The sequence below is a fragment of the Hippichthys cyanospilos genome, chromosome 8 (assembly GCF_059441005.1).
Source record: "Hippichthys cyanospilos isolate Australia breed blue-spotted pipefish chromosome 8, RoL_Hcya_1.0, whole genome shotgun sequence".
NCBI lineage: Eukaryota > Metazoa > Chordata > Actinopteri > Syngnathiformes > Syngnathidae > Hippichthys > Hippichthys cyanospilos.
Genome location: NC_142376.1, coordinates 8,567,632 through 8,670,843, shown reverse-complemented (window position 1 = coordinate 8,670,843; position 103,212 = coordinate 8,567,632). Strand labels below are relative to the sequence as shown.

At 39.6% G+C, this 103,212-nt stretch overlaps 3 protein-coding genes and 1 non-coding gene across 11 annotated transcripts; 3 read left to right on the top strand and 1 right to left on the bottom strand.

Moving 5' to 3' along the window:
- Nucleotides 1-4,301: 4,301 nt before the first annotated feature.
- Nucleotides 4,302-4,373, bottom strand: trnaa-ugc (transfer RNA alanine (anticodon UGC)). Its single transcript has one exon. It is a non-coding gene; the product is annotated as a tRNA-Ala (tRNA).
- A 313-nt stretch (nucleotides 4,374-4,686) lies between these two features.
- Nucleotides 4,687-19,650, top strand: washc2c (WASH complex subunit 2C). 4 transcript variants are annotated; one of them, XM_088421727.1, is made up of 32 exons: nucleotides 4,687-4,848; nucleotides 5,846-5,989; nucleotides 6,089-6,253; nucleotides 6,335-6,403; nucleotides 6,709-6,879; nucleotides 6,972-7,065; nucleotides 9,030-9,091; nucleotides 9,170-9,223; nucleotides 9,301-9,390; nucleotides 9,486-9,570; nucleotides 9,692-9,745; nucleotides 9,844-9,983; nucleotides 10,079-10,172; nucleotides 10,725-10,778; nucleotides 10,866-11,042; nucleotides 11,172-11,305; nucleotides 11,694-11,804; nucleotides 11,936-12,025; nucleotides 12,097-12,198; nucleotides 12,305-12,412; nucleotides 12,486-12,652; nucleotides 12,834-12,939; nucleotides 13,037-13,429; nucleotides 13,865-13,993; nucleotides 14,227-14,319; nucleotides 14,407-14,481; nucleotides 14,571-14,630; nucleotides 15,302-15,523; nucleotides 16,557-16,769; nucleotides 17,281-17,934; nucleotides 18,549-18,720; nucleotides 18,807-19,650. In XM_088421727.1, exons 2-32 carry the CDS (start codon nucleotides 5,846-5,848, stop codon nucleotides 18,950-18,952), a joined length of 4,428 nt encoding a protein of 1,475 aa, XP_088277853.1. In that variant the 5' UTR covers nucleotides 4,687-4,848; the 3' UTR covers nucleotides 18,953-19,650. The 4 variants fall into 4 exon arrangements, with proteins under 4 accessions (XP_088277853.1, XP_088277852.1, XP_088277854.1 ...); XM_088421726.1 differs by having other exon boundaries at nucleotides 9,841-9,983; XM_088421728.1 differs by lacking the exon at nucleotides 9,692-9,745 and having other exon boundaries at nucleotides 9,841-9,983.
- Nucleotides 19,651-21,768: 2,118 nt separating this feature from the next.
- On the top strand, nucleotides 21,769-36,414 carry zfand4 (zinc finger, AN1-type domain 4). Of its 3 annotated transcripts, none has more exons than XM_088422099.1 (10): nucleotides 21,769-22,076; nucleotides 25,977-26,323; nucleotides 29,325-29,400; nucleotides 29,661-29,728; nucleotides 29,821-30,007; nucleotides 30,158-30,311; nucleotides 30,512-31,693; nucleotides 32,018-32,072; nucleotides 33,811-33,919; nucleotides 35,511-36,414. In XM_088422099.1, the coding sequence occupies exons 2-10, from the start codon at nucleotides 26,140-26,142 to the stop codon at nucleotides 35,644-35,646; spliced, it is 2,151 nt and encodes a 716-aa protein (XP_088278225.1). In that variant the 5' UTR covers nucleotides 21,769-22,076; nucleotides 25,977-26,139; the 3' UTR covers nucleotides 35,647-36,414. The 3 variants fall into 3 exon arrangements, with proteins under 3 accessions (XP_088278225.1, XP_088278224.1, XP_088278226.1); XM_088422098.1 differs by having other exon boundaries at nucleotides 33,802-33,919; XM_088422100.1 differs by lacking the exons at nucleotides 21,769-22,076; nucleotides 29,325-29,400 and having other exon boundaries at nucleotides 26,180-26,323; nucleotides 33,802-33,919.
- A 2,221-nt stretch (nucleotides 36,415-38,635) lies between these two features.
- On the top strand, nucleotides 38,636-102,274 carry marchf8 (membrane-associated ring finger (C3HC4) 8). 3 transcript variants are annotated; one of them, XM_088421574.1, is made up of 9 exons: nucleotides 38,636-38,879; nucleotides 57,123-57,333; nucleotides 84,467-84,517; nucleotides 91,834-91,913; nucleotides 92,538-93,284; nucleotides 96,174-96,354; nucleotides 97,000-97,135; nucleotides 97,616-97,630; nucleotides 98,392-102,274. In XM_088421574.1, exons 2-9 carry the CDS (start codon nucleotides 57,229-57,231, stop codon nucleotides 98,694-98,696), a joined length of 1,620 nt encoding a protein of 539 aa, XP_088277700.1. In that variant the 5' UTR covers nucleotides 38,636-38,879; nucleotides 57,123-57,228; the 3' UTR covers nucleotides 98,697-102,274. The 3 variants fall into 3 exon arrangements, with proteins under 3 accessions (XP_088277700.1, XP_088277701.1, XP_088277702.1); XM_088421575.1 differs by lacking the exon at nucleotides 97,616-97,630; XM_088421576.1 differs by lacking the exons at nucleotides 38,636-38,879; nucleotides 57,123-57,333 and adding an exon at nucleotides 75,808-76,174.
- Nucleotides 102,275-103,212: the final 938 nt, after the last annotated feature.

Sequence of the window (103,212 nt, the reverse complement as noted above, 5' to 3'; positions counted from 1 at the left end):
AAGGTTGGGGACCACTGCCAATGACCACAATACTTGTACAAAAATGGTCAGAGAAGTGAAAATGGTCAACAAACACCAACAATACATAGTATTGATTAATCTATATTAACATACATATATAGCACACATTATCAATATTTCGGTAGTACTAGAAAGTCTGAGGGTATGCGAGCAAAATTGTTTCTTTTTTTTTCTTATTGTGTCTAATATCAATAACAACACTTGCATTTAGTCCCATTAGAGAAATAGGTGTAATTGCCTTCACCAAAAACTCTGGATTTGCACTATACATTGGAAACAGATACATCAAAATTCGTCATGTTTGACCGAAGTGTTTTCCTTAATATTATAGGGTCAACACCCGTTCCAACTGGCTAAGAAGTAAGAGCACCAGAGAATATCCCATGGGTCCGGCGCGGAGAAACCTGAGGGCATTCAGAGTGGAGTTTTTACCAGAACCTGGAATTGCCATGTCAACATTTTACTGTGGGAATGGACGCAGAGCATGTTTGATGCTCCAGGCAATGTCACAAGCAAAATGATTTCAACATGACAAATGTGAGAGGCCATTTTTTTGTTTGTGTTCACAAGGTGATGGGATAGAACAGCCTTCACTGCCACACAAATAGAAACAAACCTGCTGATGGATATCTTTGACGATACATGACGATTAGCTTAACATCTGGTGAAAACAAGGTGTTTGTTGTGGCACTGATGCTGAGCAGCTCACACTGGGGAGAGCCTAATGATGATTCCTTCCATCATTTTATCTGTCTCACTGCCCTCTATAAAAGGGGAAAGCCCTTTATTGCAGCTATATTCTACAATATTTGGAAGGGTGGGTTCTACAGTTTATTTTGCAGCTTCACATCATGGCTGGTCACATATGTGATAATGGTGTTTTTTGGTTTGTTTTTTTTTCTATTCAAGTGTTGACATACTCGATAATTCAGTTAGTATTGTAAGTATTGTAAAATATAAGAATTATTGTACATATAAACATATTTAAGCTTTGTAAATAGATTACAAAGTACCTACCGTACATACATACATGTTATCGTATGTATGTGTTATTTGCTATTCAAAATAAGAATGTGCATTCAGTGTCTTGTGTATTAATTAATCAGATCTAACTTCTGCTCATAGAGTTCCTAATAATACCTTTTGACGCCGTTTGATTGGACATAATCATGCAGATAATCAAACGAAATGATGCCATCTTTTGTTTCTTTGACAAAATAGTGGAGAAAAGCATTCCTTATGTCACTATTGACAGCTGCCTTGAAATACAGGCCAATAGCGTTTCAGTCTTTCTTGAGCAAATATTTTACTTTCACAATACATATATATTACATATATATGGGGTCATATTTATAGAACATTTTTGCCCCCCGACTTCATCCAGATTAAGGTTTGTTAGGTCGGAGGTCACCGCCCTGGGATGAGAAGGATTTTACTCACAACCTCACATCCAACACTTGAATAATTTAAGATATCTTTAATCCAGCTACTAAATATAATTTTCCATTAATCTTATACAATCCCATTTTATGGCTGACCGTCGGGTGAAGTTTTACACTATATTGATAATTTAACTGTTTTTAGAAAAAGAAGCAAATATTTGATTGAGTACATATTTTTGTATGGGTTCATGTTAAGTCGGATTCAGATCTTTTTTTTTGTAGTTTGTTGTTTTTTAATATCTGGTTGATTTCTTTTTGTTGTTTTCTTTTTTACAGTACAGCACAGATTTAGAAATACATAAAAAATAATTATTCAGTTGTTTTTCCATCACCACAATGGATTTTTTTTTTTTTAGTGATTGAAGCGTGGGCTTTCAGATTTAATTCAAAAGGTTTCAGAGAAAGTATGTCTGGCATTTATTTGAATAATTGAATATCATTAGTGTGTGGTTATTTGTAATAACTGAGGAGCATCTACGTTTGGGTTGAGACAAAGGCGTGCAAAGGGGAAGGCTACAGGGGTTGAATACATTCTTATTATTATTATTATCTATTGTTATTTCTTTATTTACAAGCAAAAATCTGTGGGAATGTGTGTGCTAAACAGCTGTCCTAATTTTTTCCCTTTTTTACCCTGTGACGTTCCTCTCCTTTGTGGAATTAACTAAGCAATAAATGGAGTATTTTTTTTCTTTTTTTTAATGATATATATTTTTTTTAATGAACGTAAACAGCAATAATGACTGAATGTGCATTTCCTACCATCTATCTTGCATTAGGGGACAATCAATGAACTGGTCGTGAAAATAAAGATGTGTATAATTAGCAGATAAGATTTTCAAACATTTCCATTTTCAGAGAAAACAATTTTATGACTGACAGTTAACTGGCTGTCTATATGTCTGAATTTTGTGTTTGAGGGTGTATCTTATGCACTACAGATTATTATTTAAAATCAAAGAAAATTTCCCAGGTTTTCAAAAAGAACGAATTAATAGAAAAAGTACAAATTCAAGTTCATCAAGAAACAGTGTTTTTCTAGTTTTATTACCACGGTATATATTTACTAAGCATTACGAAAAGTAACTTGAGAATTGTTATCACTGCATTCATTGAAAACATTTTTCGGCAGTTACAGTGGTTTGCTTCTCTTTCAAGCTGATAACTATCAGTCGAATACCATTGATACTGGATAAGTGCTAGGTTTTCTACTATAAATAAGTTATTGTGTCAATATGTTATATCCGACTTCATGTTTTTGCTTGTCACATGACTACATACATTTAGACCCAATTTCACTCATGTGTATTTTAATAAAGAATATGTCAACAAAATAACACACTCATAAGTTCTCTTCGTGAAGTAGTCGTTCAATCTATTTAGTCAAATTGTTTTGCTGTACATTTGTTTTAGAATTGCAGATAAAAGTAGAACATTATATATATACAGTATATATTGATGTATTTATTTATTTGACATTCTATAGTTTTCAGATGAATAAAATGTCCAACTATGGACAAAGAGGGGCATTATACAGACTTTGCATGTGATTGGTAAGATTTTAGGAGGCACTACCTATATTTGATATTGTTTTTCTTTATGGATATACTGTATGTACAATCATACATATTGTATTTTTCATGCACAGTTAATTAAAATCTGCCAAATGAATCAGGTTTGTGCAGATTTTTGTGCTATCGACAGTAATTGAGATGTGCAACATACATTTCTTTCCTAGGTTCAATTTGACCAGCTGTGATATTCACTGAGAAAAGATACGTTTATTGATCCTTTTGAGAAGATTTTCAAGATGTGTGTCTGAGATTATTTTACCTTTTTTTAAATACATACCGTACATAATGGCAGCTGTCATCACTGAATGCCGAACTGATTTCCCTCAACTGTCACCAAATGGGAATAAACAATAAAAATAAAAAACACTGTAGACATTCATCAAATTATGTGTGATGTGTCTTTGTGTTCAGTAAGAGGACAGGACAGAGCATAACTATGTCCATAACTTAAAGAAAATTCAAGTTATTTCCCAATTCAAACAGCTTAAGACAACTTTCAGTCATACGAGATTGCTTTACATGTAAAAGTCTTTATAGACTTGTAGTTCACAGCAATACATTGTATTGCGTAAAATATTTTATTACACTTTTTCAAAGTAGATTAATATGTAAAAAAATAGTGTTATTAGCACATTTTAAGCCTATGAAAAAAAAATGTACAACAGACGTCATGACTTGGGTTCATGGTATTTTTAAGGTATATTATTACATGTGTGACACCAAGTATCCAGAATGAGACAGTACAGCAGAAAAATATACAACCACAGATTTTGATTGGGGAATTTTCCTTCCTCTGGATACTTGTTTTTCATTGCATTTAATTGTTTGTTTATTATGTGTTTTTACAAAAGATGTATTTGTTGGACAAAAGTTTAGAGAAAATTTCCATTTGTTTCATGCAGCTTAAGGAAAATTGTTCACACATATTGTGATACATATGGGACCCAAGAGGAAGTTACCGCTATTTTAACTTTATCTTTATTTTGTTTAATTTATTTGTTTTTTTTTTTTTAATATTTTTACAGTTAACCCTTGCTATTTGGATTCTAATTGGGACCAGCATCAGTCTGTGTAGAGCAAAAATCTACAAATAATAACACATTTTTATGTAATTTATATAGAATAATTTTACCCGTCCGGCCAGGTTGATAGATTTTCCTCCATGTAGCTCCTGAGCCAAAATGAATATGACATTCCTGTCGTAAGTGCTCTTGATAGCCATATTGCAAGAAAACCAGCTTGAAGAGGCAATTAATAAAACATGTGGAGATGCCGGGGATCGAACCCGGGGCCTCATACATGCAAAGCATGCGCTCTACCACTGAGCTACATCCCCTCGTGTCCCACCAGACTGATATTGTATTTTATATAAGCTCTATTTAGACGGTAGACCTATGACTTTGTTGTGTTGTTGATTAAAAAAAAACGTATGCGCACAAACATTTGAGTAGGCAAAACAGAGCGCTCTTTGATAAAGGGGTGGGGGGGGGGGTTACAGAGTAGCTTTGACAACTAACTAAAATCTAAGCGTATGCGCGTCGGTGGCGATTAATCGCTCTTTAAACGCTTGAAAAGTGTGCAAATCGCAACAACGCAAAACAGTGCGGCAAAGATATGTTTGTTCCACTCCGTCCCACTTCAGCCGCGGTTGCCTAGCAACCGTGGTCAGGTGACTGTCTGCAGACGGAACATGGCTGACCTGTCAGAAGACCAATGAGGGAAAGGCCAAATTTAGCATAATCGATCACTTGTTTGGCGTCCTTTCTCGTCGGCAGTCTAAAGCGGTTCTCTTCGGGACAGACGTGTTCAAGGCAAGTACGGTTTCTGTTTCAGGGGAAAAGGTATGTAACGCGTGTTTGCGGGGGATCTTTGGGAGCGCTAACGTCTACGTTGGCTAGCTAAGTTGAGCTAGCTGCTAACTAAACACCCACTCACTCACTTCCCTCCAGGTTTAAACATTCAACTTTTCAGAATTGCAAAACGCAAAGACCCTTTTGGGAAATCGGTTGTTTGTAGATGCAACACGTCGCACACTTGCCGTCGTTTAACGTCCATTTGGGTGCTTTAATCAGTCGAAATAAATGCTATTGTTTGAATGTTGTTTTAGTTAGCTGAGCTGTGTTGTATTTAAGCTAGTTTAAATATGAAAAAGAAAGATTTAATTTCGCCAAGAGTTCAGTTTGTTTTGTAGGGGAGGCATTTTCAAACCTTTGACCAGAGGGCAACAGTTCGTCTGGTTCCACTTTGAAGAAGTAGCAGCATATTTTGAAGTGGTATTTTATTTAGATTTTTTTGTACAATAGTCGTATCTTTTCAAATTGTATTTTCATGATAGAATAGTAGTATAATTAGGGTTTCTGTAGGTATCAGGAAATCTATTTCAATGCTTTTTGAGTACCATGACAGAAACAATAGCTTTCCTTTCAAATAAAGAGCAAATTAACTGGAATGTTTAATAACTTTGTATGCAGTGTTATTTAATCAATATTGTTTGTATTTTAAGTTTAATCCAAATGTGCAATTTCCGGCAGATGAGTCATAAATAACACGGATGATGTTACAGGATTGATTTTTCTAGTTGCAGCAACTTTTTTTTTCCATTCTCAAAAAAAGCTTTGTGCTGGATAAGCTGGTACCAGGATGAAAACATTTTACAGCAGTCATATCATTGAAAAAAAGGCTAAGAACTTTTGGTTTACGTGATACCGCACTGCTAAAAATGATAATAAAATACTTTTGTGACCAACTCTAAGTTTTGCTAAAAGTAATAATAAAATGCTTTTGTGACCAACTAAGTTTTCTCTCCAGATGAACGGGGTACCAGAGGGGATTCCCAATGGCCCGGACGGGAGTCAACACATCAGTAACGCCACTCAAATTTGGGAGAGACCCTGGACACTTGAGGAGATGCGCCAGAACAGTGCCAACTGGTCGCTCGCGGCCGACTCAGGGGTAATGTAAATAAAACAAAACCAAAAAATGCTAAATTCCACCGAAAATCAGGTGTACTGATGACTATTGACCTACTGCCCCCCTCCCATCGCTTTCCAGCTCCTCTTGTTCCTTCAAGACTTCTCTCAAAGAATGCTGTCAAGGACGCATGAAATCGAAAAGCAGCTGGACAGCTTGATTCGTGACACCAAGGCCACGGATAGCAGCCTGCACTCAGTCTTTAATGACTTCCTCATGCTCTCCAATACACAGTTTATCGAGAATGTAAAGCCTAAAGTTTAAATTTATAGTATTTCGTTGCTGTTTCTTCAGATGTGTGCCATCAACATGTATTTCCTGTTGTAGAGAGTGTATGATGAGGAAGTTGAGGAGCCTTTGCCCAAGGCTGATGCTGTGGAGAGGCAGGCTGATCAGGTATCATCAAGGGGTCCCTTGAAGGCTGAAAATATTCTAGCTTTTGTAATGGTAGCTGTTTTACAAATTATTACACTCTATTTGACATTTGTTCTATATCATATTAACCTATAGCCCTACACATTAAATGCAAGTAAATGAAGTACAACTGAACTGTAATTAGGTGTGGATTCTTTCATTTGCCACTAGAGGGAGCTAGAGAAATTACTGTCATAGTGGAAATGCAGCCTCTTGTTTGGATCTGAGGCCTTGCAGCCTCACTGGGTTAGTTACTGTTTGTTTGCATGATTGCCATTTTCCAACAGAAAAGTCGCGAGCAGAAAGAAGCCGAGCTGATCCCCAAGATGCAGGAAGCGGTGACTTACGGTTTGAAGGTGCTGGAGTCCGCCTTTGAACATCTGGACATTAAAGCAGGAAACTCAGACTCGGAGGACGAGGAGGCTAATGACAGATTGGAGGCAATCTTGGAGCCGAAAGTAGTTATCTTTTTGTATTGTAATTTATAAATATACAGTATTTAATAATAGATGACAACACTATTCATGATAATTGTTTTTTGTTTCTGCAGGACCTTTATGTGGACAGACCGCTTCCTTTTTTGATTGGCTCCCAGGCCTTCCTGGAACAAGAGGATGTCGGCCTTGGCGACCTATCTAGTGATGGTGATGTATTAAATTACGATATTTATAAAATAATGCATTCTCTTGATTGGAATGGAGCACTGCCGCGAGTAGCGAAAATCGACATATCTGAAGTTTCCGATAACAGACAAGATGGCAAAACACTACTTGTATTTAAATACAACACCTAAACTCACTTCGACATAGTCCCCTAGCACCAAGACAGTGCACAAAGCGCTGCGCTGCACAGGCAAATTTATTAGCACCAAGACTGCCACGTAACTGAAACAGAGCACTACTATTGTCTCCAAAAAAAAGCGCCTCCCCTCACGTTGAAATCATTTCTTGGCACAAAAATGCCAAGATGGCATCAAAGCACTACTTGTCTGCATGAATCACCTTGAGAGCTCCTTGGCTTCACATGACACCAAAATGCTACTTTTGTCTGAAGTGTCTCAACTCATTTCAGCGTATTTCATCTGCATGATGGGGTTAAATCACTTTTTGTATAATAGTTGAAGTAGCGCATCGTATCTTTAATAAATTTATCATTTGCAATTTACTGAATTCAATCCAGTTGGTGGAGCGCTAACTTTTCAATTTTTTTTTTTTTTTTTTTTTCGTATTAAGGTTTAAAAATTACATGGACGTTGTTTTGTATTTTGACTTTTTCGTAGGATTGGACTTTTGTATCCCGAGGTAGAGTTGTTGAAAGTTGATTTATATTTATGTTAAAAATGATACAATTTTAGGTATACTTATATAAAATCTTTAAATACGGATCTTATTGGGGGCAAGAAATGTTTTCTCTTTTCTAGGGGGCGTGCAAAAAAATAATAAGAGAATCACCCGTCTAGTGATTGCTGCATTGACTGTATATTGATTAGTCATGCCTAGAGTGAGAAGCTCAGCGCTAACTCAAAGTCAATGACGCCAACTTGCGCTGCGTAATTGTCGGTTACGATACTACGTATCCGTTCAGGGCCTTGTGTTATCTGTACTTTTCTTCAGAGAAACACCGATGTAAATATTCGAACTCACACCGCTTAAAAAAATGTAGCTACTTGTTTTATAACTACAATTGAATTATTGTAAAATAAATTCGTAAGTACTTAATTGGTCAGTGATGTTCCTTAATCTCTCTTCCGTCATAACTGCGCTAAGAAAAGCCAAACTTTGAAATTAAGCAAACCATTGCATTGTGTTTAAATTGATTAACCGTGCCTTGAGTGAAACACTTAGCTGCTACGTTTGTTGCAACACAGCTCACCTCAAGTAAAAGACGCTAACTTGCGCTGCGTGAGTTTGAAATGTTCAAACCTCGCTTTTCTGAGCTGTAGGCTTCGCAGCTTCTGCTCCCAAATCCAGTGAAACGAAGCGTCGTTCAGGGGTTCAGACCCCGAGTAAGTGGGGCTGTGGCCGTTGCACAAATACCGATCCCACACATCAAACATTACAAAAACACTACAAAGACAACAGGGATGGACGTTTTTCTACAACATTACGTATTATGTCGTAATGTATCACAGCGCTATACATAAGCATCGGAAGGAGTTACACGCGCTTCTCGCCCCGCGGCTAATGGCTCCTCTCCGATAGGTGATCATGGCATCTTATAAAAATACATCGATCGCTCTTTTTTGCTAGAAATAACAACAGAAACGAGGCCGGCGCAAGATAACATCCCATTAGCAGCAGTCAATTGAAAATTAATCGCGTAATTAATTCGACACCGTTAACAAAACCGTTAATAGTGGAGTGGACATATGACACAAATCCGACGATTTAGTGTGCAAATGTAAACATAAAAAAGCAGCGAGGTTCACTTTTGAGCTACAGCTACATACTAAATACTGTGCTGGGGCTTATTGATACATCCGGTTTTTAAAAATTCAGCCCCAGTGGCCAGTATAGTGCTGGGGCTCAGTACCTATATCGAACAGCGATCTGTCTCTGAAGTGGATTCAAATAGAATGTTCATGAATGTCAACAATTTGTCGTCACAGAACTGTCAGTGGACAGCGAGAGAGACAGTGTGATTGACAGTGAAGACGACAAAGATGCAGATGTAAGTTTGTCACGTTTTCTTTCATATTGTGATATGTATTTTGCTCCTTTTGATTTAAAAAATGCGGTATTCATACAGAATTTAGACGAGGACTTTATGCAGGAGGAGGACCATCACCCTACTATTAAGAAGGTATGGCAAACTTCCAGCTGTACGTTTTAATGACATGTGTGGTTCATTTCATTTTCGCTCTTAAAAAAAAAAAACAGAATTCTTCTATGGTGAGCTATGAAGAGGACGATGAGGATTCCGACATTTTTGGAGACTCGGACAAGGAGGAGGAGGAGGAGGATGCAAAAGTATGCTTGTTATAGCCCTGCTCACTGTATCAGATTAATTTCTAACATCTTGCATGTGTTTGTTTTGTTTTTGTTTTTTTCTGCGCTTTATCCAGAGTGCAGGCCCAACATCCTTTGCTGATGAGTTGGCTGCCAGGATCAAGAGCGAACTGGTTAGCAAACCAACGGAAGACCGAGCCTGTAAGTCACCACCATTTGAATTGTCTTCACCTCCCTCGCATTTATAACCATCAAAACATGAGACCTTCATAGCATAGCATTCTTCACCTGCATGCTCATGGATATTTCTGCATCTTTTAAGCATTGTCATCAAGGAAGAAAAGCAGAAAAGAAGTGAAGCCTGTACAATCGCATGGTACGAAGGCGCCTTTCATTCATCCTCATAATGGAGCACTCTTTTTTTCAAACCCAAATCCGTCATGTTGCTCAAGTTTCTTTTCTTTTACATAGCAGCAGAAGACGACAGCGACGACATGTTCAAACCGCCGAAAATGGATTATGACGACGAAGACGAGGACGATGAATTCTCACCGTTTGGCGAGAAGAGTGGTCTCTTCAGTGGAGGGAAAGGCCTCTTTGATGATGACGACAAAGTAATATCATATATTGATGTTTTTCCTTTCTGCAAAGATGGGAACAAAAAGTTTTTACTTTTTTTTTTTTCTTTTTTTTCCGGGATGTCACACAGGGTGATGATCTGTTCTCTGATGCACCAAAACCTCCTGTCTCAATGGAGGGAAACTCACCAAATGAAAGTATCAAAACCAGCACGAAAACAACAGGTAAAATAGATCCCAAAATATGCATGTGAAGGCCCTGTGGCTTTCTATGACAAAATGTTGTACAGTTTTCATTTTTACAGTTTTCTTCTAATGCATTCAAATGAGTTTGTCATTCAATAATGCCTGCACCACTTTATAAGTTCCATACTTCTCTTTAGGTTGTAACAGTAATTTAAATATGAAATCAGATTTACTGGCATTTGTATTCTGACAATAATAATGGCTTTTAGTTGTCGATTGTTAATTAATGGTTACTTAATTTCTGACATCTTAGAGAAACATTCCATTTTGGTGCTCACTGAAATTGAAAGTCGGTATTAAAGTACTTTATGATGCTAGATGATCCCTTTATGACAGGATGTCTTTGGAAAAAGATCAGACCAGTCTTTGGCCATCACTTGGAAGTAGTGAATATTTGGAGTGCAGAAAGTCTTGCGTTTGTGGGATGGGGGGTGAATTTAACGCTTGAAATGTGACCCTTTCTGTTTTGTTTTGTTTTTGTGTGTGTGTGTGTTTTTTGTTGTTGTTATTTTTCCTCCCCTCTTCCCAAAGAGCCTCACAAGCCTGTCAAGAAGATTCCACCTGGTGCCGTTTCAATATTTCCAGGTAGTTACTCCTTGCAAGTATAGTATCCTTTCCATATGTTTAAAAAAAAAAAAAAATCTATCAAACCCAATTTTGTTTTCTCCTAAGACAACAACCTCTTCGGTCCAGCAAATGACATATTGGCCAGCAGCGAAAACGGAACTGCAAATAGCAAAACCCAAGTTACTACTAAACCACCCCCCATCAGTGGGGGGTTGTTTGATGAAGAGGATGATGAGGAAGATGACTTTTTTGGTGGTAAAAGCCAGGAAAAATCATCTTCTGGTAAGTGTTCACTTATAACCCATTCACCACAGTTTATGGCAAACAATTTATTTTTGTGTGCTGGTAGTGAATTATTTATTGATCACTTTCAGTTCCACTCATGCGGCATGTTTTTGTTTTATTTTTTAGCTGTTCAGATAAAGGCCAAACCCCCAAAGACCCTTGACCTTTTCGAAGATGACGACGAAGACGGTGACATATTTATCGAGAAGGCAGCTCAAAACAAAAAGGTGGAAGAGCCGGTTATACAGTCGGCAAAGAAGGTAAACACTGGCATTTTGCCAAAAATATCTTGCATTTGCCCCCACTAGCCCTAAACACAGTTTTCTGATTAATATTGTATTTTTGGGATATGATTTAAGAAGATTAAAATATCAATGTCAGAGATAGTTTCAATGTTGCACTGTGACGTGTTGGTAATTGCAGTCAGATGTACAAGACTGAGTGAATGTATTGACTACTTGGAAGTTCTACAGTAAACATAAACATTAAAATACTGTCTTTAGAACCGTGGCTAGTTAACACTGCTTCCAGTCTCTTAAGTGAAAGTAAATATTTTCCAATGATTTTGAGGTTTGAGCAAGTACAGATAGAGAACAAAGAAAAAAAACAACAAAAATACGAATAAACTGACAAAGCTTTTCCGTTAAGATGCCTGCAGGTGCCATCTCCATGTTTGGTCCAGGCACAAAAAGCTTACTCTCTGAAGGCCTAAAGAAACGTCAGCACTCCTCTAGCAACGAGTCTGAGAAATCTGAGAAGGTTTGTCACAGTTTATTAGTCCTAGGATCAATAAGACTATTTCATATTTACCAGAATTCTCTTTCAGGAATTGAACTTTTGTCATAATAAGAATGTCCCAAATCAGAGGTAACTCTCATCTGCTTCTTTAGAACGGACCAGCTCCAGATGTTGGAAAAGCGGTCACTCAAAACTCCAAACCCATTACAAGTAGCCTCTTCTCTGACGACGAAGACACGCAAGTAAGAGTCTCAAGTTATTCGACATTATCTAAAGTGTGTCTAGCTATTGTATACCTTTTCCCCTTTTCTAGATATCTCCAAGTATCCCCAGAAGTCAGTCTGATCTCCCCACAATGAGTCAGAGCAGAAACGACAAGCCTTGTGTGTCCTTATTCGATGATGATGATGAAGAGGTGGATACAATAGCATTATTCATGCCTGAATTCAAATCAAATTTCCTGAAATAGTAGCCATAAATTTGTAAAACTTTAAAGCTTACTCATATTTTTTTTCTTACAGGATCTCTTTGCATCTGCCTCAAAGTCGAAGCCAAAACCGAATCCAGCTCAAACTTTCACGCCGCAACCGAGTAAAACCATCCCCAGCTCTTTTTTTAGTGATGAAGAGGTATGAGAGGAGAGTATCTAATATATCTATAGCCAGTATGCAATATGATTGACGAACCAAAACTTAATATCAGGACCAATGGATGGGCTCGAAAGATAGCGCTGCCAAGCAAGAGACCAAGACGGGAGGAATGAAAGCAAGCATCAGCGCCCCCGCCAACTTCCACAATGTTAGCACGTTGCAGAAAGGCGGCCTCTTTGACGATGATGAAGACGACCCGTTTGCTCCAGCAGAGTCCAGGTATTTCCTCGAGACTCTGGATCAGTCACATCAATATATTTGCATATGAAGGCCACAATTAAAAAAAAAAAAAAAGTCAATATATTGGGAGAATGTGGATGGATCTTTTGTGGGAATTTACACATACTATGAGATTATTGACAGTGTAGTTCCTGTTGTGGTTCCTTTTTTCTTCACACAGTCAGAAGAAACCCCAGAGAGTTGGTCTTTTGTTTGAGGATGAGCACAATGAAAAAGATTCTTTGTTTGGAATCACAACAGATGAGAGCAAAAAAGCAGCAGTTCAAGTGAGTGCAGAGGCAATAACTTTCCTGGATTTTTGTTTCCTCAGCCATAAAATGTTGTCAACTATGCTTATTATTTTTATTTTCTTTTGAATCTCAGTCCAACACTGTGTTAGAAAAATCACCAGAACCTGCAGAGGCTAAAAAGGAAGCTCTGCAGAAACCGTCGGTGCCGCAGAAACCGTCAGTGCCGCAGAAACCGGCAACGAAGCCGCCGGAGAAAACTTTAGCGTCATCCGAGGCCGCCGAAAGTAAGAAGAAGCCAGTCGGAGCCGTCAGCTTGTTTGGGGGCATCGACATTCTGGCCAAAAAGGATGCAAAGAATATGTCCGATGAAGACGAGGACGATTTCAAAGGCCCGCCACCCATTGTGAAGACACAAGCAAAAGTCAAAACAAACACTCTCAGTCTATTTGATGATGACGACGAAGAAGATGATGAACAAAATCTCATTTTCACTCCAAGTAAACCTTCAGCCAAAAACACTGCAAAGGTTTGCATGATTTATTTTGGGTGTCTGCTAATTAGTCAACAACAGAGGCATCTCTTTCAACATCAAGAAAACACTTAATTAGAACAAACAAAAGCCTTTGGGTTCATTTTATCCAGCCATTCATCTATTTTCCACAGCCACTTATCCTCAGGCTTGCTGGTTGAAATATATTTAATTTGCTTTTGCTGAATGTCAGTAAAGAAGGAACGTCAAACACCCAACAAATTATATATATTTTTTTTAAATCTAAAGCTAATATACTTTTTTAAAATTTAAAGTGAATACTAAATCTTAAAACAAAAATTTTTTCACAAGAACTAACAAATCAAACTGATTTTTTTTTTTAATTGAATGAAATCAAAACTAACCATAATGCAAATCCAAAATGATTCTTCACATATGCTCAATAAACCTTTTTAACCTATCTTCTTTCAGCCTGCTGAGCTGCAACCGCAGCTAAAGAGCACAGGCGTGTTCCTTGATGAAAAGTTCTTGTTCAGTCCCACCCAGCAAAAGGACAATGATCCCGACGTCGACCTCTTTGCCGTCTCAGAGAAGACCACGGTCCGTATTTTTATCTTTTGTTCTCAGCACAAGATATACACTCAATTGCCCGTTTCATTAGGTGGACCTTTGCAATCCTGTATGAGAGCTGCATGAATAAATACGAAGATTAAATTATGCTCAGTTTTTGGATTGTGCATGTGTTCCTAATGAAGTGTTAGGTAGTTTATTATATGTCCAGTAGTTTATTATATGTCCACTGTCTCATAAATTGACCTGTCTTTCACTTTTAGAGTTCCAAGCTCAGCTTGACGAAGCCAAGTCTCTTTGCAGAAGATGATGAGGATGACCTGTTTGGCTCCACCAAGCCCCAATCGGCACCCTCTGTACTGATTTGATTATTGTCCAGTTTTATTTCATTAAGAGCGAGTAATTGAAGTCAGGCTCACATTTTTGTGGCTTTTCTTTCTCAGAAAGGAGCAGAACAAGTTAGCACATCTAATGACAAAGCACCACAAGGCAAGCCAGAAACCGGTTTAGATCTTCAGGTGAGTTTGGTATAAGCTACTTGGAATTGCTATTTTCCCTAAGACCTTATTTGGTGGCATAATGGATTTATTATGATCCAACTACGCAGAAACCCGCAGCAAGTCCTGTAGAACCAAAAGAACCGTCATCAAGGATAGGCAGACTTCAAGTAATTGGTTTTGCCATTCACTGAAAAAAAATTCTGAATTTCTCTATTCATTCTTAAAATACTTGTTTCTCTTTTTCTTTATTTGGATTTTGCACGTTCTATCCTTATAGCTCAACTAAATTACCATTTTTATAGGGGAGATCATTTCACTTTCATGAGTCTCATACATCCTTTGCTGTTTTTTCCCTCTCGCTAGGCTGGATTTACAATTTATAAAATGATCTGTCTAGATACAGTACTCGTCAAAAGTTGAACAAATTCAAATAGTCTCAGACACATTACGCGGTCAATAAATTCAAATGATCAACTCGTAAAAATGCACAATAGTCAACTGAAAGCATCCACATCATAAAGCAGATTGACAAAGTACCAACATGTGCAAAGCTGTTACCGGAGCAAAAGATACATTTTTGTCTTCTAAATTATTAAACATTCAGTTTGTGTGAACATTGTTTTACTAACCAAATAATTATATCATAGTTGTAATGCTAATTTAATGAGCATCAATTACTCCCACTTTGCTGTAGGTCTTGGGGTTTCCCTTTCAATGTGCAAGTTCGCTGTAAATCCAGCCTTTGATATCTTCACTTGAAATGCTTTCACACTTTTCAAATACAGCCTCTTTACATTGTGTGCCTTAGTTAATATAGTTGTTTTTGTCCTCTTAACAGGCAAGTCTGAAGATCAACCCCGCCGTATTTCTCCCTGGCTCAGCCCCGACCCTTCCGGGGGCTGTAAGTGTGCTCCCGGGTCTGGATCCCAGTTCCCCTTCCTTGTTCTCCAGCATGACCCCCAGTCCTGCCACAACGCCAATCACAGCCCGGCTAGACAGTGACGGAGGAGTCAATTTTGACTCGCCAGTTCAGGCTCCGGCTGTGCACAGCGCAAACAAGGTGGGCAATGATTCTCTGTACTGGTTAGCCACAACTTTAGGTACACCTGTACAGTCTTAAGAGGTTTGAGATATCAGGGCTCAACACGACACCTGATCCACCCACAAATGTGGCCAACTTTTCCGTATGTGCTCATGAAGATTTAATCCTGTCGCATGGCGCAGTTGCATGTTTTAATTAGTACGTTCGTCAATGTGACACATCAATATATGTGACGTTCACTGTGAAAAACGATGTCAAGGGAAGATGTAACAGCGTCACGTTACCCCACGATGGCATGCTACAAAAGCCGACTTCAAAATAAACATGGCATTGCAGTAGCTTTAGGAGGCTTTTATTTTGAAGTAGGTCTTTGCAACTATAGGGACGGAGCAGCTAGTCTGACTTGTTAGCGCCCCTTGTTTTTATTGCCATAACATAACTACCACCATCAATGTCATAAAAAAAAAATAACATTGTCATAAAAAAAACAATCACATTCAATCTGATTATGGACACTAAGTAACAGCTAGTCACTTATGCTGTCACTGTATGATCTGGCACAAGTCTCCACCATTAGCACTAGCTGCTAACTATGTGGTGAATTCAAATGCAGTTAGACATTTTAAAATCTAAAAAGTCCATCAATGTATTAAACATTAACAGCAAATATCTTAACTGTGCGCGATTTCTATCAATATATAAAAGCAAACACATCAAGAAGATTGATGGGGGCAAATGTTTACTATACTTAATCATATAACTAGTCGTTTAACAGCCTCGTATTGTGCTCACAATCTTTTGGTTAATCAGGCTATAAGAGGTAGTCCCTCTGCATTGAACAGAATAATGTCCACATGGAAACAAATCCTTTTTTTTTTTTCTTCGGTGTCATCTTCTAAACTTCAAATTAAGCTTATTTTGCCAGCTCTTGTTTGTTACATACAGATTTTGTTACAGTAAAATATTTGTGCAAATATCGTATCGTGTGCCTAGTTTAGAAAGTTTCGTTTCTTGGAATTATTTTCTTTTTTCTTTTTTTTTTTTTTTAAAGGCATGTGTGAAGATCAACCCGGCCGCATTTCTCCCTGGCTCAGCCCCCGTAAGTGTGTTCCTGGGTCTGGACCCCAATTCCTCTTCTGGGGTTTCCAGCTCCAGCATGAGTCCCAGTCCCGCTACGACGCCAACCACAGCCCGGCTAGACAGTGAGGCGGGAGTCAGCTTTGACACGCCGATCCAGGCTCCGACTTTGCACAGTGCAAACAAGGTGGGCTATGATTCTCTTTACTTTTAGGTCGTAGGTGTTGCACAGTGCAAACAAGGTGGGCTATGATTGTCTTTACTTTTATGTCGTAGGTGTTGAACTCCAGTCCTCGAGGGCCAGTATTCTATAGGTTTCAAAACATGCAGGATACCGGCCCTCGAGGACTGGAGTTTGACACCTGTGCTTCAAGTGCACCTAGCCAGTCTTTATAGATTTGTTTTATCCAGTCTGTAATGTTATTAGTGGTGTCAATTCACCAACAGACAAACTCAAGTTTACCACAGGAGGATTTATGACTAGACATTTACTATTAAGTGTGTGTGTGTGAGTGTGTATGGTCACTTTCATTGACATTGACGGCTACCGGCGTCAAAGTTTCATTTCACATGTTCATCAATCTATACCAAAAGGATGTGGGGATTTCACACTAAATAAATCTGTGAGTGAATTGAGACAGGATCATGATTGATTCATTTTGTAAGGTACTGCTCTAACTGTACATCTTTTTACCCAGAATCGCGTCAAAGGTTCCTTCCATCGAAGACTGCCATCCAGAGCGGCGAGGCAAGCATCTCAAAGATCAATGGAGGAACAAGACGACGTTCCAGTTTCCAATCCCTCTGAAGGCTCCTTCAAGTCATCTTCATCCGTCTTAGTCCCGCCAGGCGCCTTGAGCCAGACTCATACCCCTCAAAACTCTGTCCCAGCTCCATCGTCACCTTCGCATTCTCAGCCACCATTGACTCAAATCGCCGCCAAGCCTTCTTTGCCGACGCTGCCTGAATCCAACAACTCCAAGAAGCAAGACAGCAACCCAAAAATGATGCTGCCTGCATTTGAGGACGATGACATTTTCGCCTCCGATATCTTTTTCGATTGTGTCACGGATACCCCTGCCGCCAAAGCCACCAGCAAGAAAGCTGAACACCAGGCGTCAGCAGTACCGAAGACAGAGTTCGGCAACACCCGCTCCATTTTTGACAACAACAGCGATGATCTTTTCCAAACGGTGAAACCAAAGTCAGCAGCAAAGACAGCCAAGACTCCCTTTTTGAAAGACGACGACGACTTCGATATCTTTGGAGAGAAGAGCAACTCAACGATGAAGTCCACGAGTAGCAGAGATGTCAAAAGCAGCAACAGTTTTCCCAAGCAGGATATTTTTGAGGTAAATTCATTTCTTCAACATTGTCTGTGTAATGTATTTTTTGTGACGTTGCTTCAGGTCATCCTTTTAAAAGTGATGAGGCTTTTTTTTTTTCCCGTGCTTAACAATGTCCACCCTGAAACAGACATTTTTTTTTTCTCTACACTTCTTGCAACATCCACTATTAAACATTTTCCTATTTTTTTTCCTCTCTTAGAGAGCTTTGCGGTCCTTGTCAATTTAGTTTAATTATACATATTATATATAGTTAGATTACACCTGATTTATCTGCTTCTACGGTGTTAACAGCTTCTACAACCTTATATATTCTCTGATTCAAGAGTTAATCGTTTCAATGTCTTAGTGTTTGAGACCAATTGAATTGAGTGTTTCCAAATTTTATATTTACTGTGTTTTAGAAGGATATGGTGGAAATGGTTTTAAATTCAGTTTGGTTCACATTTATTACAGTAAGAGAAGTTAAAAAAAAAACATTCTGTAAACAGGAACAAATTTATTGACACATCAATGGTTTGAATCTTGTCTGTTAGAAAAAGTGTAACAAATTGGTAGTCATGTTTTTTCTTTTTTTCTTTTTTAATAAAACGACCATGCCACAAATGCTGTCTTCACAGGACGACATTGCCGTCATGCCTAAAGCCCACAAGAAAGACAAGGACAAGGCCACAGATGTGAGTCTGTTTGACGATGACATCGATATATTTGCTGACCTGACAGACACTTTCACGCCAAAAGAGAAGACCAAGACAAAGGCGGCTACCAAGTCCATCTTTGACGACGACATGGGTAAGCAAAGAGATCGTTTCTAGGAAATGTATTTTTAATTAATTTTTGTTTTTGTTTTTTTAATCCCATTGTTTTCTCTCCTTAAGATGACATTTTTGCACCAAGTACAGTCAAAACAACGTCAAAGGCTACTCCGAAAGCAAAGACTTCGCCTCCCTCCCAGGACACCAGCACACCAGTGGACTCGGGAAACATATTTGATGATCCACTTAATGCTCTCGGAAGAAATTGAAGGTTTTTTGTTTTTTTTGTTTTTGTTTTTTTTACAGTTGTTGATCAACTCCTTTCTGTTTTTTCGATTGCTAAACCCGGAAGAGATCGGGCGCACTGTTGGAAGTATTTATTCATATTCATATCATCATTATGATGTGTTGATCGGTGGAGCATTCCAGAATTCATTTGTTGCATTGCACCCTTATTACGTAACATTTAGTAAGTACTGTTAATAATTCTACATGATAGCACTTTATGAGCATACCGTTTTGCTTTGCCTCAACGCCTGGAGGACTTAACAGTAGATTGTTTATTGGCTATGCCATGTTGAGATTTCCTTTCTCTAGGTGCCATGTCATGTTTTTGTCAATTCAACGCGCCCCCTGTCTTAAGCTGTTTTGACCATGTTTTTATCAAGAATGCATCCATTTCCTAACTTTTGCTGCGATGAATAGAGAAATGTCATTTTTGTGAACTAAAATGAAACTGATTTTATACTACCTAAAAGGTCTGTTGTTGTTTTTGGGACAGCTGTGTTTTGTTTTGTTTTTTTCCTCAAATGCAGTAAAAATATAACTTTTTTTTTTTCTTCAAAGCGCTATGCAGGGTACTTACGCAAGTCTGGAAATGAATTGTAAATTTTCAAGTATTTAGAAAAAAAAGTATGGAGAATAAAGTATGGAAAATATTTGTTTCCATAATATGGCTGTCCTGAAATAGTTTTATGAGTTAGTTGTTTCCAAAACATTGAATCAAACCAGATCGTTGTTTTATGCTGAGCCAAGCAATTTGTGTGAGCGCAAACTTTGAAACGTATTGCATCTATTTAAGGAGAAGCTCTGTCTGCCGATGTGTGAAAAATTCTTCAGTGGTTCTAACAAAGACATTATTTTAATTCACATAAGTGTCAGAGACTCTTCTAAATCTGTTTTTAATATATTTAATTTTTTTTTTTTTTTTAATTAACTTTATGGTAGTATCACCTGAGCCTGGCGCGTGACCTATTGCCATCTGTTGTCAGTAAACTTTGATATTTTGAATTTTAACTGCTGAAGGGGTTTTCGAAAAACTTGTCCTCTTCAGCACCTGGCCCTGAACCAAGTGTTATTTTTCGGATTGTAAAGGAGTCCATGATGGCCGTCAATCCTCAAGTGACTTTTAGGCATATAGGCCTCTTGCAGAGGTGATTTTTTTTTTTTTTTGTCCAAAAGTCGTAATCGGTCTGCCATTTTTTCAAGATATATATATAGTTTTTATTCTGTTGCCGTCACTCTGTCACACACACTACAAGTGAAAAGCAAAGTTTTGCTTAGCTTAAGTCACTAAGTAATGCATTTTATTTCTTGTAATTTGGGTTTTCTGGCTAAAAGCCAATCAGAAGTTTTTGGGTGTTTTTTTTTGCAAAGGTCATTGGTTTCAAGAATGACGTCTCCTCTTGGGCTGCAACCCAGAATGCGTAGTCAATTATGTGCAAGCGATTTATTCATTAAAATCATTCAAAAGCAAAATGACACCAAAATTTTAATACTCAATTCTGAGTATTGATCTTTACTTAAGACTTGTACAATGAATGTGCTGAGCAAGATTGTGTGCAGTATGCAATTCAATTTATGAAACCATGACAAACGCAGCACGAACATTGAAATCTCAGCTGGCTTTCCTCACTGAGGAGAAAGTGTTGCTCAGTACATTACACTAAGGACCTTAATGCAATATACTCAGCTATAGCATATTCAGCCTATTTTATAGGAAAAACCCAGTGAAGCTTGTATATCAGGGTATGGAAAAGTATGGAATTTCAAAATTCCAAATGTGAAGGAACCCTGGCAATAAAACTAAAAAAAATGTACATTAACTATTTGACCGGGGAATTTTACATCCAGTAACCCTAATAAAGGGGCTTGGTAGAAGAGTGATAAGCACATCCGCTTCAGTTTTGAGTCCCGTGTTCAATTCCAGCTCACCCCAGCCTTCCTGTGTGGTATTTGCGTGTTCTCCCCAAGCCCACATGCGTTCCCTCCAGGGACTATGGCTTCCTCGCGCACTCCAAAAATTGCATTGCAGGTGTATTGGACACTCATAGGTGTCAAACTCCAGTCCTTGAGGACCGGTATCCTGCATGTTTTCTGGTTTTCTCTCCAAAACACACCTGATTCAAATTATTATCTTATTTGTAAGCTCTGCTCAATTTAATCGGGTGTGTTTGAGAGAGAAGCTCAGAAAGCATGCTGGATACCAGCCCTCAAGGACTGGAGAAGGACACCTGTGCTTTAAATTTCCCTCAGGCGGGATTGGGTGTGTGAATGATTGTTCATCCCGGTGTGCCCTGCAATTGGCTCCCAACCAATTGAGGATGTCCCCCACCTAATGCCTGAAGACAGCTACCAGAGAGCCAGCAACCCTACTGAAGAGAAGTGGCTATAGAAAATGGATGGAAGGAATATCCTGAAAAATATTGGCACCCCTGGTTTAGGCGTGTTAAATAAATTAATAAGGGCTTTAATTACATTTATGATTGCAAACGCATACTCATACTGAAAATTGAATGGGTTATAATGAATAAGCAAAGGTTTGTTACATCCTACTGCCAGTTACAAACAAGAACAGGATGGGGGCGAACCCATACTGTTCTTCTGACAAACACTGAAAATAATTGGTTAGAATATGGTGCCATGAAATCAAAAGCCCGCCTTGATTTGCCTCTGTATCAACATTCAAGACAACAACTGGTTACACTTGATGTCAATCAAACGTAACGCCCGATTATAGCACCTCCTCCCTGCCGCGATTGGTTACTTCACTATGTCAATCAAATTCAGCTACGGAGGCGTCGTCTCACCCGCCTCCGGGGTGAGTGACAGGTACGACGGCGTCGCGAACACGGCGACCTACCACAGACGCCACCCGGTTCAGTTCCGTTTGTGGCGTTGAACGTGATGCAATGCTCTGTTTTCGCGAACGTAACACCGCCCACGACAGCGACACCGGCGCACGGGGAGCGAGGACGGAGCCCACGGGTGTAGCCTAGCTCGCCGGCTAGCTAGCTTAGCCCTATGTGCGGAGCGGTAGCCATTGTTTGAGTTGTCTGCTAACATGGCAACGTCGGCTGAGGACAGAAGCTTCGGTTAGCCTCGTTATTCACGGTAAGTAACACTTTTGCTTCTTTTTATGTCATCGTAGCTTGATAGCTTCTCATGAAAGGCCAATTGGGCATCTACAAGACCCACACTAAGGCCTCGTCGATGAATACCCCACAGTGAAAGCAAGACATCCCATAATTTCCCATTGTGTTGTGCTTTTTAAAGCACTTGTAATCGGCTATTGTGCGCCGGGTGGCCACATGATTAGGTACACCTGTCCACCCTACCCCCAACAAGGATGACGATGACACAAAGGTAATGGCATGTTCCAGCTTTGTGTGTGCATTCACAGGCCACACCATTGAGGATTTGATTGATGCTGCCAGAAAATCCTTACAAAGTTGCTGCACTGCATCACATCATTAGCTCTGACTAATATTTTATCCCCATCGCAAGATGTTCAAAAATATGTGTTGCGTTTTCACAAAATCAAGCGGAGATCTCAGAAAATGACAACAGAATATTGATTTATTCCAATTCTGATTCGATTTGAATGTCATCAAATTGAAATGACTGTTTTTGAGGAAAACGCGTTTAAAGTTTGAGTGCGCAACGTCTAGTATTCATAATTTTCATACATTTTTATTACAATTTGATTATTTTTGGCTGCTGGGAAATTGAAGTCAAGATCATAAGGTTGTTTTTGTAGAAATCCCATTATGGACATTTCTGTCAAATTCAAATTTTCGTCAATAACTCAAACCTGTCTCCGCAACATAAGCTTGGTTTTGTGAAAACACATCACATATAAGGAGGTGGTGCTGTGATGTACAATTTGAATTCCTTCCATGGCCAAATTTTATTTAGTATGCTTATTTTCTTTAAATATAGTTTGAATTGAAACAAGTTTACAATTTGTGTTTTGTAAAAGCATAAAGTTAGGACTTCATTTGTCAGATTTCTTTTTTTTTGTCAGAATCAATTTAGTGAAATGAATGAGTTATCGCATCATCCTACGATAATCTTGTTGTTGTTGTTGTTGTTGTTTTTGGGCTACTATGAGCAATGTTGCTGTAGGCCTGCCAGAATCGTGATCGTTGTTCATGTTGTAATGCAGTGAATTTCGATAATTGTCATATTTGGCGTCTATACTATGTTGTTTAAGCTTTTAGGAGTTCTGGGTGTATGGGCCAGTTGAATGAGACTACTTGATGAAATTTGTAACTTTTTTATACATAGAAAAACTTGCTGAAATTTGCAATTTGCTGAAAACCCAAGATTGAAATCTCTAACCTTCCTAGTGTGCTCAGTTGCGGACATCCAGACCTTTTCAATGATGCCTCGCGTTTGACTGGGATGCAATTAACTTTTCATGCTTGCTTCGACAAAATAGACACAACAGTGGACACACATGAATAAGATGGGTCTCAGAAGGATATGTTTACATTTTCAAAAATAATGGCTGTACAACACCTCTTTAGTGTGTTTAAAGAGTAAGGACAACTCAGAAATTGGGTCACTTATAGCTCAAGGCTCCACTGTATGTTTACATTGGTCATGGAACAAAGGAACCAATCTCAAGACGACCCCTATATTAAATGATTGTCACGTGCCTATCAAAAATTAACACTTGTTATTGTCATAGATACTTTTATTCTGAATTCTCTGTTGTGTTGTTTAACACATGAAGACGGCCTCTCAATTGTCACATGCTGGGTTTAGTTGGCACTTCTTAGGCGGCCTCCTGCTGCACACCTGATCTTTTGACTTCTGGCCAATGCCTTGCGTGTGCCTCTGAATGTTTCATGAGGCCATTGAATGATCAGATTTGCACTCAAGTGCACTTTTCTTTTTCCTGAGCAGCTCTTTTACCGTCTTGTAAATGTTATCCATAATATACAGTACCCCGAAAGATCAAAGTAGAATTTCAAAGTCAGAAGAGTGGTCTCTTCTCTTCAGTCAGCATTAGAAGGCCTTCCATATCTTAACTGCACGTAACATGACTGCGATGAGGATTTAAGTAGCATTAGAGTTATTAACTGTCGAGGAAAAAGAAATGTTGGCTACTGTACTATATCATAACGTTGAACCTGGGGTCACCAACCTTTTTGAAAGTGAAAGCTACTTGTTTGGTACCGAGTAATACGAAGGGCTACATGTTTATGTGAGGACACCGATCATATTAATGATTTTTCACAACAGCTGTAGTAAATATGTAAATCAAGTCTAATATATAATGTAAATGTAATGCATGTATATTTGTTTGTAAAATTCATAGAAAATCACCAATGTTCTATATTTTGTAAGCTATTTGCACAACAGGCCTGCAGGCTACTCATGTGATCTTCGGGGGCTACATTGTTGACCCCTGCGCTAATCAGACACCTAAGTATGGTACATTGGATAGTTTCTTGATAAAAAAAAAAAACTGAACAATTCTCAGTTTTTTGCTTGTTACTACGATTAATAGCTATTTCAGTCATTCTGCTAGAGAAGTATTTTAGCACCTATCCACCCAAAGAAATATTTTAATATCCATCCATTATCTATAGCCGCTTATCCTCAGTAGGGTCACAGGCTTGCTGGTGCTTATCCCAGCCGTCTTCGGGTAGTAGATGGGGGACATCCTGAACTGGTTTCGCAGGGCACATAGGGACTAACAACCATTCACACACCCAATTTCACCTAAGGACAGTTTAGAATGTCCAGTACACCTACCGTGCATGTTTTTGGAGCTCACACAGGCATGGGGAGAACATGCAAACTTCACATAGAAGGACCAGAGTGAGTTGGAATTTAACTCAGGACTCTGAATTGTAAAGAAGTGTTGCTATCCGCTCTCCCACTGTGCCGCCCATATTTTAAAATATTCACTCACTTTAATTACAACCCCAATTGCAATAAAGTTGGGATGTTGTTTAAATAGTAAATTAAACCAGAGTACAATGATTTACAAATCATCTTTAACCTATATTCAGGTCCATAGACTACAAAGGCAAGATATTTGAAGTTTAAAATGATTAACTGCAAATTTGAAAATCGATGCTTGGAACATGTTTCAAAAAAAGTTGAGACACAGGCAAAAAAAAGACAAGAATGACGATTGAATGGTTAACATTCCGCTGGTTAATTGGAAACAACTGAATGTCATAATGGGATGTAAAAGGCCTAAAAGGCTGTCTTTCACAAGCCAAGATATGGCGAGAATCACCACTGTGTGAGCATGAAAAAAATAGTCTTAACAGTTTAAGAACAATGTTTCTGGACATTTTTAATTGCAAGGAATTTAGAGATTCCTTCTTCTACAATCCATAATATCAAAAGACTGATTATGACATTGCATGTTGGTGTGTGGCAAGTCATAAAATATTCAATACTACTGTAATATGGATGAGTAATGTAACTACTAATAGTGATATATAACCATAAAAAATGTATACAACCAATATTTACAGTCCAGCCGGGTATTGCCAGTTGAAGTTTGGAGTCAAACTAAACATAATACAGAGTTAAACATTGTTTTTAAAACAACCACACAACCTTGCCTTAAAATGTGGTCGTGTAAAATCAGCTAAATTCATGCTTGCACATAATGTGAAGTGTCATAGACATCTTAGCGAATAGTCTACATGTAGGCAGTATATACATATCCTCAGACATCTATTCTTTTTCTTCTGTAAAGTACTTGTAATAAAACTGACGCTGAATAAAAGTCGATCCCTATGTCTGTATGAAAGTGCCCCAGTTGACGAATATTCCCAAAGCAGAAGGTGCAGCACAATATACATTGAATTGAAGCAAAAAAAATTGAGTTTTATGTTTTAAGTTTTAAAATGGGTCAGCATAATAGGTCTGTTAAACTAATAAATCTCCTTGGCCACTATTTGAGAAGCACATGCCCAGTTTTAAAAAACACCCGACCTGTTGGTTTGATATTGTCATGTATTTTGTTTTTCCTAACAGTTGTGGTTATCACACATGATGAGTGACGGTCCCCCGGCCAGGAAGCACAACCTGCTCCTCTCTGCCTCAGCTTGGGCCACACCTCCGCTTTGGCTACCCTCCTAACTCCCCCCCCACGACCCACCTTTCCCTATTCCCCACCAACCCCCTGGCACCTAGCAAGATGACCGACAGGAAGGAGCCTCCCTCCTTCAACGACGACCGCCTGGGAGCTTTTCACCACAAGCTTCCTCTGTACGACCCCATGGAGCTTTTCATCGAGACCCTGACTGGGACCTGTTTCGAGCTACGCGTGTTGCCCTTTGAGGCTGTCATCTCAGTCAAGGCCAAGATCCAAAGGCTTGAAGGTACCAATAAATGTTGTGAGGACATTGATTTTCATGTCTTGTCATGAATCTTTCGTGTTTTGAAGCCTAACAGGCTTTCGGTTCGTGAGCGACACTCTGATTCTGACCCTGTTCAAAATACCTCAAGTGTTTATGCGTAGACATGAGTCAGCCAGTGTTTTGGTGATGGCGCACACAACTCCAGCTCCCAAATGGTGGCTTGGCTCCAGTGCCGGGTCACGAAGTCCACTGGCTCACTTCATTTGCATTCCCAAGATTTCTCTCGAGATCAGTCTTTCATTTCTAACTATTTTTTGATGAGACTCTTGTGTTTTCATTTCGTACAAAATGGCAAATGTGTTTCTCAATGGATACTTTGTTCAACCACAAGGGAAATTCACTGTTCCTGCCGTATCCATGATGAAAACAACACAAGACAAAGTAGTCATGTCTTTTTACTAATAATATTCAAGGAGAAAATAAGCCATTCATATGGACCTTTTTTTTTCATCAACTGGAATTCAACCTTTTACTACCATCAATGTACAGTGGGCCCCCGGGTTACGAACTTAATCCGTTCAGCGGCTACGCTCGTATCTCGAATTGCTCGTATAGCGGGCAATCCAAACCCATGTTAATTCGTGAATGCGTGCAACGCGCGCAGAAGCCTTAGGTAAAATCATCACGCTGTATGCATATATTAATATTGAGTGACATAATCTACTGTACAGTTGCATTAAATAACAAATACAAAGGAAAAATGACTTTTACCTTTGGAAAGACGTGACTTGTGCTGAGATAAGCAGAGATGAGCAGAGATGAATGCTCGAAGTCAATACGGTAAATCAGATATGCTATTGGTCTTACAGTGTCACAGTAACTTTTTCAGTCAGGGTTTTCTCTACTTCCTTCCATCCCAACCAGCTGTGCCATCAAGCTAGATAAAGGCGTTCGGCCAATAGCATATCGGCACTTCTGTGATTGACGTGTGACGCCGGCCAATAGCATCTCCGTGAGTGAGACCGGGTGACCTTAATCGACCAATAGCATATTGGCGTCTCCTTGACTGACTGATAATTTATTCGCACTTTTTTTTTAAACGGTTGGAATGTATTGACATCTTATTGATTAAAACACATTTAAACCTGTGACGGTTTTTTGTCCTGCAATCGGCACACTTAATTTCATGTCAGCTGTTTTTTCCGACGTGAATTGAGCTGGGTGGAGGCGGAGGGGAGGTTGTGTGTGTAGTATTACCTAGGCACCACACTTATAGCTTGTTCGAGCGTCAGTTCACTGTTGGTTTCAACTCACAGAATTGCAACAATGGCGCTGTCCCAAAGCATGTCGGGAGGTCGCCGACTAACATGACATGCAGTTTTGTCAAGCAACCATTAGCACTGCAATACCACCCGTAACAGGGTGCAGAGCTCAACGTCTTGAGTTAACACGGCAACGCAGATAGGCTATTGGTCTTACAGTGTTACAGTAACTCTTTCAGTCATGGTGCAAATCACGGAGATACTAAAACATCATCCTCTTATTTCTTCCTTTACCGCTGCTAGTAATTTTAGAAGCTATGTCTAACAGATAAAGTTTGCAAAGTCTTCAAAACATTCCGTTTTTCACTCATTTTCTCTACTTCCTTCCATCCTGTCCCATCAAGCTAGATAAAGGCGTTCGGCCAATAGCATATCGGCATTTCTGTGATTGACGTGTGACGCCGGCCAATAGCATCTCCGTGAGTGAGACCGGGTGACCTTAATCGACCAATAGCATATTGGCGTCTCCTTGACTGACTGATAATTATTCGCACTTTTTTTTTTAAACGGTTGGAATGTATTGACAATTAATTAAAAAAAACACATTTAAACCAATGACAATTCTTTGTCCTGCAATCGGCACATTTAATTTCATGTCAGCTGTTTTTCCCTTTAGCTGTACAAACACTACACTTAAATGGTAATATATTTAGACACCGTGAGTGAGACAGTCAGTGTGAGGTTGTAAGACCAATAGCGTTCACGTTACCGCCACAAGTATCTGTTAATGATTGTAGATGACGCAACTGCTGGATATGTTGACGCAGTTAGGCGAGAACATTTCTACATACTCATTGGCTGGTTAGTCGGAATGCTCGTAAGGCGAGTGGTTTGCTCGTAAGCGGAGGACAAAAATCTCCCTGATCCACGCTCGTAAGGTGAATTGTTCGCAAATCAGGGTGCTCGTAAGCCGGGGGCTGACTGTATTGTATTTATAAGTGCAGTTTTCAATGGGTAGATGTGGAGTGCCTTTCCGAGAGCAAATTTGTAAACCCAAGTTTTTCCTACATATATCCTGTAGATAGTGGCATTGCATCATTTTTTATTTGTATTCAATGTAGATTTTTAGTAGAAGAAGATTATGAAATTAACCTCTTCTCATTTATGAGGGAGCGAAAGGCCAACATGTTGGAAGCCGGACAAGTTAAGACATCTTGCACTTGACAACAAAGTACATACTGTACTGTATGTGCTGTGAGGCATGGCCCTGTGGTAGAGTGGTCATTCATTCAGTGTTTTTTTTTTTGTTTGGTTTTTTTTTTTTTTTTTGTGAAACAGACCCATAGTCTACTGCTTAATCCTAAGGTATGGAAAGGGTTAAAAAAAAAAAAAGGTGCCGATGTGAACTACCTGTAATGACTGATTTCCTACATGCGTCAACTGCAGCATTACATCTTGGATAATTTGCCAGGGAGAAACTAACATATCATCCAGAGCAAAACACTCAAAAGATAAATCTGGGCAGTAAATAAAGCCAAGCAACTGCAGTGCAGAAATGTGAAAATGAGAAATGCAGAGTGATTATTAGATGAGCGCCTCCACCAATGAGGTGATGAAACGGACCTCCATTTGCAGTACCATTTATTCGTCTAAAGAGGGCAATCATGAATCAGCTTTTGTTACTGAAGTATAGCTGCTCATAAACCTGTGGCGGCGCTCTGTACTGATTTCTCTCGTGGCCTTTGTGTGCGTGTGCAAAGGCATCCCAGTTTCCCAGCAACACCTCATCTGGAACAACCTGGAACTAGATGATGAACACTGTCTACACGATTATGGGTAAATGGTTCCCCGCCCTCCTTTTCTTCACTTTGAATCCACTGTAACAATTATTCTGCTATACTTAATGAATGACTTAAATTTGACGTCTCTTTTGTTGTGTCGTCAAACATTCAAATTGATGTGGGAATCAGATTGTGCCTATTTTTTTTTTTTTTTTTTTTTTACCCCAAACGTATTTGTTTCTTGGCTTCTGTTTGATTTTTTTTCTTTTTTTTTCTGCCGCACTAAGAGTCAGCATGTGTTTTTTTTTTTTGCAGCATTGCGGAGGGCTGTACTTTAAAGCTAGTCTTGGCTATGAGGGGCGGTCCAATCAACACCAGAAGGGGTAAAAAAAAGACTACTTAAAAGCCAGAAACAGTTCTTTTTTTGTGTACCAATTATGCAGACTCTCCTGAAACTCTTCTCTTCTTTTCCAAGTAACCATGGAGGACCCTGTGAAAGATGTAGTGGACTCGATGGAGGGCACAAAGGAGGAAGGTTGGGAGAAAAACTCAGTCAACAAACAAGTCACATTCGTGGTCTACCGCGAAGGCGATCAGCTCAACTTTTTTCGGGTGGTGGACAGGGGAGATGGTTCCCTCACACCTCTGTCTGAATCTCTCAGGTCTGCATTCAAACAGTGTTGAATCCCGCCTTTGCGTTTTGTTATTCACAAATTCACATCATTAAAAGGAAATGTTTTGACTTATTGATAGGAATAGAATCTTGTTGTAAACTGAGGACATGCATGTACACTCTTGCTCCTGTTTTTCAGCGGCGGCTCGGTGTACAACATGTGCGCTGTGGAGGAGGGTGGCAGCAGCAGTGCTGAGCGTTCTGCTGCTGCGCAAATCCTGGAGAACTCCATCACCATGAATAAAATGAAGCTGCTCAAAGCCAAGATGGAAGACATGAACATCAACAAGAAGGTATGACACAATGTGGCTGTACTGTCAATTTAAAATACTGTGCTGTTGTTAAATGAAGGGATAGACATAAAAATGGTTTAAATTTGGTTATTATAAAAATATTAGTCAGGCTAAAATAATTGTTAGTAGTAGCCATATTTCGAATACATTAAATTGTACAGTTCTATAGTTTGATTTTGTGCCGGTGTCCCATTTTACAGCCGAAGAAAATGAGTAAGGCAAAACCACGTCCACCCGTCGGTCCCTGCGGCGGTGCTGGCCACTCGACGCCTTCCATCACGCGAATCCATCAGCGCCTCTTGCGTTCGCTCCCCCAGATTACCCAGTCTCGCCAGTCCAGTGGACCTCTACCTCCCATAGCGGACCAAGAACTCACAGACCCGTCTCGGCCCGCCGCCGCCACTGCTGCTTCCACTTCTTCCCAGTTGCACGCTCCGAGACGACACCCTCACTCTTTCCCTTCGCCGTCCTGCTATATGCTTCAAGAAGAGGAGGCGTGGGAGACGTGTCCACCTTTCACAAAGATTCGGCCCCCTCCTAAAGTGTCCCGCTTAGACATTGGTGGCACCAGGCTGATGAGGGACTGTGTGTACCCTCAGCTACCTCCACTGTGCACCAGGGGCTCACCTGAAGCCGCTTTCGACCCACTTAAGCCGGTCGGTGAGGCGGTCGGGTTAAGTTTATTGGAGGAGGCCGGCGGCCTGGTGGCGCCGTCACAGGCCACCGCTTCCTTTGGCGAGCTGGCTGACCCCCTGAGTCTGGATCTGTCCACGCAATCGGAGGAAGCTTGCCGAGCCTTCGAAGTCGGGGCCCCGCACCAGTTGCCGCTGCCCCCATCCCCTCTCAGCACTTGGACGCTCGGGACCGGCGGCGACACCCTGACCGGAAGAGCGGACCTAACGCAGCTCAGCACTTCCTTCCATTTAAGCCCCCCGTCGCCGTCGGCCTCTTCCAGCTCCCCAAAGCCACGTTTTCAGCCTTTCGACTCCACCCTCCCGCTTCAAGTACATTCTGCGGCACAGATGAAGCCGGGCAGCCCATCCCCCCTCCCATCCATGATGTCCAATCACGCGGGGTGCCTGCGGAGCATTAAGTTGGATTCGCCCGGCAAGAGGCCCGAGCTTCTCTCCAAGAGGGAAGCAAGAGGCATCACTAAGATAGCCAACCAAGCTTGTCGAGAGCAACTGGGCTCACTGAGCAACTCTCCTCTCCTGGCGTCTCTCTCGGCCAGACCCATCGACGGAAGCAACGCGAGGCGAGGCGACCTAGGCCTTCCCCTGCCCCCCGCTACTCCTATAGGATCGAGCATCCTGGGCTCTAGGCTGACGAGCTTCTCTCAGGAGGACGGCGCACGACACAGAGCGGCAGCCTCCTTGCACTCGGTGAGAACAGACAGCTGTCTGTGTTGTTTTTTTTTTTTTTTGATGGATCACTTTGACTTAGAAGTAGGATTGAATGGTATTTATGTTATGACATTCATAGTGTCCTATTCCATTGTATTTTTTAATTAACACTACCACTAAATTTATGATACTAATTCATATGTAATAGTGTTAATCTTTTAAATTAGCCTTTAATAGTTAAAAAGAAAAAAAGTCTTTTCTGGTTTTATAACAAATACAGACCATTTTCATTGTAACTTCAACATCTGTTTAACATCTACAATTGAGTTCCCTGTTTGAAAAATTTGACTTGTATTTACCCAGGCCAACAAGTCTCTGATGTCCTGTGGGGGACTCATTCCTTCATTTGGAAGAATTGGTAAGATAGATGCACATTACTTGTGAATTTGTTTACTTCCATGACTGTCATCCAGGAAGTCATTTGCAATTTGAAAGTCCATATAAGTATTTAGGCCCTGCATAGTCATTGTCATCACACGATCTTAGCAATGTATTTGCTAGGTCTTGCATTCCTGGCTGCCACACTTCTACAGAAAAGAGCTTGACCCCTGTATTGTGTCCTAGTTGTGATATGTGGTGTTATTCTACTGTTGTTTTGTTTAGTTTTTTTATTCCTGCAGTATTTCAAATTCCCCTGTTGCACTGGAAAAAAATGTTCAGTGTTAAAAGTCCACAATACCGCATGACCAAGCAAGTGAAAAGTACAGATAGAAAGAAAAAAAAAAACGACAGAAAATTCACAAAACCTTTGAATCTGCCCTTGCATAGACGGGCTGTTTTTGTGCTAAAGACCTTCCGTTCAAAATGAGTCATTATTGATGCTGAAAAGACGACAAATGTCTGCAGACAGACGATGGTTTGTGTTTCACATATCCTAGGAGAATTTGTGAGACATTTAAATTCTGGGAAAATGTAACCGAATGGGGACCATCTCATTTTTTTCTCATTGCTGTTTGTTTATTAATGGGGCTTTTCTAATATACTTTTACTGTAGTTTTACTACACACACAATAGTGTAAATGGAAGCATTTGGTATTTTTCTAACCGGTCTGTTTGATGGAGCCCTGCTGCGACTTGACAAGTTGAAGATCTGGAGCAGTGTATGACATCGCTTTTTGTCAGCACTTTCATTGAAGACGTCCCCACCGATTGACGGTCAAAGCAGTTCAGTTTGTTGTTGCATGCATCGTGCAGCACAGCTCTGATCCAATAAATGTCTGATTTGTTGCGAAATGAGGTGCGTAAAAGACAATATTAATCCAATCTAGGAACCATTACCACTTTATTGGTCGACGCTCCCTCAGCTCATCCTACCGCGAGCTGCTCATTATCCTCAATTCTTTTCCCTGTGAACAATTTTGACAGAATAGGGTTCAGAGTGAATATAACCATAAGGAAGCATAAAACCGTAAGGAGTCGCACAAGTAAGCTTCTGTTCAAACAATCTATGGAGCCTAGACTATCGATTACGCCATTTTACGATGGCTACTACTCACTCTGTTTGTTTGCGTGCTTCTGGCTTTACCGCAGTGAAGGTCATACACTTTGAAACCTCTGAAATTTGTCTTAAGTATTCTGTCCTCAAACGCTTACCTCATTCTGCCAATTGACTGGTATAGATGCTAACGATCCATTTTAACTGGGCTGGCAGCGAATGAGTCAGAAGTGGATACATAGAATCGGCCCGAATTCCTAATATGTGACATCAGTTCATCACATTAGCCTTCACCTCGCCTCGCTCAAACTCGTTTTAAGCTAGCATCAAAGGATTCCTATTTTTTTCTGAAGAACGGCACGAGAAGAACAAACGCCTGAAGTAAAAATGAAGAAAGGCTCTGGTGGATGCCAACTACTGTACTTTATGGTCATAGCCATAGACTGCTACTTCAGCTTATTGCGGTAGCTGACAATCGGTTCGTTGCCATATGCTCGTCTTTTGCGTCCGAAAGGTAGAGTTCTGTATTTTATATTCCATAAAAATGTGATTTATCATTATGTAACGGTTAACAGCATCAGCAACGCACTTTCCACATTGGCCATTAAAGTTAAGAGGTTCCATTATCTTTATTGTTTTTCTTCTGCGTAAGGAACTCCAGCGTACCACCTACCTCCAGTCAAAGCCTCCACGGGCGCCAAAAAGAAGAGTTCCAAGCACTGCTTCCTTTGTGGCAAGAAGACCGGCCTGGCCTCCAGCTACGAGTGCAGGTGCGAAACTCGGACTCGTCAGGTCGCTTCGTCCGTGGGCTGTGAGAAGGCGAGCTCATGGGTCGCCCGCTGAGGCGCAACCTGCGAGCCGGCCTTCTCACGGCGGCGTCCCGGCGCATCGCTCGGGCTGAGGGCCACGTCCCAGCTGATGCAACCGAATGCAACCAAAAGCGACCGCTAAATTGGAACGCTCGTCTTGCTATCGAGGCTAACAATTTAGTCAACCGTTTAGCGCTTTTGATGCAGTTGAGTCATTCTCGGCGGGAATTTGTTCGTACACTCCCCACAGATAAATGTAAGATACAAGGGTTCAAATATGCACAATTTAATGTGTAGCTATTTCCCTCTGGATCTGACACATATCTTGAAAGACGGAGGCATGTTTTTTTTTTTTTCTAGCAAAATTAATTCGGCCTTACCTTTTGAAGACTTCATTTTCAGTTACAAATGTTACCATAAGAAGCACAGATTTCTCTATGGATAGTAGCACGAAATTCTCAATTGAAAATCAACCGAAGCTTTTGCACCAGTATTGGCCACAGCCAATATAACCATTCGGAATGCCCTGAAGAAAAAGAAGGGGGAAAAAAAATTGACTGTGCTGAGTCACAGATGTGTGACCAGTAGACCAGGGGAAAACAACAGCAGTTGGTGACAGGATCTGAAAGGAAAGACCCTAAAACCACTCTCTTAGTGACATCAGCAAAATCCTCTCGAGTACATAATGCAACACTTACGTATAAGGGGTATAAGAAAAGTAGAAAAAAATAATAAAGACGACTCTAAAAAAAATTATAATTAAACGGATATTTAAAAAAAAAAAACTGCAGCAAATAATCCTGGCATCTTGCCATGCTGTAACAACTTGTCTCATCTTACTTTTGCAACTATTGCTCCTGACTTCCGATATGAAATCGCGTTCAAATGCCTGTTCGAGGCAATAACGAGCAGGTGACATACGGCACCTGTTGCCAGTGTTTTCCTGTGGCGCGGGCTCTGTTATCGCTGCCTCTAGCATAAATTAGTCACAGGCTGTTACTGTTTCTACTGATCACTTTTTAACAAACCCCGCTCACTCGAGTGTGCTGTTTCAACCAGCAAATGTCTTTCTCACACCAAAATTTCTGGAAAGAGGAGGAGGAAAGTAGTTTTTGTCAATTTAAGTTGGCAACATGTTGTTGACCAAAAATTGATATAAGTTGGTCATTCTATGGTGGGAATGGGTTATTTTTTATTTTTTATTTGCAAATACTTGAAATCGGATTCAAATTTTCTGAAAAATGTTCCTAACTCTTACCCAAATACCAGAAATAATGGATGGCTGCATCCCTAAGTCGACAAATTTGGACTTAAACCAAAATTGGAATACATTAACAATGCACGCTACGCATAAATGTAAACTTTATCAACATATTTGCCAGTCATCACATTGAAAATTGGCCATCAAATCTGTTCAATTTTCTGTTACTTAGCCCCTTTAAAACAATCCCAAATCACCGTTTCCGCTGTGTATTGTTGCGGAGCTAAAAATGAAAGGTTATTTTATATATAGATGTGATAAGAATATGTCTGCGTTTGATGGGTCAATCAGGTGCGGCAGCAACTTCTGCGCCGCTCACCGCTATGCAGAGACACACGACTGCTCGTACGACTACAAGGGGACGGGGAGGCGCTTCCTGCAGGACGCCAACCCGCTCGTCAGCGCTCCCAAGCTGCCTAAGATCTAGAAAGTGATAAGGAGGACACATGCAGCCTGGACCCATGGATATTATTCACCGACGTGTGCTTTGTTTTTCTTTTGTGTGTGCGTGTTTTTTTGTTTTGTTTTGTTTTTTCCAGCCAAGGTGAACTCTATCGTGAGGAAAAAAGTGTGGACAAACAGCAGATGATCTATGTGAAAGTGTTACTTTTATTTCTTTAATGAATCCGATGAAGTCCGTGCACGTACGTAGGTTGTTTTTTTGCTATATATCTGCTGCATGTTCAGACAAAACAGTAAAAATAAAAGCCCTGATTGATTTCCATTGGACAAGTCCTGGCCAGATGCACTTTAGAAATCTGATATTTAAACTTTTATTCTTGGATGAGGGGGTCTTTATGGACATGTCTGTGTTTGTCTCATGAAGTGTTTGTTGTTTATAGATTTTATTTTTCTTTTTTATCTAAATGTATCCTGCGTCTGAAATGTCTTGTCTTTTTACGGGCACATACAAATGACCACACAAACAAACTACACCCACGTGTTTGTTTATAATATTTATTCATGAAATATTTAAATTCAAGTATGCAGTCTGTCTGTTGAATGCCAGCTATTATTGTGTATAATTGAGGATGGGGAGAACAAAGGTGGTTGCCATAAAAGTCTTTTGTATTATATTGCCTTTTTTTTTTTTTTTTTTTTTAATGCTCAGCCGCTGCAAAAATCTCTAATGCTGTCATCATATCTGCAGGGGTTTGAATTTGAATAAAATTTCTTTCCATATCTTCAGATACAATTAAGTGTGTAGTTTATTTCCTCAAATATTTTCCGGATTGTTAATTTATCCACTTGTGTCCATCGATGCCTCTTGTTTCCGTTCAGGAAAATAAAAATCTTGATAGTTAAAACGTTATCTTTTCGTAGACTTTCAACCTTGTGAAACCCACTGAATCTCTGTTGCTAACCAAAACAGCACCACCTACAAAGTGTGCCTTTTTACACATTGTAAACGAGTTCTCTCTAAAGACAGAGGCTCTAATGTTGTATGGAGTCTTACGCGTTCTGCTTGACTGACATTTGTTGCTAACCCAAACAGCAGCAGCCCATTCGCACTGCAGAATTCACATCAGAAAAAGGCTTGAGATATAGCCTAAATTAAAACTCTTAATGATGGTGTTTGATCTTATTTTGTCGCTGTCGGCTTGGATATGGATGTAATGACCAAAAAACATGTTTTTGCGGCTTTTCTTTGTGTGTATGATTTTTTTTTTCAACCAAACTAGATATGTAGCTTCTTCCAAACCTTAATAGTTGTTGATTAATGCTAATTCATTCTTGAGCCAGTGATGCACCGGTTACTTAGCAACGGAATTGCATCTTTTCTTGTTTCGAGTCCTGATTCCTTGAATATTTGGCCACATGATTACTATATTGTGTTTTTTTGTTTTTTTCTATTTAGGAGTCGAGTCATGAGGAATGTGCGGTGCTGGTGCGAGCTTGTTTACGCACTGTCTCTGCTTCAGACACAGCCTGACATGAATCCCGTCTCGGCGTTTGGACGGTCGCTCTCCCTACATTTTTGTGTGTGCACCGTTATGGCCCGGATATCATTGCTGTGTGTTTCATGACCTTTTGAAGTGAGGGTTAGATTTTTTTTTTTTAACTCATTCGCTGCCATTGACGGCTAAAGCCGTCTTTTGTTTTAATGGCTGATACTGAAGGAGTTAAAAAAAAAAAAGGGCCTCTGTGCACGTTTTGATCTTAATCCCTGGATTTCAAGCGACCTTCACATGCCAAAGACACATACACGCATGACAATTTGGCAAACTCAGTTCAGTCGGGAGAACAGGGGCTCTGTTGTCCCGCCCCAAGGACTGCGTGACGGCCTGCGAATTAGTAATCAGGCCGAACTGATTAACACAAGGAAAAGTTTGGTGCACATGGGAAAAGATGGGAGAATGAGCCTGCTATAGCTATGAAAAAGAAGAATAACACTTTTTGGTCATGGGCAGTCAATCGGTTATCTTATTAGTAGAAACTTTGGTTGATATTTACTCATTCGATGCCATTGACGTATTTTCACGTTTTGTTTTTTTCCCTAGGAGTCCAGTCATTAAATCGCGGATACTTAAGTATCGATTTATACTTAAGTATCTGGAAATTAATCTTAAGTATCGATTAGGCAATCCCTTAAATATCAGAGATTACGAAGTTAATTTGAGATTAAAAAAAAAAAATCGCGACAGTGGCGTTGTCTCTAGCCACATGAAATGTTTGACATTTTGACAAAAAATGTCAGCTAACGCCAACATAAACAATGAGCTTTAATTAAACTATGCAAAAATGAAAATTGAATTTAATAATTTTGACTTTTGATTCATCGAAGGGAGCCACTTTTCACGAACTAAAAAGAGCCGTTCAAAAGAGTGGCTCTTTCATATATTGTTTAGACATAAAGAAACATTCAATAACTTCCTCTATTCTTTAGAACATGAATATAAACATGCAGAACACAGTACTGACATAGCAACTGTACTGCACTATGTATCTTTTAAAGGCTTCAAATTCAAACAAACGCAAGTTGGGGGGCATTCCTGTAATTCTTTTTTTTTTTTTTTTTTTTTTTTTTTGGGGGGGGGGGGGGGGGGGGGAATAATACAGTATTTTCCAGCAAAGTACTGCATGTCAACACACTAATGTGGCTTGTTGGAAAAGGAGATGCATGAAAATATATATATATTTTTTTAATTGGAGCTCTTGAGATTCAATTTAGGGTTGCGGGAGCCCCCCGAAAATGTGCTAGAAACGCCCATGTTTTACATGGCGATCCAAGCGCATCGGCTGGTGCGAGAAATGTGCTGCGTAAATAAAACGTCCTTGTTTTAAAATAAATAAATAAAAAAATGTGAAATTTCCTTTTTTTAATGTAAAATGCACGCCTCTTCCTCTCGCTCGTCTTCCTCCGCTCAATGACAGTCCACGTGAACGCGGAAGTGGCTGACGCGTCCGCACACGCAGTGGCTCCGTGGCGCTCGACTACCGAGCTACTGACGTGAATTTCCAACAACATCACGGCCACGCACGGCGCAGTGTTCCCCTTGGACTTTGTGACGACAGGTCAGAAGCACCGACGCGCGGCGGACGCCGAGAAAGAAGCGAGCAGGACGGCTTTGCTTTGGGTGCGTTGCTCAGTCCACCGGCTCCGGACGGAGGGACGGGGGTGATTGGATATTAATCGAGGGTGCTCGCTTGGAAAATTTGGTAAGAATATTATTTATGGTACATCGACATGTTTTTGTTAGAATTATCACTATTTATTGTGCATATTATACAGGGTTTATTTGTTTATGTATTTTTTCAACGAGGGTCCATTTCCACTCACTGGTCATTTTATTAGGTACACCTGCACAACACAATAGGATGTAATAGAAGTCACACTAAACGCAAATGAAATTGGAGGTGTTGAATTATAAACGGTGTTCCCTCGTTTATCGCGGGGTTACCTTTACCAATATATCCTTAATAACCCAAACCAGCGTAGAATGAACATTTTGTTATTTTGCTTTTGTTCTTTTTTTTTTTTTACATCCCTATTTTTGTCTGGTCCGACTGGAAAAATATTAAGAAAATGGCGACGTAAACCTGCATTAAATATAATACATAAATAAAAATCCACCTAGTGTTTTTTTTCTGACCCAAGGGGACGAAAACCTGCAGGAAAAATACCGAGGTAAACCTGTAATAGAAAAAGTTATGGTCCTAAATGAAAGATGGACCACTGTTAGGAACAGTTCCCTGCAGTTTCTCCATCCAACTCCTGCCGTTGGGTCTGATTGAAACTGTAAGTGGTGAGTGAAAGGAAGCAAGGATGATGGATGGAGGGCAAAGGGTATCTGTTTCTTTCCCTGATGGGATACAAGCATGTGCCGTAAAGGTGGCATATTAAATTTCATAAGCTTTTCTGTGGTATGCAACAAAGGCTTTAATGCTATTTAGCATGGGATGATGGTGATGATTATGATGATTCCAAATATGATGGTGATTCTTAAAGGTAAAATGTTGTATGTGAATAAAGGAGTGAGGTACCCTTTTCTTCCCTTTGCCTCAAGTTATTATTACTCGTGTCTTACTAAATATGAATAAGAAATATGGATGCTGTATATATTATGTATTTAATGATACATGTGATTATATATTTGGTAATAGAGTAAAGGGAGAACTACATGTTTAGCAGTATTTTAGCATAGTTATTTAGTCGAATTAATTTGATGGCTAAATGTCTTTTCGTGTACATTTACTACCTTTAATTTTGCCACTTGCTGTAACACCATGGGCTCAAGGCTCAGGTAATGACCAATCACATCTCAGCGTGATGTCACATGACCTGATGGGTTACTACTACTGGTCATTTTCAATCCACAGTAAGGTAAAATGTGTTTTTAAAGGTGTTAATTTTACTGGATTTTTTTTTTGTCATCAAATTAACTCATTCAATGCCAGGGACGGATTATCACGTTTTTTTTTTTTTTTTTTAAGAGTCCGGACATTCAATCGCAGATACGGAAGTATTTTAGTATCTGGGATTGAATGTCCGGACTCTTAAAAAAAAACGTGAAAATACATCCTGACAGCCAGCCTTCCTGTGTGGAGTTTGCATGTTCTCCCCGAGCCTACGTGTGTTCTCTCGGGCACTCCTGCTTCCTCCCACACTCCAAAAACATGCACGACAGGTGTATTGGACACACTTAATTTTCCTTAGGTGTGATTGGGTGCGTGAATTGTTGTTCGTCTCCGTGTGCCCTGCGATTGGCTGGCAACCAGTTCAGGGTGTCCCCCGGCTACTGCCCAAAGCCATCTGGGATAGGCACCAGCAAGCCTGCGACCCTTGTGCAGATACGCAGCTACAAAAAATGAAAGGACATCTTCTACAGCTGAAAATAGCTAAACAAGTAAACTATCCCTTTAACGATAAGAACAGATGACAAAAAATGGATTTTTATATGGTAGCTTCAAAAAATACGTGAATAAGGGGATGGAAGTTCATCTTTTGAAAATGTATTTTTGGTACAACCAAGCATCTTGTTTGAGCGGAAAGGACACCTTCAGTGTCATTTGGAGGCTTTTGGTTGAAATTAAATCATCCATTTACAGTATGGATAGGCAATATTATAGAGTTTTGCAGTGAAGCAGAAAATGAGCACACTGTGTGGAATCAATGGAGTTTGTGGTTTTGGCTCCCAGCTGGTTCTTACAACGCATCTCGCATTTCAGTGCCCGGCTGCAGGGATCACCTTTCATCCCGCCATGTGCCTCTCGTGTCATGTTCTGGGCCTGATCCTTTTGAAATGGGTTGCACTTTTACATGCGTGTTGATGTTGTGGGAGGCTGAATGCAAAAAATCTTTACTTTTACTAATACACCCATTCTGTATGCCAAAATTGTTATATTAGTGTTGTAGAAATGTGATACTGGTGCTCAAACCTTCTTCAAGGATGTACCTCCTGTGATTTTTTTTTTTTCAGACAAATATCTTCTAACAGCACAAATGACTTTTCCAATAAATTTGTTTGTTATTTGAAAAGAAAAATGGCACCCTGTTAGGACATTAAAAGTCATTTTGTTTCATTCATTGATTGACTGCACAGCAATATGTCAAAAATTTATTTTAACTGGGTTGGTAAAGAATAAGTTAATTACCTCATTCAGTGCCCGCTATTGTTGACCTTCCTTTAGCCAAACACTTCAAAAAAGTCTAAAAAAAAATATAAGCAGCTGTGATTGACAGTCTTGGCTCTTTTTTGTTTTTTTAAATGTGTCTTTGGGTTTGAATGAGTAAATCAATCGTAGCTATTGAAGTGCCATCACCTATCGCCGTTTGCAAAACTGCACTAGAGTTTAGAAATGTCATACAGTAATGGTAAAAATATTAATAATACAATAATTCTACTACTGCATCATTATCATTCTTCCCAGTGCACTGACGTATCTCTCTAATGAAGATAAAGTGTACTAATGCATGGACTTGAAATTTTATACCAAGCATTGTGCATAAATACAAAACTGCGCAAGCTAGTAGTGGAACAAATGCTACCTGTATGATAGTTCTTTTATGCACCATTAACTAAAGGCTCATAGCTGTTTTGAGTATCCATTTTTAGGTTTGTGTGTCAATTGCGATCACTAGTAGAATTGCACACTAGTGGGAAGACGACTTGAGGTAAAATTGAGTGACAATATCCAACCAGTGCAGAAATGTCGCGTAGTGAAAAGAATGAATTATGAATGTCTCGGACTGTAGCCAATAGCCATATTATCGATAATAGCTAGTACAAGGTTTTCTACTACTTGAACAGTACTGAACAGAATAACTATTGGTGCTATCATACACTCAATGAAAGGTTTTGGGGACTGAGGAAAGACCCCTGAGGTATCTCGATAGTTAGGGTGAAATTGGAGGAGGGGCCATTCTAGGGTCCTGGAACCCGGTGCGGTGGAAATTTTTGCACTGAATTGTCTTGCTATTGAGGACAGTGTGTCATGATTCCTAAACCTTAAACTGGATTTCAAGGATGGTTTCCTAATTGCGTTTTAGGTGCATTGAAGCAATCAATATCACACAATCGACAGCGCAAACAACTCCTGCTTGAAGGGGTTTCCCTCCACCATATTGGACTATTGATGTAGCTACCAGATGGAAATATCCTACCAAAGTTCCTCGTCCTCTCGACCCCTCTCGTCTCTCTGTCATGCCTTTTTACACACAACTAATCCTTCATCATCACATGGGATTATCACATATAGATTGGCTTTGACCCGCTCTTGTTTCACTTCGTCTTTTTTTCCTGTTTGCTGGCAGCAAGCTGCGGTGTTAATCTTAGTTTTGTGGTAAAACACATGATTAATGTCAGTGTAACTGGATATGCTGCTTGGTTGCTTAAGAAGTCTTTGGAGAGAAAAAAAAATGTAAAGTTGCTCTTATTTATGAGCTGCTTTCACCTTGTTGCGCTTTTATGGCCACCTCTTGCGCTGCAGGAAGGTCCTTTTGAAATTGCTTTTGTTAGCCTGCGTTATTATTTTGCGGAGTATCACCAGGAAACAATTTGAGCATTTGTCAGTGCCAAACCCTGCAAATTAGTAGTTCAGAAATCACATTTTTTTCTAACTAGCAATTTGAGTAATGCTTTGCCACCATCTTGGACAATGCAATTCTGTTTGAAGTTAATTGGTGAGGTTCATTTTGTGTTTTGAAGCCGTCCTTTTGCCATGGAACTATGTTAATGTGAATTGTGCTGTTGAGGAGCTTCATTTGGACAAAAAAGCCACTCTGGTGTAAATTCCTGGTGCCAGGGAACTATTTTGGAGTAACGTGAGGAACTTTATGCAGTAAAAAGTCACGCTCTGCTTCTATTCACTCGCCTCGGTGCCAAGGAACTTTGTTGAAATGAGTTGAAGAAATTCAGACAAAAGTATGACTTTGCTCCAATCTTGTGGTTTATTGGTGCCAAGGAACAAGAGCGAAGTGAATGTTTAATTTAGACAATAGTGGTGTTCTCTGTGCATCTTTGTGCCATTTCTCAAACGTCATACTTTGCTGTCATATTAGTTTAAAAGAACTATGTTGAAGTGAGTTAAGGAGTTTTATTTGACTGAGGGTGTGTTTTTGTGCCAAGGGACAATGTTGATAAAGAGCGGAAAAAAAAAGCATTTGGCAAGCAGGCATTTTCCAGGGAACTATGTTGGATTAAGTTGAGGATCTTTATTTAGTCAAAAGTAGCACTTCAGTACCATTCATTAACTGCTTCGTGCCAAGGAACTGTGTTGAAGTGAGTTGAGGAGCTTGATTTAATCATTTGTTGAGAGGAATTACCATAGCATAAGAACTTCATTAAGACAAAAGTAGTACTTTGCTGCCTTAATTTGGCCTTTTGTTGCCAAGGAACAAGGTCAATGTGAATTTAGACCAAAATATTGTTTTGCTGCTATTATGTGGCATCTTTGTACTATGTTGAATAATGTTGAGTACCTTTATTTTGACAAATCTGTTTGTTGTCATAGTGCAGAAAACTATGTTGAAGCGAGTGGAAGTTTCTTTTTGACAGAGGTTCTGTGTTTTGCTGCCATTTCGGTGCCACTGTATATGTTGATGTAAATTGAGGAGCTTCATTTCGACAAAAGCAGCGCTGTGCTGTCGTCTTGGCACACCATGCACATAGCAACATGTCTTCTGTATCTCGCGCAGGAGAACGCGCAAGCGGTCATAACGATTTCCAAAACACTGTGGCGAGGATGTCTAAAAGTCAGGAGACTGTAGTACAGAGACTATTGTGAGCTTGGAAATGAACTCTGAGCTTTGTGTCTTTTGAGCCACGTTTAGGGAAGTAATTGCGAGGCAGCAAGAATGTGATCCAGAGTACATGAAGGCTCCATTAGGCGCCGGCTGCCGCCATTGTTGCGCACAATAGCTTGTGATGGTGCAAAGGGCCGCCCGATGTAGTTGACAATACGTGACAGTGGAGCACTTTGACAGCTCTCATTGTACGCTGCTTCACTCAAATTTCCCTTTCTTGATATGCTCACAGCCGTGTTGCATTTTTAGAAATGTAATTAATGAAAATAAAAAGTCAAAACCGTTGGCTCTCAAAGTATCTTCCCCTGTTGAAATAAATGGAAATGTCCTTAAGCCTGTTCCAGCCTCCCACAAAAAAGTAAATGATTGTGACTGTCCTTTTGTGTGATCTACTTGGCCACCGGGGGCAGTATATTACAGTAGCGTTGCATCATCGACTAATTGATAATCAGTTATATGAATAACTATTGTTTACTTAAAATTGGCCCAATACCAAGTCACTCCAAAGATAACATCAATCAGAGGACGTTTGGAGTAACGAGGACAAAGAGTGTCCTGATTCATACATCTTAAACTTGATTTCAAGGATGGATTCCTAATTGCGTTTTTTTTTTTTTTTTTAACTTCACCTTTAATATTTAGTCGTGGCCCTAAGTGTAAATATCTCTCTTTGAGCTGCAGTCATAGTCGTTTTTGACAGAGGATAAAGAATACCTGCCTGTGAGTAAAGTGATTGTGTCTTGTCAACGTGTTGATGTGCCATTTGTGTTCACGTTAGCATTAAGCTAGCGGAAGGCATATTTTCATTTCTCATATCTGATAAGGAATTTTCATATCTCCCAAACACCATTTTTTGGGGGCAAAAATGAGAAGTTTGTTCAGACATCGGCATTGCATCAAAAGTTAGCGGTTTAAACACTTCAGATCTGTCAGTATTTTGTTACAAAAAAAAACACATACGTAGATTGGCTCTTTTAAAAAAAAAAAAATGAAATTCACTATCAATATTTGAGTTCATAAGAGCTAAAAGATTTGTCAGTATTTTGTTTAAAAAAAAAACACCCACATAGGTAGATTGGCCCTTTAAAAAAATTAAATTCACTATATTTGAGTTCATAACAGCTAAATATTTCATCTTTTGTCCAAAATCTTTTATCACAAGCTCGTCGACAAAATGTCAGCATCAGATTGTTGTCTTCTGTCTCACTCAGCATCTCTACCTCAGCTGCTTCCACCCCCGTCGCTCCATTCTTTAGCTTAATCCCTCAAATATTATTGATTGCATTCCGCGAGGAGACAGGAAATGGATAGCGCCAACAAAGACAAGGGGGGGGGGGGGGGGGGGGGGTCGGCACGGCATCTTCATAATGCTTCCTGTTCCAGTTGTGGCGTTTTAATCTTGATGTGGGTGATCGTGCTTCGCTCCTCTTGATATACTCATGCACATTTTTAGTGATTAATACCGTGGCTTTTTGTCAAGCCAATGTCCACTACCCTGTAAAAAATTGTGTGCTTGCTACTGTTGCCACTCCCATTTGAAGTTCACTCTAAAAATACATGTAAAATGAAAATAATTAGAAAGTGTAAAAAAAAAAAAAAACCTCTTTGTAATATGAAAGTATGCAAACCAACGCTAACCCCATACCGTTCATTTCAATGGGGAAAGTTAATGTGAGAGAGCAGTGTGACAAATTCAACTATAGAAACAAAGGTAGCACCTAATAAAGTTATTCAATGGACGTCACTCTAAACGTTTTAATTTGATTTCATTTAACGATATTACCAAATGTACTAGCACAGATCCCATATTGCTCTTCTTACATAACCCCATACTATCTAACTGTGCGGTTATGTCCATATTTATCTGGCCTGTAATCTAATAATTTTAATCAGATGTATTTCCCCTTGCGCTGAGTCCATAGAGAATGGCCGATTGATCTCAATGAATGATGTCATGTGCACATGAGCAAAAAAAAACCCACATTGTAGTCTCCATTTCAATGAAATGATACAGTACGAAGGGGGGTGTGCTTTGGACGCCTGCCATCCATCATGCGCGCAGTGTTGCTGGCTCAGCGGAATGGCCCGAGGCGCTTCTGCAGGTAGCGGTGGCACTAGATGACATCATTACACCATCACACGGCGACACAAGAACAAGAGAGCCTCCCTCCCACGCAATTGATTTATGTTCATATAGTCTGTTACGCTTATAACAGAATGATGAATGGTGCGTTTGTGAACCCATTGGATGAATAAACCAAGGCGTCAGTATCGCAGATGGACATTGGAGGAGGTGGCGTTAATTGATTTTTTAGGCAAAATAACCATGAATTAATCGAGTTGATTTTCAACATTGTATTTAATGGGATTGCCTTTTGTCATTTTTAGTCTCACTTTATACTTGAGTACAAATACATGAGTAAAAAAAAAGCACTGTGGCACTGTGCATAAAGACATTTTGGCCAAACTGCCTAGTAGATTCCCAATGATGTTTATATGAAGTGCCTCAACACATTTCAATGTAGCTCCCTGGCACCAAAATACCACAAGATGCAGAAAAGCACTACGTTATCAAAAAGTAGCTCCTCAACATTTAACATAGTTCCCTGGAACCAAAATGTAACGAGATTGCAGTGAAGCACTCGATTTGTCTCAATTAAACAAGTTCACTGTCACCAAAAAAAAAAACAAAAAACAAAAAAACAACACTCATTTGTCTAAATGTAGGTCCCAAACTAAATTCAACAAGCTCTCTATCAAAATGCCACAAGATGGTAATAAAGCACTCCTCAAATCACTTGAACATGTTCCTTGGCGCCAAAATACCACAAGATGGCAGTTAAGTCCTACATTGGTCGAAATGAAGCTCTTGAACTCAATTCCATAAATTCCCTTGCACCAAAATGCACAGAATTGTAAGAAAACATCATATTTGTCTCAAAAAAAGTACATCAACTCACTTCAACAAAACTTCCTGGCACCAGAATGCCACAAGATGCAGAAAATACCATCTAAAAGTTGCTCAACCTGAAACCAAAATGCCACAAGATGTTGACAGTGCTCTACATATGTTTAATGAAGTACCTCAACTCACTTTAACGTAGTTCCCCGGCGCCAAAATGCCACATGCTGCAGAAGCACTACGTTTGTCCAAGTGTAGCTCCTGGGCTCTATTCAACAAGTTCCCCGTCACCAATATACCACAAATTGTAGAAAAGCACTCTTTGTCTAACTATAGCTCCTCAACTCTATTCTTCCCTCGCACCAAAATGCCACAAGATGGCAGTGATGCATTGCATTTGTCTAAATGAAGCTCCTCTGATGACTTCCAACATAAATTCCTGAAATCAAAATGCCACAAGATGGTGGTGTAGCTCTACATTTGTCTCAGTGAAGCTCCTCATCTAATATTTACATAGTTCTTTGGCACCAAGATGTGACATGGTTTCAAAGTGCTACTTGTGTTTAAACAAAGCTCCTTGACAGCATTCTTTTTCATAGATGAGTGGCCCCAAGATATGTTGTCACCAAAATCATTTTTCAAAATATGGCTAGCATGTGAACCAAGAGAGAAACTCGTAAAAAAATACAACAGTGAATTGTTTTTTCCCCCTTGTTTCCAAAACTGTTATAACTGTCAAAATGATATTTTACTCAAATAAACATACATTTCAGTGTGTCTGTTTTTAAAACTTTTTACCTTCTGAATAATAAATACTACATTACTACATTCCAAAACTGCAATTCCAAGCTTAGTTTTAGTATTTGACTGTAGTCAATTTGTAGCATGTGAGTATCCAGCAACCTCAGCTACCAGAAAGACAAACACAGCGATAAGGTGTGCGTGCCACTCAGTTCCTTTCTTCAGTAGTTCTCATTGAACTATGTCAGGCATTTGGACTCATTCTGGACAAACGAGCTGTGTGTAACCTGCAGGCAGCGTTTACCGTACTTCAAACTGCCTGTCGGGCATCAGCGTTTGTTTGTCTTTGTGGCACCTTTTTAGCCACCCCCATTAAGCTGGCGGAGGAGAGGCGAGGGAAGCCCGTGGAGGACGCCGGGCCCCGCTTTGTCAATCCACTTCAACTCTGTTGGTTCCGTTAAGCTGCGTTGGCCCGCTCAATTAAGCGCCAGCAAATGAATAACATTCCTGGATTTAAATGAGAAATTCTTGGGGTGTCCATATACAACTTTTTCACATCTGATTCGTATGATACCTAAATAAATCCATCAAGTGCTAATAAAATAAAATAAAAAAAAAAACAATACTATAAATTATATAATACAATAAATTATATACATTTATTGTATGTATTTATTGTAAATTTATTTATTGTAAATTTATATAAATTATATAAATACAATACCAAAAATCAATAGGATTGAGCTCAGATTTTAAAGTAGATAAGGTTGTTTAAATTGCCATATTTTCTGCACTATAAGACGCACCTAAAAGCCTTTTTAAAAAAGCTGATGGTGCGCCTTATAATCAGATGCGCCTTATATATGGATCAATATTGAGATTGGGATTGGTAGATGGGGAATGGTCTGATAAAGTAAGCTTTACCTGTTTCTTTTGTGTGGTTACAGTTGAACAACCTGTTTCTTTTGTGTGTTTACAGTTGAACAAGTTTGCTCATACTGACATTGAGTTATTATGCTATTGAGAGTTTAGAGGTATTATTTGAGTATATTATTATTACTACTTTGAGTATTACTATATTGTGATTGAAAAGGTTTTAAAATAGGTCATTAATTGAGGGTGCGCCTTGTAATCGGGTGCGCCTTATATATGGAAAACGTTTTAAAATATGTCATGAATTGAGGGTGCGTCTTAAAATCATAGTGCGGAAAATACGGTAAGCTTTTAAATTTTATTAAAGTGCAAGACTTAATGCGGGTGTGTCTTTTTTAATGTGCCTTGTTGATTGCGGTAAAAAATGTTCCGAATTGGTAATGTTTTTTTAAACAATTATTGATTGAAACGTCTTCAAATGAACAACACATCTTATTTTCACTTTGTTTTTAGTAAGCGCTTCTGCTTTTGCGGTTGAATTCGAAGGACGTATCCTAATTTTGACATCTGGGCCACAGAGTGTTTACTTTAATGTCACAAGTGCAAGCACTTTTGTCTTGTGCGTCAATTAATCTTTTCAGCTTCTCTTTCTCACACCGAAAGGGCCACTTGTCCTTTTTCCGTTTTGCTTTTTGAAAGCGGCAATACAAGGTAAAATTCACAGGCACTCGGCAGCTATCGTCTGTTGTTTGGACTTTCACGACTTTTAACTTCGTTTGCTCATTAACACAAAAAAAAAGTGAGTGTATTCAAATGCTTTTACACAGCTGGCATTGAGATAAACTGCTTTGAAAATTGCTAATGGTGAATTAGCACCGAAGCTTTTTAATCTTGTTTTTTAATCGGTCATGCCATTTTTTTTTCCCGAAGTTGTTTTGCCAACATTTTTATTGTGGTTTGTTTGAGGTTCCGACAATGCCGCTTAGCCTCGAGAAATTTTCTCATGTTTGCCAGCTGAACTTGTTTGTTATGAAACGGAACATTACAGGGATCTTCTCTCTCCAACTGAGCATTACCTTGTAAGCATCTCACACGGATTAGTCGGTATTACAGCAGCGTGTTTTCCAGAGGAATTCCCGTTTAAATGGGAGTTGACTGATGTGAAAGGGAATTTAATACACAGCTAAAATTGGTGGGTCGTAACATCCAGTTGGATTGCGCTTCCCTGCCATAAATTATGTCAGTGTTCAAAAGCTGCAGATTTTTTTTTTTAAGCATGGCGAACCACTGTTTCACATTCTGAATTTTTGATACCCTAGCACTTTTTTTTTGTCAGGGAGAGAACCAACAGGTCATAGTTCTGCAGGATCTATGACCACTGCTTCACATAATCCTGAATGTGATATCAGTAATAGATGGCAGTGTTTTTTTTTTTTTTCCTTTCCTTTGTCTGAAACATGAATAATTCATGTTCAAGTCGACAAACAACACGGGTAATATTACGATGTGCGCACAACAACGACGACGCTCCAATACTTGGGGAATTGATATAAATTGCGTGCACGCCGCCGCTGATCAAATGCGCCGTTGGCAATGTGCAGCCAGTGAGACCTTGGTGCCAGGTTTCGCTCTGTTGATTTCAAAAGGAGGGGAATGAAAATGGGGAGGAGAGGTAAAAAAAAAACATGCAAGGAGTGCTTCATTAACCTTGGACCTTTGCAACGAAAACACTATTTTTTTTCTTTAAATTTGATTCTGGAAATGGAATGTGCTAATTAAGGACTAAACTTGGAGAAACTGTTTTACGGAAAATACAGTATTGGATATATATGTGTGGAAGATATATGTGGAAGCCAACCACTTTTTTGTCAATAATATCCCTTCTGCAGTATTTTGACCATTTTTGGGTCATTTTCTTCCACATCATTCTCACTGTGTTTTAGCCAAAGGATGGCTAATTTATTTTTTCAACTGAGAAACCAAAATCTCATACATACATACATACATACATATATATATATATATATATATATATATATATATATATATATATATATATATATATATATATATATATATTCACACATGAACTCAGCACTGCCTAGCCTGGGGGCCTATATGCCCAGTAAACGTTGACAACAGTTGTCAAACAATAAAATGTAATAAAAATGTAATTAAAAGCAAAATTAATTAAATCGTTTTTTTTTTACTGGCCTTAACTGGGCATAACGGCACCGCTTTCAGCCAATAGTCCAAACAGGCAAAAAGGGCCTTTATTAGGCACACGTGTTTGTTTTTAAGTTGTAAACAGGGTTAGGGTTCCCAGTAAAGGGTTAAGTGGTGATGGAATGTGATTTTAACAGTTGCATTTTCTTTTTCTTTAGTTTTTTTCCAGGAAAGAACTTAAACTTATTTGGTATGGTCCGCTTTATTTTGAATTGTTGGCTGACCTTTTTACCACATTTAGCTGCGTGTTTTACTGTCATGGGTTGGGATTAAAGTCTTCTATGTATTCCATTGCATGTGTAGACCTTAAATAAATAATTGATATCAGGGCGCGCATAATCTTGCAAGAATCTCGTTCCATCACTAGTCAAAATAATAGAATTGGTTTAACCTTTTTTTGTTATTTTACAAAGAACTTTCTTCCTCACGCCTTGCCTGCCTCCCTCGCACACATCACTTTGCAAAACTGTCACGTGAAGGAGTTATGTGACTGGTCAAAGTAGTTGCTGTGTGCCTCTAGTCGCTGTCTTTGTCCTAATTCGTGTACCTGTTCCTGGAGAGTCTTTTGGTTGCTAGGCAACAGTGAAAAGCAATTGCTATGAAAGGAATGCATATGACGGTGACTAAAAGTCATCCGTGTTGAAATGTGTACGTCTTTGACAACAAGGATGGTTGATGCGTCCTGCCAAAATGATAGGAAGTAGATTGACAGCCTGAATCGAGGACGCGATGTAAAATCGATGGCGTGATGTTTTGATGCCGGCTATTTCTGTGCCGAGCTGGGAATGATGTATCCCTCGGAGCTGAACTTTGAGTGACCCACTTTTAAGTGCGTTCACGGGGGCCAACGTGGTGTCCCTGTTTCGGTAGCCGTGTCAAAATGAAACCTTAATGGCCGTAGAAAAGCTCTCGATCCATTTTTAAAATGTAGATGTGATGCTAAATTGGCAAAAGTGGCTTGTAGTTTTCTGAAATCACTCGCTTCCGGAACGTCTCCTCCCATCAGGAAACGCGCCTTAATAACACCCTAAGTGGGCCTCATTAGCATAGAATCAAGAAGGATGCTGTGCAGGTTTATTAGGAAATGCATGGTGACATTTGAGGGAGTGGAAAGGAAAGTCATAATATTATTTCTTGTGCTGCTGTCTGCTTCTGAAGGGACAAAATTATGATAATTTATTCCCGGCACCTCGTCAACGCAATCGCGGAATGGCAACTCGACAGAGGTTGAGTTTGTCAGGAAAAAAATAACTTTTTGATTTTTGAATGTTTTTAAGATTGCCGCCTGGCCGCATCGTGTGGAAAACAATGTACTACTTCTGCTAATGGACTGCTGATTTTTACAGGCAAAATCTCCTTTAGCAGATGAAGCATTCTCTACTGAATACTGGCAACGGGCTTATATATTTTTTTTTTTTTTGGATCAGTGCCTAGTATCGACAGTCTTCACAAGACCCAAAACTTTTCAACATTTCAAGAGATTTATTGTCATGTGTATAGTTGTACCACACAATGCATTGCAATTCTGTTCACTTCCCGAGCAGCAGACTACATTCCATAATCGAGCAATAAATAAATAGCGATAAACAACAGACAATGTTGCTAATAATGTACAGCAATATATCATGTAGTGCAAAATTTTAGTGTGAGATATTGTTATTGATATGCGTGCAGTAGGAGGCAGATTAGTAGGTGAGGGTTTTGTTGAAAATTCGGATGACTTGTGGGTAGAAGCTGTTTGCCAGTCTGGCAGTCCTGGCCCTCAGGCTCCTGTAGCGTCTGCCTGATGGCAGCATTTCAAATAGATCGTTTTGTGGGTGTGTCTTGTCTTTAATTATGTTGCATGTTCCCTGCAGAACCCTGGTGTAGTAAATGTCCTGCAGTGAGGGTAAGGCTGCCCCTCAGATGGACTGTGAGGACTTGATCACATACGCTGGAGAGCCTTCCTGTCTTGTGCCATGCAGTTGCCGTACCAGACTGTGGTTGAGGTTGGAGAGGACACTTTGGATTGTTTATCTGTCCAAGTTGTCAAGAGTCTTTGCTGACATGCCAAATTTCTTCAGTCTCCGCAAAAAGTACAGTCTCTGTTGGGACTTCTTGATGATCTTTCGAGTGTTGTGGGACCAGGTGAGATTTTCACTGATATAGGTGCTGAGAAATTTGAAGGCTTTCACCATCTCCTCCTCAGTCTTATCGATGAATAGTGGTTTGTGAGGCTCCACCTGCGGATTTGGGTCTATATCAGTTCTTTGGTTTTGTCCATGTTGAGGTGGAGATTGTTGCTGCGACACCAGGCCACAAGGTCTACCACCTCTTTCCTGTTCTTGTGTTGTCTGCAGACTTAATTATTCTGGTGTTGTTTTGGGAAGCAACACAGTCATGGAGAAGAGTGTGTAAAACAGGGGGCTCAGCACACAGCCCTGGGGTGTCCCTGTGCTTAAAGTCCTGGTGCTGGATGTGCGGTTGTGGAATCTGACTCATTGAGGTCTGCCGGTGAGGAGGTTCAGGATCCAGTTGCAGAGGCGGGGTGCCAGACCAAGTGTAAGGAGCTTGTCCGTCAGTTTACTACTGACTATAAAAATATATAGATGATGAAGGTGGATAATAATGCTAAACATAAATGTGCTGTCGGCAACACTTTGCAAATGTTTCCAGCCACAGTTGTTATTTTTTTTTTTTTCAGAAATGTTGACTCCCACTTAGAGCTGCAGAATTAATCGAAAGAAAGCCAGCTATACATGTCAAATCAAGCACTTTGTCATTCTACCACCAGGTGGCAATGTTTCTCACATTTGCATGACAAAAGCCTCAGCTTTTTTCACCCTAATAGTGTATATTATTTAGCAGTGTGAAATGGTGTTGAGTTTCTCACCTCATTCCTAATATATACCGTGCTGACTGTCAATTGAGACCCAAAATTGGACTAAGTTCTGTTTGAAATGAATAGAAATGTAAAATTTGCATGAAAGTAAACATGCTTGGTTTTAAGTAGGTTTCCATTTTTTTTTCATTGGTTGGCGCCCAGCAAGTTAGCTGTGTTGCCCTGTGTGCCAGGTTTTTGCCATGTCATGGGTTAATATCTTTAAATTATTTTACTTGTTTTTTAGTTTATTTTTATTATTTGTATCAAGCCTTGAAACCGTGTTTATATACTGCTTGTTTAAAAGAAAGGCAATAGACTATATACTGCTTGTTTAAAACAAAGGCAATAGACATGTTTGACCAAACATGAATAATAATCATGATTTCAATATTGACCAAAATAATCACGATTATTATTTTGGCCATAGCCATGCAGCCTTTTAATGGGTCATCAAATGACACAATAATGACACATAGCCCACGCAATATAGCCAGTAATAAAAACGTGAAGCTTCATGAAACACCTTTGATATTTTTTTTACATATATATTCTTTGCGATTCTCCATCACTACAGCAAATTTGAAATGCAGTATCTTCAATCAGCAAATTCTAGAATCTGAATATTCCTCTGAATTTTACTCTTGCATAATTACTCTGTTTTGCAACGCAGATCTTTCAAGACTGAATGACCCTCGTGGACAATCTCCAGCTCTCAATTTTCATTGAAAATCTTCCGCTTCTTTAGTCAGCAAACTAGTCGAGACCGACTCAAATGAGACAGAGCAATCAGTCAGTAATTACTTAACCTTTACGCTGTATGCGGCAATTAACGTCTGAACACGTTGCTATGGGAGTAAGTCTCACGAGAAGCCCTCTCATGGAGTACTCCAGGGAATTTCCTTTCGAGACCATTTACGAGCTATTTTGTCCCGTTTTGTAGTCCGCCAAGAAGACGTCCGGAGACGTGGAATGCAGCTGTAGTACAGTAGAGTGGGGATGGCTGGACACACGCATGGGTGCATTTCACAAGGCCCGGGGGCGACGCCGGCAGATGAATCGCAGGTCCGATCTGACAGCGGTGAGCAGTCAGGATAATAGCGGAGCGCAGCTGAGCAGAACGGCAGGGGAAGACACGGCCGCAATTGACCATGACGAGGGTTTAAAACGGGGAAGACCTCCACTAAAGGGCAAGGGGAACTTAAGGAAAATCCTTTTCCAACCAATTAAAAGCTGACATGTATTTAACGCTTTTAACCACGGCCAAAGAACTGCTGTGAAAATGGTCAAGGAAGGTTCACAAGAAACATTTTTTTCCCACAACACTCTACCGTGCTGCTTTCAGTAAATTCTCCATTTTCCATGACATCTTTCCCCTGCATTCAATCGTTTTATTTCCCGTCGACATTGACACATTGCGAAATCAATAGAAATAGGCCAGCCAAGAGCCAGCTGTTGGAACTTAATGTTGATTTGTGGCTTTGTGTTCTGGTAAATTGAGCAATTATGTTGAGTGGGCTTTCGGATTCAAAAGATGATCTGTTAGTGTCACACAGTTTTTAAAAATGCATCATTCGGTATTTGACATTAATTGTTTTTGCGTGAGCCGAGTTGTGGTCAGAACCCGGACTGGCCCTTGGTCACTGGGTCACCGTTTTTTACTTTGGTGTCACGCTAAGCACGTACTGATTGGCTGTCAGCCAGTAGGGGGGTGTTCCATTCCGCTCATGAATCTGACAATCCATTTAAACTCGGCCAACAAAAAAACACCTTATTTGCTGATTTTAAAGGAACTATATTTAACTTCCCTGTTAAATATATACATTGAAATAATGAAAATGTTTCTTAGGCCCATTTAATTGTAAAATTTAAATGAAATCGATTTAATTGAAATGGAGTTTTTATGGTAGTAGGCATGGGCCGATAAATGGGTTGACGGTTCACTGTGGTGTTAAAAAGTCAAGGTTTCAATAACCGCAAATACTGTCTTTTAACAGGTAACTTTTTTTTAAAGGGAATTTAAACAGCAGAATGATTACAAGATATGCTCTAAAAACACAACTTCAAAAACAAAGTGCCCCTTTTTTTATATCAAAAACACAATGCTCATGTTAGTCATACAAACATGCTTTCTGTATAATTTTAGGAGTTACAAGTGATGACATTCAAATTTATTCTGAAAATATAGCTATATTTTACAGGCTTTTTTTTCTACGTAGTGTGCCTCACAGTGGACAAGCACAGTGCAGTTCAGTGATATGATATCACTAGTGCTTGCAGAGATGACTCAACAATCCAGCTCTGAAATTAATAAGATGGAAACCGCTAGGTTTTTTTTTTCTTACCCTCCTGGCATGCACAGAGGATAATTGAATGTGAATTTCCCTACGGTGTGAATTTCCCTACGGGGATGAATAAAGTATCTATCTATCTATCTATCTATCTAAGGAAGGAGGTCTTTGTTTTAAAAATAGCTTAGCCGTGACAGAACACTGTCAACAATAAAAAAACAGAAGAATGTATAGATGTATTTTTATTTGTACTAGAATTAACATTGAAACATTTTTAAAAGCTCCAAAAAGTATTTCCGTGATTGCAGCCCACCTGGAATTTTCCCAAAATTCCGGATGGCCCGCTCCAGACCTGAAAAGACCTCAAAGCCTCTCATCACAAATAGGAATGCATATCTTCTTGGTTTGCCTTTGTCAGCGCGTTTCCAAAAATATCTTGTCTTCATGTCCTCTGATTGTCTACAAATGACTTCCCATTGATGGGTTATAAAACTGTTGATATTATTAGCCTGACAAGATCTGTCCTGTTTTGTCTGTTAAATTTTCAAACTGATTTGCCATTTTAGCATGCAGCTCTTGTCATGTGTTATCAGATGAGTTTTTTGTGACTCACTCAACAAGCAGACCGTTTCCAAATAGCGTCTTTTATTGTGTACCCAACATTTAGACCGTATCCAAAAGCTTGTACATTATTTTTACTATGCTAAATATGGATGCTAAATTTGAACGGCATGATGCTCATTTGGAAAATAGCTCTGGAGAAATCCGTCCCGCTTTATAACTTTTAGAGTGATTTGTTTTCCTTTGACGATTTATGAAAATAGGAAGCGGCTCACATGCAAACAGAAGTTTTTGACATCTTGACAAGAAATTCAGCCAGACGATGCCCTAAAACACACAAGCTCAAATCAATAATTGTCTATTTTAATTTCTTTACAACCTATTGAGAAATCTTGAAATACAACAGTGCATTTTAATGAAACTAAAATATTTTGAAGGCAAAAAAAACTTTGAGGATTCTATAAACTTTCAAAAATTAAACCCATAATCATTTGGAATGTGACGTACAGGCAAACACTGAAGACTGTTGGATCAAACAGACAATGTGTGACATCGAAACCGCCTGAGCAGTAACACGTAATCGTTTCTTCCGCTCTTTTGATCTTTAATCATTTCTAATTGATTTCCTTGTTATTTAACACTGCATCTGCAACAGCATGTGTCTTTGGTCCAGTCACGCTCAATTTTTGGGGGTCGTCCGCAGGGCGTTGCATTGGCACACCATCATGCCCGTTAGTCCGGCGTCGGGACGGGAGGCGAGCGTGTGAGCATCCCCGAGTCCATTGCCGGCCTCTGTCGCTTCTGCTGGGATGAACATGCCACTGCACCAAATCTCCGTCATCCCCCGCGATGTCACCTCGTCGAGGCTGTCGGGCGGTGGTGGAGGGGGGAAAGCCAAGGACAAGGACAAACAGGTATGTGAGAACTTGGAAGAAATGGCGAGAATGCAGTCAACCCCCATCTATCACTATGCAAACACTTGATCCATGTTCTCTAGTTTTGAACAGATTTGACTTAATCAAACAAGGATTTTTCAACTCATTGAATCCCAAATATGCGCTTTTTAATAGTCCAGACATGCAGTCCCATGTACTGTTTTTTTCAATGTTTTTATAGTGTCTTGCTAAAGAGTAAAAATGACTGGAAGTACTAATAAGTAATCACTTAAAATTAACTAAGCACAAAGGTAATCAACTGCTTTGGGTATTATTTAGTTAGTTATTTTAGAAAACTTACAAAAGTAATCTATTACTTTAGATAAAAGTAATACATTACTAAGTAATTATTGCTTAGTACCCGCCATTTTTAGACACACCTTTAGCCAAACATTTGAAAAATATGTGAAAATGCTAGAATCGCATAAAATGTCTTAGGGATTGAATGAGTGAGTGCCTGTTCTCAGGCTGTCTTTGGAAATAAATATTGTTCTTTAAAAATGTTATGTTGTGGGCTATGAACCTAACATAAAAAAGGGAGAAAATCGAACATTCTATTTTTTTTAATTCATTTTGTTTAACAATAGTGTGCTAACTTAATGCTAGCATGTAATGAGAAACGCCAAACACTGCCGATGAACTAACAGCAATTAGTATAGATGTTACGGTAATTATAAACCTTCAAAGCAACACCGTTTACAAAGCATACAACGAAAGAGATTTTAAGCATCGTACTACGTATTTTAAAATCAGAATTGCATCCTACGTCTAGCTTAATGTTCGACTAACAGAAATTAGCATGCATGCTGGTTTACGTACATAAATCTTCAAACAATTGCTTAACAGAGCAAGCATTTGACTTTGCTCTTGTTTTCATCAACTTTAAGCCTTTTCACCTCATATGTTTACTTCATTATGTAGTTTTCATGCTTGGCTGGTAACTGTTCTTGTTTATGGTAGCACAATGCCCATTCTGGCTTCCAATTTAGCGGTGTTGTGTCTTATTTTTGTCATTATGTTTTCACAATTGCCTGGGCTGATTGTTTCAATGTGCCGTTAGGTAGAGCACTACATCTTTTGAGAAAATAGCTTCGGAGGTTCATACCAGTGAGAAATGAGCTCCGTGAGCATCGCAAGTAGGGGTGGGTAGAGTATGACCCAGTGAAAGCAATGAAAATGACAATTTCCAAAGCTTTTACACTTGCTTGGAGCTCACTTCACTACTATTAGCAACTTATTCCATTTTTCAACCATGTTTGCTTTTTGGAACCCGTGTTCTGCGTTGGGCACATTTACTCAATCAAGTTTTATTTCTTCTCCGGTGATGTTCCACGTGAGCTGAAGGAAAGTCGCAGCGGTCTTAAAAAATGGTTAAAAATGATATCAAGTGATTATGGGGTCATCATAAGAAATGAAGAAAATTTAGAGCTTAGTTATCTGTAACTATGAGAACTAATTGTGTCTCCAGCATGTTCAAAATAAAAGTGATGGACCTAAAATTGAGCCCTGAGGAACACCACAGTTGTTGCTGTGTCTCCAGCATGTTCAAAATAAAATGGACCTAAAATTGAGCCCTGAGGAACACCGCAGTTGTTGCTTTGTCTTTGACAAGGACTGTTAACCCAGGTTGGCATCAAATTCTTTGCCAAACAAGTATTTCAACCAGTTGAAAACGTGTCTGAGAGGCTGATCATATTGTTTTGATCATATTGTCTGTTTAAAAGAATCTTGTGGTCTATTGCACACTCTGGCAATCGCATACCACAAGTGCTTTGTCAAGAGTCAGTCTTGCTATTTTTACGCTCAGGAACAAAGCGAGGTGCTAAGGCAATATGTGTGACACAAGAAGGTAGGCGCAGGTGTTCTTAAGAGCCTCGTGACATGTTGCATATGCTGCGTTTTTTTTTTCTGCCTTTCACACAATTCACACTTCGCCGTCCTGAAACGGCGCTGACTTTTGCATTTCGAATTTCTAAAGCACGCATCCCGTTGATGATGAATTTGCAGTGTGAAAGCCTCACGACTAAGCTCAAAGACGAGTATTGTCTGGGTGCGTATCGCTTCGCCTCCGTGTTGGATGACCTGTATCAAAAAATAGGACATTTACTAGCAATGAATGCCGCGAAGGGTGCAGCGCTCGCTTTTCAATTTCTGATCTGCCGTGCGGCAACTTTCGAAATGACTCCACGCTCCAGGCGAACAAAAAGATTCGCAAACTTGTAATTAATCATTTTGGAGCAGAGGTGATCTATCCATCTCAAAATTGAATGTTTATAGTGCTTTATCAGCATGGCTGGAATAAGTGTGTGTGCTTTCACTGATTTGAAGTGACTCCAAAGAAAAAAAAGTCGGGCTTATCTTCTCGTATTATCTTTCAATTAAAATCGTCTTTGGTGTGCGGGGAGCTGAGTTGTGTTTAAGCTGAAGTGAGGCGGTCTTCACAAGTTAAAAAAGGAGAGCTTGAATACTTTGCTGACCGGCAGGAAACGACATTGCGATGCAGGAAGTGCGTGACTGCGCGTTAAGAATGAGGCGATCTCACAGCAAGGTTACGCCATTGCAGTGGGCTCGCCACTCAGCTGCTCGCCACGGGCCATTTCTTCAACCTTCCAGTGTGTTTATTGAAGTACCGTTTTGGCTCTTTACTTACTATATGTCGGCGACCCTGAGGAGGCGCCAGACAAAAGAAAGGGCCTCCCCCTGGAAATATAATGGAGATGTACCACACAGTGGAGAAGAGAGGAGGCGGAAAAAAAGAGATGAGTGTGTTTACTTGGAATGATAATGAGCTTGTGAGCATGTTTTCTTGGTGTGTGCATTTGTTTTTGTGTTTCTGTGAGTCTGTTGTTTGTGTCTTTTTTTGTTGGCTTTTGTGTATTTGTGTGTTTCTCTGATATTGTGTGCATGTTTTTTTTGTCTGTGTGCATTTTGTGTGTTCTGTATTTTATTTAGCTTGCGTGTGTGCATGTGTGCATACGTGTGGTTTTAGTCGATTTTTTTAATGAATTTTTTATGTGCCTTTGTGTTTGTATGCAGATGTGGTTTTTGTATCTTTGTGTACAGTATGTGTTCAGTGTAATGGTATAGAGTGCAAGTGTGTGTTTTTGCGTATGTGCGTAAGCTTCTGTTTTTGTATTTTTTGTGTCAATGTGACGTGTTTCTGTTTTGTGTTTTTTAGTGTTTTTCTGTGGTGTTTTTGTGCTATGTTTTTGTGGATTTAATGTTTGTTTTTCTGTATTTGCGTTTGCTGAATGTGTTTTGTTTGTGTATGTCTGCATATGTGTGGTTGTGTGTTTAGTTGTCTTGTATGTGTGCATTCAGTTTTTGTGCGTGGGTGTGTAGAATTTCTTGGTTCAGTGTGGGTGTGTGCTTTTGCATAAGTGAGTGTACACTTGTTTTTGTGTTTGCTTTCTGTGTGTGTTCTTTGTGTTTTTGTGTGGTTGCATGTGTATGTGCGTCGATTTTTTTTTGCTGTTTGTGATTTTTGTGTGATATTTTGATTATTTGGGGGTATTATGTTTTTTGCATGTGTATTTGTGTTTTTTGGGGGTATTTTATGTTTTTTGCATATGTATTCGTGTTTTGTGTATCTCATTGTGTATTCACATTTTATGGGGGGTCAGTTTTTTTCTTGGTGTGTTCCTGTTTTTTGTATGTTCTTTGTGTTTCCTGTGCATGTGCATGTTTTTGTTTCTAATGCGTATTTTTTTTGTGTATGCTTGTACATTTGTGTATGTGTGCATATGAGGCTGACAATTTAGTCACACAGCATGTGCCCATCTGGCTGCCTTTGACAACAACACAACTGCTACTTAGAATTCGGCGGACGTCTGCTGTTCATTCAAATGGCAACTTTAAGCGTTCCACTGCCTCTCTACTTCATTTGTCAAGCTCCAAATCTTGTGCTCATCTGTGCACTTGCACCAAGCAAAAAAAAAAAAAAAAAAGTTCTCTCACATTTCTCAGCCTGAGCAAATAATTTGGTCGTCCACGTCTATAAGCGCCTGGCGGTTTTGATAAGGCCCACTTTGCAGCAAGTAAGGATTACGCCTGCGCTGAAGTAAGCGCTTGGCTCGAGGTCGGCAGGTCAGCTTGCAAATTTGTCATCCAAACGTTGATTTCCTCTGAGGTTTTGCTTGAGCGGCGTGCAACCAGAAAATAGAAGAGGAAGCTGCCTTGTGGCTTTCGTTTTCACTTCCGCAATCCCCAAGCACATGGCTAAGGAAAACAAAACAAAGACACACAAAATGTATGTACTGTATTTAAAAAAAATCGAGGAGAATATTGAAAATCAATTTGGCATCTCAGCTTGCTGTATTGTCCATATAGGGCTGGGCAATAAATGAGTTTAATTAATTGATCATTTGACAAATTTAAGATTTGAAACTTAGCTTAATAGTGTGAATCAATTGTTGGCAGAATGCCGGCCTCAAAACAACTCTGTTTAGGACTAAGAACTTATTTTGTTCAATGCCAGCCTTAAAAACAAATACGCAAGTTTAAGTTTACGTTATACCGATTTTTTTTCAATTTGGCCTGGGGTCATGTGTAATTTTCCCAAACTTTCAGAAACTATTTTTGTCTGTAGCCTTGTGATTCTTTTTTTTTCACTACCTCACAGAAAAAGAATATTATTGGGTTCATTTTGACGCTGCATTTTGCTTATTTATCAAAAATGTTGTTAAACAGATTAAAAAACATTCATATAAAAATGCATACAAATGATATTTTTCACTTTTTAGCGATATCCAAGCGTTATGGGAAAAGGCAAGCCCTAGATCGCCAGTATATTTAGCATTTTCACTCATCTTTCAAGGCCGACCGTCTATTGTGTGCTATGTCTATGTAAACATGGCTGGTATATGAAAGATTTTGATTTCCATTTGATATATATGTTGTATATGTTGTATATATGTTGTATGTACACTGCCTAAATTGGCCTAATATTAGGTAGGTCAAGTGTGTCAGTTACCCTCCATAAAAAAACCATATTTGACAGGAATACTGTATTTTTATTCTTATTACTATTTTAGAAGAAAGAGTTAATGGATTTGTCAGTTATACATAGCCAAGCGGGAGTCTTGGACTAAAAAAACTACATTCAACATTAACTTTCAAATGGATGGGGTCAGTTTGACCCACAACTTAACAGGAGGGTAAAAATCACTACAGTATTTTTGTCTGTTTTTCACGAGATTTTTATTTACGTAATCAAATTGAATGTTTTTTAATTACTTAATTCAAAATGAGTAAAATCATTTGTCCAGAATGACTGCTGAAAGAAACACAAATAAAAATGACAAATTAGCAGTAGTCAAAGCTTTAAAAAAAATGAGTCAAGGCATTTTGCTGTCTAAAAATGAGGAATGTGTTTTAGGCATCAAACAGCCCAATAAGTTAAGGGATGGAAACAGGAGTTCAGAACATGCAGAGACATGAAAATTGATGTTTAGAACTCACGTTCATCAGATTAGCAGCTAAATGACACTTGTAATATTAACAGGAGCCTGCAGCAGAACATGTTCCCGAATGCTAATGGGCGCTCTTCTTGACACAATCAAATGCGGTTCCCAGCCGTACCCGAAGTGTAAACAGCCCTCGGCTACCAGAGCCGTCGCTTTGGAGGACTGGGGCGTCGAAGTTGCGTGAAAAGTCTGGCGCGCTTTCAGAATGACCTCAGATGGCGTTTACGCTCGTTAAAAGCGAACGTTTGCTGCGGGATGCGGAATTGCGACTGCGGTAACAGATGGAGGAGATGAAGTGCTTTTGAGGGTTAGGGTCTCAAGTTTGTCACTCTTTAATTGCGGCGGTCCGCAGGGCTGCAGGCTATGAAATGAAACGGATAATAGGATGGGATGTGTTTGCCAGCACGCCATTTTGAGAGCAACTTTAATTTCATGAACCCTGCTAGGCCAGTGTTCTCTTACACGGGAGTCGGGGTTTATTTTGCTCTTGTTCAACCCTTGGGCCATTAATGTGTGTGTGTTTTTTTTTTTTTTCCAAAGCATTTTGGCTGTGTTAATGCAAATGTAATGAAAGTTCCCAAGGGTGTGGATTTTGTCTGATTTTGTAATTGCCAACTTCAGCTCTCTAAATGAATGGAAAGCCATTCCAGCAAAAAAGAAATGATAGTAATGTGTTTTTAATGTATGAAAAGAAGCAGTCTATTACTACGCTATGATATGAGAATATGCAGCAAAGACCTCATTAAAAGAAATTATACACTTGCTTCAATTTATTAGGCATTGTACTTTTAATGCAGTGCGTCTCAATTATATTTTGCAAAGCGCAGTTTAGGAAAGAGAACCTTTCACGCCCCCCAACATTCCAACTCAACGTGCCGACTATAAATAAGATTATCATCTATAACAGTTGTATAAGTATACGTAAATATCATTTTTAACATGAACATAAGAAAAAAGTAATATAAATCAACTTTAACCAACGTCTTTTTTTTACAGCATTTATACAGGTTATAGGTTAGTCTAAAACTGAAAAAAATAACCCAAGTGCATCAAAGTGCCTTTGTGTAATATTTCGACCGTTCATTACGGACAGCAGGAGCTGCTGCAGGTGCTGCATTTACCATTGTCCTTATATAACAATCATGGCCGCCTCCGGAGAAGTTCACCCACCATGTAATATCATTTCATGTTAACTAGACGTACAATTCAATTTAGCACATGCTGTTGGTCGTCAAGAACACATTTCATATGCAAGTTTTAGAAAATTACAATCATTTAGTTCATTCTCTTTTGATGAAAAATGATCTTTCCTCTTACACATTGTTCCTTTAAGTTACTAATTATAACAATCCCTATTACAAGTCACATGTCTGCGGTCATCCGCGCGGCCCCCTGGGATCGCCTACATCTTTTCAATGAACCACAGTAACATTAGTTTGTTGCAGACAATGAAGAACATATCCATGTATGTATTGCATTTTATTTATATGTTGCTTCACCGTTAAAATAAGCATTGCTGAAACCAATGCTAATCGTCAGCCTGTCTATAGCATTTTCTATTGTTTGTTAGCATCAAGCTACAAAACAACGTAAAAGGCAAAGCAATGTGGCGGAGTCGCACATCTTTTTTTCTATATTTTGACAGTAACACCCACCCCCCCCCAAAAAAAAAAAACAAACAAAAAAAAATGGTGTGGCATATATTCCCAACAAAAATTATATTTACAAATCTTAGTTAAATTCTTTGCTGAATTCAATTGCAAATTTCTCTTTTTATCCGATCAAGTGAGATCTCATGACAGCCATAATACTGTGATGGCTAAAAATGGGTTAACTGATGAACTTAACAAATGTGAATAGAATACCTAAGGCAGTGCAAGATGTGTCCTATAGTAATGTGCTCAGCTACAAATTGGTTGACAGACAAAATGAATACATTTGAAGGAATACAAAAAAGGTTGTAAAGGAAACAAGTGACATTTAAAAAAAAAAAGGAAAAACGAAACAAGATGTGTCCTCCTCTTGTCATTGTCTCATGTTAGCATGTTTTTAATCTTTCGGCCGTTGCGTTCAAACAGTCAAGTGCAAGTGCCTCGTTGCGATCTGATTGGCTGCCAAATCAGACAGCCGCCAGCGTGTCTTGGAAGATGCGAGGCTGTTTGAGGTCGGCAGAATGCAGAAAAACTGTTGGCACAATGGCAATCTTGTGTTGGCGTGATTTAGATGTTTTGTTTTTGCTGCCATAGTAATTGCTCAATTGTTTTAATTTCCACCTCAATGATCCGTCCCTGGAGGGAAAACATCAGATAAAAAAGTTGAAAAGGTTTAATTGATTTCCAGCCTGTTGGGAGAGATTAAATAACAGTAGAATTCCTTCGAGTCTCACTTGCGATGTTGACACTAGACTTATATTAAAAGTATTTGAACTCATTTATACAGTACTTAAAAAAAGGTATTTCATAGCAACTGATGAAGTTGGCAAATTGTAATTTTGATGAAAAAACTGCTAGCTTAATGCTCACGATGTGAAATCACAAGCTAACTGATATTAGCATAAACAAAGAGAGCAATACGAGGCTTATCGGCAAGGCAGTTTCACTCATAGTACATTCATTATGCTTTTTTTTTTACAACTGCTAGCTTAATGCTCACGATGTGAAATCACAAGCTAACTGATATTAGCATAAACAAAGACAGCAATACTAGGCTTATCAGCAAGGCAGTTTCACTCATAGCACATTCATTAGTCTTTTTTTTTTTTAAAGCATTTACAAACAAAAGTTAGCGAGGCGAAGAAAAAAGCGTACATTGACAAAGTAAAATCAGAAGATCACAAAAAAAAAAATCTTGAGTGGGAACAGGTGCTAAGCAATATTAAAAGCTTTAAAAATGTTTAAGGCATCATATTTTCAAGGTGCACCGTATCATATGGCACACCTTTGATGAATTGTTTTCAAATATAAGTCACCACATTATGAGGCGCATAGAATAGAAGCTACAGTAGTGGCTGGTGTTGTATTTTTCATTCACTATATGGAGGTGCGCTAAAGGGAATGTCAACAAAAGAGATGTCGGTCAAACTTTTCAATCAAATTAGGAATAAATATGATTTGTGGAAAGTACTATTTGAAGAATAGGCAAGAAATACATCTTGATTACATTAAGACTGTTTACATGAATCAAGTTAAACAAATATTTCTGATTCCATTAAATATTAATTGATTTTTTTTTAATCAAATTGCAACCAAAAACCTTAAAATATATTATTTTGTTGGTTAAAAAGCTATTTCTGGATATCATGGATCCATTTGGTTTTCTGATATTACTATGTAGTAGTATTATGACTACCCCACAGTCATTAGTCATAATCCAAAAAAATAAAAAAATACTATGATAGTTATACTGTAAAGCAATACATATGCCTCAGTCTTGCTCCAGTGTGTGTTGTCAGCCAGCCGCAGCAATACTTGCATCTGAATAATGACATTTTATTTTTCTGAGACCAAGGTGAAGTCAATTTGTAAGCGCCGTAGCCGTGCGCTGGCTCGCTCCATCACGTTGACTGATGCATCTGTTTGAACCTGTGACAGTCTCAACGCTAGCTGATTGCTGCTCTATTATCCTCCGCCTCGGGTCACTCCGCCCGCAGGGATGACTATCTGGCTTTAAAAAAAAAAAAAAAAATCATGCATATACTTTTCTGCCGCCTCTTCATCTCTCATGCCTGCTGCTCTCCCTTCTATGTTATTGGCGCTATGTGTGAAACAAGCGGGGCAAACCGGGTGAGCGAATGTCGTTCTTGTCGCTATGGTAACCATTTATCAAGGACTTTGCAGAGTAGTCGCCTATCTCCTCCTATGCGTCTTTTCAATTTAACCCCACTGCCGGTCATTCATTTAGTGCCCGGGCACACGGAAGTGCTCGTTTCGCTTGGGTGATGGCACCGAGCCGAGTCCTGAAGTGCTTTTCAGGGGAGGTCTTTTGGCTCTTTTCCACCCTGGAATTACTCTCTCTCTACTATGTAATGCCCTATTTGGGAGTTTGCCATTTTCCGCTGTACTTTGAATGGTGTGAGCATACAGTGTAGCCCCAATGGCACAACAAGTAAACCAAACCCTTCTGTCATATGACCAAGGCACAGTTGAGAAATCGTGGTGACTTGATGGCTAGATTGACTTCTCGGCATTCTGGTTTGCATTATCCCATTTTTTTGTCATCACATTGTTGCTACCAACACAACACAGGGCTATCTTGAAATCATTTTAACCCTTTCGCTCCTGTTGCAACGACGCGTCCCACAGCTTTTTAAAAAAATGGCAGTGGGTATTAGAATTCTCGTGGATCATTACACACGTATCTACAGATTCTAGAGGAATTTAGCAACTTTTGCATACACAGCAAGCCAGTGCTGGGCCAACTGTTAACAAGGTTGCGTTCTCAATTTCTTGTGAATTAACGATCTAGAGGTAAAATATGCGGAAAAATATCTGTAATATGTGCTTTATATGTGTGTTATTATATATTATTGATTACGGTGATTACTATGTATTTTAGGCGTTTGGTGATAATTTTCACTCTGGAACTGTGAATAAAGAAGCCAAAATCTGGCATTTTACTGGTATTGAAATGAACTGGAGTTGCCAACAAAGTAAGACATGTCAAGAAAGCACACACAGTAATATCCATTTCCCCTATCAAGGTCCCCCTGATATTTTATCGTATTTTCTGCACTATAAGGCGCCCCTAAAAGCCTTAATTTTTGTTTCTTTTGTGTGTTTAAAGTTGAACAAGGTTGGTCATATTGACATATTGAGTGATTTATTATTTGAGTTATTGTTATTTGAGGATTACTATATTGTGATTAAAAAAGTTTTAAAATGTCATTAATTAAGGGTGCACCTTATAATCCAGTGCGCCTGATATATGGAAAAAGTTTTAAAATATGTCTTTAATTGTGGGCGCACCTTATATTCCGGTTTGATTTACGGTGCGGAAATTATTGTTCTATTTAATTGGAGTGCTATCTATGACACCAACCCAACTGTTTTTGATCCATTGCACGAGAAGTTCCTATTGTTTACAAACACGAAAACATTTTTTTACAGTGGTAGTAGTATCTTTCTCTGACACCAGACATGGAGCCTTTCAAGCACATCTCATACCTGAAGAATATCCGTACACTCTGAAGGCAGCAGCCACCTCAAAAGGCAATTCAAAAGAACTGCGCTTGCAGTGGAAGGTGTGACTTCCTGATCGTCTTCTCAAAAGCACAGCCCTGAAATGTATTCTTCTCTACTTTGCCTTATCCGGCTTTTCTTCCTCACACTCTGCCTGCGCTTTAACTGCAGATGATGTGGGTCGTTAGACGTCAAAAGTGAGGCTTAACAGTCAACCTGTTTTGTTCAGAGACAACCTCTGCGGGGCCCTCAGGGTGTTCGCTCTTTCCTGCATTCCCCGCGTTGGCAGCCGGTTTTACAGTGTGATTTTTTTTTCTCTTAGTTGTAACAAGCTTTAGGGTGGAGTTGGAGATGCAACAATGTGTTTAAATGGGGCTTTAGTTCATCTACTGAGGAGCTTGTGTTATCTGCGTGGGATACTACGGCTTGATTTATCAGCATAGATTCTCTTATGCTTGGCAACATATCTATCCATCTATCCATATATCCATTTTCTATCGCGCTTATGCTCAGTCGTGGTCATTGGTGAGCCGGAGCCTTATATTATGGAGCATCTGTGAACATGGTCCCATGGTATTCAGGTTAACCCCAACTATTGGCCTAGCTATCACTGTTGCAAAGAAGGAAGAGGCTTAGATCTCATCCCTGAGGCATACCTCACCACTGTTCAATTCTCACTAGGTACATTATTATTATAAAATACTTTTGTGAATGAATAGAAAGTCACATACGCAAAATGAGAATACTCTTAAGCAGCTACTCATGTCCATACCGAGATATGTACTATAGTTACACCCTAGAGTATTGGTGGATTTTTTTTAGCATATCGTAATACTACTCAAGTGTTTTGACTTTGACTGTGTTGTTTTAAACTATTGGGAAAAAAAATAATGCATTCTAATTTAGGCATGTCATGATAATTACTTTATTGACTTATTGCTCAATGACCAAAAATGGACACAATAGTTTTCTCTGCAATAAATGCACATTTGAATGCGTGCTGTCATCAACATCCATTGCATCCGTGTATAGTCGTGAAGTGGTGACGTCATTCAAATTAAGCATATTTATTGGTTCGTATGCGCAAAAGTGGCATTTCCTCAAGAGTGATGGCTCAGGTCTGATGTAAGACAAAGATGTGGTTCTAATGCTCCGCATGCGGCTTGAGCCAACTCTGCAAACAGCCAATCAAGTACTCCTTGTGAGGTATTATGTTCAATCCTTTGATCTTTACATCAAAGGCAACATCAAAGGTTACGCATTGAAAGAAGACACTAGGGAGCTGAAATTTCACCCAGTTGCTGACAACATGTCACAATTATGACACCAGGAGTGTAAAATCACAGCAGGAATGACGTCGATGTAAATGCTAAAAAATGCTTAAAATTGCTCCCTTTGTCTGATTACAAAAAAGTAGACGGATTGATAAGAGAAGTGAGCAATGTTACTGGCTCGTTCTTGAAAGGGAAAGAGAGGTGGCAGGTATCTCTCGGATCTGAGGCGAACTTGTCAGCATCTGAACTCAGCGTCTTGACCGTGGCTATGTGAGGTCAAACGGGAGAAGAGCAGAATGGAAACATTTTCATTCAGTTGACATGGGCGAGATGCCGGCGCAGGAGGGCGAGCCTCGTTTTAGATTGAGGTCAAGCCGTGAAAAAGGAGTTTTGCTACCTCCTGTTGAGGGAGTCATCGTCGTTAGCTTATTTTGTAGCATCTTCAATGGCATGAAGTTCTTCTAATTGTGCCAACCAATTTGGTAAAATAATTTTTTTCATAATTTACATTCAGTTCAAGAACCCTTACCAGAAAATCCCGCTAATTAAATCAGAAATTTTGGCCTCCTCGGATTTCTCGTTATTATTGAGATGTTAAGCTCTGGGCTTTGAGCATTTCCAAGGCATTCAAAATGTAAATGCAGTAAATTCGTGCATGAGGTTTGAAACATGAGGAACCTTTAAATGCAAATTGCTACTTGTGCTGTGGACTGTATTTATCTAGAAACCAAGTGGAAATTGTTGGACGTCAAAGGTGGAGGACTTGTGTGCAAACATATTTTTTTCCACATCCGTGAGATTGAATGGTTCGTACATTCAAGGTTATTTGCCTCAGGTAAAGCAGATTTGCATCTCGCTTCTTTGACAACAAAACCATGTCAGCGTAGGCGAGTAGTAGAGAAATGGCACTTCATTTGGATTGGGAAAGTCCACTAAACAAACAAACGGACTTTCACAAGGGACTAAAGTTCAAATGCCAATCGGGTCGAATGGGAACGTGAAATTGGGTCTGCTAGATGGCGTTTCCCAGAAACGGCTTGACCCCCGCCTGTATGAAACTGAGTGTGCATTAAAATGGATTAATTGATCCCTCAGAGGACATACCCTGCAGAGTGCCCGAAGTCAGCTGGGATAGGCGCCAGCAAGCTTGCAACCTTTTTGAGGATAAGTGGCTATAGATAATGAATGCATGAACCCTCAGAATTTGTTCTGTTGGGTGGAAAAGTGCATCAGTAGTGTCCTGAATCAAGCAAGTGAGCTGCCTAAATGGAATGCCCTAATTGTTTGTTGATGCACCCATTTGAGTGACTTTTTTTTTTGTTTTTAAAGTAGCATTGATGTTGATGGTGTCTGTAGGGTCTTAACTTCAGAATTACACATTTTAAGATGTATTCATTATTCTCGAACTGACCATTTTTACTAAGTCAGTCACAACTTTTTTTTTTACATTTGATGCATTGTTGGCTAAAATTGTTTTTTAAAAAACATTTTTACTTTACTGCCTAAAGAGCAGTATGTTCAAATGTAAAGATATGTAATTGCGATTGCAGGTTCACGAAAAGAATCTACTACATACACCGGTCCATGACAACGCACAAAACTGTATTGTACATATAGTGTATAGGAAGTTATGTTTTACAATAATACTCAACCATATTTACAGTACAAATATTTTCCATATTTACAATGCAAATATTTGTGACTTGCAAATATGTGTGAACGCATTTGCAAGTACATTCAAATGTGTAAGCTTAATGTGGAAAACCTTGCATTTTTTTTACAATGCTATAGAATATTGGCGTTCACATGGGCAAGCAAAAAAGTAACCATTTTTTCACAAAGTTTATTCATAATCGTTATGTCTGTAATGCACAATTTCAGTAAAAAAAAGTCATTAATAAACAATAATACACCAACAGTATTGGTGTAATTTAGAAATTGAGGAAAAAGATTGCCTTTTTTTTCCTAATTTGGGCTTGTTCGTTCTTTGAAGAAGTTCAGCGTTGGAACGACACAATGTCATGAAGAACGCTTATTTCCCTAAGGTCACTTTGAGCCGTTCGCTGAATGTGGTGCACCGAAAAGAGTAAAAATGCAGGACAGGAAGCTTTGTAACCTTGCACTTTTCCCGATCCCGCTGAGCCCGGGCTTCCTGCATGCGCGCCGAGAATCCTGATGGGCCCTTTTGAAGAAGGGGGAAAGAGGAAATGTTTTTGTCACCGCACGTCCAGTGGATTTGCAAGCTCGGCCCACCCGTCTGTCGTCGGTTACGGCAGGCCATCTGTTTAGCGGCAGGTGATGCCTGGACGGACGCGGACGCGCTGTGTGGTCCTCCTGCCGCGTTGCACGCGGACGGGGAAGGTGTCGAGCACATCAAGTACTGGACGTCCGCTATATCCGCAGTGCTCATCTTTGAAAAATCTTTTTCTTGCTAAAAGGCCGCGCAGTAATGATCAGCCGGCCCCTCAAGCCTCATTCCCGACCCGGTTATCCGAGAGACACGATAGCCATCTTATTCCGCTCATCGGGCTGTGATGTATTCCGCCGACTCGGCCTGCCTATTGATTTGGCTTCAAAGGAAGGGCACATAATTACTTCATCTGTCAGTAAAAAGAGCAGCGTGGTCTTTCTGTGAGGTGAAATTTGTCGAGGAGTGGTAAGCTCAGGCACATATTTGAAAGTGGAAAAAAATCTCAGCACGTCACCTGACAAAAAAGGCTCATTTATGTGATGCGGTCTTACGCCGCAGAGATGAGTGTTGAGCTAGAGCGTTGAGGAAAAAAGGAAATTAATAGTCATGTGTCCATTTTGGAATTTCTCTCCGCAAAAAGGTTTGAAGAATATGAAAATAAGGGAATTATAGACAATCTGCACTATTTAAAAATGAATCTACCGATACTTTAAACGTGTTTTAGGGATTTCAACTAGACATATTGCTGAGCTGCGTCCATTTATTGTTTCATTTTATCAGCAATTAGGTTTGGAATTAGAACATATCAATATCACAATTCTCCTTTTTGGAAACATAACACACATACGTCGGTTTACTCTCTGAACAGATGTCTTATAATATGTGATTAGTTATGTTTTTTCTTAATGGTCACATGACTGAGGTTTTTTTTTGATCTTGTGATAAAAAGTAAAAATTAAAATAAAAAGTAAATAAGTAAATAAAAAGTAAAAAGTAAAAATCGGAGCTACAAGTGCACTTTACACACCTTACTCCAAACAACTTCACAATATCTGGCCCCAGTTTAATTAGTGTTGGTCTTCTGGAATTGAAATGACATTATTAACTCATTCAGTCCCAGATACATATTTTAAGATGGAAATTGGTTTAAAATTACTTAATAATCACCCAATCACACAAGTAATACATAATTTTAATACTTACTAAAGTAATTGCTTACTTCAGTACTTCATTTAGTACCAGACCTGCTTCAGCAAAATCCCTGTGGGGGAGGGCATTTGGGATTGAAAGTGTCATGAAGCAGATTGTGGTTCACCTTGGAGATAGTTTACTACTTTATTGTGACGTGAGAAGCATTTTTCACGTGAAGTCAAGGTCACACAAATGCTGCAATAACCAGGTCGGCAAGGTGCTGAATTATGAATACACACATACACACGCACGCACGCGCACACACACACACACACACACACACACACACACACGCACATAAGGTGTGTGCTGTCTGCATCCCAATAACATTTAATAGCCGTTCATCAAGCATGCATGCTTGCCTACTGTAACGTTTAATTAAGCAAGCATCACTTTTTTTTTTTTTTTTAAGTCTTTCACTGCGTCTTCACACATTCAGAATGCATTGGCGCAGTTCTGTTTTATGAGCCCGAAAAATGTCATCTCGAAGAGCCCGGCTAGCTGCAGGCGGAGTTATGGATTCCGATGGTTGAGCCTTCACACAAAAAGGCTGCATTTTTGTTTTTCACTACTCACTAAATAATTCCTGTGAAGAACTGAGAGGGCTGCATGGTCACTGACTATAAATGATGAATGTGATAGCAACAGTTGAACCTCAGGTAGTGATCATAATTATTCTCAAAAGAATTAATGGAAATTGAATTCATAACTATTGAGGCAGCCTTTTACAAAAAGACTTTGAAATATTATAGCTAGCAATAAATGAGACAAACATCTAGCCACCCATCTGTTTAGAGCAAATGTTCTGTTTTTCCCTAGCAAATTTGTCATGGCATAGTACGCAATAATCGTGGTCAAAGATGTACAGCTTTATTGACATAAAAAGAAAAACAGGATTTAACATTGAATAATTTCCAGAACAAAAATCATTTTTAGTCTTAATTTCAGTTTTATAAAAAGTAAGCAATATTGAGCCACCATCTGATGGCTAACAGTGGAATTACACCCAAAATTATTGGTTTTATATATCATAAGCAATATTGTGCCACCATCTGATGGCCAACAGTGGAATTACACCCAAAATTATCAGTTTTATATAACGTAAGCAATATTGTGCCACCATCTGATGGCCAACAGTGGAATTACACCCAAAATTAATGCAGCACACAACAAAATACTAATTGTTTAGAGCCGTTGTAACTTGAAATGATTGAAATCCACAAATTTCAGCCTCCCAACAGCAATTATTGTAATTCCTGCGATCCCTCATAAAATTTGTGTTTAAAATAGCTAAGTGCTCCTAGTGTACAGTTAGAAAAAAGAAAACAAAAAATGGTAAATAAACCCTAAAGGAGAATACACTAATGCAAAATGAAATTCTATCCATATATTCAATTAACTGATGGAGTAATCGATTGAATTGTAACAGTGACAGCCTTATTTTGCTCTACACTAAATGTATTGCTGATAAAAATGTTTAAAAATAAACTGCCTATGTTCTGAAAGCTAAGGTGAATGTTGTTTCAGGTATTTTAAGCTAGTAACCTAATAAGAATATCGTAACTATAATGCACATGTCAACCGTTTCGGGACACAAAAATGTTTAAGGACCTCTGTTCTAAAGTACACGTTACTGTATTTATTATGTTGTATTGTATACTCAGCCATATTTCTAATATAGTTGGCACCAAAGCACTACTTTTTAAAGAAGACCTTAGCAGCATCTTAAGGCATTTCAGAAACGGGTGTGGGGGATATAAGTGGGCACATTTTTCCGTAAATAACAAAAGACAGGTCTCAACCAAAATATTTGCCAATAGGAGGGGGCACACTGCCAGTTGCGAGAATCTTTCCAGACTGAAGTATTGTTAAAGTGCCTCAGAACGGCAGCTTATTACATTCAAGCGTGACGTGTTAGATAACAGCGGCGGATTTGAAGCCACATCTTCTGGCTCATTTGATAGCAACAGATACGACCGCGCGGACTCGAGCATTCTGCCTTGTGTAGTAGCTCAGCCCCAATTTTCCGTCGAAGTACGGCGCGTTCCGCTCTGTTCCATAATAGTGAGTCACCCTGGAGTGATACAGCGTTCCCCGTAACCCCTCCGCCGAGGTCCGCGCTCAGCCAATCAGACGTTACTGTACGTTCTGAAAGGGGGAGCGTTGCATTCATATTTTCCTCTGCGGCGAGCACAGAGCGACCTTGCGTTCCATAGTCTTGTTTGCTTTTCAAGCCGGCCGGGCCAAAGAACATGTCGTTGAGGTCACGGTAAACAAAAGCATGGTTATTAACACACGGGGTAATGTTTGATGGAACTCTTTTTCTGCTAAAAGAAAAATCATTCATCTTTTCAAGATGGTGTTACATATATCAAAAAAAATCTTGTGTAGGCTTGCCATGTGAAGTGTAATTGCAATACAGTAAGGATTGGCTTTTTTTTTGTACTTGATTTATTTTTTCCGTTTTAGACTAACCTATAACCTGCATTAAACGCTGTAAAAAAGTTAGTTGAAAGTTGATTTAATGTTAAAAAGAATAGCTGTAGGTATACTTATACAATTTTTATAGATAATAAAACCAGTGCAGCAGGTGAGGGGGGCGCAAAAGGTTTTTTTCTTTTCTGGGGGGGCTTTGCAAAATATAATTGCCCAATTCAAAATCCCCATAGAGTAATTAGGGAGTCAGGAACAAGGGAATGATTTCCATCACAGCCTATGTTGCCCTTGAATGTAGCTTAGAGCAAAGTTGAGAGCTGTTAGTGTTAAGCACTATGCTGCAAGCCTGCTGTTGATTGGTGCAGCCCAGACTGGAGTGACGACATCTCTGATTGGTCAATGTGGATGGAAGCTCAATGCTTTTTTGTCTTAGAGGTTCAGATGGCGCACGTGGGCACAGGTGTGAAATGGAGGGATGGATTGTGTGTGTGTGTGTGTGTGTGTTGGGGGGGTAATTTCAGGTTAAACTCAGTGTGCAGGAGAAAGGGAGTCTATTTAAAGGACACCGCCTCCCTTCTCCTGAATGATTCAACAGTGCTATGCCCCTCCCCCATGTCATCAAGATCAGCTGGAGGAAAAATCAGCTCGACCAATGGGATTACGGTGCCGGATTGTGAGTGTGTGCGCATGTGTGTGTGTGTGTACACAGCTGAGAACGAGCCCGGACAAGCAGCAGCAGCAGCTCAGCTTCTGTGTTTGCAGAAAATGTAGGGCAGCCGTCTGTTTCCCTTTTTTCACTATCATCCCTCTTTTTTTGGGGGTGTAGGGGGCGGGGGGCCCGCGTCGCCATATCCGCAGTCGCCACGGTGACGGCTGCCATTGTCACCGTGTGCTGCACTTCCGTATTTACTGAGGCTTTCCTTCTCGACCTCCCTGCGTCTCGGTGAGGATTTACATAGGGGGTCATGTAACCCCCCCACCCCCGTACCAAAGCCTCCCCCTGAGGAACCTTTGTCTGCATCAGTGAGAGAGAAAGGTGCGCCTCAGGATCTAGTCATGAATTCCTGTTGGAAAATTAAGATTCAGGTATGTTGCTTTGCTCTCTGGTCTTTTACCTGGTATCATCATGTCGTCCGAGACCAGGAGATGGTCATGAAAAATGGGAGCTGGGGTGTTGAGGCCCACAAATGTGGGATTTTGCAGCACTCTTCTTTTTTTTTTTTCCTTTTGTTCTGCATCAGCACCAGCAGCATAGTGTTTGTGGAGCGCTCTTCCTGTTTATTTGTGCATCTGTCATATCCTTAGTGTGAAAGCGTGACCCATTTTTATCCCCCCCCCCCCCCTCTTTGTTCAGGAAGATGCGAGGGTGGGGTACACAGGGTACCGTTTAGGGCCCCTTTTCCACTGTGCGGTACTGACTCGTCATGTTTCCTGTAGATGCTCAGTTGGGGCTGTAACACAGTAACGGCAAAAAATAAATACACATGCTAACATTAGCTTCTCTTTGCTATATGTCATGCTCCATAGTCTCCACTTTGCTGAAACGGGCTCTCGGTGTTCCCTCGGAGTTAAATGTGTCTTTATTGATGACAAAAAGGCCACCGTTGTTAAGCTTCGTTCTTGGACAGTTGTAATGATAGTCTGATGGTAAGGGATAAGACTAAACATAAATTCCAACAAGATGAGATGTTTCACAAGATCAGTGCACAAAAAAAAATACAAATGTAATATAAAAATGTGTAAATTTCACATTTTTGAAGTTTTTTTTGACGGCAATAAAAATAACAGATTTAGTGTGCAAATATGCAAAATAGGAGTTACTTGTTACAGGTTCATTTTTCAAAATGCACAAAGTTAATGTCAGCTGTGGTGGTTGCTGTATTTGTATTTATTTATTTGCTGTGTTTACAAACTCAACCATTTATTTCTTCCAACTGAAAAAAAACAATATAATCACACGTGATTTTAAGTAATAAATGCAGCAGATTTCTCTTTCTATTGAGTATTTTGGTATATTTGGCAAAAAAAAAATTTGTTGTTTTCTAAAAAAAACAAGAAACACAGAAGACCAACTACCACATTTACTTCTTCTTACGGTGTGTTTTACTATCATGCAGCTCATTCACTTAATTACAATATTGCACTTGTGGCACAATTTGTCCCAAAAACCACAAGAAGGCACCGAACCAGTTCTTAGATTAGACAGGACATTGACTTGGCCACAAAATTGGAATAGGTTTTTGTTTTCTAACGCTAATGTTAGTTTATTGCTATACATATGAACTCTTGAACGTTGCACTATTATATTTCACTCTCGATTTAGCACTGTGATACTCCACAGTCTCCACTTTGTCACAGTGGGAATAAAATGTCACAGTGGTAATCAAATCTCTGAAAACGTATCCAAATCTATCCAAATCATATTTGATATCGTAGCCAAATGTTCAATGGGACTTTTTAGCTTTGTTAGTTTAGAAGTGGCAGCAAGCTACATATGTACTAAAATAAAAACATGCATGGCGATAATACTGCATACTACAGTCTCCAAATTGCTGCAACAGTCTTTTCTCAAAATATAACCATGGCTAAATACATAGGTTTTATTTTTTCATTGTTTGTCTGTGTCCCAGCTGACGCGTTTATTGAGGTTGGGTTTTCACAGGTTCTACAATTTTGCAGTAGAAAAACAATGAGTTGAGCTCCTCCTTTGTACTTTAGATTTCAAAGAGGAGATCATTCACCTTTTGTTTTGATAGTCTGTTTGTGGATCATATATAGTATTTGTTCACGTCATGATTAAAAATCCGGGCCAACATAATACAATCTGATTTGTGCAAATAAGAAAGAGCATCACAAAAGAAGTTAGTCTCTGTCGCTTTTTGTTCATTGGAAAAATGTTTGATCCGATCAGATATACGTCCAAACGAACTCAGCCGATTGTGATTTGAACTATATTTTGGCTCCCGGCTTAGCGTATCGCATCATGAAGCCATGCACCAAATCACAGCTTTGTGTCAAATCCACAGCTGGGGAGGAGATGGAGATTAAGTCAGTCACATGTCATGGCGCAGCTTCAAACCTGTTGAAACGGAAGCGTGAGGAAAATTGGGAAAGGCAGAGCATCATAATCAATCGGTTTTGGCAAGCGGCCCCTGAACGTAACTCAGACTATTCCATGTTTCACTTTCATGCTACTTCAGTGAACATGAGTTTGTTGCTCAGCAAAAGGGCACCGATAATTGCTTGTCATCTTTTTTTCAGTAGGGTTTTCTCAGTCATAAATCAGTGATTTTCAATGGATAGTATGAGTACTCGAGGTAATTGAAAGAATTGCTTAATTAAACGCAAAATTTATTAGAAGAATTGCTTAATTAAAAACAAAATTTACAGCTTTTATCACAAAATCCTGTAGCTATGCATATATTTTGTGTAGATATTTTACCACAGCACCTATTATATTCCAGTTTTATTTTTAAACAGTCAAATAATTGTGCATTGTCTTTTCAAGAGTCTTTATATTTTTACTTTCAGCCCCTCAAAATGTTAAGTAGCATCAGCCCTATCCATACAAACGTATATTTATGTATATCTATGTTCCAAGGCAGTTTTTATTCAAAGATTTTTTTTTTTTTGAGGAAAAAAGTAAACAGCTATTCAATACTGCATATTTCGCATATTTCGAACTATGCAGATAAAATGTTATGTGTTGCATGAAATAAAATGCTTTCCTGCAACATTTAGTTCTTGGATCAAAGCCTTCTGTCAACTTCTGTCAACTACAACTCCCACATAGCAAGAACTTTGCATTATGGGAGTCAGGCTAAGCCATTCAGTGAAGACATTAAAAGACTTGGCAACAGAAGTTGTCCGCTCACGCCCCCTGGTGTTTAAGGGTCTCAACACAAAATTTCTAATGCACTCTGTTTGCAAGTTGCCATTGAAAGGATTAATACAAAAATTGTGGGAACTGCATGATAAAACATTCTGTTTTCAATATGTCCATAATTGACAGTATTTCCAATTTTCAATGGCAGTAAATGAGCCCGACATGGGCTAAATTTTACATCTGCAGGGTGTACCTCGACCTCCCGTTTGCAAGCATTCAGCATTAGAGAAAAGATCGCCATTGGCTGGCCTGTCAAGGTCTGCCTCGGCTTCACATTTGCTTGTGTATTTTAATGTCGGTCCTTATGGTTCCACTTGCAAAACTAAGTATCTTTCGAGGTGGCGTTTAGTGTCAAAAGTTTAAATCACTTAGCTAAATCTTTAGACAGAGCATATTGCTTGTTTCAGATGTTCTCAGCCTTTTAAATGTTCCCAGCGGGGACTCGCTAATACTACTCTAAGTAAGCGCTAAGTGCTACCAGCTATTAAGCATCTGTTTGCTGCATTGAATATGAATCCCTTTTTAAAATTGAATTTTAATACTTGACACTGTTTGTTCGTGGTCAACATTTGACTCCTTCCCCTCTGTTCGGCATTATGTAAGCATCTTTCTGCTAGCGTGTAATTGAGCGATTATATCACCGGGGTAGCAATGGTGCACAAACTAATAACACAGCTAATTAACAGACATGGTGCACGACTGATTATCTGTGGCTCCACTTCTACTTCTTGGCAAAAGTCATAAATAATGAGCTATGTTGTGTACGAGGGTGCGACTTCCAAGTCGACCGACGAGCAAGTCCCGGAACGCTTCGGATCTTTGTTAGCATCGCGTTTTATTTGTAATTGTCCTTCAGTTATTGAGACGTGGGCTGCTACTGTCATATTAGATTCTGTCACGTTCTCTTGTTAGGCCCGAAGCGAAGATAGAGTGCTGGACACAGTCACCATCCTGATGTAATTACAGGATTTCCACATATAAGCTAGCCAGGGAGAAGGTTTTGATTGGAGGGGGGCATCCATTAGAAACCTCGGAAGAGATCAGAAAGAGTCCAAATCAACTCAATATTGTATATGGACTGAGCTAATTAGGGTTTGTCGTAGCTTTTGGTCTCCCTCAATGGCTCAGATGCAGCTGCTTGGACATCTAATGTCTGTTAACCTGCATATTTAAAACGTCCATGTGTGTGTACTTTCCTGGAGACACGCACTCAAAAGTCGGTCTGCTTCTTATCCCAAAGAGACTGACTGCAAGGGGACAGGAAACTGCACCAAGAATTCTTGTCTGGGATGTTCGATCCTACTAGGCGTAGCCTTTAATGAGGGAGGAACAAGTCAATATGGGCTTTGCTTCGATGTCTTCCTCTGTTCATTGTTATGTGTACGTGAGCGGGATCATCCAATGAGGTTTGGAGTCATTTCGTTATCAGCAGAGGTAGGCATCAACTCTTGTCAGTCTTGTCGCTGATGGATTTTAATTTTGTCGACACAAAGAGAAAACGTATTTGTCAAAATGTAGTAAAATGAATACACGTGATGACGGAAGTGTGGGTCAAAAAAAACACTGACCATGGGGCTGACAGTTATTGTTCGGTTGGCCCGTCTGTTTTTCGATTCTAACGAAAAAGGCAGATTAGCTCATTTTTGTCAGTGACTGTGCTACACTTAATTCAAGAAACACCCCCCCGCCTTGCCATTAACGGTCCTACAATTCTGGGCAAACATTATCCTGAGCTACCCATTCATTAATTTTCCATGGCACTTGTTCTCATTAAGGCCACGGCTAGCTTGGAGCCTATTACCAAAATGCCAGTATCTCCAAATGATGCGGCTTTTTGATTGACTTGAAGCAGACACAAGACGTCTATTCTTGACAACGGGGCTTCACTTGAACGAAGCTCATTGAGATAATGAGTTTACGAAAAAATCAACATGATGGGAAGAGAGTGGCTCCGCGTCCCACTCTGCCGTTTTACTCCTATTGAATTTTAGCCACACCGTTACTGATCTCTGCCTGATAACGGACCATTTTTCCTGTGGAAATTTGATAAGAGTTGTCACACATTGATTTGTTTTTAGTAGATTTCTGGTTCGATTAAGTATCCTAAGTACAGATAGTACTTTCCACAAATCGTTTTTATTCTTCATTTCTGATTGAAAAGTTTGGCTGACCTTTGAATCTGATGGTTTTGTTGACATTCCCTTTAGCGCAGCTCCATCTAGTGGATGCATAATGCAACCACAGCCACTACGGTAGCTTCTATTCTATGCACCCGATATATGAAAACAATTTTAAAATAGGCTATACATTGAAGGTGTGCCTTAGAATCCTTTGCAATATACTGCGGAAAATACTGTATAATACAGAGAATGAATGAATTGATAGATGCATTTACATTCTTTTAAACACTTTTTCCTGAACTTTTGCATTGTTTGAAAATGTGTCAAAGCAGGCCATTCAAATGTTGGCCCTATTATCCTAGGGGACCATATCATAAAAGGTAAACAGAGCTATGAGTTGACAGCGTGGTCAGCTTTTACACTTTATACACACTGCAAAATTGCGTAAGTGGATGATGCACCGAGCGACTGTTATTTGAGAAGTTTTTCAAATTGGAAAAAGACTGAGCCTTTTTCTCTACGGAGATGAACTTTGAGCTTCCCCCTGTCTGCTCCCGTCATATATTTTTTCCGTAAGCGCCAGTCTACAAATACCCCACGCCCATTTTGGATGACAACGGATTGTTGCGTGTGACTTGCCTTTAGTCTAATGCCTGCTGTTGTTTACAGAAGGTCACTTTTTTGGGCCTTCCCAGAAATTTGGGCTTAACCATATATTGTTCGAAGACCATATGATTAAGGACAACCATCTTTACTGTCCATCTTGTGCAAAAACTGCTTTTGCGCGTAAATGGTCAGTATAAAGCCTGGAGGGTTGTAAGCAGTATCACGTTCAAGCTGTAAGAAAATAATGACACTTGGATGAGTTTTCTGTGGCCTGCTTCACATTGCTTGACAGTCAAGAGACATCCTGCCGGGTTTATGAGGCTTGACCTCTGAATGCTCCAGACCAATTAAGTGCAATGTATATAGATAAAAAAAAAAAAAAACATGGCTTACATTTTTACAACGGGCAATTTCTTGCTGTGATTTGATCTTTGGACTCATCCAGAAAAGCAGTGCTTGATAGACTTCGTCACTGGTTATTTTGTCTGTTTGGTTAGTTTGTGTGCGTAGTTATGGTTGTAAGAGCTCATGCCTGTTTGGAAATAGCAATTGTGTGGAAGCTGGTATGACATGGTTTCATCTTGTTATTCAAGGAAATACAATGGACTATCTGGTCCATATTACAGTAAAACACTATAGCAATCCAAGGAATAAAATGATTTGGATGAATGAGAGTAGCCATGTCTGCTGTAGTTATTGTTTTAAATAATTCAGAGGATTGTAGAATACTAATTTCATGTTTACTTTGGATAGCAGTTAAACTTTTATAGTTAACATAATGGACATGCTTATATTTGTTAGCCCATCACATTGGATGTTAGCATTAAAGCTAGCTGTCATTAGACAAAATTAACATATTGGTTTAATATACAGTACAGTGTTGATATTTTTGTTTTTTCTAAAAGAAAAAAAAACAATGATTGTCAAGCTGTTTTGTTTTAAATTCACTTATACACAATAATTAAAAAGTTTGTTTTTGAATGTTGTTCCCTTCCTGAGCTCATCATGAACTTGAAACCAAGCCCCAGCGACCAAATGATGAACTTGGGCATATCTTTGGGGTGTTGTTTCATTTTAAATGCCATACATAGTATTTAAGAAGTGTTATTTTGAATTTCATTCCTTTCCTGAACTCATCATGCAATAATTAGGTTTTTTTTGCTTGTTTGTTAGTTTTATTTAAAATTCAAGTTCCTTCAAGTACCCCCAATGGGTACTAGTACCCGCAACCTCGCCTCAAATAATTTCTTATCACATAAAAAAAAAAAAAAAACAATCATAAATGCCTCCTCCATTAGCAGTTGACTAAATAAACACACAGGCGCAAACTGGCACGTGCACCTTGGTACATCCGCAGAGCCGATTTGGCCTGGTGAAGATTTGTTTGTATGCAAAGCCCTTCGGAAGCCCGCGTGAACTCAGCGCACATTACGTAACCGCAATTGACTTGTCATTAAGGAATCGCGTGAGGCTCTTTAACGTCAAGGCTACATGCGGCTCAGCAGCGGCAGCGGAGGTTCTTCATCAGTGAGCCTAAGTGGGAAATCGAGGATCATTACCGCCTCCAAAACACAAGTTGACTGCGCGCAACTCGACTAGTGTTTTCATCCTCTCGCTGCACTAAAGTGACAAAAGTGCGATTTGGAAAAAATAACACAATCTCCGAAGTAAAGTCACCAGACAATTAAGTTGAGGTTTGAAGAACAGATAACCTGCTTAAAGTGTTTGTTTTACACCCCGCCACTACTTGCTACTGAGGAAGTTTTGCTGTATCACATCATCTTGGCTCAGACCATCCATTTTGATTTTCCAAATAAAGATGCCAACTGAGTGTTTTGTGGAAACATTAGTGGTCTGCTGGAGCTTCCACACATTTCATGACTCCAGTGCATTATTGCGTACGTTCTTTTCGACTTAGATCTGCCTGACTTTATTCCAGTTTAACATCCTCCTAAAAAATATGTTATGGGGTCCAGTATTTTTCTCATCCTAACGGTTGTAGTTTTCCCATAATTGAACAATTTTCACCCAAAAATGAGCCATTATTGTCCTTCCCAACTAAAACGGGTTTCCATCAAGGTTATCGTTTATTCCTATGGTAACATTCAACATTTCGCACATCGTTCCCATTGTAAATCATTTAGCTCACAGGTGCCAAACTCAAGGCCCGGGGGCCAGAACCGGCCCGCCACATCATTTTATGTGGCCCGGCAAATGCTGATTTGATTTCAAGTTTATAGCTAAACTTGCAGGTTGTCTTAAAAAAAAAAAAAAAAAAAAAAAAAAAAAAATCTGTTCCAGATCTATCTTTTGAACAGCAACAAGCGAAAACGGCATTTATTAGACACTTTTTTTCTATTTTTAAGCCCAATTTTCAGGATTTTAGAGAAATTCGGGGGTATGTTAAAACGTAAGCAATGGCTGTTAAGGATGCTTTTTTTGGATTTATTCCGGCCCTCTGACAGAAACTATAACTAAAACCTGGCCCACAATAAAAATGAGTTTGACACCCCTGATTTAGCTCATTTCATTCACCCAAGTCAATTTAAAATTGCCCAAATTCCCTGTGAACGAAATTTCAACCGTTTCATCATTAGAATACCCCCACACAAAAATGTATTCTCTGACAATGATAGACAATGATAGTGACTGACGTCTCCTCTATTTTTCAAAATTATTTCACATTTCTTTTTTTTTTTCATTTTAACACTTCAGACTTCATGACTCAAACTCATTGACTCAAAATGTTTCTTTTTTTCATTTCAGAATGAAAAACCTCTGGGTCATTCTGCAAGCAGATCGAGCAATATATCAAAGGTAAGCACAGCACAAATATTCCTTTTCTGGAAAACGTTCTAGAAAAACTCTATTTCTAGTCAAATTGTGGCCATGTGTTTAGATTTAGACAAACAGATGAAAATCCCTTGTTTTCAAGACATCTTAAGATCATTTTTCCTCTTTCTTTCGCGAAGATCCTGAAAAATCTGTTAAAAAGAGAAACAAGAAATTTCCATCTTCCATTTTGTGTAAATTAGCTCCCAGCCCAGTTAAATTGGATTTTTGACACACGAAGCTCTCAATGCCAGTAAATGAAACTTATTTATTGCCATTACAGTAAAAATGGATCCTCGACGTCTATAGCTGCCAATGGTAATAAATGACGTAAGAAAAACGTCTTTTCGATCGACGAGAAAAGCACACTGACTAGAATAAAGACAAATGTACTTTAGCAAGTTTTTCTAGTGGTTGTTTGCTTAGCCACCGGTCGCCCCTTTGGTGTGTGAAGACAAAGCATCTCTGAACCCAAGTTTGTACAAGCACTAGCTTTTTTTATTTCTGATACGGAAAAGGGAGATTTCTATTTTGGTATTTTGTAAACTTTGCATTTTCCTTCTCAGCGTACACACCTCAACTCCCCCCGTGACCTCGGTCTATTTTCTACTCTCCCCTTCCCCTCCCGCGCAATCCTCCAGAGCCTCCTAAGAGGATCAACCATTTACTTGTGCTGAGACATGTCAGGGTCACTTACCGCTTCGCCGCCAACGTGTCAGCCGCGATCCGCTCCCGACATTTAAACACGAGCGCGACTCGCACGCCGTCGCCGCGGCCCACGTGACCGCTTTTAACGGCCGCAATTTAATGGCGTTTTGTACGACGTGGCGTACGACATTTTGTGACTTTGGGAAACTTTGTCATTCATAAAAGCAGATTTGCGACCTTGATATCGCTTCCTCGGGCGAAATTGCTTGGAACATGACAATGAGATTGAAATATGAGCCGGGCTTGTCAAATTTGACAGTTATTGATCGTAACCGGAGCTCACGTCTGACAATCGGCTGCTTTTTCCTTCTCTGTCGGGAAATGGCGCTCGCCTAAATGAAATCGTCTTAAGTGGCGAGTCCTGGAAAGGTCGCTTTTGACAGGATGGGGGAATCAGCTTCTCTGTCGAAAAAACAATAGGAAATAATTACCTCATGTTTATTAGGTGATTTTCCACATCACGATGAGGCGCTCTAAAGTGGCCATGCCAACTCAAATTTCCCGTCCACACTTGCTTTCAAGTCTGATCCTACCTCCTCCTGCTCTTCTACTTTGCTTTGTAGCAGACAACGAGGCACTCTACAGGCCACACCAGCACAGTGTCCTTGCTGTTTGTCAAGTTTTTTTAATTCACTCCTCACTCTTCGTTCATGCTTGCACTCCTGACAGGCCACAGCAATAGACTTTTCAAAGATGCTTTTCCAGGGTATAGGTCCCTGAACTTGCATTAAAGGAATGAAAGATTTCTATTCAATTTGTACATAAAATACATATTTTGTATGGAACACATAATAGGATGAACTTTAAATAGACAAATGAAATGAAACACAAATATCCAGTGGAAGGAAATGACCCTAATTATTGTACCATTTCCCTTTAAGGAGTTCAGTGAATTGCAAAGGAAATTAAACTGAATAAAATAATGTTGTAGTGTCTCATTTGTGACACTCGGTGGCGCCCATCCATGACAGAAGAAGTTATGAACAAGTCATGATTTCATGTCAAATATGGAAACACTGCTGCACTGTGAAAAAAAGTATATTTAAAAAGAAAGTAACGGCCCAAATGGCAATCCCCTTCCATATTGAATCTCTTGAGAGCAATCAAAGGATTTTTACCAGTGCTGTTCAGAAGCACGAGGCTAGATGCTAAGCTCTTTTGCACAAGCATGCCAATTAGCTTCTACCGTTTGCTCATTTGGGAATTGCTTGTAAAAGTAAGACATTTTGTCTATTGATTATGGGACAGGCGCGACATGGTGGAAGACGGAACATGGTGGCACCGCAGTTAAGGGACACAAGTTCAAGTCCAGCTTGTAGACAGCACCAGCAAGCTAGCAACCCTAGTGAGGATAAGCAGCTATAGAAAATGGATGGATGGATTATGGACAGTGGATTCCTGGTTTCGGACTGATGTTTTTTTTTTTTTAACGCTTCCTAAAATCATCTTGCAGGCCAGATTCGGGTCAGGCCCATGGGCCGTACATTTGACACCACCGGCATATTGCATCTGTGACAAATGCCTGGTGATGTTAACGAAGTTCCTCGAATCAATAAACAATGGGGGATGGGCAACATGACAGGACTTGAAAATGCGTCACGCAAACACAGCTTGTAATTTCAATTGTACCTTAATGTCCGCGAGCTTCATGCTAATGATGCGAAACGTCTTCGACAGGCTAATTTAATTAGCATAGATGTTATCAGAGTGTAGGAGTCTGAGGATCTCCCCCTTAACTCTGTGCTCCGCTAGGTCAGGAGGCTTATCGGTAGCCTGGTGCCTTGCGCCAGTGGCGAGTGTGCTTGGTTGTGAGCGTACGCGTGCTTGTTTGGGATGTGCAAGAAGGGCTGGAATTAAAGTATTACACTGGTCAAAAAGTCAAAGCGGGCAGGCCGCCGCTCAGTAGGTTGGTATTGAGCTCCGGCCAAACATCTGGCGGTGGCTCTCCGAATTAAAATTGTTTTGCTGAGGTCTGTGTAGACGGGATAGGTTTTCGCCTCGTGGCTTCTCCTGATGACACAAAACCCCGAGCCAAGCCGGTGAAATACTTCATCGACCACATCATTGAATTGTGTGTCTAGCAGGGTTTATTAGGGACAAAACATTCATGATTTTATGAAGGCCCTCAGCTATAGTTTTTTTTTTTTTTTTGATCAAGTACAGAGTACATCTTGCAAATTGTGATAATTACCACAAACTGATCAAACAAAGATTCCAACATCCAACTTTGGACCGAAAAATGTGTCACCTAAATGAAGGCATTTTAAGTTTTGTAATATCGCATTCTGAACACTAGGGGGTACTTTGTGAAAAGTGTGAAAATGCATTTTTATACACTTAAGGGATGATATAAGTACTTTCCATAGTGTGATATATGCATATAATTACCTTTGTCACATTAGCGATTGAATTTGATTATATATGAGCTTTATGGTAGGGATCTTTCTAACCAGGAAGTAAAACGGCTCGTTTGCACTTACCATGTTGCCGCGCAGGGTGCCATTTCAATCGGCGGGCCACGCAACATGCAGCCATCCATTAAAATGCAAAGCGACACCGAGATACCGCTCTCACTAACACGCATTCCTGTTATCAAATCAGTCCCCGTGGGAACACAGTGTTCATAACAATAGTTCCACCCGCGGGTGAATTTTTTTACTTCTGACGATAATTGACCGGTTGTGTGCTCCCACATTATTGGCACCTCATCATTTCTACAGTAAAACGTTGTAGCTAATACATTGGCTGACTCGGTTCAAAATCTCTACTCCTCAGCTGTGGAACCAAAACAATACTGGCTTGTATTTTCTCTTGCACAGGTGGTGCGGGGAATTGCCAATTACTCCTTTTGTCATAAGAGAACTTCAAGCCGTTTTTATCTAATGGTGGGGACCAGTGTAAGGGCAGAAGAAGCAAGGAATGCTTCGAAATGCATCAACGAAGGAAAATAATTTTGGGAGGGTGAGAAATCAACATTGAAACCTGGTTAGAAGCTCCAAAAAGATGTCTTTTCATGTTATGTGCCCTTTAACTCTATTTTGGCCTTTAATTTAAATGTGTATATTCTTCCTGATGTGTCTATATGAATTCTGCCTTGATTTTAATGGTAACCCTAGATTTTTTTTTTATGACAATTGTGCACCCAGCCTTTCTGTGGTATAAAATATTGAAAGGTAGTTAAAGTGGTTCATATGTTTTAATTATGTGGTTATCATTTATAGTCAGTCTTCCAGTGAAAAAGACCGCAGTGTATAAAGTATTTAATACGCGTCAACTGAGGTGTAAAACAGTCAAAGTCCCGAACGGTGTTAAGTTTAAGTTTAGGAGGTATTAAAACGGAGCTCTTTGGCCTTAGTGTCTGATTTCATAACTCTGCGTAAGCAGGGATTTACAACAAAACAATCAAATTTGGATCAATGAATAATTGTTTATAAATGTGTACTTTTGGCGTTAATTGTTGCTCTATCAGCTTTGAACGCACGTCTCTCTTGAGGTTCTTGATTGCCACTTCTTGTCCAAGCTGATTTGCTAGATTCAGGTTTACGAGTACCCGGTGGCACGTTAAATGGTCGGCCAATCAAATGAAACGGCTTTTCTTCGGTCGTTTTGCAAACTTATCCACAAATCGTCTCATTAAAGAGTCGCCGTGATTTTGGAACGTTTCGCTCACATTTTATTCCGCTTGCTTCCAAACCATGCAACATGGCGGCATAATGCCTTCGTCAAGCAGGTGGCATCTGCCTGGATCCCCCCCGGAAGGCGTAATTAGTCTTGGGAAACATCTTGCATAATGCCGTCATGCTCATTAATTAATTGCGAGATGTTCATTAAAGCAACAATCAACAAATGAATCGGAAAGCCACCGCGCGCCACCTGTGAAGAGACACGCTGTCGGAATCGACATGGCGCCTCGTGTCTTGCGAAAACGGACCTTAAACTGGATACCGAGAATATGGAATGGCTTTCCATCGCCTCCCACGGCGTCCCGTCTGCACGTTTGATATGTTTCCAGCCGACGCGAACGGGCCACTCATGTCATGTTGGCAGCCAGGTACTCCCTCCAAGCGCCACGTCGTGCCCGCCTGCGTCGTTAAATATAGCCGCCGTTGCGTAACAGCCGTTTGCATGACTGATCTCACCCCGGAGGCCCAGACGTCCACGGGATGTGAACTTTGTCTTATGGACTGGAAATAAACAAATGGGGGATTTTAATGAGGGAAATAGCTGTTGGGTAGCTGCAAAGAAGTTTATAGCAATATTTAAGGAGCTGCAGTAATTTATGGCAAATAACTGCTTGTTGCTGCAATATATATGGTATGAAGTTTGGATTTATGAACAATTTGCAAGTTGATAGTTTTCTGCAGGAATTTTTGGCAAGTGCGAGCAAAGCTGCAGGAAGTTTTGGCAATTACTTGCAATTTCTGGCAAGTACTGGCAGTACATGTAACAAAAAAGGGTTTTGTGAATAACATGGTAGTTGAGGAGGCTTATAAAAACAAAGGAAATTTCTGGTAAATATATTGTGTGTCCTATACATGAACAATAAAGGATCTGCAGCAATTGTGTGTTCTATATATGACAACAATTTTCATAAATAAGATTCGTATATAACCACAGGATATATAACATATATTGTGGTGTGGAAATACACATGAAACGGGATTGAAATACAAATGACGGGATTTTGATCCAAAACTATCAGGAATATCTGGCAAGTACTGACTTAGAACAGCAATTTCCATTTGCTTCTGAGACATCCTGAATTGTGAATTGTGTTTGGGGGCTGCAACCGGACCGGGAGTATGAGTTGAAGGCATTTCTAGCAACAGTCCATTTCAATGGCATATTTTACTCAGAAAGCTTGGATGTTCACATGCAGTAAGTTTTTTGCTATGACGTAAAAATAAACACTGTAAAAGTTAGAGGAGGGGTTGTAAAGCAGGAATTTGTGGTATTTATTGACTTACCTACATGAGACAACAATTGACATTTGTGTGATTGACCCGATTTCCAATGCCAAGCAGTCCATAGGACCTGAAATTAAAAAAAAATTGCTATAATGATGGAGATGGTCTTCAGGAATTTCTGTCAAGTAGTGACTGCACCTTAAATGTGACAACGACACAGGATTTCGTCAAGAACATAATGTGAGGAGAGGCTTTGGAGGGGCCATGTTAGTAGTGATCTTACCTCCATTGGCCAGGGGGGTGTGAACTTAAGCATAATGATTTATGTAATGTTCCAGACAGAGCTTACGTGTCCTGAGAGAACCTCCACCGCTCTTATGCAGTATAAATGAGAACACTGGTATGTAATTCATGAGTATGTAAATACGAAAGGATGTCATTGATGGGCGGGCTGAAGGGCAGATAGCATGATGTCACAGCCATCTATTGATCAGTGTCAGGCCGCCAGCTATAAAATGCCGCCACGGTTGGAGATGAAATCAATAGCTAATTAGTTCACGCTGAAATGATCAGGCCCACTTTTGGATTTTGTATTAGCAACCTCCAACAAGGATGCGCATCGGACTATATCACCGAAACCTTCTCCCATTTAAGGAGTATTTATTAGAGCGCTGCAAAAAATAGTTAAGTCATTTGGTGGGCAATTTCCCGAAAACAATGTATTAGATTGAATGCCTAGCATCATGAAATAATAATTCAATTGGATTGTATGCTTAAACTCAGAGAAAAGGTTCAAATACACCTTTACAATTGAATTAGTGAATTGTAACGTTTAAGCAAGTGATGTACAAGCTGTGAATGTTTTTATTTTAAAACTAATGAAATCTACATTATCATTGTCTGAATATTTTCCAGATTTTTTTGTAATAAATGAAATGTTTACATGGATATTGAGTTTATAACCGGGTAAAATCTTTTTAAATCATAATTGTCAAGAGTGAAAATCTAATTTTGTCCATATTGCCCAGTGCTAATATGTTGGGGGGGTTTTTTCTCTCAATTTGTGGTGTAGTGGAATAGTTGTGGCCCTTAAAAAAAAAAAAAAAAAATCTGACTAGGCTCCTGATCAACAAGAGAAGCGATGAACGGCGAATTCAGGTTGACCTTACAGGAACGTTGCTAGTGGAGCAGATGAGCTCTGTGATTGGCTAATCTGTTAAGAGGCATGGTTTAGACTTATTTTAACGCTATAGAGTTTCAGGGTCTACATACATTGTGTCCCTTGAAGCCACTGTGCTCTAGTTAAATAACGAGTCTGGAGCCCAAGAACTATGTTGAAATTACAGGAGGAGTTCCTGCTATACGGGTAACGCAATGGTACAGATAAGTCAATATTTGTATGAAACACATCCCTTAGGCCTTGGAGATAAAACGACTCAAAGGAAAGTAAGGCTGTGTGGAGGCGGAGTTCGACCCACTGTTACCTGTTGATTGGGCAAGAGATTAGTCATCTATCAGAATCCAATGGAAGTGGATTTATGGCGGGTATTTATTGTATTATTCATGAATGCTTCAGCTTTATATACAGTAGCAGATGAAAGTAAATGTGAATAATTCATCTGCTGTCTATGCATACGCTTTGCTGACTCCACTTTAAAGTGCGTGCGGCTTTGACGGTGCTTTCAGGCCGGCAGTCCGACTTCAGTCAACGCTCCGTGCAGCTTCTCAAGAACGTCAGTTTCTCCCTCCAGCCAAGACATCTGCAGGTACGAATCACATTTGGTTTTGTCGTTGACGCGCTACTCTAAAAAAGATTCTTCACGATGAACTGAAAATGCACCATAACGGTTTTTGACCGGCTTAAGGTGTTTAGTGTTTCAGTCAGTACAGTTTCATTTGGACAGGCGTGCAAAAGTCCACAGGATATTTTCTGATTCAGATTAGAACTCGTGTTAAACGATATTCTTCAATGAAAGTTTGTGTACAAATGACTTTTGTTTTATAATGGTAAAATAGATTGAAATGAAGTGCTTCCTATTGTGCCTGAAACCCCATTTTCTTGACAGAACACACTTGTACAAATGTTATGAGAAAAATAGAACAGAGTTCAAATAAAGGTCACCGGGCTGTAAGGTTGTAGTGGTTTTTGGTTCATCATGAAATTGGGGAGGCTTACTTGTGATCCATGTAAGTGTGCCATGATATTTTTTCTCATAAAATGGGTCATACGCTGCCATACATTTTCAGTGTCAGTACCCCAATTCTTTTTATTTCTCAATGTCCATTTTTTTCTTTTTTTTTTGCCTTTCCCGCTCCCCTTTTCCTGCTGTCCTTCACCGCTATGTGTCTCACTGCATTTACATTCAACACACACACACACACACAAGCAGTGCAGATGAGGAGCGTCAGAAGCAGACGGCAGTGGTTCTCTTGGCTCCCAACGGTAAAAGTTCGGCAGGTTGCGGCGGTTTCACGGTGACCACCCTCTGCACGGAGTCACCGCCCGCCTCCAAACAGCGGGACTGGCTGTCTCTGCTGCGGCCCACTTTGGGCGGCGCTCGCCCCCCCGGCTCGCTCCGTTTCTCTGTATCGCTCAACGACGTGGGCCAGCGCGTGGACGGCCTCTATCGCGGCCTGCACTTCATCGACCGCACCTGCTCCGAGGGGGAGCTAGAGACCGAGGTCCGGGACGACGCCCGGCCCCGGGACCCCGAACCGAGGGCGGCGGACACCGGCGCGAACGGCGGGCCCGACCTGAGTCGGGTCCCCTCGGCGCAGCCCCATTTGGTGCCCTCTTTGACCGACAACTACAAGTACATGCTGGGCCCGTCCCTCCCCCCTCCTCCCCCTCCTCCTCTTGCTCCTCCAGATCACCCCCAGAACTCCCCCGGCGCCAACTTCCTCCGCCTTCTCCTCCCCTTCTCCCGATCATCGACCTCGTCCAGCCTACCCAAGTCCTCCAGCGCCATCATGGAAGGCTGTGAGTTGGAGTTTGCGCCCGAGGAGCTGGCCAAGGCCGTTCATTTAGCGCCGCTTTGCTACATGGACGAGGACAGCGACCTGGACCGCTGTCCGTCCCCCACGTCGGAGAAAACGGAACCGCTGTCGCCCTTTTCGCTGTCGGCCGACTGCTGCAGGTGGGTGACTGTCTGGATGGTGTCAAGCACGCCCCCCCTCCCTCCTGTGATGTGGTAGAGCCAAGGCCACCCCCAGTGATGCAAGTGGAGTAGTACACACCAACTGCACATGCACAGTAGAGGCCTTAGCAAACACACACACACACACATTAATCATCTTTTATGTTTACCCAGCAAATCCTTTTTAGGGGGTCCTTGATGGTTTATGGCAGTACTGATATACTTTTTAGTCAAAAATAAACCACATTGGGTCAAAAAAGGGACCAAACCAAAGAATGATCCCTAAAATTTTGAGGAGCCCAACTTTTGGAACTGGTCCACATTGGACTCTATGCATTTTAGCCAAAAGTGCCTCCAAATGTGTATCTACACATCTTTACAGAGTTCAGACATTCAATCCAAGGTGCTAATTAGTTTTTTCCCCCATATATTAGGGTAAAGAAGGGTCTCTAAATACGTTTTCATAAAAGTATTTAGGACTGTCCTTCTTAAGATTCTTGAAAGATACGAGAAAATACATCTTTGGGATACATTTTCCACTTTTAGGACTGAACGTCTTAGAATTCTTGAAAGATCCGAGAAAATACATCTTTGGGATTGAATAGTTACTTTTTCCACAAGGGATTGCAGCCATTGAGCATTTCTAGTATTTGGATACCTCGGAAATTTTTTATCGAATATTGATTATTTGGAAACATCTCACCTCCCCAAAAACGGAATGAAAAAAGTAAAAAAAACAAAAGTGAACATCTCCTCAGATAAGATGTGCGCGTATTCTGGCACGGGCGGTACGAGGACCTTACAGTGACGTTATAAAAAATGGACATCCTATCTTTTAGGGAGACAATCCATCAAGTTGAACCGCTTGCAGAAAACTTTCCAATTCTTCCTCTCTCCCTATATATTGTTCTGAGACGATAAAATGTGATGCGTTTTCACAAAAGCAGCCGGGGGAGATTAGTTTGAGTTATTGACTCAAGATTTCGACTTTCCTTTCCCAGTAGCCAAAAGATTCAAATTGTAATCAAAGTGTATGAAAATAAGGGATTAGCAGACGATGCGCAGCTTTGAAAAATGAATGTGGCGAAACTTTAACATGTTTATTCCCAAAACTAGGGATTTCATCTTGGCAACATTGAAATTGCTCCCAACATTTGCAGTTTTTGAGCTACCTCCATATGTTACATCTGATGTCAAAGTGGATTAAAGTAGAAGTAGAACATAGCTATATCTCATTTTTTGTTTTTGGAGACATAAGGGAAAATACACGGCTGCAGCGCCACTTATGTCGTCCTAATCCATTGACCAATGACAGCTAGGAAAACTGTGTGTGCATGGGGGAGTACAGGGTGCATACTCAACAAAGAGAGGACCCAAGTTGCGTGCAAATTTGGGTTGTTACCACAGAACCAGAACTCTGTCATAAACCGAGGACCCCCCCATTGTACCATTTCATTTCCCCTTTTGTGTTTGTGATGTCATCCTGGTGCCAATTTGCATTTCAGGGGTACTCAACCATGATACAGCACAGTGAAATTGGTATTAGTTCAATGAAAGTTTTTTACCATTCATATTTTATATTTTAGAATATGAATTGTGACATGTGCCAAGCAAACATGAGTTGTCATAGAAAAGTGATACGTTAGGACATCTCAATTAGAATTTTTTTTCAACATGTTTATGCACAAAAATATTATACCTGATACAAATCCATTGCTCTCCTAACATTAGCATACTCTATGGGGTTTATTCTAGAGTGACTTGTCCACTCTCAAACCTTGCATTGCATCGGTCATCCAGGGACGTCTTTTACTGTTTTTACTGGCCGAGATTGAGTGGATTAATCAAAGCGTCGGCCCACGTGCCGATGAAAACCTCGCCGTCCGCGCCCGGCCAGCTTATACGTTCTTGTTAGCCGTGTTCTTCACGGAAAAACACGAGCGAGGAAGCAGGAGGATTAAAGGCGTCAAATTGGCTTTGTGGTCTCTGCACACAGACACTCGCACCCAAACAGCACGTCATGGCAGCACGTCAGGTAGCTGGCGGCTGGATGCATGCGCTCACACCAGGTGATTCAGGCTCACTCCATTCCAAATATATGCTAGGCATGAGCTTACCTGCAGTCAAGGGACTTTAGCGTAAACAAGTTCAATATACGCGCAAAAAATGGCATGTCCGAGAATGGATTTTTCTTTAGGACAATGCCTGTTTTTGTCAGAAAAATAATTAAAATTATATAGAATATAACTTAAACTGTGATTAAAATAGCATTTGTTTCCTCTCACTGCATTTAAATAGGTGTCAAATGTACGCAGATTTTCGCTATTCACAGGTCAGCTTGGCACATAGTAGTTTAAAAAGTAAATCTATTGGTAAAAATTAGAATAAAAAAATCTGTTCCCAGAATGCTTTGTTTTATTCGGTGCGATATGTATTTCATAATTTGTCTTTTTTTTTTGACAAACTGCAACTTTTTAGGCTTTGTAGAAAATAGTGACATCCAGGTGAATTCTCTGCACAAATTCCTTGCGTTGCTCACTTAATCGTTGCTTGTAAAAACTCAAAATTTACTAGCGAACGGACGGGCGGACTTCATCCAAGCAAAATGACTCCCTTCCCACAAGCCCAAAAGCACGATGGATCCATCCCCAGAGTTAACAGTTGGCAAGGTGTTCTTGAAATGAAATGCTCTATTTCTTGCTGCTTCATTTTTAACTTGATCACTCCACTGCATTTTTTCCAGAAGTTATCAGGTTTTGCTCAGCAGACCCTTCCATGACTATCTGTGCTTTGTGCAAGGATGGCCACACAATTAGTTCCTTCAAAGTCAGGCTGTGGGTTTTGATTGATTTTTTCACATTTTTGACTGTACCCGTATGCATTTTGTAGGATCTGTCACTGCGAAGGCGACGAGGAGAGCCCTCTGATCACGCCGTGCCACTGCACGGGCAGCCTGCGCTTCGTGCACCAGTCGTGCCTGCAGCAGTGGATCAAGAGCTCGGACACGCGCTGCTGCGAGCTCTGCAAGTATGAATTTATCATGGAGACCAAGCTCAAGCCTCTGCGCAAGGTATGGCACAAAGGGTATTTTCATCCAGCTTCTATTGTTTGGAAATTGTCCTTATATATAAATATATTTTTTTTTTGCATAACTCCCATGTTATAACACTGATGCAATGACACTAGACGTCCTCGTGTTATGTTTGCAAACAAGCCTCGTGTTGATTTGGCTCAAGATCACTTATGAAAAATTAATAACATGCTCCGGGCTGCTCCATGGGGGGAAAAACAACATAAGAGCCAAAAATATTTGCTCTGGTCTCATTTTTAAACTGCTTGCATAAACATGACTCCGACTGGCAAAGCAACTTCTAGTATGCCACTTGTGCTGGCAGCTGGCTATCACTGCCACTGCAGCTGCCCCCCCCCCCCCCCCCCCCCAAAAAAAAAATATGCAAGTATGCACATACTTTTCATTGCAGCCAGACTCTGAGCCTTTTTTATTGTGAATTTCTAGCACCGATTTAGCTTAATGCTAACTTACAATGACAAATACCATATGACTGTGATTTTAATTAGCATTTGTGGAAGTTTGAATCCTCTTTAAACAATGGATGTTTAAAGACGAGCGGTGCACCAAAATATTTGGACAAAAACATGCTTTATTCTGTGTAAAGACTCACTTATAGAATACGTCTTCGAATATTTTCGGTAGTGGGAAAAGCTTCAGATGACGGCAAGCGAGCGGCGGAAGATCATGTGCTCGGTGACCTTCCACGTCATCGCCATCACGTGCGTGGTGTGGTCGCTTTACGTGCTCATCGACCGGACGGCGGATGAAATCAAACAAGGTGGGCCATTTTGAAATCACCCTAAAATCAGTTAGAAATTGCTTGTTCACATTTTAGTCACTAGGCCCGTGTTAAGTGTGGTTTACCTGAAATGACAATAAATTATGTTGTGTGTATAATATGGTATGTTCCTACAGTGGTGGTAACAAAAATTGAGTATGAGCACACATTAGCGCCTGCATTAGCTCCCTTCGCTTGTTACACAATTGAGAAGCTGCTGAGGCATATATGATTATTAATAAATGACAAGAATGGCTTCCCATACATCTTGCATTTTGAGTTGCTCACAGATGGAAGCACAAGCTGGGTGGACACATTTAGCCCAACCTGATGATTCACTTGCAAGGCTGCTATCGCGCTCGCTCGACGCCATAGTTGTTGATGCTTTCTTTTTTTTTTTTACTCGCAATGTTCGTTTTTTAAATTGTACTTTCCTCAAGCGATGTCTATTGTTAATCCTTACAATCTCTACTCATGCAGCCCGAAGTATTCCAGGTAAATCTTTGACATTTTTATCTTGTCCCACACCCCGTCAGTCGTTTCTGTTTGCACGCAGTGACCCCTTCACAGCCCGTTTTTGTGGTTATACCAACGTGTTTTATCTCATTTTCTGACCTTTTAAAGTAATCAAACGGCATCAATGCGGCAATTCTCGAAAGTGTGGTAAAACGGCGCCCTCTAGTGGTTCGTCAAAGAGTTTTAAAGCTCAAAATACGGCGCTGGTGTTTTGAAAGGCGTTTTAAACTAAAGTGAGGTTTATTATGGTAAGGTTTTCAAAGTAGGCATTTATAGAATGAGGGTTTCAAAGTATTGATACTTGTATTATATTTTAGTGAGGTAAAGCAGTTGAACGAAAATGATTGATGGAATGATGAATGGTTTCAAATTAGGGTTTTACTAGTATCAACGTACTGTTTTAAATAAGCTGTCAAAGTTGTTTTGAACTGGGGATAGAATTTCAATGCAGGGTTTTAAACTACATTGAGGGTTTAAAATGACTATTTTAAGTTTATAAAGTCAAATCTGGATTTTAAGATTTTAAACTAGAGCCAGGGTTTCAAAGGGTTCCAATCGGAGGTTGCGGTTTCAATAGAGATTTGATGTAGGGTTTTAAAAGTCAGGTAAGGTTGTAAATTAGCGTTTAGAACTGATACCGACAGCATACATAAAGTGAAGATAGAAATGAGTAGATCGTCCCATCTTGTAAAATGTCTTTGTTGCTACAACTTAGTTGTTTGTGCGGCGACCCCCCGCAGGAATTATGGAATGGCCCTTCTGGACCAAGCTGGTGGTGGTGGCCATCGGCTTCACGGGCGGCCTGGTCTTCATGTACGTGCAGTGCAAGGTCTACGTGCACCTGTGGAGGAGACTCAAGGCCTACAACCGCGTCATCTACGTGCAGAACCGGCCCGACTCGTGTAAAAAACTGGCTCTGGAGAAGCCGCCGCTCTTGGAGCCCAGCGTGGACCACAAGGACACGCTGGCCCCCGCCCATTCCGACACAAACTCCTCGCACTATACGGAGACGGAAGAGTACAGTATGGAGGTGCTCCACGTGTGAAAAGGCTGGATCGCAGCGGGTATCAAACAGGGAACTCGATTGATCCGTAGGGGCGGGACCGTGGCGCCCGCTTGTTGCCTCTTTGCTGTTGACAGCTGCTTCGACGGGACACACACAAAACACACACATTTTTAGGCAAAATATCCACAAGGTTTGGTGCCGCACCAACGCAGAAAGACACTTGACACTGATGGCTTTTATTTCAGATTTTAATTAAGATCGAAATACAAGAATGTTTACAGAGAAGAACACAAGCGTAGTGTAATAGTCAAAGGAGATTATATTGACATTTTTTGGTCAATCTCCCCTTGATTAATAATGTCCACAGTAACTTTGATCCCATATAAGCTAGACACAACAGTGAAATACAGGTTTCATCACATTTTCTGTCAAAATGTCCCCACCAAGACAAGCAAACACAATCCATTCAAATAAAAAAAATCCAGCTTTTTTCAGTCCACACTAAAATAGAAAAACAAGAACACACAGTCTGACAAGTGAAAGCAAATGTCCCCACGAAGATTTGACATCACATTACTGACTGATAATAAAACATAGCCTGTCCACACAAAATTGTAGACAAATTGTCCCCACAATAATGTAAGTCTGGTGTCACACAAACATACAAAGACAAGAACACATTGTCTGACAAATGTTGACACAAAGAAAAAAAAAATGAATGACAAGAACACCGGCTCAGAAGTGAAAGCAAATGTCCTCACAAACACTTACCTAGAATGACAAGCACACAACGATCACATGGTCTCTTATTGCTAATAAAATGTATAGTCATGTTAGTCCCCACTAAACATAAAGACAAGAATACACAAAGTAAAAAGTAAAAGCAATTGTCCCCACAAAGAGATTGTCACACTACCATCCCAATAAAACCACTTAATATAAATCGTTGACAAAATTTCTACCCAATGTCAATCTGGTGCCACACAAACACAGAAAGACAAGAACATATTCTCTGATGAGTGTTGCCACACAAAGATATAAAAAAAAATACCCACACACAAATACAGTAAAAGGAGCTCAGCCATGCAAATTCTTTAGTTATAAAATCCACACAATGCCATCAAGGTTGGTGCCATGCTATGAAAACATGCACTCTCGCTCTCACACACACACACACACACACACACACACACACATACACATATACATGTGCTTGTGGGGTCCCAGACCAAACGTGCCGTGGATTTGTGATGCCAGTGTTCACCAACGCGTGGATGCGCATTGAAGCACTTTTTTTGCTTTTTTTTTTTCTCCTCGTCTTGTACGAGAGGGCTGACGTCCACGTACGTCCCCCCCCCGAAGGACACGCGATGACTGAATTAAACCCGGGTGTGAATGAAAAACATCCAATATTTCTGAAGAGAATGTAAACTTCTGTTTTGTAAACGCAAAACCTAAAAAAAAAAAAAACACACAATTTTTAAGATCTTTTTCTATGTCTTTAAACTCACCTCGACTTCTTTGTACGTTTGAAATCAGGAGTGTGCGAGCACTAAATGTGGCTAGCTCGACGTTAGCATCGCGTATCGTCCAATGGCTGCTTTTACAGCGTTTGGCTCGCGCGTGATTGGACGAGTTGTGAATAGCCTCATGCTGTAAAAACGGGCTCAGGAAAATACGCTTCAGACGTCAATGTCATATTTCCAGTACTGTAAAATATTTTCTGGAGAAATCCACTGCTGCGAATTCTGCTGGCCATATTCCTCCCAATAGTTTAGTGTAAAGCCCGACCAATATGGATTTTTTTTTTTTTATTTTGTATTTTTTGCAGGTGATTAAATGTCACATCGTCGTATTTTTTAGGGGTTTTTTTTTTCGTTTTTGTTTTTTGAGATTTTTTTTTGCTAGGATATTCGTCTAAAATGGATCCCCCCTTGGTGGGGGTGAATTTTTTTTAAGCATCCCCTCAAATATCCAATCCAGATTTTTTTTTTTTTTTTGGGGGGGGGTGAATTTTTTTAAGCGCGACCTCAAATATCCAATCCCAATATTATATTTGTCATCTTAATATAAAAAATATCAGGCAGATTAATCAAAACGAAAAAAATGATTAAACGGATTATAAATGATGACTAAGTCCCATAAACAAAATGTTAAAATAATTAGATATTCGTCTAAATGTGTAAATAGGCAAAAACTCGAGATGCCTCATGTTTGTAACGGTTTTTTTAATACCACCCTCAAATATCTGATTCATGTAAGATGAATAAAAAAAAATGTCCCTTCAATGTGTCCCTTAAATGATTCTGAGAGGCTATTAATTGTCCTATTACAATCATAAAACAGAAATCATAAATACTGTATACATATTCTCGTAATAGTAATACAATTTAAAAAATTGATAAAAAAAAAATGGACCAGAGCCTCACAAAGTATGATAATTTTTATAAGCACCTTCAAATATCATCCCAGACTACGCCTATTTGGCAAAAAGTGATTTTTTAATATCTAATTTCTCCAATAAATCTTAGCCCGACAGTACTTGTAGTAGTGAAAAGCTTACACATGCTACCTTAATGTAGCGCCCTCAAGTGGCAGGAAGCTGGCACAGCGGTTGATTTCTCCATGCAAGTCGCTTGGTATTTTTGTGTGTAAATGTTGACCTTCATAACCATTCCACACACACATATACATACAAAATGCATATTTTTCAAGGGTCTTTTTGATACTCGCCACTGCCTGGAAAGCGCAACGCATTTGCTAATGATGACTGCTCAGCAGCAATAAATGAAACTCAACGTTTTTGTTTCATTTGTATTTATGTCCATGTCTCATGGTGGCTTTGTTGGAAAAATAATAATAATAAAACAAGCAAAGGATTTTTCTTTTTAGTGGGAGAAATATTTCTTCTTGGGGTGGCTTGGTGCAATGAGATAAAATGAGGGGGAAAAAGTGCAATTACCTTTTTTTTTAACGTTGATCTATAATATTGTTTTCTCGTCCACTGGGTAAAGATTTTCTTGTGTTGTATTTATTTTTCAACCATTTTATTTCCTGTCAATCTTACACATTTTTCCAAGTTTTATCATGAAATTATTAACTCCCCCCTCCCTTCCAGTGGCTTTTTGCATTCCATTTTTCTAGGAATTGCTTAAAATGTGTTTTAACATACTATCTGTATATTGGTTATTTAATGTATTAAGGTTGTAGAATGTGTTTTGTTTTGTTTTTTTTTAATGGGAGCTGGCTCCACATTAAGTCTTGAGCTTTCAATTTAAACGTTCCTTTTTATGATCCCGCTTAGTGAGACATGGCACATAAATATTGTGTTTTTACATGTAGTTTGCTGCTCGACTTGTCATGGGGTTGGTGACGAAAATGTAGCTTGCATAAAAGCTACATTTGTTTACTACTGGTTGGACTTGAATATATGATGACTGTTCCCCCACTGTCGATGATATCATTCCACAAGTTTGTCTGTGAACGTCACTTTGGAATAGTTAAGACATGAAAAGAAAACATGTTTTTAAAAAAAAATGTTTTTTTCTGTTCCCATGTTTGAACCAAGTGTGTAGAATCTAAAACGAACAACCAAATAAAAGTTGAGATGCTTTTAACCGTTTGTTTTCAATCGTGAGGAGCTGTTTTTATGTAGTTTTACCTAAAACTAGTTAAGTTCATAATTCTTACTGAAGCTTACTGTGCATGGGTGTTTTACGCAAAAAAGCCTGAATATACATTGGTCCTATTTTTTTTCTGATAAAAATACATAAGCCTTACTATACTTGATTGTTTTTTGGCAAAAATGTTAAAAAGCCAGACGCTACATGGTCTTTTTTCAATTGTCATTCCCAACGCAGCGCGGTTTATCGTGAAAAAAGCCTCACTAAATATGTTCTATTTTCATGATACATGTCGTTTTTGAGAGAGATAAAACCCTTAATATACATGGTAGTTTTTTCGTGACAAAAAGTCTTACTAAACATGGTATTTTTATTTCTGAAAAAAAGCTTTAATATACATGGTTGTTTTCTTGCGTGGGGAAGAAAATTGTTAAAAACTATCATTATAAGTGTTTATTTTGCAAAAAAAAAACTACTGAAAGTTTTTATTTCACGAAAAAAAGCCTTAATAAACATGGCTTTTTTTCAGAGATTAAAAAAAAAGACTTACTATATTATATAGTTGTTGGGGTTTTTTTATTTGAAAAAAGTTTTTTTTTGAGAAAAAAAGCCTTACTATATTATATAGTTGGTGTTTTGGTTTTTATTTATTTAACACAAATGTAGTTTTTTTTTTTTTTTTTTTTTAATCAAAAATAGCTTACGAGTCATTTTTTTCAAAAAAGTTTTAACATGCATGCTTGATTTATGGTAAAAAAAAAAAAGCTTTAATATTCATGGTAATTTTTACTGTGAAAAAAGGCCTTACTAAATTGGAAGCACGGTCATTTTTATTTCACAAAATAATTCTTTAGTATACATTATTTTTTGATGAAAAAAATTGCTAAACATGATCATTTTTTAAAAAATTACTATACATGGTCATTTTTAAT

Bases quoted from the DNA above. Each gene is read 5' to 3' on its own strand.
- washc2c (XM_088421726.1), top strand. From the start codon at position 5,846: ATGAACGGGGTACCAGAGGGGATTCCCAATGGCCCGGACGGGAGTCAA. The intron at 9,984-10,078 runs GTAATATCATAT...GATGTCACACAG, and splicing joins TCTTTGATGATGACGACAAA to GGTGATGATCTGTTCTCTGA. The intron at 12,940-13,036 runs GTGAGTGCAGAG...TTTGAATCTCAG, and splicing joins GCAAAAAAGCAGCAGTTCAA to TCCAACACTGTGTTAGAAAA.
- zfand4 (XM_088422098.1), top strand. From the start codon at position 26,140: ATGACCGACAGGAAGGAGCCTCCCTCCTTCAACGACGACCGCCTGGGA. The intron at 29,401-29,660 runs GTAAATGGTTCC...TTTTTTTTGCAG, and splicing joins CACTGTCTACACGATTATGG to CATTGCGGAGGGCTGTACTT. The intron at 31,694-32,017 runs GTGAGAACAGAC...GTATTTACCCAG, and splicing joins CGGCAGCCTCCTTGCACTCG to GCCAACAAGTCTCTGATGTC.
- marchf8 (XM_088421574.1), top strand. From the start codon at position 57,229: ATGAACATGCCACTGCACCAAATCTCCGTCATCCCCCGCGATGTCACC. The intron at 93,285-96,173 runs GTGGGTGACTGT...TGCATTTTGTAG, and splicing joins CTGTCGGCCGACTGCTGCAG to GATCTGTCACTGCGAAGGCG. The intron at 96,355-96,999 runs GTATGGCACAAA...TATTTTCGGTAG, and splicing joins AGCTCAAGCCTCTGCGCAAG to TGGGAAAAGCTTCAGATGAC.